We start from the raw sequence: 111,157 nt of genomic DNA on the forward strand, positions 1-111,157 counted from the left end.
GGTCTTTATGTTTCCACTTCAAACAGAGCATCTGTCTAAAGCAGATCAACCCTCAACTCGTGGTTAGGAGCCCTCAGTCTGCCGCTGCAGGGGGCGAGCTGTCGGTTTTGGGTAGAGGCCGGCTCTGCGTTCTGAGGATGAGCCTTGTCGGTTTTGGGTAGAGGCCGGCTCTGCATTCTGAGGATGAGCCTTGTGGGTTTTGGGTAGAGGCCGGCTCTACTTTCTGAGGATGAGCCTTGTGTTCTGAAATCAAGGAGAGCAGGTGCCAGGGCTGAACACTTCAAAGTTGAAATGCAAATTGTCCAATAGGCACAGATTTTTATCAGGTGTTCAGCTGAGTAAGAAGAGGGGGTGCTCACGGCTGCTGGCTGGAGTGCAGTTTGGCAGTAACGCCCCAACTTGATAAAAGTCGTATAGTTTAGCTGTTAGGAACTTTCCCTGGAGCAGTCCACCTCACAGATGCCCAGTGCGCAGGACCTGGAGGATGTCTGTTCTATGTCTGCATTGGTGTAAACAAGCTACACCACCAAACTAAAAGCCCATCGGGGCAAATGTGAGGACATCCTGGGGGGTTCTAGGAGTGGTTAAAGTATAAAATCGATGTTTATGTCCTGACATGGACTTTTTTTTGTTTGTTTTTCGAGACAGGGTCTGGCCCTGTCACCCAGGTTGGAGTACAGTGGCACCATCATGGCTTACTGCAGACTCAACCTCTCAGACTCAATCAATCCTCCCACTTCAGCCTCCTGAGTAGCTGGGACTGCAGGCATGCGCCACTACTCCCAGCTAATTTTTTGTACTTTCTGTGGACACAGGGTTTTGCCATGTTGCCCAGGCTGGTCTCGAGCTCCTGGGCTCAAGTGATCCTCTCCCCTCAGCCTCCCAAAGTGCTGGGATTACAGGCGTGAGCCACCACACCCAGCCTGATTTGAAATTTGATTAGAATAAGAAAGAAAACCTGGCAAGGCAGAGTGACAGACATGGTGTCTGCATGGTGAGTGTGGGTGAGTGTGGATGAGTGGCAGTGGAATTGAGAGGGGGGACTGGAGTGGGAGCAGTGGCTGCCAACCATGGGCCTGACCTGGCGAGCCCGTCACCAGATTCCAGACACTCCCACCCCGACTGCTTGGACGTATTACAAATATAGTGACTCATAGGATTACTGTCCTTTGATTTATGTTAATCATAGCCTTGCACGCTTTCTTAACATGTAAAAGTTACAGTTAAAAAAACCTCCAACCTTACTTTTCATAACTCTGCCAGCTCTTTGTGGCAGGTTAACCTTCTGCTCTGGGTGGCACAAAGGCGTCAGCGTCTGTTTTACTAACTCTGAGCATCTCATCCTAACTGTGCCCAGCCACACGGAGGGCCTCAGAGAGGGGCAAAGAAGTGCAGGCCTGGCTGCATTTGCTGCCCAATATCCTAGTTGGAATCGGGAGACCTTGCATCAAGCCAGGACGTAGGACTGCTGTCGGATGCCATGGTCTGAGCAGCAATGTGGCCCTCATCTGAGGTGTGTGCTGGGTCTGCCTCTGCACCAGCTGGGTGTCCTGGTAAGTTAAGTAACACTTCACCTCCTCTCTGTTGCCCCTAAGCCTTTGTCTCACATCGATCTTGGCAGAATCCTCCTGTTCCTCTGTCTTTGGCTTTAGCCACCACCAGGGTGTGTGTCCTGCGATTTCCCCACTCGTTTTTGCCCTGTTACGGAAAGACCATGTAGCAGCTGCCACTCCTTCCCCACTCCAGGCCCGGTGTCCTGCGCTGTGGTACCTGAGGATTCTGTCCCTGAGCCAGTCTGGACACAGCCAGGCAGCAGCACTGGCACTTTGGGATGTCAGTGCATCCTCATGGGCACTGTGTGTCCACGTGGGATGCCAGGGCCTGGTGCTGGGATGTACAGGGAGTGAGTACTGCAGCTGCATTTCTCTCCTGTTGGAGGGAGGTTCTCACCTCCGGCTTCTGATGTCAGTGGAGCGAGAATGCCAACCCAGAGGGCCGTGACACCCCAGCCCTTTTTTTTTTTTGAGACAGGTTCTCATTCTGTCACCCAGGCTGGAGTGCAGTGGTGCAATCTCAGCTCACTGCAGCTTCGACCTACCAGGCCCAAGAGATCCTTCCACACTCTGAGTAGCTGGGACTTCAGGCGCCCGCCACCACGCCCGGCTAATACTTTTGTATATTTTCGTAGAGATGGGGTTTCACTGTGTTGCCCAGGCTGGTCTCCAACTCCTGACCTCAAGCGATCCACCTGCCTCGGCCTCCCAAAGTGCTGGGGTTACAGGTGTGAGCCACTGCACCTGGCCTTGATCTTCTAGCTAAAACGAGAGAGAGAGAGAGAGAAAGAGAGAGAAATGTTAAAAGGGAAAGAAAAGGCAGGAACCCCTAAGCCCACTCCCTCAGGAGAGGAAGGGAAGAGAGGATGGGGATCCAGCCAGACCCTTTTGGCAGGAAAACACCCTTTTGGCAGGAAAACACTTGCTGGGTTCCTTACCTGGAGGGGTCTCTGGTGATTCGGTTGATGGCAGGAGGCTCCCTGGCAGCCAGACAGGGAGAAGAATGCCAGCCTCTGCAGGCACCTTCGGCCACGTGGAGGAGCAGACGTAAGTGTGGCCAGGGAGGTTTCAAAGCCTCAAAAATGCCGCAGACAAAGGATGCATGTCCTGTGCCAGACCCTGTTCTCTAAGCCACGAGCAGGTATTGATGGGGGGTCCCTGGCCAGGTGGACACACAGAGAAGAGGACTGAGGAGCGCAAAACCCCTCCCCTGCTCCCAGGGAGGCATTTTGCCCAAGTCAGGGCATGCAGAGGGCAATGAGTCCACAACTGCCACCCTTTCTGGGACCAAGCTATGGGCAAGGTAGGCTCACATCAAGATAGATTGCTGCTGTTGCCCGTCCTCCGTGCCTTGACACAAACAGGGACGTTTTTGGGGCCTGGAGAAGAATTAGGGGCCACAGGCTGCCCATTCAGGAAAGAAAAGCTAGTCCGTAGCAGAGGATGGTTTCGATCCATCGACCTCTGGGTTATGGGCCCAGCACGCTTCCGCTGCGCCACTCTGCTGGCTGTAAAAGAGGAGCCTGAGTCAGACCATGACCACACGAGTCATCTCCCTGCAGGCAGCGACCTCTACCGGCCAAGAGGGGCCAACAGAGGACTGGCTGGGCAAAGCACATGCTCAATTATAAGCCTACTCCTTCTCTTTCAACTTCTTATAGATAAAAACTCTGAATTCATGTCCTTTTTTGCTGTTAAAACATTGGCTGGAGGCCGGGCACGGTGGCTCACGCCTGTAATCCCAGCACTTCGGGAGGCCAAGGCAGGCAGATCACCTGAGGTTGGGAGTTCGAGACCAGCCTGACCAACACGGATAAATCCTGTCTCTACTAAAAATACAAAATTAGCCGGGCGTGGTGGCGCATGCCTGTAATCCCAGCTACTCGGGAGGCTGAGGCAGAATTGCTTGAACCCAGGAAGTGGAGGTTGCGGTGAGCCAAGATCGCGCCACTGCACTCCAGCCTGGGCGACAAGAGTGAAACTCTGTCTCAAAAAAAAAAAAAGTTGGCTGGGCATGGTGGCTCACGCTGTAATCCCAGCACTCTGGGAGGCTGAGGCAGGAGGATCACTTGAGCTCAGGAGTTTGAGACCAGCCTGGGCAACACAGGGAGACCCCCCCAGCCTCTACAAAAAAATACAAAAAAAAAAATAGCCAGGGGTTGGCAGCCAACGCCTGTAGTCCCAGCTACTCAGGAGGCTGAGGTGGGAGGATCGCTTGAGCCCAGGAAGCAGAGAGCAAAGATCGTGCCACTGCGCTCCAGCCTGGGCGACAGAGCCAGGCCCCGGTCTCAAAAAACAAAACAAAAAGACTGAAACTCCTGGGATCCAGCTGAAAGTATGAGCCGGGACACTCAAAGGAGACAGCTGCAGCTAGTCTAATGAACTGTTTGTGAGGAGCATCTCGACACAAGCCACGGTCCGCACCGAGGCCTGAACCCTAAGGGCAGGGTGCATCCTTCCCAGGAGCCCGGACCCTGTGAGAGCTGGAGCTAATGGGATGGGCCACCAAACAGGAGGCATGGCTCTCCTGAGAGGAGCCATCGACCCTTGGCCAGGCAGAGAAAGAGCTGGGGAATACCCAAGCCTCTCTTTCCTCCACCCTCCAATCTCCTTGCCAGTGCCTACCATTGGCTGCAGCCGCTTAGCTGTCTTGCCCTCTGCCTTCTAGGCGGCCTCAGGTAAGAAAGGCGGAGGTGGGCCTAGAGGACACATCCCAAAGCACTACAGGAAGCAGCTGTGGCCCTACATGTATGGCCACGTTGCCAAGAGCACTGGAGGGAGGGGAGGCTGAGGCAGAGCCTGCAGCCAGGGAGCTCCGTGATGTTGCTGGCACCCGGCAGGGCACAGGGTGCAGCCCGGGGCCCAGAACCTCCAGACTGGGGGCTGCCAATGGGGTGAGGCTCCTTGTGCTGCACCCACAGGCCTGTACTGCAAACCTTCACGTCCACAGTCTAATGGGTGTTGTGTGAGTCTTACAAACCCAAGCACACGGGTACAGGCACAGAGGTGAAAAGGTGTCGACTGGGAGAAGACAGAGGGAACCTTCTGAGCAGCTCAGAACTGTCCCAGGGCTTGGCCAAGCTGCTAGGCTCAAAACCAGATTGGAGGGTTGGTGTCAAAGGCTTGCTGATGAGGTATGTGGATGGACTTCTTGGAACAAGAGATGGTCCCCACTCTTCTGGGTGTACGAGGCCATCTAAACATGCCGGCCAGACTCTCTCCAGCCACCTTAGTGATGCTTGTTTTATGGCCTCGGACCAAAATGGTCATGAGAACACGGAAGGAGGGCACGCCCAGGCTTCTTTCTTCGTCAAGCCTGCCCGGGCAAGGGCTCCTGCTAAAATGTTTTAGCGACCAACCACACATCGCAATACTAGTGGGGTGGGGCAGCCCACACCTGGTGACAGGTGGCCTCACTCATCCTTCTCCTCTGGAAGGCGCAGGAGCCAGGCTGGAAAAGACCCTGAGGCTGGACCTGGTCGGATCTGCGTCCCTGCAGGAACCCACTGTCGCTGCCCCTGCACGACGCCCGCCCGCCCACGGTGGCAGCAACAGGTGATGGGCCCGTGCAGGTGGGAAACCGATTTTCCTCTCAGCTGCTCGCCCTCCGGAGGCAGCTGGCCCAAAAGAGGGGCATCGGGCGTCCTCCTCCGCACAGCCTTAGAGGGGGAGGTCGGCACCGGCATCTTTCCCGGGCTCCTGGCAGATGCGCCCACGGCTTCTACCCGGGATGCCCGAGCATCAGTCGGGACAGCGCCAGCCGCGCGCGCCGGAAGCGTTTACTCGTGCCGATCCCCGGCGCGGAAGCCCGACTACGAAGCTGCGGCATCGCAGGCGCCGCCTCAGGCCCCCGCCCGCTTCCCCCCGGGTTTGCGGACGGAGCTGGCGCCTCTGAAGGCGGAGGCGAGGGCCCCGCTCCTTGACCGCAGTTGCCCCTCCGCGGGGGCCGCCGGCCGTCACGTGGGAGGTCACGTGGGCGGTCACGTGGGCGGCCTGTCAAGTGCTGGGAGACGCCTTCGCGCGCAGCCCGGGCCCTCACGGGGGCGCGCAGTCCGAGCATGCGCAGCAGGAGGCGCGAGTTGTCCTCCACAGGGCGGTGGGGCGGGAGACCTCCCTCCACCCCCGATCCCGCCGGCCTCCCTCCCACCCCAGACCCCGCCCTCCCTCCCACCCCCGCCGGCCTCCCTCCCACCCCTGCCGGCCTCCCTCCCACCCCCGACCCCCGCCGGCCTCCCTCCCACCCCCGACCCCCGCCGGCCTCCCTCCCACCCCGGCCCCAGCCGCCCTCCCTTGGCGCTCGGGACAGGCTCGGGACGCTGGGGCCGGGTCCGAGCACGCGAGGGCTGAGCAGCCCGCGCCTCTCCTTAGGAAACCCAGTGAGACGCTGGGTATTCGAATGTGGTAGGCGGGGAACGGGCGGCGCCCACACCCCCGGCGCTCGGAGAACTCCCCAGTCCCGCCTGAAACGAACGCGGTGCCCTAAAGTGCTAAAGTGCGGGCTGCAGGCTCTGCCGCTGGACGCGGCAATGATTGAAGGTACTGCTCTTAGGAGAGGATAGAAAGGGCCTTCTTTCCTTTCCCCGGGTGGATGAAAATGTGCTTGTTATTATGGGGCATTTAGAAAAGCTTCTGTTCACCGTGTATTCTCTTTAGCAACGCTCTAGACATTTTGAGGGTTGCTCTCAGATCTGGCCCAACCTCTCCTGTCTGATGGGAAGGATTTCAGGCATTTCTAGTGCCCCGCGCAGGGACTGGCCCGGAATTCCGCGCGTCTTCCCCGTGGCGTTTTTCCTTTGTTTTTGGTAGAGGATTGGGGGTGGGGGGGGTGTCTCACACTCTTGCTCACGCTGGTCTCGAACCCCTCAGCTCAGTGGATCCTCCCGCCTCGGCCTCCTACGCGCTGGGAGTGCAGGTGTGAGCAATCCCGCCCGGCCCAGAGCGGCTTAATACTAGCTTCCCATCGTTGTGATTTCAGGAGAAACGCAGGCTAACTTCCATGTTTACTATCCACTCTTCTTCACTAATGCCACCACGTACATTCTGTTCGTGATTTCTGTGTGACTCAAGTCAACAAATGCTTCGTGTGCTCTGTGGAGCCTTTGTGATTTTGAGGGTTCTCAAGATACTGATGGGGCCGGGCGCGATAGCCCACGCCTGTAATCCCAGCACTTTGGGAGGCTGAGGCGGGTGGATCACAAGGTCAAGAGATCGAGACCATCCTGGCCAACATGGCTGAACCCGTCTCTACTAAAAATACAAAAATTAGCCGGGCGTGGTGGTGGCGCCTGTAATCCCAGCTATCGGGAGGCTGAGGCAGGAGAATCACTTGAACCTGGGAGGCGGAGGTTACAGTGAGCCGAGATCGTGCCACTGCCCTCCAGCCTGAGTGACAGTGAGACTCTGTCTCAAAAAAAACAAAACAAAACAAAACAAAAAAACCGGTGTTCATTGATGTGAAAGACTGCCTGATGTAGGTAATGTCGGTCTGGTTTAAAAACCTATACAAACAACCAACATAGGCAATGTTTAGTCTTAGGAAAGACTAACCAATAGCAGGTAGCAGTTTTTCTGTTTAAAAAAACTTATTTTGGCCGGGAGTGGTGTTTCACCCCTGTAATCCTAGCACTTTGAGAGGCCTACACGGACGGATCGCCTGAGCTCAGGAGTTCAAGACCAGCCTGGACAACATGGTGAAACCCCGTCTCTACTAAAATACAAAAAATTAGCCCGGCGTGGTGGCGCCTGTAATCCCAGCTACTCAGGAGGCTGAGGCAGGAGAATCGCTTGAACCGGGAGGCGGAGCTTCAGTGAGCTGAGATGGTGCCATTGCACTCCAGCCTGGGCGACAGAGCGAGACTCTGTCTCCAAAAAAAAAAATGTTTCAAAATGTTTTGAGAAGCATCTGTTTTGGCTGATGTGTTTTAGTTGATTAAGTAGAAGTTGCGGGATCGGAATCTTGAACAATCAATCTTCCACTAAAAAGTGTTGGGTGGAATTACTACTCGTCATAACAGGTGTAATGAGACAGCGTGGTACTGAAATCAACCAATTCGTGGATGTGTCTGCGGCCAGCCCAGTGTGTGTCCTGCTGACTGGACCAGCTGTGGTCTTCCTGTCTGTGAACTTCAGCTTCCTTCCGCGTCTTTGCTTTCTGTTTGGTGTGTTCTCTCATAACGTCTGTATCGTCATTTTCATTCTCCGTATTTTTTTAGTTACGACAGTTCTTTTCCTTCATGGTTTTGACCATTAGTGTTTTTAATTTCTGCTGTGATACACAGTACTTTCTCTTGAGCTCCACAATTGTGGAATAAAATAACAATACACTGGCCGGGCGCAGTGGCTCACGTCTGTAATCCCAGCACTTTGGGAGGCTGAGGTGGGCAGATCACGAGGTCAGGAGATCGAGACCATCCTGGCTAATGCGGTGAAACCCCATCTCTACTAAAAATACAAAAAATTAGCCAGGCGTGGTGGCGGGCGCCTGTAGTTCCAGCTACTCGGGAGGCTGAGGCAGGAGAATGGCATGAACCCGGGAGGCGGAGGTTGCAGTGGGCAGAGATCACGTCACTGCACTCCAGCCTGGGCGACAGACTGAGACTCCATCAATAAATAAACAAAATAACAATACACCACACATACTGACTTGCGAGTGTGTGAGGGGGTTCTGTCCTGAGAACACACATCTCTTCAGCTACTTTTGCTATGTTATTAGCAATTTGAGTGTTATTTCTTCTGGAACTTCCAGAATTTGTCAGGACAACTGCATATGTTTCAGATGTGCAAAGCCTTGATGTGACTTCACACTCCAGGGATCACAGTTGGTGCTGCTACAGGCGTGTGCCCTGCAAGCACAGGCATTCCAAGAAATGGTTCACTGTAGCAAAATTTCTGCTGCAGGGCAGGGACCAGCTCCATAGAATCTGCCCTCCAGGAGGGATTTCCCATCCTGACCAGCATTCAACGGTAGGTTCTCTGCTCACACTATGGGAGTCAGATGTTCGGAGAATGTTCCAGACTGTGTGCTGGGAAGTATTTCAAAGCTTGATCTCCCTGAGCCTTGTGTGCTCCTCTTGCCTGGGGCTAGGGGTCAGGAGCCCCGTGGGTCAATTTCTGGCCAGGTGAGCACCTGGCAGCTGGCCATAGTATAGCTGGGTCGAAGGGACTTCAGAGCCCAGCACACCCCCCATGCCTCCTCCACTGCTTCCCCAGGAGGCAGGGTGGACACTGCCCTACCTGGGGCACTATGACTGGGCCTCAGATCTTCCCAGCCAGCCTCTTTGGCCAGGTGAACTCAAACTCCTGGACTCCAGGGATCTTTGCACCTCAGCCTCGTGAGTAGCTAGGACTACAGGCATGAGCCGCTGTGCCCAGCCAAAAAAAAAAAAAATTTTTTTTTTTTTTGAGAGGGAGTCTTACTCTGTCGCCCAAGCTGGAGTGCAGTGGTGTGATCTCGGCTCACTGCAAGTTCCACCTCCCAGGTTCAAGCGATTCTCCTGCCTCAGCCTCCCGAGTAGCTGGGATTACAGGTGCTCACCACCATGCCCGGCTAATTTTTGTGTTTTTAGTAGAGACGAGGTTTCACCGTGTTGGCCAGGCTGGTCTCAAACTCCTGACCTCAAATGATCCACCCTCCTCGGCCTCCCAAAGTGCTAGGATTACAGGCATAAGCCACTGTGCCCAGCCAAAAGATTTTTCTAAAATTATGGCTGTGGAGGTGTGGAGTCACTGGTAGCAGGAGCAAGAGGTGTAGACTTGATCACGCAGTGTCGGCAATAGCCACTGGAGACCTAGGTCCCAGGTCCTGCCTCCCCACCCTCTACCTTCACCCCCAGTGGAGGCAAAAACCTTGACTCTCAGCCTCCAGCTTTCTTCCCTCTACCAAGTCCCCTAGCCCGGACACTCACATTCTCTGATTCTGTAGACAGTGGGGACTAAAAAACTTGTGCTGTGATCATGGTTAGTCAACCCATGAAAAGATGCACAGGCCGGGCACGGTGGCTCTTGCCTGCAACCCCAGGACTTCGGGAGGCCAAGGCTGGCGGATCACTTCAGGCCAGGAGTTTGAGACCAGACTGGGCAGCATGGCAAAACCGCATCTGTACAAAAAATACAAAAATTAGCCAAGCCTGGTGGTGCACACCTGTAGTCCCAGCTACTTGGGAGGCTGAGGTGGGAGGACTGCTTGAACCTGGGAGGTTGAGGCTGCAGTAAGCTGAGATCGTACCACTACTACACTCCAACCTGGGTGACAGAGTAAGACCCTGTCTCCAAAAAAAAAAAAACATACCCAGCATAACACCACAATGAGATGCTACCACGTACCCACTGGAGTGACTGTGATGAAAGAAAAGGGTGGTCATGGCCGGGCACAGTGGCTCACCCCTGTAATCCCAGCACTTTGGGAGGCTGAGGCGGGCGGATCACCTGAGGTCAGGAGTTCGAGACCAGTCTGGCAACATGGTGAAACCCCGTTTCTATTAAAAATACAAAAATTAGCTGGGCTTGGTAGTGGGCGCCTGTAATCCCAGCTACTCGGGAGGTTGAGGCAGGAGAATCACTTGAACTCAGGAGGCAGAGGTTGCAGTGAGCTGAGATCGCACCACCGCACTGCAGCCTGGGCAACAAGAGTGAAACTCCATCTCAAAAAAAAAAAGGAAGTGTGGTCATGCCAAGAGTTGGGAAGAGCAAGTGGGACCCTGCTACACGGCTGGCGGGGTATAGAATGGGGCAGTCACTTTGGAAAGGTTTCGCAGTTTCTTAACATTTGTCCAAGGAGCACTGGCGATTTCGGTGAAGAATGGTGTTAGGAATCAACATCTGGGCACTGGCCGTGCACGTTGCTACTGGAATGTCATCATTTCTCGGCATCTGGGGACTGAGCCAGGAAACGTGTGTGCACTTGGCCCGTGTACGCAGGTATGTCTAGGACTGTTTGGTTTCTTTCTTTTTCTTTTTTTTTTAGAGACAGGATCTCATTTTGTCACCCAGGCCAGGCTACAGTGGTGTGACCTCAGCTCACTGCAGCCTCAAACTCCTGGGCTCAAGTGAGCTCCTCCCTCAGCCTCCCAAGTAGCTGAGACTACAGGCACGTGCCACCATGCTCGGCTAATTTAAAACAAACTTTTTTGGTAAAGACAGTGTCTGGCCGGGGGTGGTGGCTCACACCTGTAATCCCAGCACTTTGGGAGGCCAAGGTGGGTGGATCATGAGGTCAGGAGATGGAGACCATCCTGGCTAACACGGTGAAACCCTATCTCTACTAAAAATACAAAAAATTAGCCGGGCGTGGTGTCGGGCATCTGTAGTCCCGGCTACTCGGGAGGCTGAGGCAGGAGAATGGCGTGAACCCGGGAGGCGGAGCATGCAGTGAGCTGAGATCGCACCACTGCACTCCAGCCTGGGCGACAGAGCGAGACTCCATCTCAAAAAAAAAAAAAAAGACAGCGTCTTACTTTGTCGGCTGGTCTCAAACTCCTGGGCTGAAGTGATCCTCCACCTCGGCCTCTCAAAGTGCTGGGATTACAGGCGTGAGCCACCGCGCCCGGCAGAGGGATTATCGATTCTCTGTGCTTCACAGAAGCTCAGAATAGGTTTTTGCACGAGTCAGTAAATAGTAACTGCTTGGAACGTTAATTTTTTGTGAAATTTCTCCAGCCTGATTCTGCATGTGACAAGTGCTGACCCTGATCCCAAGCCCCACTCAGGGCTCAGAGTCTGTTGGGGAGAACGTGTGTGTAAATAAATGACTGTCCCAGACTCTGAGCTGTAGAGGTGACGCTAGGCAGGGCAGCCACTCAGGAGAAGCAGTAACCCTCACTATGCAGTAGTAGGTGGGCGGGTGGCTGACGGAGGGGCTGTGGGAGCAGGTCTTGCAGGCTGGTGAGCGGGGTCACGAGCTGGGGCGCACAGGTGGGCCGGGGGCCTGGGGAATGGGGCTGGCAGTGTGGGAGGAATTTGGGGGCAGGTCCCGGGTGATCATGACCCAAGTCACGGCTGCTTCCCCCCTGGCCTCATGAAGGTGGGGTCTGTGCCCCTCTGCTCAAGTGGGCCCTGGAATCCGGCCCAGTGCCCAGCATGAGAATGGAGGAGGGAAGTGTCCTGGACGAGCAAACGAGTACATGGCAGCCTAGGAGGTGGGAGGAACAGGGACGCCACCACAGACGCGAAGCATCCACGGGAGCACCCAGGGGTGCAGGTTCTGGGGAGCGGAGGCCCCGAGCTGAGGTGACACGGGCCGCTCCGTTTAAAGACAGCCTTTTGCTGTCAAGCTAGAGTCTGTCCGACTGTCTGTGCGCTGCATGTGGATCTGTTTTTCCGTGTGAGCTTTGGGGAACACCAGTTTCAGCACAGAGATTCAGAACGGCAGCCCAGACCACCAGGCTGAAGCAGCTAGAGAACTCTGTAGATGGTCACCAGGGACGCCTGGCGCTGCGAGGGAGGCCCCGAGCCTCGTGCCCCCGTGAAGCTTCAGCTCCCCTCCCCGGCTGTCCTTGAGGCTCTTTGCACACTCAGATGCACGTGGCTCAGAACACAGAGGTTGCAGGGGAGCTCCTGCTGGGCCTGCCTGCACTCCAGGACACATCCTGAGGAGGCTCTTCCAGACACGGTGCATTCACTTAGAAGGTCAATTTGTGTAACCTGAATATGACTGGAGTTCATCTGTGTGCCTCCTAGGACACAGCTAAAATTGGGACACTGGGGTCGGCCTCCTCCTGGTCCCTTGGAGGGCACACGTTACGAACAGGCTCTCCAGCTCCAGGAGCTCCTGAAGGTCTGCGGAGAAGTTCAGGTGCAGGAGGCCTCAGAACCATAGTTCCTTTCAGGTCCAGTTAATGCCAATAAATTTAAACATTTTCTTTTCCACGCAAGATGCCTAATGCCTGTAATCCCAGCACTTTGGGAGGCTGAGGCAAGCAGATCACTTCAGCCCAGGAGTTCAAGTCTAGCCTATGCAACACAGTGAGAACGCATCTCTACAAATAATAAAAATAAACAACATTGTCTTAGTATGTTCTTTTAAAAATAGGTATTATGAGATTTATCGCTGAATCTCTCATTTGTTTAAAGTGAAATTCAACTACAAATATATGTATTATTCGGCTGGGCGCGGTGGCTCACGCCTGTAATCCGAGCACTTTAGGAGGCTGAGGCGGGTGGATCACGAGGTCAGAAGATTGAGACCACCCTGGCTAACATGGTGAAACCCCGTCTCTACTAAAGATACAAAAAATTAGCCAGGCACAGTGGCGGGCACCTGTATAGTCCCAGCTACTCGGGAGGCCGAGGCAGGAGAATGGCGTGAACCCGGGTGGCGGAGCTTGCAGTGAGCCGAGATAGTACCACTGCACTCCAGCCTGGGCGACAGAGCAAGACTCTGTCTCAAAAAAGAAAAAGAAAAAGAAATATATGTGTTATTCATCTATAAATCTCACTTGTTCCTGAAATCTGGTGAGATTTAAAAGATTTCACTGGCCAGTTGTGGTGGCTCACGCCTGTAATCCCAGCACTTTGGGAGGCCAAGGCAGGAGGATCATTTTAGCTCAGGAGTTTGAGAGCAGCCTGGCCAACATGGTAAAACCCTGTCTCTACTAAAAATACAAAAAAAAAATTAGCTGGCTGTGGTGGCGGCACCTGTAATCGGAGGCTGAGGCAGGAGAGTCGCTTGATCCTGGGAAGCGGAGGTTGCAGTGAGCCAAGGTCATGTCCTTGCACTCCAGCCAGGGCAACAAGAGCAAAACTCCATCTCAAATAAATAAATAAAAATAAAACATTTACCAATTTTTAACTTTTTAATTTTTATTTATTTTTTTGAGATGGATGGCTGACTCAGTCCATTTTGTGTTGCTATAACAATACTGGAGACTGGGTAGTTTATAAAGAAAATAGGTTGATGTAACTCATGGTTCTGCAGGCTGGGAAGTTCAAGGCATGGCCCTGGTTTCTGGTGAGGGCTTTTTGTTCTTTTTTTTTTTTTGAGACGATGTCTTGCTCTGTCACCACCCAGGCTGGAGTGCAGTGGTGCGATCTCGACTCACTGCAACCCCTGCCTCCCGGGTTCAAGTGATTCTCTTGCCTTGGCCTCCCAAGTAACTGGGATTACAGGTGCCTGCCACCATGCCCGGTTCATTTTTGTATTTTTAGTAGAGATGAGGTTTTGCCATGTTGGGTAGGCTGGTCTTAAACTCCTGACCTCAGGAGTTTGACCCGCCTCGGCCTCCCAAAGTGCTGGGATTACAGGCGTGAGCCACTGCGCCCGGCCTCTGGCGAAGGCTTTCATGCTGCATCACGACATGGTAAGAGTGGTCAAAGCGGAAGTGGTCATATTGACAGAGAAGGGACCTCAGGGATGTCCTATCCTTGTAACAACCCAACCTCCCAGGAACGGATCCACTCCTGGGAGAACTAATCCAGGCTCTTGAGACTGAGAACTCACTCACCACCATAAGAATGGCACCAAGCCAGGTGCAGAACCAGCAAAACCCCATCTCTACTAAAAATACAAAAAAATTAGCCGGGTGTGGTGATGCACACCTGTAATCCCTGCTCCTTGGGAGGCTGAGGCCAGAGAATTGCTTGAACCCAAGAGAAGGAGGTTGCAGTGAGTCGAGATCGCACCATTGCACTCCAGCCTGGGTGACAGAGTGAGACTCCATCTAAAAAAAAAAAAAGAATGGCACCAAGCCATTCATGACGGATCCACCCCCATGGCTTAAACGAACACCACTAAATCCCACCTCCCAGCACCACCACACCGGGGATCAGTTTTTTTTCTGTTTTTTATAGAGGCGGGGTCTCCCTACGTTGCCCTGGTTGGTCTTCAACTCCTGGGCTAAGCAATCCTTACAACACTTTGGGAGATCAAATTTTAACATGAGTTTGGGATCACATTTTACTTATTTATTTATTTTTGAGATGGAGTCTCGCTCTGTCACCCAGGCTGGAGTGCAGTGGCGCGATCTCAGCTCACCACAAGCTCCGCCTCCTGGGTTCATGCCATTCTCCTGCCTCAGCCTCCCAAGTAGCTGGGACTACAGGTGCCTGCCACCACGCCCGGCTAATTTTTTGTATTTTTAGTAGAGATGGGGTTTCACCATATTAGCCAGCATGGTCTCGATCTCCTGACCTCATGATCCACCCACCTCGGCCTCCCAAAATGCTGGAATTACAGGCATGAACCACCATGCCCAGCCTATTTTATATTTTATTTAATTTATTATTTATTATTATTATTTTGAGACAGAGTCTCACTCTGTCGCCCAGGCTGGAGTGCAGTGGTGCCATCTCGGCTTACTGCAAACTCCGCCTCCCAGGTTCAAGCGATTCTCCTGCCTCAGCCTCTGGGGTAGCTGGGACTACAGGCGTGTGACAACACAGCCAGCTAATTTTTTGTATTTTTAGTAGCGATGGGGTTTCACCGTATTAGCCAAGAGGGTCTCAATCTCCTGACCTCAGGATCCGCCTGCCTCGGCCTCCCAAAGTGTTGGGATTACAGGCGTGAGCTACTGCGCCTGGCCCTATTATTATTATTATTTTTTTTTTTTGAGATAGAGTCTTGCTCTGTCGCCCAGGCTGGAGTGCAGTGGCACGATCTCAGCTTACCACAACCTCCACCTCCCGGGTTCAAGCAATTCTTCTCCCTCAGCCTCCTGAGTAGCTGGGACTACAGGCACGCACCACCACGACCAGCTAATTTTTGTATTTTTAGTAGAGACAGGGTTTCACTGTGTTGGTCAGGCTGGTTTCAAACTCCTGACTTCGTGATCCACCCACCTTGGCCTCCCAAAGTGCTGGGATTACATATGTGAGCCACCGTTCCCGGCCTATTTTATTGTTTGTTTTGCTTTCTAAGAGACAAGGTCTCACTCTGCTGCCCAGGCTAGAGTGCAGAGGCACAATCATAGCTCACTGCAGGCTTGAACTGGCCTCAGTGATCTTCCCACCTCATCCTCCTGAGTAGTTGGAACTACTGACTGGCTCCACTGCACCTGGCCTTCCTGTGGTTTTAATTTGCATTTGCCTGATGACTAATGACATTGAACATCTTCTCATGTGTTTATTGGCTATTTATATATATTCTCTTGTGAGGTAGCTTTTCAAGTAAGTCTCTTGCCTATTTTGAAAATTAGGTTGTCTTTTTATTACGGAGTTACAGGAGTTTTTAAAAATTCTGCTTACTTTCGTCAGATACATGTACTGTGAATATTTTCTCAATGTGTGGCTCATGTTTTCATATTTTTCATTGTTTTGATGAGCAAAATGTATTTTTTCTTATAAAATTAATCATTTTTTTTTCTTTTATAGTTATCACTTTTTAGGTCTTAAGAAAATTTTTCCTATCCCAAAGGAACAAAGACAGTCTCCTATGTTTTTTTTTAATTTTTAAAAAACTTTTTACTTTTTTAGAGATGGAGTCTCTCCCTGTCACCCAAGCTGGATTGCAATGGCGTGATTTCAGCTCACTGCTAACTTCACCTCCCAGGTTCAAGCGATCTCCTGCCTCAGCCTCCCAAGTAGCTGGAATTACAGGCACCCGCCATCATGCCCAGCTAATTTTTATATTTTTATAGAGATGAGGTTTCACCATGTTGGCCAGGCTGGTCTTGAATTCTTGACCTCAGGTGATCCGCCCACCTTGGCCTCCCCAAAGTGCTGGGATTACAGGTGTGAGCCACCATGCCCAACCAACAGTCTCCTATGTTTTATTTTTGGGAGCTTGATAATTTTAGCCTTTGCATATAGGTCCATCTGAATTTTATTTTTATGTATGGCATAAGGCAGGGATTAGTGCTTTTGTTGTTATTATTATTGTTAAAACAAGCCCAATTTTCCCATAGAACTGTTTACAGTGTTTTGTTTTGTTTTGTTTGGCTAAGCATAGACATTGACCCTCCTGGTCTTGAAGCTTGAGAAAATTAACATTTGTTTTATCTGAGTTCCTTTTTTAGGAATCCAATCCTCAGGCCTTCCAGATAGTATCAGGGAGTTGAAACTTTCCAGAACACTAAATCCAACCACTCCCAGCTGCCTGTTGACCACCTCCTCTTCCTTACCCCTCCCTACTTCCTAATTTCCCACCCATAGTTACCTTCCTTCCCTGCTATCTAAAACCCTAACTTCAGTGGGTTGGGGAAGTAGATTTAAGACTGGTCTCCTGTCACCTGCTGACATCACGACATCACTTGCAATAAAGCCTTCTTTCCTGGCAATACTCGTTGTCTCAGTGATTGGCTTTCCATCTGGTGAGCAACTGGACTTGGCCGAACCCCTGCAATTGGGCAACATTGTTAATCCGATACCCTGTACTGTTTATTCAACAGACTTTGCTTTCCCTATTGAACAACCTTGGCACTATTGTCAAAAATCAATTGACTCTGTATGTGGGGGTCTATTTCTGGATTTTTCATGCTGTTCCACTGATCTAGTTCTTTTTTCTTTTCTTTTTTTTTTTTTTTTTTTGAGACAGAGTCCCACTCTGTCGCCCAGGCTAGAGTGCAATGGTGCAATCTCGGCTCACTGCAACCTCCCCCTTCCAGGTTCAAGCAATTCTCCTGTTTCAGCCACCTCAGTAGCTGGGATTACCAGCGTGCGCCACCACGCCTGGCTAATTTTTGTATTTTTAGTAGAGACGGGGTTTCACCATGTTCGTCAGGCTGGTCTTGAACTCCTGACCTTGTGATCCACCTGCCTCAGCCTACCAAAGTGCTGGGATTACAGGCATGAGCCCCTGTGCCTGGCCTCACTGAGCTAGTTCTTATACCAGTATTATACCATTCTTATACCAGTATTCCACAATTTTAATTACTATAGCTTTACATTAACTCTTAAAATTGGGTGCTGTACTTTGGGAGACTGAGGCGGGGGGATCACAAGGTCAGGAGATCAAGACCATCCTGGCTAATACAGTGAAACTCCATCTCTACTAAAAATACAAAAAAATGGCCGGGCGCGGTGGCTCACGCCTGTAATCTCAGCACTTTGGGAGGCCGAGGCGAGTGGATCATGAGGTCAGGAGATCGAGACCATCCTGGCTAACATGGTGAAACCCCGTCTCTACTAAAAATAAAAAAAATTAGCTGGGCATGGTGGAGGGCACCTGTAGTCTCAGCTGCTCGGGAGGATGAGGCAGGAGAATGGCGTGAACCCGGGAGGCGGAGCTTGCAGTGAGCCGATTTTGCGCCACTGCACTCCAGCCTGGGTGACAGAGCGAGACTCTGTCTCAATTTAAAAAAAAAAAAAAAAAAAAAGGCCAGGTGTGGTGGCTCATACCTGTAATCCCAGCATTACTTTGGGAGACTGAGGCGGGAGGATTGCTTGAGCACAGGAGTTCAAGACCAGCCTGGGCAATACAGTGAGACCTCATCTCTACAAATTTTTTTTTTTTTTTTTTTTTTTTTTTGAGAGGAAGTCTGGCTCTGTCACCCAGACTGGAGTGCAGTGGCGTGATCTCGGCTCACTGCAAGCTCCGCCTCCCAGGTTCACGCCATTCTCCTGCCTCAGCCTCCCGAGTAGCTGGGACTACAGGCACCCGCCACCACACCCAGCTAATATTTTTGTATTTTTTAGTAGACACGAGGTTTCACCGTGTTAGCCAGGATGGTCTCAATCTCCTGACCTCGTGATCTTCCCGCCTTGGCCTCCCAAAGTGCTGGGATTACAGGCGTGGGCTGCCGTTCCTGGCCTCTACAAAAAATTTTAAAAACAGCTGGGCATATGGTGGTGGGCACTTGTGGTCCCAGCTACTCGGCAGGCTTGAGCCCAGGAGTTCTAGGATATGGTGAGCTATTATCATGCCACTGCATTCCAGCCTTGGTAAGACAGAGAGACCCTACTGCTAAAAAATAATAATAAGGCCAGGCACCATGGCTTATGCCTATAATCCTGGCACTTTGGGAGGCTGAAGCAGGTAGATCACTTGAGCCTAGGAGTTCAAGACCAGCCTGGGCAACATGGCAAGATCCTGTCTCTACAAAAAAAAAATACAAAAATTAGCTGGGTATGGTGGTGTGCTCCTATAGTCCAGCTATTCAGGAAGCTGAGGTAGGAGGATCACTCGAGCCCAGGACGTGCAGGCTGCAGTGAGCCATGATTGCACCATTGCACTCCAGCCTGGATGACAGAGTGAGACTCTATCTAAAATAATAATAATAATGGGCCGGGCGCGGTGGCTCGCGCCTGTAATCCCAGCACTTTGGGAGGCCGAGGTGGGCGGATCATGAGGTCAGGAGATTGAGATCATTCTGGCTAACTGGGTGAAACCCCGTCTTTACTAAAAATACAAAAAAATTAGCTGGGTGTGGTGGCGCGCGCCTGTAGTCCCAGCTACTCAGGACGCTGAGGCAGGAGAATCACTTGAACCTAGGAGGCAGAGGTTGCAGTGAGCCCAGGTCGTGCCACTGTGCTCCAGCCTGGGCAACAGAGTGAGACTCTGTCTCAAAAAAAAAGTTTTTTTTTTTGCTTGAAGCATTCATTCAGTAGTCTTTAAAATAATTATTTTTATTTTATTTTTTATTTTTTGAGACAAGATCTTGCTCTGTGACCAGGCTGGAGTGTAGTGGTGAGATCTCAGCTCAGTGCAGCCTTCACTTCCCACATTCCAGCAATCCTCCCACCTCAGCCTCCCAAGTAGCTGGGACCACAGGCGCTGCCACCATGCCCAGCAATTTTTTTTTTTTAGTAGAGATGGCATTTTGCCATGCTACCCAGGCTGGTCTCAAACTCCTAAACTCAAGCAATCCACCCACCTTGGCCTCCCAAAGTACTGAGATTACAGGCATGGGGCGCCATATGGCCAATTATTATTATTTTTGAGATGGAGTCTCACTCTGTCACCCAGGCTGGAGTGCAGTGGCACGAACTGGGTTCACTGCAGCCTCCGCCTCTGAGGTTCAAGTGATTCTCCTGCCTGAGCCTCCCGAGTAGCTGGGATTACAGTGCCCGCCATCACACCCAGCTAATGTTTGTATTTTTAGTAGAGGTGGGGTTTCACCACGTTGGGCAGGCTGGTCTTGAACTCCTGACCTCAAATGACCCACCTGCCTTGGCCTCCCAAAGTGCTGGGATTACAGGTGTGAGCCACTGTGCCCAGCCTATTATTATTATTATTATTTGAGACAGTGTTGCTTTGTCACCCAGGCTAGAGTGCAGTGGTGTGATCACTGTTCACTGCAGTCTCCACCTCTCAGGCTCAAGTGATCCTCCTGCCTCAGCCTCCTGAGTAGCTGGGATTACAGGTGTTACCTGTAGTTGTCCAGGTTCTTGGTGTTTTGAACAAAGAATTGGACAAAACACACAGCAAAGCAAGGAAAGAATGAAGCAGACATTGATTGAAAATGAAAGTACACTCCACAGGGTGGGGGCGCCCAAGCAGCAGCTCAAGGGCCGTGGTTACAGAATCTTCTGGGGTCCAGTACCCCTTAGAGGTTCTCCATTGGCCACTTGGTGTACACTCCATGCAAATGAAGTAGCAGCCTGTGATCAGGTTGATCTGTTTCGGAAAGCAGCGCATCAGAAGGACTTTCAATTTTCCATCTGCCACGCAGAAAGCGGGGAAGGGTTTGCAAAGGGAGTAGCCTCCGGTCCTTTTGTTACTCAGGTGAGGGAAGTTGAGGTTTTCCTTTTGATTTAGTTCTAGAAAGTCAGCATGAATCAGCCTTAGGTTGCCTGCCTCCGTACCCTATTCTCCTGCCTCATAGGCACATGCCACCACACCTGGCTTTCTATTCTTTTAGAAATGGGATCTCACTATGTTGCCCAGGCTGGTCTCAAAGTCCTGGGCTCAAGCAATCCTCCCGCCTCGGCCTACCAAAGTGCCAAGATTATAGGCATGAGCCACTGTGCCTGGTCTAAATAAATTATTTAAAATGTCAGGCTGGGCGCGGTGGCTCACGCCTGTAATCCCAGCACTTTGGGAGGCCGAGACAGGTGGATCATGAGGTCAGGAGATCGAGACCTTCCTGGCTAACACGGTGAAACCCTGTCTCTACTAAAAATACAAAAATTAGCCGGGTGTGGTGGCGGGTGCCTGTAGTCCCAGCTACTCGGGAGGCTGAGGCAGGAGAATGGCATGAACCCGGGAGGTGGAGCTTGCAGTGAGCTGAGATCACACCACTGCACTCCAGCTTGGGCGACAGAGCGAGACTCCGTCTCAAAAAAAAAAAAAAATAATAAAAATAAATAAATAAATAATAAAATAAAATGTCTTTTGGCCAGTCACGGTGGCTCACACCTGTAATCCCAGCGCTTTGGGAGGCCAAGGTGGGCAGATCACAAGGTCAAGAGATCCAGACCATCCTGGCCAACATGGTGAAACCCCGTCTCTACTAAAAATACAAAAATTACCTAGGCACAGTGGCGTGCGCCTGCGGTCCCAGCTACTCGGGAGGCTGAGGCAGGAGAATTGCTTGAACTCGGGAGGCAGAGGTTGCAGTGAGCTGAGATCGCACCACTGCACTCCAGCCTGGGCAACAGAGTGAGACGCCATCTCAAAAACAACAATAACAACAACAAAACTCTTTTATAGTTACCCACATAGCCACTTTCCCAGGCGTTCTTTATTTCTTGGTGCAGAACTGGGATTCCACTGGAGATCATTTTCCTATGGTCTGAAGCATTTCTGATAGTTGGCTGGCCATGGTGGCTCATGCCTGTAATCTCAGCACTTTGGGAGGCTAAGGTGGGAGGATCACTCTAGGCCAGCTTGGGCAACATAGTGAGACTTCATCCCTATAAAAAATAAAAAATAGGCCGAGTGCGGTGGCTCACGTCTGTAATCCCAGCACTTTGGGAGGCCGAGGCGGGCGGATCACAAGGTCAGGAGATCGAGACCATCCTGGCTAACATGGTGAAACCCTGTCTCTACTAAAAATACAAAAAAAAATAAGCCGGGCGTGGTGGCGGGCGCCTGTAGTCCCAGCTACTTGGGAGGCTGAGGCAGGAGAATGGCATGAACCCAGGAGGCAGAGCTCGCAGTGAGCCGAGTGAGCCACTGCATTCCAGCCTGGGCAACAGAGCGAGACTCTTGTGTCAAAAAAAATAAAAAGTCTAGGTACGGTGGCTCATGCCTGTACTCCCAGCACTTTGGGAGGCCGAGGTGGGCAGATCACGGGGTCAGGAGTTTGAGACCAGCCTGACCAACACGGTGAAACCCTGTCTCTACTAAAAACACAAAAATTAACCGGACGTGGTGGCAGGTGCCTGTAATCCCAGCTACTCAGGAGGCTGAGGCAGGAGAATCGCTTGAACCTGGGGAGCAGAGGTTGCAGTGAGTCGAGATCATGCCATTGCACTCCAGCCTGGGTGACAAGAGCGAGACTCCGTCACAAAAAATAAATTAAAAAAAAAAAAAGGAATGAAATATGTAATAATTTCTGTTAGTATTTTTTTGAAGGCTGAGTCTTCTGGTGATAATTTTCAGCTTTTGTTGATCTGAAAATTTCTTTCATTACCGTTCCTTAGTTTTTTTCTTTTTTCTTTTTAATAGAGACGGGGTCTCACTATGTTGCCCAGGCTGGTCTCCAACTCCTGAGCTTAGGTGATCCTCCCACCTCAGCCTCCCAAACTGCTAGGATTACAGGAGTGAGCCACTGTACCTGGCCACCTTTCCTTAATTTTTATTTTTGTTGAGGCAGAGTTTTGCTCTTGTCACCCAGACTGGAGTGCAGTGGCATAATCTCTGCTCATTGCAACCTCCGCCTCCCAGGTTCAAGTGATTCTCCTGCCTCAGCCTCCCAAATAGCTGGGATTACAGGTGTGTGCCACCATGCCTGGCTAATTTTTGTATTTTTAGTAGAGACGGAGTTTCACCATGTTGGGCAAGCTGGTCTTGAACTCCTGACCTCAGGTGATCCACCCACCTCGGCCTCCCAAAGTGCTGGGATTAAAGGCCACTGGGCCTAGCCAATTTTTTTTTTTTTTTTTTTGAGACAGAGTCTTGCTCTGTCACCCAGGCTGGAGTGCAGTGGCACAATCTCAGCCCACTGCAAGCTCCGCCTCCTGGGTTCACACCATTCTCCTGCCTCAGCCTCCCAAGTAGCTGGGACTACAAGCACCCACCACCACGCTCGGCTAATTTTTTTATTTTTAGTAGAGATGGGGTTTCACTGTGTTAGCCAGGATGGTCTCTATCTCCTGACCTCCTGATCCACCCGCCTCGGCCTTCCAAAGTACTGGGATTACAGGTGTGACCACCGTGCCCGGCCGCGCCCAGCCAATTTTTGGAGGACATTTTTGTTAGATATTCAATTCTGATCTCAATGACTGCTTTACTCTTAGCATTTTACGGATGTCATTTCTTTGTTTTCTGGCTACCATGGTTTTCGATGAGAAGTCAGCTGTCATTCTTATTGATGCCTCCATGAATGCAATGTACCTTTTTTTTTTTTTCAGACGGAGTTTTGCTCTTTTTGCCCAGACTGGAGTGCAATGGCGTGATCTTGGCTCACCACAGCCTCTGCCTCCCAGGTTCAAGCGATTCTCCTGCCTCAGCCTCCCGAGTAGCTGGGATTACAGGTACCCGCCACCAGGCCCGGCTAATTTTGTATTTTTAGTAGAGACGGGGTTTTTCCATGTTGGTCAGGCTGGTCTTGAACTCCTGACCTCAGGTGATCCGCCCGCCTCAGCCTCCCAAAGTGCTGGGATTACAAACGTGAGCCACTGCGCCTGGCCAAATATAACGTACCTTTTAAAGTCTGCCTCTTTTTAGGACTTTTCTCGTTATCATTGGTTTTCAGCAGTTGGACTATGATATGCTTTTATGTATTTTTCTTTGACTGTATCTTTTTGGGAGTTTGCTGAGCTGTTTGGATCCGTGGGTTGGTATATTTTCACCAATTTATAAACTTCTTACATATTATCTCTTTAAATATTTCCTCTGCTCTATTTTCTTTCTCCCTATCTCTTGGCAGTCAAATTTTACATTTATTCAACCATTTGATCTTGTCCCACAGGTCTCTAATATTCATTTCTGTTTTCTTTTTTTCTCATTTTCCTTCTTTTTTTTTAATCTTAAAATTTTGATTCAGATTATTTCAACTGATGTAACTTTGAGTTGAAAAATCTTGTCTTCAGCTGTTTCCAGTTTGGTGTTTAGATAATTCAATAAATTCTCCATTTCATATATTTTAGCTTTTTCTTTATACTGGTGAACTTAACACTAGTAAAGTTTACACACCCCTAATCCTAAAGCCCTTACTCCTAAGGTGTTCCCTTTCTGGGGTCTCAACTGAGTGCCCAGGTTGGACCAAGATGCTTTACTTTTGCTGCCATGTCTCCCAGTCCTGAGGCCTCTGCAATCGCTTTTCAGCTCCCTTGTAACACCAGCAATCAAAAGAGGTTCAAAAATCAGAGTTAGGTTGTTGTAATAAAACTTCCTCTCATTCTATTTATTTCTATGTATACATTAATGAAATAACAGGGATAATATTTATATACACCTGCCTCATTATAGCAATAAGCACTTTTCATCAGTGGATACATGAGTGAATTGTCAGGGGGGAAAGCCCCAGACATGTTATTGAAAGCTATATCTCCAATGTAATTCAATTTTTTGGTCTTAATAAAAATTTACAGCCTGGGCACGGTGGCTCACCCCCGTTATCCCAGCACTTGAGGAGGCTGAGGCGGACGGATCGCCTGAGCTCAGGACTTCGAGACCAGCATAGGCAATATTGCAAAACCCTGTCTCTGAAAAAATTCAAAAATTAGCCGGGCGTAGTGGTGCACACCTGTAATCCCACCACCACGCCCGGTGTATTTTTAGTAGAGACAGGGTTTCTCTGTGTTGGTCAGGCTGGTCTCGAACTCCCAACCTCAGGTGATCCGCCCACCTCGGCCTCCCAAAGTGCTGGAATTATAGGCGTGAGCCACCTCACCGGGCCCTAATTTTTGTTTTTGTTTTTGTTTGAGACAGAGTCTTGCTCTGTTGCCCAGGCTGGAGTGCAGTGGTGAGATCTCAGCTCACTGCAAGCTCCGCCGCCCAGGTTCACGCCATTCTCCTGCCTCAGCCTCCCAAGTGGCTGGGACTACAGGCGCCCACCACCATGCCCGGCTAATTTTTTGTATTTTTAAAAGAGACGGAGTTTCACCGTGTTAGCCAGGATGGCCTCGATCTCCTGACCTCATGATCCGCCCTCCTTGGCCTCCCAAAGTGCTGGAATTACAGGCGTGAACCACTGTGCCTGGCCAATTTTTGTATTTTTAGTGGAGATGGGGTTTCACCATATTGGCCAGGATGGTCTCCATCTATTGACCTTGTGATCTGCCCACCTGGGCCTCCCACAGTGCTGGGATTACAGGTGTGAGCCACCGTGCCTGGCCTGCCCATCTTTTTTTGTTGTTCTTTTCTTCTTTTCTTTTTTTTTGAGACAAAGTCTCACTCTGTCACCCAGGCTGGAGTGCGGTGGCACGATCTCGGCTCACAACAACCACCGCCTCCTAGGTTAAAGCAATTCTCCTGCCTCGGCCTCCTGAGTAGCTGGGATTACAAGCATGCGCCACCACACCCAGCTAAAATTTTTTGTATTTTTAGTAGAGACAGGGTTTCACCATGTTGGCCAGGCTGGTCTTGAACTCCTGACCTTTAGTGATCCGCCTGCCTTGGCCTCCCAAAGTGCTGGGATTACATGTGTGAGCCACCACACCCGGCCTGTGTTTTTTTTTTGTTGTTGTTAAATGATACGCTTCCTATTTATCATTTCCATAGTTATCTCAATGTCCCCTAAAATCCCTCTCATATGGCCGGGCGCGGTGGCTCACACCTGTAATCCCCGCACTTTGGGAGGCCGAGGCAGGCGGATCACTGGAGGTCAGGAGTTCGAGGCCAGCCTGGCCAATATGGTGAAAACCCGTCTCTACTAAAAATATAAAAATTAGCTGGGTGTGGTGGCACACGCCTGTAATCCCAGCTACTCGGGAGGCTGAGGCAGGAGAATCGCTTGAACCCAGGAGGCGGAGGTTACAGTGAGCAGAGATTGGGCCACTGCACTCCAGCCTGGGCAACAGGGTGAGACTGCCTCAAAAAAAAGAAAAAAAAAAAAGGAAAAAAAAAAAAAATCCCTCTAATATATAAGTGAATATTTAATGAAGCAATTTTTTTTTCTGTCTAGGAAATCCTGCCAGAACACTTTGCACCTGTAGGAAGTTGTACTATAATTACAAACACATATATGGCAATTTAAGACAGGTAAATGTAGGCCGGGCATGGTGGCTCACGCTTGTAATCCCAGCACTTTGTGAGGCCCAGGCGAGCAGATCACGAGGTCAATAGATTGAGACAATCCTGGCCAACATGGTGAAACCTCGTCTACTAAAAATACAAAATTAGCCAGGCGTGGTGGTGAGCGCCTGTAATCCCAACTACTTGGGAGGCTGAGGCAGGAGAATCACTTGAACCCGGGAGGTGGAGGTTGCCGTGTGCCGAGGTTGCGCCATTGCACTCCAGCCTGGGCAACAAGGGCAAAACTCCACTCAAAAAAAAAAAAAAAAAGACATGTAAATGTTACATTCAGAGGGACAAATTAATTTCCATTTCTTTTAGAAAAAGTTTTTACACACTGAATGAGTAAAAATGCATGAACTGACCCTAATGTCTCCTACCTGGGGCTCCCACTTGGTGGTTCCTGTTCAGGATCTCCACTTTATCCTGCTCCGTTTAAGTCCAGTCTCAAGTCTTTCTACTCACACTAAACTCCTTTTGTACCTACATTATGATGATTATTATTATTTTCAAGACAGAGTCTGGCTTTGTCACCCAGGCTGGAATGCAGTGGTGCAATCTCCGCTTGCTTACTGCAACTTCTGTCTCCCGCGTTTAAGCGATTCTCCTGCCTCAGCCTCTCAAGTAGCTGGGATTATAGGCACGCGCCACCACACCCAGCTAATATTTGTATTTTTAGTAGATATGTGGATTCACCATGTTGGCCAGGCTGGTCTCGAACTTCTAACCTCAAGTGATCCGACCACCTCGGCCTCCCAAAGTGTTGGGATTCAGGCATGAGCCACCGTGCCAGGCCTCTGTACCTACATTGTATCATTTGTCTCTTCTAATTGTTCTTTGCTATTTAACAAGCAGCAAATAGAGGAACCCTGGGGTGTTTGCTATAACCTGTATATATAGGCTATAACAGGATCTCCTCACACACCCTGCAGGAACCACCATGCTGAAAGAAGTAAGACAATTCAGGGGGCAGTCCCTCCCCAGCAGAGACTAAATTGGTAACATTTGTTGCTATTTCAGTTTTGAGAAGCTGTACGCTTGGAGCCTAAGCCATGGTTTCTAGGGCTGACACTGACTTCCCACGGAATTCTTCCTCTTTAAGAGGTTGTAGACTTTTCAGGATCCTGAACCTTGAACGTCTCCACAACTGGTTAAGTACCCGTGAGATACATTTACAGGATTTTTTCTTTCTTTTCCCTATTTTTTTTTTTTTTTTTTGAGACGGAGTCTCCTCTGTCACCCAGGCTGGAGTGCAGTGGCGTGATGTCTGCTCACCACAACCTCCGCCTCCCGGGTTCAAGCGATTCTCCTGCCTCAGCCTCCCAAGTAGGTGGGACTGCAGGCATGCCCCACCATGCCTGGCTAATTTTTGTATTTTTAGTAGAGACGGGCTTTTACTATGTTGGTCAGGATGGTCTTGAACTCCTGACCTTGTGATCCACCCGCCTCGGCTTCCCAAAGCGCTGGGATTACAGGTATGAGCCACCGCGCCCGGCCACAGGATTTTGTCTTTTTAATGGAAGGAGTTTCATTGATTAGTAAACATCTTGATTTAGATGAGATCTTGTAATTTTTTAAACGGTGGCGAAATTCTGTTTTAAAAACTTAGTATCAGATTGGTTAAGATATTAACTATTCGTTCATGAGAGTTCATATATATATATATATATATATATAGTTCATATATATACATATGAGACGTAGTTTCACTCTTGTTGCCCAGACTGAAGTGCAGTGACGTGATCTCGGCTCACTGCAACCTCCACCTCCCAGGTTGAAGCAATTCTCCTGCCTCCGCCTCCCAGGTTTAAGCAATTCTCCTGCCTCAGCCTCCTGAGTAGCTAGGACTGCAGGTGTGCACCACCACGCCCGGCTGTTTTTTATTTTTTATTTTTTATTTTTAGTAGAGCTGGGATTTCACCATGTTGGGCTAGGCTGGTCTCGAATTCCTGACCTCAGGTGATCCGCTCGCCTCGGCCTCCCAAAGCGCTGGGATTACAGGCGTGAGCCACCGCGCCTGGCCTCGTGTATATTTTTAAACTGTGTGCTGACGACAGTTAAGTAAATGTGATTCAGAACTTCTGCGTATTTTGCAGGACAGTTTTGACACACTGACATGACCCGCTAGCCAGGAATGATAACGACATCCAGTCCTGGAGCTGCTGGTTAAAAACGAACGTGTCACCGGGTCCCCTGGGTCTGAGGCCACGCGGCCTGCGGCCCCTCCGCGATGTTCCCGCACCTTGCGGGGAAAAGGCCGCTTGGCGGCCGGGCCTGGGCGCACGGGCGGCCGCCTATCCGCACCCAGGCGTTCACGCCGGGTTGGGGGCCGCCGCGTGCCTGGCGCCCGCTGTGACCTTGGGCCTGGTCCCGCCCGCCGCGTCTAAGGCACTGCCAGGCCGGGCTCAGACCCCCGAGCTCCCGCGCCCGCGCCGACCCCGCGCCAGCCCCGCGCCAGCCCCGATCCCGCGCGGGCTCCCGGTCGTCCGCCCCGGGTTTTCCGCGGCGCCCGGAGTCGGGACTGCGTCGGGCGTCGCCGCCTGACGTGCCGGCAGCTTGGTGCGACGTGTCTTGCCATTGGCCTGCCTCGGTAGCCCCACTGCCGTACGCCGCCCCCATTGGCCGGCGTAGCCGTCCGTCAGCTAGGGGCGGGCCCGGCGTGCCGGCTCGGTGGCGCGGCCGCGCGTGCTCCCGCCCCTCGCCGCCGCTCTCTCGCTCGCCGGCCGGCGGCCTCGGCTCGGCCCCCTCCCTCAGCTCCGGTGCGCGGCGGCCGACGATCCGCGCGGCCTGGGCCTCGGCCCGCGCCACCGGCGCCCGCGCGGAGCGGCCCGGGGGCCCTCACGCAGGCCCATGGCGGCGGCCGCGGCGGCGCTCTCGGGCGCGGGCACGCCACCCGCGGGCGGCGGGGCCGGGGGCGGCGGGGCCGGGGGCGGCGGGTCCCCGCCGGGCGGCTGGGCCGTGGCGCGCCTGGAGGGCCGCGAGTTCGAGTATCTGATGAAGAAGCGCTCGGTGACCATCGGCCGCAACTCGTCGCAGGGCTCGGTGGACGTGAGCATGGGCCACTCGAGCTTCATCTCCCGGCGCCACCTCGAGATCTTCACGCCCCCGGGCGGCGGCGGCGGCCATGGCGGGGCCGCTCCGGAGCTGCCGCCCGCGCAGCCCAGGCCCGACGCCGGCGGCGATTTCTACCTGCGCTGCCTGGGCAAGAACGGCGTATTCGTGGACGGCGTGTTCCAGAGGCGCGGGGCGCCGCCGCTGCAGCTGCCGCGCGTGTGAGTGGCCTCGGGGCGGGGCGGGCGGGATCTGCGGCCTGCAGCGCCCGGCAGGACGGGACGGGACCCGCGCCCAGGCCCGGGACCACCCACGAGCGGGGGCCCGACTCCGTCCCGCGGCCGGGACCACCAGTGGGACCCAGGCCCCGGCTGGATCCCAACCCTCGACGGTCCCTGGCCCCGACCCCCGTCCTCCCGGTCCCCCTCCTGGCAGGTGCAGCCCCCCGTCTTTCCCCCTTCCTGGAGCCGGGGCTGCGGGCGGCTGCGCGCGCGGGTCAAGGTTTCTGGGTTCTGTGCGTGTGGGGAATTCGCGCGTGCTGTCCCTAACCCGCAGCGAGGTCGCGCTGAACAGAAATGTTAAAACGGTGTGCGGTGGGAGGAACTGCCGCGAACTGAAATCTGTGTCTCTTAACCGATGAAGGGTTGTCTGTTGTCTTTTTTTGTTGTTGTTGTTCACTCGTTTTCAGTAGTGAGCTGTTTCAAGAGTGCCGTGTTTTAAGCAGGAAGGACTCCTTTTTCCCTGCCGTGTTTTCAGTAGCCCAAATTGGAAGACGCTTCAAGCATGATGGATTTTCAATCTGTGCTCTCAACCTTAAAATTTAGGGAAAACTAGATGCTTTTCACATAACTTCTACAAAAAGACAGTTGATTAGGAATTATTATAAGGTCATGTAAAGTGTTAAGTCAGCCTCATAGGGAACTGTCTATCCTGCTACAAAACAATTTAGCTTGGTCCTGTGGTTTTATGAAGTTATCATTTACTCTGCTTGAAACACAAACTTGCTGTCTAGGAAATGCTAATTATTCCTCAGGGGCTCGCTTCTAGATCATTGCAAGTACAGCCTTTGTCCACACAAACTGGAATTTTTTTGTTTTTTGAGACGGAGTCTCACTCTGTCGCTCAGGCCGGAGTGCAGTGGCGCGATCTCGGCTCACTGCAATCTCCGCCCTCTGAGTTCAAGCGGTTCTCCTGCCTCAGCCTCCCGAGTAGCTGGGATTACAGGCGCCTGCCACCGCGCCCGGCTAATTTTTTGTATTTTTAGTAGAGACGGGGTTTCACCATCTTGGCCAGGCTGGTATGGAACTCCTGACCTCGTGATCCACCCGCCTCGGCCTCCCAAAGTGCTGGGATTACAGGCGTGAGCCACCGCGCCTGGCCTACAAATTGGAATTTTTAACGCTTTCAGTTGTTGGAGATGCTGGTAAGAGCTGTTGCTTTTCTTCTTGACTTGCGTGTTGTGTGTGTGCGCATGCGCTGTTGTGTTTCTTAGCATGGAAAGGTGCACCAGCATATTCCTTAAACTTTGGTAGTAGCATTTTAAAGAATGTTATTTTCAGGCCGGGCACGGTGGCTCACGCCTGTAATCCCAGCACTTTGGGAGGCCGAGGCGGGCGGATCACGAGGTCAGGAGGTTGAGACCATTCTGGCTAACACGGTGAAACCCCGTCTCTACTAAAAATACAAAAAAAAAAAAAAAAAAAAAATAGCCCGGCGTGGTGGCAGGCGCCTGTAGTCCCAGCTACTCGGGAGGCTGAGGCAGGAGAATGTGAACCCTGGAGGTGGAGCTTGCAGCCAGCCGAGATCGCACCACTGCACTCCAGCCTGGGGGACAGAGGAAGACTCCGTCTCAAAAAAAAAAAAAAAAAAGAAATTTTCAAGTGAAAATGCTATTTATGTGTGTTTATACTGTAGACGGTATGAAATCAATGGTAGGGTCCTAATGGCTACGCTTTAATCTGACATTTTTTTTTTTTTACAAAATACTGTGTCACAACAAAGGAAGTTATGCGTCTACTGTGGGGATCTTCAGTTTTTGTTTGTTTTTGATTTTGAGACACGGTGTCTGTTACCTAGCCTGGAGTGTACTGGTATGATGACAGCTCACTGCAGCCTCAAACTCCCGGGCACAAGCGATCCTCCTGCCCCAGTGCTCAGGATTTTGAAGTTGCTGTGAGCTATGATTGCACCACTGCATTCCAGGCTGGGATTACAGGTGTGAGCTATGATCTCACCACTCCCAGACACCTGGCCAAGATTTTGAGTTTTTTGGATTTTTTTTTTTTTTTTTTTTCCCCGGAGACGGAGTCTTGCTCTGTCCCCCAGGCTGGAGTGCAGTGGCGCAATCTCGGCTCACTGTAAGCTATGCCTCCAGGGTTCACACCATTCTCCTGCCTCAGCCTCCCGAGTAGCTGGGACTACAGGCGCCTGCCACTACCACTAGCTAATTTTTTTTTGTATTTTTAGTAAAGACGGGGTTTCAGCATGCTAGCCAGGATGGTCTCCATCTCCTGACCTCATGATCTGCCCGCCTCGGCCTCCCAAAGTGCTGGGATTACAGGCGTGAGCCACCGCGCCTGGCCCGATTTTGAGTTTTTAAAGAAAATTCTCCTCACCATTCAGCCAGAACCATTTGTATTGAATTGAATTCTGCACATGCTAACATGATAAACATGGAGATAAGTTGACCTTTCAGTGAGAGCCAGAATTCAGACCTTGTTTTTGTGAGACGGAGTCTTGCTCTGTTGCCAGGCTGGAGTACAATGGCGCGATCTTGGCTTGCTGCAACCTCCGCCTCCCGAGTAGCTGGGATTACAGGCACATGCCACCACACCCAGCTAATTTTTGTATTTTTAGTAGAGACGGGGTTTTACCGTGTTGGCCAGGATGGTCTTGATCTCCTGACCTCGTGATCCACCTGCCTCGGCCTTCCAAAGTGCGGGGATTACAGCTGTGAGCCACCATGCCTGGCCAAATTCGGACCTTTTGAACAGTAGGAATGAGTCTTGCAGTAGAGATGAGTAAGAAGGGCAGTGAGATGGAGGCTGGGCCTCCCACTTGTGCTCAGGGAAGAGTCTTGTGGCCACCGAGGCGAACATGTATCCTGGACTTCTCCTGGGCCTGGGAACCTCTCCCGGTACTGAGCACACAAGGGGATGAGGGGCTTTTCTCACAGAGGGGAGTTCAGCATTTGTACAGTGTGGATTAAGTTATTAACCTAGAGGATATTTCAGCACTTCCTTTTTTGTAAGGGATCATTTCCAAATTTGTGGTGTAGGGCAGTGACACAGGTTAATGGAATAAATCATAAGGAATTGGTACCAGTGAAATGCAGATAAATTGTTTAAAATCTTTTTTTTTTTTTTAAGACAGTTTTTCGCTCTTGTTGCCCAGGCTGGAGTGCAATGGTATGATCTCGGCTCACTGCAACCTCCGCCTCCTGGGCTCCAGCGAGTCTCCTGCTTCAGCCTCCTGAGTACCTGGGATTACAGGTGTGCACTACACCACCACACCCAGTTAATTTTGTATTTTTAGTAGAGACAGGGTTAATCCATGTTGGTCAGGCTGGGCTTGAACTCCTGACCTCAGGTGATCTGCTCGCCTCTGCCTCCCAAAGTGCTGGGATTACAGATGTGAGCCACCACACCTGGCCCTAAAATCTTTTTTTCTGAATTTAAACTCAGTGTTCAGGTTGATGATACAAGTTCTTTTTAAGTTTAAAAATAAAATTAAATGTATAAGCTTAAAAGCACACGTAACTTAGCGTAATTATGTAAAGGCCAAAGTATTATTACCAGTCTCACTCTGTTGCCCAGGCTGGAGTGCAGTGGCGTGATCTTGGCTCACTGCAACCTTGGCCTCTTGGATTCAAGCCATTCTCCTGCCTCAGCCTCCCGAGTAACTGGGATTACAGGAGCCCACCACCGTGCCTGGCTTTGTGTTTTTTGTAGCAACAGGATTTCACCGTGTTGGCCAGGCTGGTCTCAAACTCCTGAGCTCAGGTGATCCATCCCTCCTCCGCCTCCCAAAGTGCTGGGATTGCAGGCGTGAGCCACTGCGCCCATCCTAAGGCTGAAATATTATTAATGCTGATTTCAGATTTGTCTATTAAATTCAACATCACTGTAGAGTTAGAAAATAATGTAACAACGCGTCGTTGGTCTCTTATTTGAACCACAATGATTTTATTCCAATTCCAACTTCAAAATGAATTTGTGTTTTGAATTTATATAAAAAATTATCAGAAAATTTGCAAGAGTACATAAGTAGTTTAGGTTTAAAATTTGGCTCATTTCATTGAAATACTAAATAATGTATTAATGTGGGGGAAGAGAGAAAGATGAGGACTATGATCCTGTTCTTGTCTGCTGTATTTTAATAATTTGACTAAGATGTGGATCCAAGTACTGTTTCCACAGTGGCTGGGGAGCCTCGAGCCCGGTGTGGTTGGGTGGGGGCTCAGTGTGTACAAGATTGTCAGAGTGTGTGGTTTTCCGGAAAACAAATGGCTTCTTCAAGTCCTTGATTTTTGGATACACAGGACGCAGGGCTGTGTGTAAAGAAAGGCAGCGTTTTCCTCTCTCAGAGCCTTTGACTGACTGGAGGCACAGGTGTTCCTGGGAGACTGGAGGGTGGGCTCCATGGGGGTGTCTGGGCCCCACCTGGCAGGGCTCTTGGCGGTGAGCCGGTGGAGGTTGCCTCCCACGTGTGGCTGGCCCTGTAGCCTGGCTCTGGAGAACCTGCAATTCAGGCTGGAAGAGACTTTGGAGCAGCTGGAGCGTGAGGTCTGCCTGGGTCTGGTGGGGAGTGTTTTTACTTTGCCAGTGATAGACTGAAATGCCCTCTTTGAGGACAAGGTGACTTTTTTTTTTTTTTTATCAGTCTTGCTCTGTCACCTAGGCTGGGGTGCAGTGGCACGATCTCGGCTCACTGCAACCTCCGCCTCCTGGGTTCAAGTGATTATCCTGGCTCAGCCTCCCGAGTAGCTGGGATTATAGATGCCCGCCACTACCCCAGCTAATTTTTGTATTTGTATTTTATTTATTTATTTATCTATTTTTTGAGACGGAATCTCGCTTTGTTGCCCAGGCGGGAGTGCAGTGGCGCAATCTTGGCTCACTGCAGCCTCCGCCTCTTGGATTCAAGCAATTCTTGTGTCTCAGCCTCCCAAGTAGCTGAGACTACAGGTACGTGCCACCACGCCCGGCTAATTTTTTTTGTATTTTTAGTAGAGACGGGGTTTCACCATGTTGGCCAGGCTGGTCAGAACTCCTGACCTCAGGTCATCTGCCCGCCTCGGCCTCCCAAAGTGCTGGGATTACAGGTGTGAGCTACTGCGCCCGGTCGAGGACAAGGTTCTTATTTGTCCAAGGGCCTGGTCTGGAGCCTATGATTAGTAAAGTGTTTTTTAGGAAGATCAATTGGACAGGACAGTTTGGGTTTGTTGTTGCTATTTTTGTTGCCATGGTAACAAACTAAGTATAATTTATGAATAAAAATAGGCAACTCTTTAACAGTTGTTTATACTTTGAAAATGTCAAATGAATTTGACACATTCTGATCAGTAAGATCCCAGAATATTAAGATCCCAGAATATCTAATAGTCAAATATAAATAGAACAAGTTGAATTTACTATTGCCTACAGCTATTTAACGTGCTAAACTAAAACTCTGTTTATTTAGAAAAGTGACCCCTGTCCTATGCCAAATAAACTCTATCAGTTCTACCTAGTGGTAGTTCCACACTTTCTTTCTTATGTGGCATGAATTCCACACTTTCTTTCTTACGTGGCATGAATCCCACACTTTCTTTTTTACGTGGCATGAATCCCACACTTTCTTTCTTATGTGGCATGAATCCCGCACTTTCTTTCTTATGTGGCATGAATCCCGCACTTTCTTTCTTATGTGGCATGAATCCCGCACTTACTTTCTTACGTGGCATGAATCCCGCACTTTCTTATGTGGCATGAATCCCGCACTTTCTTTCTTACGTGGCATGAATCCCGCACTTTCTTTCTTATGTGGCATGAATCCCGCACTTTCTTTCTTATGTGGCATAAATTCCACACTTTCTTATGTGGCATGAATCCCATACTTTTTCTTTCTTACGTGGCATGAATCCCACACTTTATGTGGCATGAATTCCACACTTTCTTATGTGGCAGATGGTGTTTGGTAATGTCACATTTGAAGACTTGCTCATTAAATCAGAGACGGTATCTTCCAAGGTGAAGACTGGAGAGAGGTGAGCCGACAGTCAGTGGCTTCTGGAGCTTTCCAGGTGGAGACTCCAATAAATGAATTGAGGGAACTCACAGTGATTCTGTCCTACTCAGAATGTGGATGGGCAGAACTGAGCTTCCCAGAGAATCCCAGTACCAGAAAGAAGAAGTAAGAAGGAGGGCGTCCTGGGAAGGAGATGGCCAAGGGACATGGCTTGGCAATCAGGAAGTCTTGGGCAGCCTTTGAGAGGGCTGTTGTCTCCAGGATAAGGAAGGAGGCTGGACATAGGGCTGGAGAGTGAGGAGGGAGTGGAGGCAGAAGGAGTGCATGTAAAGTGGGGGCCTTGCAAGGAGAGCAGAGTTGAGATTAGGGTTAGGAAGAGTGGAAACCTCATCACTAAGGTGAAGTGGCTGAAGGAACCACCAAGAAATTGGAGTTGAGGCCGGGCGCGGTGGCTCCCGCCTGTGATCCCAGCACTTTGGGAGGCCGAGGCGGGCGGACAATGAGGTCGGGAGATTGAGACCATCCTGGTTAACACGGTGAAACCTCATCTCTACTAAAAATACAATAAATTAAAAAATTAGCCAGGTGTGGTGGCGGGTGCCTGTAGTCCCAGCTACTCGGGAGGCTGAGGCAGGAGAATGGCGGGAACCCGGGAGGTGGAGCTTGCAGTGAGCCGAGATCGCGCCACTGCACTCCAGCCTGGGCGACAGAGCGAGACTCCGTCTCAAACAAAAAAAAAAAAAAAAAAAAAGAAAGAAAGAAAGAAATGGATTTGAGGCCTGGTCAGCTCTTTGGCAGAGTAGACAGCAGACGATGTGTGAAGGAGGACAGCTCCCAGTGGGAAAGAAAACGAGATTGTCTTGTTTGAAGAGCTGAGCAGAGCAGGTCGGAACAGAGCTACTAGGAAAGTCTGGTGTGTTTCCGTATTGAAGGGCTGCAAGGGTGGCTGAAATGCCTTCGTTTTGCGACCTGACACTCCTGACAAGCTTGTAAGTGGAGCTGAGCCTGGGACACAGGAGTTGGCATGTGTTGGCATAAATAAAGGGAGGTTCATAGCAGAGGGCAAATGCCGCTTTGCACTTTGGAAAGTGTTCAGTGTACAAATCAGTTGCCTTTAATAACTACTGTGTATTTAAGCTCCTCCTCCCGCGTTCAAGCGATTCTCCTGCCTCAGCCTCCCGAGGATCTGGGATTACAGGCGTGCACCACTATGCCAGCTAATTTTTGTATTTTTAGTAGAGATAGCTTTTAAAGAAATTTTGGCTGGGCCCGGTGGCTCTTGCCTGTAATCCCAGCACTTTGGGAAGCCAAGACAGGTGGATCTCCTGAGGTCAGGAGTTCGAGATCAGCCTGGCCAACATGGTGAAACTCCGACTCTACTAAAAATATAAAAATTAACTGGACGTGGTGGCGGGTGCCTGTAATCCCAGCAACTCAGGAGGCTGGGGCAGGATAATCACTTGAACCCATAGGGTGAAGGTTGTGGTGAGCCGAGATGGCGCCACTGTATTCCAGCTTGGGTGACATAGCAAGACTGTGTCTCAAAACCCAAAATATTCATTTGGCAAATTGAGATACATTGTTATCACTGATTTGTAGGCACAGAACACAGTGCAGCTATTTTAGCATAATTGTTACTTTAAGTTAAAAACCCAGTAACCAACTTACTTCTGTCTCACCTAGTGTTTAGTACTTCTTCCAGTGGTAAAACTCTGTGTTCCTTTTATTTTATTATTTAGAGTCTCACTCTGTTACCCAGGCTGGAGTACAGTGGCGCCATCATAGCTCACTGCAGCCTTGAGCTCCTGGACTCAAGCGATCCTCCCACCTCAGTCTCCCGTGTAGCTGAGAGTACAGGCCTGCATGGCCATTCAGGGCTAATTTATTTTTTCTGGACCTGGGGTCTCGCTGTGTTGCCCAGGCTGGTCGCAAATTCCTGTCCTCAAGCGGTCCCCCCACCTCAGTCTGCCAAAGTGCTGGGATTGCAGGCGTGAGCCATCCCACCTGGCTTATACATGTTTTCAAGTGCTGATCATTTATTAATAGTGAGGTGATTGTAGTCAGGCGTGGCTCCCCCATTTACTGGCAGGTCCCATTTAGACCTGCGGTTACAGAAGTACAGCACAGCTCCATGCATGATTGGTGGAAATATTCCAGGAGATGAGGCTGTTATAGTAACAGCAGATTTTTCCATTGTGAAAATGTAACTATTCTTGCTTTGTTGAAGAGAAAGGTTTTTTTGGAAAATGAAGAAAAGAGGGTTTCTAAATTAAGGAAGCTTTTAATGAAAGCAGTTGGCATTTGGGTAGTCTTATCTGTTTAACATTTTTGTGGGGCTCTTGTTTTCTTTTATGTTTGGTTTTTGGAGCAATTTATAATATCTTGAATAATGACAGTCATAGTAAATCAACCTCCACACTTTTTCATGAGGAATTCTTGAATTTGCTGCTAAAATGCAGTACAGGAGGGCATGTTTAAGGCACACATTACCATCTCTACAATGTGAAGCGGGCTTTGAGCACGGAACAAGGTGTTACAGCTGCACCTAGGAAGTGGTGGCAGGGAGACCAGGAAGTACCTCGTGCCAGAGCCACAGCCCCTGCGGCCCTGCTTTCCTCATGCACACCAGTTTAGAGGGCACGTTGGGCTTCAAACATCTCTGCTGATTTGTTAGGAACAGAGAAAGTGCTCTGCTGAGAATTCCATAGATTTCTAGACAGTATTTGGTTTTTGCTGCAGTTTGTCATTTGAGATGGAATGCTTGTGTTCTTTGTCCTGTGAAGGGCATTGGAGCACGACACCAGGGTGAGTCTGCCTCCTTCCCCTCCCTGGGATGTATGACAGTGTCTGGAGACACATTTGATTGGCATAGACTGGGAGGACTGGTGCTACTGGCATCTAGTGGACAGAGGCCAGGGATGCCGCTAAAAAATCTTACAATGCACAGGACACAGGAGGGGAGAGCCGCCTGTTGCATAGCAACCTATCAGTTGATAATATAATAAAAGTTGATTATGACTCTTGGTCCTACTGGTGGTAAGTTTTGATAATTTTTTTTACAGATGATTCCTGCTTAAAACCTTTATGCTACCAAAGCATCTGTTCAAATTATACTTGAAAGCGCCTTTTTTTTTTTTTTTGAAACAGGGTCTTGCTCTGTTGCCCAGGCTGAAGTGCAGTGGTGTGATCTCGGCTCATTGCAGTGTCCACCTCCCGGGTTCAAGCGATTCTCCTGCCTCAGCCTCCTGAGTAGCTGGAATTACAGGCACGTGCCACCACGCCGGCTAATTTTTTGTTTGTTTGTTTTTGAAGATGGAGTCCTGCTCTGTCATCCAGGCTGGAATGCAGTGGCACGATCTCGGCTCACTGCAACGTCCGCCTCCCAGGTTCAAGTGATTCTCCTGCCTTAGCCTCCTGAGTACCTGGGATTACAGGCGCGTGCCACCACGCCCGGCTAATTTTTGTATTTTTAGTAGACAGGGTTTCACCATGTTGGCCAGGCTGATCTCGAACTTCTGACCTCAGGTGATCCGCTCGCCTCGGCCTCCCAAAGTGCTGGGATTACAGGCGTGAGCCATGGCGCCCCACCTGAAAGTGCCTTTTCTAAAACAGAGCCTGGGGGTTGAGACTCGTTGCAGAGTCACTAGATAACTCCTCCCTTTGCAGCTTTGAAAGGACACTCTCGGAATGCAGTTCTGTCTTGCTATCCCTTGTTGTAAGAAGATCCAACTAGGTCCCTTAAGGCAGTAGTAGCCTAACATTGTTAACGTTTGTAATGTATTCTTTTAGTCGTATTTATTGACTTAATTAGGCTGATACAAATATTCTGAGAACTAGGAATACCTTGGTTACATTGATACAGATATTCTGAGAACATTTATCTTTAGTGGGAAAAAAGACAATGAGCTGTAGCTGAATTGTTCCAGTTTTTTGTGTTGCTGGTTCCACTGGGGAATGAACTGATGATGTGACGTCATTGTTAGCACAGCCACGCTGGGAAAGACGGCTCTTAAGGTGCTGTTTTTAATGGTGTTCAGTCGTTAATAATCGGCAGTAAGAAAACTCATCTTTTGACTTTTATTTGAACAGATGGAATATAGAAAATGTGAAATAGGTCAGGCACGTTGGGTCATGCCTGTCATCCCAGCACTTTGGGTGGCCAAGGCAGGCGGATCTCCTGAGGTTGGGAGTTCGAGGCCAGCCTGACCAACATGGAGAAACCCCATGTCTACTAAAAATACAAAATTAGCCGGGTGTGGTGGCGCGTGCCTGTAATCCCAGCTACTCGGGAGGCTAAGGCAGGAGAATCACTTGAACTCCAGCCTGGGCAACAAGAGCAAAACTCCATCTCAAAAAAAAAAAAGAGAAAAGCCGAAATAAGGAAATTTAAAACTACTGTTGTGTTTTTTTTTTTTTTTTTTTTTGAGATGGAGTCTCACTCTGTCACCCAGGCTGGAGTGCAATGGCGCCATCTCAGCTCACTGCAACCTCCTCCTCCCGGGTTCAAGCAATTCTCCTGCCTCAGTCTCCCAAGTAGCTGGGATTACAGGCGCCCACCACCACGCCCTGCTAATTTTTGTATTTTTAGTAGAGACGGGGTTTCACCACGTGGGCCAGGCTGGTCTCGAACTCCTGACCTCAGGCGATACGCCTGCTTCGGCCTCCCAGAGTGCTGGGATCACAGGCGTGAGTCACTGTGCCCGGTCTACTGTTGTGTTTTCAAAGTGGCTTTTTTGGTCTTGTATTTTTCAGAATGCAATAGCATTTTGAGTGTATAGAGAATGTTTTAAAAATTCTGTGTTTTTGCCATTTCTGAGCTGTTGGAGGATGTTAGGATAATGAACATCATTTTTATAGCTATTTGAGCTGGGTGGAAGAAGATGTGGTTTAAATATAAACTGTCTGTTCTGGGTCCTCCTTGAGGACCTGTTCCCAGTTTGCCAAGCTTCCCCCTGGACTTGTCCACACGTAATTAACACAACTCAAATCCTGTACACTTGCGTGAACTGCATGTAAGTGTTCTGTGGGTTGGGCTGATTCATCTTTATGTTGTACACTTCCTGGGGTTGTAGCCTTTGACCCCTGGGTGACCTCCTCCAGGAATTCTGGGTACTCAATAGGACTCAAATGTTTATTGCTGAATTGGTTGGATATGGGCTTCTGAGTTTGGATTGGGTGAATACTGTACCATAGGAAACCATGTAAAACAGTTATAAATGTAAGTCAGATTAAATTCACTTCTGATTCTACAGTTGCTCCCACCTTTTTTTGTTTTTGTTGATGGTAGACTCCCTAAAGTGACTTTTTTGGCCTTGTACAGTTCATGCATCACTTAACGGTGGAAATCATTCTGAGAAATGCATTGTTAGGTGATTTCATTGTTGTGCGAACATCATAGAGCATACTTGTACAAACCTAGATGACACAGCCTGCTACACACCCAGGCTGTATGTATATCCCGTTGCTCCTACAGCCACGTGCTGCACAAACTTAAGCAACATGTGACTGTACTGAATGCTGTAATATGGTGTTTGTGTATCTAAACATATTAAAACAGAAAAGGCACAGTAAAAATAAGGTACAAAAGATAAAGGTACAGTCTAGAGCACTTAGTGTCAGCAGAGCTTGCGGGACTGGGTGAGTCAGTGAGTAAATGGTGAGTGAATGTGAAGGTCTGGGACATGACTGTACACCACTGTCAACTTCATAAACACTGGACGTTTAGGCTATACTTTATTTGAGAAGGAGCTTCGCTCTTGTCGCCCAGGCTGCAGTGCAATGGCGTGATCTTGGCTCACCACAACCTCTGCCTCCCAGGTCCAAGCAGTTCTCCTGCCTCAGCTTCCCGAGTAGCTGGGATTACAGGCGCACGCTGCCACGCCTGGCTAATTATTTTGTTTTGTTTTGTTTATTTTATTTTATGTTATGTTATGTTATTTTATTTTATTTTATTTATTTTAATTTAATTTAATTTTATTTTATTTTAATAGAGATGGGGTTTCACCATGTTGTCCAGGCTGGTCTCGAACTCCTGAGCTCAGGCAAATGCCTGCCTTGGCCTCCCTAAGTACTGGGATTATAGGCGTGAGCCACTGCGCCCGGCTTATTTATTTTTTGAGATGGAGTTTCGCTCTTGTCGCCTAGGCTGCAGAGCAATGGCACGATCTTGGCTCACTGCAGCCTCTGCCTCCTGGGTTCAAGCAATTCTTCTGCCTCAGCTTTCCGAGTAGCTGGGATTACCAGCACCCGAGACCATGCCCAGCTAATTTTTGCATTTTTAGTAGAGACGGGATTTCACCATGTTGGCTAGGCTGGTCTTGAACTCCTGACCTCAGGTGATCCGTCCGCCTTGGCCTCCCAAAGTGCTGAAATTACAGGTGTGAGCCACTGCGCCTCTCCTAAATATATTTAAAAAGAGTTTTCTTGTCAGGTAAAAGAAAAAAATTTTAAATAATTTATTAGCCTTCACATACTATAACTTTTTTTACTTTATAAACTAATACTTAGTTTAAAACACATATTGTACAGACATAAAAAATATTTTTTGCTTTTTTCTGAGACCGCATCTCACTGTGTGGCCCAAGCTGGAGTGCAGTGGCGTGATTGCGGCTCACTGCAACCTCTGCCTCCCGGGTTCGAGTGATTCTCCTGCATCAGCCTCCCAAGTAGCCACCTCGCCTGGCTAATTTTTGTATTTTTAGTAGAGATGGGGTTTTGCCATGTTGACCAGGCTGGTCTCGAACTCCTGACCTCAGGTGATCCGCCTGCTTTGGCCTCCCAAAGTGCTGGGATTACAGGTGTGAGCCACCACGCCTGAGCACAAAACTATTTTTATATGCTTATTTGATAAGCTTTTTTCTGTTTGTAAGATTATTTTTTTTCTTTTTAAACTTTTTTTGTTTAAAAACTAAGACTGAAACACACACTAGCCTAGCCCTACATAGGATCAGGACCAGCAGTATCACTGTCTTCTACCTCCACATCTTGTCCCACTCCAAAGTTCTTAGGGGCAGTAACGTGCATGGAGCTGTCACCTCCGGTGATAATAACGCCTTCTTCTGGATACTTCCTGAAGGACCTACCTGGGGCTATTGTATAGTTAACTTTTTAAAAATAAGTAGAAGCAGTATACTCTAAATTAACAATAAAAAGTATAGTGCTGCCGGGCGTGGTGGCTCACGCCTGTAATCCCAGCACTTTGGGAGGCCGAGGCGGGTGGATCACCTGAGGTCAGGAGTTCGAGACCAGCCTGACCAACATGGTGAAACCCCGTCTCTACTAAAAATGCAAAAAATTAGCCAGGCGTGGTAGCACACTCCTGTAATCCCAGCTACTGGGGAGGCTGAGGCAGGATAATCGCTTGAACCCGGGAGGCAGAGGTTGTAGTGAGCCGAGACCGCGCCACTGTGCTCCAGCCTGGGTGATGGAGTGAGACTTTGTCTCAAAAAAAAAGTATAGTGCAGTAAATACATAACCAGTAACAGTCATTTATTATTATCAAGTATTACGTATTGTACGTGATTGTATGTGCTGTACTTTCATACAGCTGTTCGCGTAGTAGGTTCGTTGACACCAGCATCACCCCAGACTCATGAGTAATTCATTGCACTATGACATCACGATGGCTAGGAATAGGAATTTTTCAGCTCCATCATAATCTTAACGGGACCCTCATATATGCGGCCCATCATTGACTTGAAACGACATGAATTTTGTTAGCCGGGCATGGTGGCGCGCAGCTGTAGGTTAGCTGGGCCTGGCGCAGCTGTAGGTTAGCTGGGTGTGGTGGTGCGCAGCTGTAATCCCAGCTATTCGGGACACTGAGGTTGGAGGATCACTTGCGCCCAAGAGGTGGAGGCTACAGGGAGCCGAGATCACACCAGTGCACTCCAGCCCAGGCAACAGAAGGGGAGACCCTGTCTCAGGTGGATAGGTAGATAAGATAGCCGGGCATGGTGGCACACACTTGTAGTCCCAACTGAGTAAGACCCTGTCTCAAAAAAAAAAAAAAAGAAAAAGAAAAATAGCCAGATGTTGTGGCGAGGGCCTCTAGTCCTAGCTACTTGGGAGGCCGAGGTAGGAGGATCGCTTGACCCTCGGAGGTTGAGGCTGCTGTGAACTGTGATTGCACTATTACACTCGAGTCTGGGCAGCAGAGCAAAACCTCGTCTTGAAAAAAAAGAAAAGATGGCTGATAGGTAGAGGGGTAACCTGTGGAAGCCTGGCTGCACATGGACAAAATTTCTTGTAATTGAATAAAAATGTTCTAATAATGTGTGTCAGGGCACATGACTTGTCATACTGCTTGGTAATTGTTGCGGCTCTAATATAGGAACAAGTCAGACCATGAAGTTGGTGGCTTGTTGTTCCCGAGTCTTTGCACCGGGTGCTGCTCTTCTGCTTCTCCTGTAGAGCATGTGCACAGACCTGGCTCTTGGGTCTTCATGCCTGGGGCTAGAGGAGGGGCCGGGCGCCTTCTTGCTGAGAACTTCAGCAGAGCTCTGGAGGAGACCCTCCTGGGATTGCGCTCCTGGAGCACATCCTTATCGCAGATGAGATGGTCTCTAGCTCTAATCCTTCTCACCACACACTTCAGCCCATCCAGATTTGACTTTAGTGACTGGGTGGCTCAGCATTCACTCCTGTTCCTGTCTCCTCTTACAGATGGTAACAAACTCGTTGAAACATGTCCCCAAAAGTAATATTTTATTTTCCATGGATCTTTTATCTTGTTCTCTCTTAAAAGCTGTTTTTCAGGCTATGCATTTTCTTGTTGACACAAATCTACCTGTTAATTATTGAGTGCTGAAAAACACACATTTTTTTGAGGCAGATTCTTGCTCTATCGCCCAGCTGGAGGGCAGTGGCACCATCTTGGCTCACTGCAACCTCCACCTCCCAGGTTTAAGCAATTCTCCTGCCTCAGCCTTCGGAGTAGCTGGGATTACAGGCGTGCCTGCCACCACACCTGGCTGATTTTTGTATTTTTTGTACAGATAGGGTTTCCACATGTTGGTTAGGCTGGTCTCGAACTCCTGACCTCAGCTTATCCACCCGCCTCAGCCTCCTAAAGTGCTGGGATTACAGGCGTGAGCCACTGTGCCCGGCCTTGGCTTTCGTGATTTCTGATGAGAAGTCAGCTGTTAGCAGTTATCCAGTCGCTTATCTCTTGCTGCCGTCAAGATTCTCTCTTTTTTGTCTTTTGTCTTTCAACACTTTGATGAAAATGTGTTTATTTTGGGTCCTGTGAGTTTATCCTACTTGGAGTTTGTTGAGCTTCTTGGATTTGTAAAATTCTTGTCTTTCATTAAACTCGAAAATGTTTTGGCCATTATTTTTTCAGACTTTCTTTTCTGCCCATTTCAAACTCCCATACTGTGTGTGTTGGTTGGTGAGCTGACATCTCACAGGTCCTTTAGTCTCTGCTCGTCTTCTTGTTCTTTCTCCTTTCTGAGGAGACTTGCTGGAGCAGAATCTCAGTCTTCCCATCTTCAAGTTTCCTGATTCGTTCTTGTGCCTGCCCAGATGTGCTATTGAACTGCTAGCATGAGCTTTTCACGTTTGTCATTGTACCTTTTACAAGCTCCAGGATTTCTGTGTTGTTCCTTTTTATGCTGTCTCTGTTGATAGTCCTGTTTGGTTCACACACATGTTGTTTTCCTTATTTCTTTTAGTTGTGTGTTTTTGTTTTTTTTTTTTTGAGATGGAGTTTCACTGTTGTTGCCCAGGCTGGAGTGCAGTGGTGCGATCTGGGCTCACTGAAACCTCTGCTGGTTCAAGTGATTCTCCTGCCTCAGCCTCCCGAGTAGCTGGGATTACAGGCATGCACCACCATGCCCAGGTAATTTTGTATTTTTAGTGGAGACGGGGTTTCTCCATGTTGGTCAGGCGGGTCTCGAACTCCCAACCTCAGGTGATCACCCGTCTCAGCCTCCCAAAGTGCTGGGATTATAGGTGTGAACCACTGTGCCTGGAATTTTTTTGTATTTTTAGTAGAGATGGGGTTTCACCATGTTGGCCAGGCTGGTCTCAAACTCCTAACCTCAGGTGATCTGCCCATCTCGGCCTCCCCAAGTGCTGGGATTACAGGTGTGAGCTACGGTGCCCGGCCTGTGTTTTTATTTAAGTTTTTGAGCATATTTAAGGCAGTTGTTTCAAAGTGTTTGTCTAGTAAATCCAGCATCTGGCCTTCCCCAGAATAGTTTGTCAGTTTTTATTTCTTTGACTGAGTCATACTTTCCTGTTTCTTTGTGTGCCTTGTGATTTTTGTTGTTGTTGCAAACTGGACCTGTGATGATTAGAACGCAGTAGCTCTGGAAATCAGATTCTTCTCCTTTCCTTGGATTTGGTGGGGTTTTTTGCTTGCCGAAGGATATGGGAGCCCTTTTATTTAACGACTTTTCCAAGCTATTATTATTGCAGACTATCTTCCTTCGTTATGTAGTCACTGAAGTCCTTGTTCCTCAGCTTGTGTTGAGTTGGTGTTTTGACAAAGATTTCCTTGAATGCCAGGAACTCTTCCAGTCTTTACAAACTGGCTCTGTGCCTGAGCCCTCCTTGAACTCTTCATCGGCTTGCCCTTGGCCTAGGGATCAGCCCAGAGTGAAAGCAAGCTCGAGGCCCAAGGAGATCTTCGCAGAGTGGGCATTTTGCCCTGGGCATGTGTGTAGCTTTCTGAATTTTCCAGCACACACTGAGGCCTCTGAATGTCCTGATTTCCCAGAAACACACCCAGATTTTTGCCTTAGGCAGTCTGTTGTATGTTGGGACTGTAATCTTTTGCCCCAGGCATCTGAGAGTTAAATGGGTTTGAAATATTTTTAAGCTTTTTTTGGCCTTGGGTCTGACTTAGGCAAAACAGAAGAGGAGTGCCTTGTGTCAGTCAAACTCCAGACAGGTTAGAACAGACACACACAATAAATTTTGAAGGAGGTCTCCAGCAGCTTCTGGTAGGCACTTAAGGTTCGAAAACATTGTTTAGGAAAAGAATGGAATATAGAGCTTAGCGGTTGGTTGTAGAAGGTTCTTGCTGCTGGATCCACTCAGCTACTGGGCAGTTGGTGGGGGCCAGCTTCCAGCTGACCAGTGAGTGGCACGCTGGTCTGGAGCTGCTGGTATTATGTTAGGAAAGTTATTCCTGAGAAATTCAGATACTTGTTGACTGAATTGGTATGATGCTTATAGTCTGTCTTAAATGATTAAAGTTTACTTAAACATATTATTAAATTTAAAAATATTGTGAAATAATACTTCTTGTAGAACATTTAGACCATAAAAGTGGATGTGAAAAATTATCTATTGCTGGGCGGGCACGGTGGCTCACGCCTGAAATCACAGCACTTTGGGAGGCCGAGGCGGGCGGATCATGAGGTCAGGAGTTCGAGACCAGCCTGGCCAGCATACAAAAAATTAACCGGGCATGGTGGTGTGTGCCTGTAAGCAGCTATTCAGGAGGCTAAGGCAGGAGAATTGCCTGAACCTGGGAAGTGGAAGTTGCAGTGAGCTGAGATCATGCCACTGCACTCTGGCCTGGGCAACAAGAGTGAGACTCCGTCTCAAAGAAAAAAAAAAAAAAACAGGCCGGGCACACGGTGGCTGATGCCTGTTTGCCAACACTTTCGGAGGCTGAGGCGGGCAGGTCACGAGGTCAAGAGATTGAGACCATCCTGGCCAACATGGTGAAACCCCATCTCTACTGAAAATAAAAAAATTAGCCAGGCGTGGTGGCACACGTCTGTAATCCCAGCTACTCTGGAGGCTGAGGCAAGAGAACCCCTTGAACCTGGGAGATGGAGGTTGTAGTGAGCTGAGATTGCACCACTGCAGTCCAGCCTGGTGATGGAGACTCTGTCTCAAAAAAAAAAAAAAAAAAGATTATCCGTGGCCGGGCATGGTGGCTCTCGCCTGTAATCTCAGCACTTCTGGAGGCTGAGGCAGGTGGATTGCTTGAGGTCAGGAGTTTGAGACTAGCTCGGCCAACATGGTGAAATCCTGTCTCTACAAAAATAGAAAAATTAGCTGGGCATGATGGTCGGTGCCTGTAATCCCAGCTACTTGGGAGACTGAGACAGGAGAATCGTTTGAACCCAGGAGGCAGAGGTTGCAGTGAGCCGAGATCACGCCATTGCACTGCAGCCTGGGCGACTGAGCGAGACTCCGTCTGAAAAAAGAAAAAAAAGACGTAGGCCCGGTGGGAGGTGAGAGGATTGCTGGAGGCCAGGAGGTCGAGACCAGCCTGGCCAACAAGTGAGACCTCTGTCTCTACAAAAAATTTAAAAATTAGGTGTGGTCGTGCATTCCTCCGGTCCTAGCCACTTGGGAGGCTAAGATGGGAGGATCACTTGAGCCTGGGAAGTTGAGGCCGTAGTGAGCCATGCTCGTGCCGCTGCGCTCCAACCTGGGTGACAGACCAAGATCCTGTCTCCAATTAAAACAACATTAAGCTCATTTTGTCAAAGGAAAAATTACATCCTCGCAGTTGCCTTCGTTGTTGCAGACAGAAGAATGCCCTTGTCCTCTGCTGGTGGACACAGTCCCCACAGGAGCCGCATGGGGTTTTTCTGTGTATCATGTATGGTGTAGAAGAGCAAAATACTCTGCACTGTGTTTTATAGGGAGTGAAAAAGAACCCCACCAAATTTAGGATGCATCTTTCCAGCTGGACCCTTCTTCTCAAGCCCCTCACTGTCACCTCTGGCCCCGGGGCAGGCCTGGGGCTCACCCCTTGGACAACACTGAGGCCCAGCCCAGGGAAGGGACTTGTACCCCACACCATACCCACAGCTCACAGCCACTCAGTCCAGTGTGGGTTGCCCCAGCCAGATCTCCTTCCAAAGCAGTTAGAAGAGTAATGATGAAGAGTCCTTCAGAATTTTGATTCTTCTTCCTCTCCTGGTTTATCTTCTGGTGGAAAGAGAAAACACTTTTGGAATGTTTAAGACTGAGAGGTGATGGGATTTCTTTTTGAGGTAGAAAATGTGGTATGAGAATGGGAGGGAGAAATAGAAAAGTATTGAAGCTTTTAAAACTGTAAGGTGGCCGGGCGTGGTGGTTCAGGCCCGTAATCTCAGCACTGTAAGGTGGCCGGGCGTGGTGGTTCAGGCCCGTAATCTCAGCACTGTAAGGTGGCCGGGCGTGGTGGTTCAGGCCCGTAATCTCAGCACTGTAAGGTGGCCGGGCGTGGTGGTTCAGGCCCGTAATCTCAGCACTGTAAGGTGGCTGGGCGTGGTGGTTTAGGCCCGTAATCTCAGCACTGTAAAGTGGCCGGGCTTGGTGGCTCAGGCCTGTAATCTCAGCACTGTAAGGTGGCCGGGCGTGGTGGCTCAGGTTTGTAGTCTCAACACTTTGGGAAGCTGATGCGGGAGCATCAGTTGAGGACAGGAGTTTGAGACCAGCCTGGACAACATAGATGGACCCTGTCTCTACCAAAAAAAAATGAAACAATTAGCTCTGTATGGTGGCACATCCCTGTGATTCCAGCTACTTTGGAGGCTGAGGTGGGAGGATTGCTTGAACCCAGGAGGTCAAGGCTGTAGTGAGCCATGATCATACCACTGCACTCCAGTCTGGGTAACAGAGTGAGACCTTGTTTAAAAAAAAAAAAATTAATTAAAAAATATATGTAAATGGGCTGGGCATGGTGGCTCACGCCTGTAATCTCAACACTTTGGGAGGCTGAGGTGACTGGATCACCTGAGGTCAGGAGTTCGAGACCAGGGTGGCCAACATGGTGAAACCCTGTCACCGTTAAAAATACAAAAAATTAGCTGGGCATGGTGGCAGGCACCTGTAATCCCAGCTACTCAAGAGGCAGAGGCAGGAGAATCTCTTAAACCTGGGAGGTGGAGGTTGCAGTGAGCTGGGATCATGCCACTGCACTCCAGCCTGGGTGACACAGCAAGACTCCATCTAAAAAAAAAAAATATATCGATAATTGAAAGAGCTTGTTGGACGTGGTGGCTAACGCCTGTAATCTCAGCACTTTGGGAGGCCGAGGCAGGCAGATCACTTGAGGTCGGGAGTTCAAGACCAGCCTGGCCAATATGGTGAAAACCTGTCTACTAAAAATACAAAAATTAGCCGAGTGTGGTGGCGGATGCCTGTAATCCCGGCTACTTGGAGGCTGAGGCAGGAGAATTGCTTGAACCTGGGAGGTGGAGGTTGTGGTGAGCCGAGATCGTACCATTGCAGTCCAGCCTGGGCAATAAGAGCGAAACTCTGTCTCAAAAAAAAAAAGAAAGAAAAAGTTACCTTTCAGAATGGGCTCAACCGCTTGAATGATCTGGAGAATTGGAGGTAAGAGATTTTGGTGTTAATGACTTTAACTTCCCTGTCTTATGTCCATTCTTTCTGCACGATTGTTGTTTGTGGGTATGTGTCCTTCTGCACGTAATCTGTTTGAAACCTTTCCAGTGATCCCATGTCTATACCCCCTTTCCCCAGTGTAGCCATCCCATTGGCCTGGATGCGTGGGGATGGTTTGTCTGCTCACACCCCTGTCTTTTCTCCTGGAGTTGGCACACTCTAGTCCAGCACCCACCCTCGGGCGTAACCCTTTCCTTCCTCCCACACGCCTGCCCACCGGATGCTGCTCTGCAGCTGCCTCTCCTGTAAGACCAGCCGTGAAGGTTCCTGCTCAGATCGTTTCCCTTTGTCTGTCTCTCAGTGCCATCTAGGGAGGGAGCAGATAGTTATCAAGTTAGCACTTTATTCTGTCTTGAATTCTCTAATTGTTTTATGCCTACTAACAAGGTTGGCAGCTGAGGTCCCATATCAGTAAGTGAGCATTTTTTTTTTTCCCAGCGCTTCACACCTGGGCTTGAGCTGAGGTCCCATATCAGTAAGTGAGCATTTTTTTTTTTCCCAGCGCTTCACACCTGGGCTTGAGCTGAGGTCCCATATCAGTAAGTGAGCATTTTTTTTTTTCCCCAGCGCTTCACACCTGGGCTTGAGCTGAGGTCCTATATCAGTAAGTGAGCATTTTTTTTTTCCCAGCGCTTCACACCTGGGCTTGTTGAACAGAACAGCCTTTTTATGTGTTAATACTGTGTTGGCTTGAAATGGAGTGGCACCTTCAGGGGCTGACAGTGGCATAGCTTGGAGTGTGATCTTTCTCAGACAGAGGGGTCCACAGTGGGTGTGTGTGGTGTGTGGCTTCTTCTTCGTTGTCCTTGAAGTAGGCCCTCCCAGCGTTGGAGGGTGCTTGAGACCAAGCACATTACTGTGTGGGCAGCTCCCTCTTCTCTGGTTCTGCTGATGGATTCAATTTTTAGCGTAGGTGTCAGTGGGCCCACCTCAGGGGCGTGCAGGGACCAGGGATAAAGGGTGTGGTATCAGCACAAGTAGGCCTGAAATAGACAGGTTTTTGGAGTTAGAATTTTAAAATAGTTATAGATTCTAAATAACTAATGCTTTACTTTTTTTTTTTTTTTTGAGACAGAGTCGCGCCATATCGCCCAGGCTGGAGTGCAGTGGCACGATCTTGGCTCACTGTAACCTCCATCTCCCGGGTTCAAGTGATTCTTGTGCCTCAGCCTCCCAAGTAGCTGGGATTACAGGCACCCGCCATCACGCCTGGCTAACTTTTGTATTTTTAGTAGAGACGGGGTTTAACCATGTTGGCCAAGGCTGGTCTCAAACTCCTGACCTCCCGCCTCAGCCTCCCAAAGTGCTGGGATTACAGGTGTGAGTCACCACGCCTGGCCAAATTTTTAAATGTATTAACTTGTATCTGTGTATTACAAATTGCTACTTGTGTGACAATCAGATATGACACTCAAAGGAAAACTGATAAATGTTTTTTTCATATTTAACACACTATGAACTGCATTGTACCTGTTTCAAGAGGTAGGAAGAGTGATTTTTTTTTTTTTTTAATAGATGGAATCTTATTTTGTTGCCCAGGCTGCAGTGCAGTGGTGCGATCATGGCTCACTGCTGCCTTGAATTTCTGGGCTCAAGGGATCCTCTTTACCTCAGCCTCCTGAGTAGTAGGGACTAGAGGCACAAATCACTGCATCCAGCTAATTAAATTTTTTTTTTTTTTTTTGAGATGGAGTCTCATTCGGTTGCCCAGGCTGGAGTGCAGTGACACAATCTCAGCTCACTGCAACCTCCACCTTCCCGGTTCAAGTGATTCTCTTGCCTCAGCCACCGTAGTAGCTGGGATTACAGGTGTGGGCCACTACGCCTGGCTATGTTTGTATTTTTTGGTAGAGACAGGGTTTCGCCACGTTGGCCAGTGTGGTCTTGAACTCCTGGCCTCAAATGATCCACTTGCCTCGGCCTCCCTCCCCAATTTTTTTTTTCTTCTTTCTTTTTTTTTTTTTTTTGAGACAGTTTCGTTCTTGTCGCCCAGGCTGGAGTGCAATGGTGCGATCTCGGCTCACCGCAACCTCCGCCTCCTGGGTTCAGGCAATTCTCCTGCCTCAGCCTCCCGAGTAGCTGGGATTACAGGTGTGCACTACCAGGCCCAGCTAATTCTTTTTGTATTGTTAGTAGAGACGGGATTTCACCATGTTGGCCAGGCTGGTCTCGAACTCCTGAACTCAGGTGACCTGCCCATCTCTGGCCTCCCAAAGTGCTGGGGTTACAGGTGTGAGCCACCATGCCCTTCCCCAATTTTTTATTTTATTTTATTTTATACAGACAGGGTCTCACCGTCCTGCTCAGGTTGGTGTAGTACTCCTGGGCTCAAGCAATCTTCCTGCCTTGGCCTCCCAACCTTGAATTATTGGGATTACAGGTGTGAGCTGCCACACCCTGCAGAAGGGCAGTTTTGATGTTGATAGGAGAAACGGCAAAGGACCCTGCTGGCAGGAGAGGACAGGTGCAGAGTGCGGCCAGAGCAGTATTACCAAGGGCTTGGTCAGCTTTAAAAGTGGTCTCTGGGCCGGGTGCAGTGGCTCATGCCCAGTACTTTGGGAGACTGAGGCAGGAGGATCAGTTGAGGACAGGAGTTCGAGACCAGTCTAAGGAACATAGTAGGACCCTGTCTGTACAAAAAATAAAAAAAATTAGCTGGGTGTGGTGGTGTGCACCTGTAGTCCCAGGTACTCAGGAGGCTGATGGGGGAGAGTCGCTTGAGCCCAGGAGGTTGAGGCTGCGGCAAGCCGCGATTGCAGAGTGAAACCCTGTATAAATGAATAAACGAATGAATGGTCCCTGGCACTTAACAGGTTATTTACCTGGAAAGGAAAAGTAGAATAAGTTTAAACTTCTTGAGTGCTGTTGCCAGAGTGGCCAGTGGGTCCCCAGCAGAGGACATTTCCCACGTGGGGGTTTCGTTGGATACTGTGATTTTTGTCTTAAAACTGTTTTCTAAATCCACTTCACAACTATTTGTAAATGCTTAGTAAATAAAACCGGATGTGCTATCAGAATAATATTTTGAGATACCTTTTTTGTTGTGTTTTGTTGTTTTAGAGATAGCATAGCGTCTTGCTCTGGTACCCAGGCTGGAAGTGACAGTGGTGCAGTCATAGCTCACTGCAGCCTGGAACTCCCGGGCTCATGTTATCCGGGAGGCCATAGGTGAGAACTTTTGGCATCTAAATGAAGACTTCTTTTAACGGGCAGACTGATCGCTCAGTGCTGTGTGAGCACCTGCTGTGGGGGTGCCACACCCAGGAGCTGAGCAGAGGCCCACCACAGCTGCCCACTTGGAGCCCAGAGCTTGTGCCTCTTCTGGCAGCTTCTCTTTGCTTGTTTGAGTAGTTCTGGGCTCTGCTCGGAGAATGGTCGTGAGAAACAGGAGCAGCAGGCAGCAGGAAGGTCATGATAGGGAAGAGTCTTTCATTTTTATTTTTTAGTGAGACAGGGTCTTGTTAGAGTGCAGTGGCGTGATCATGGCTCACTGCAGCCTTGAACTCCTGGCCTCAAGTGATCCTCCTGCTGCAGCCTCCTAAGTATCTGGGACTACACGCCACCATGCTTAGCTTTTTTTTTTGTTTGAGACGGAGTCTTGCTCTGTCGCCCAGGCTGGAGTGCAGTGGCGCAATCTTGGCTCATTGCAAGCTCCGCCTCCCGGGTTCACGCCATTCTCCTGCCTCAGCCTCCCGAGTAACTGGGACTACAGGCACCCGCCACCACGCCTGGCTAATTTTTTGTATTTTTAGTAGAGACGGGGTTTCACCATGTTAGCCAGGATGGTCTCGATCTCCTGACCTCGTGATTCACCCGCCTCGGCCTCCCAAAGTGCTGGGATTACAAGCGTGAGCCACCGTGCCCGGCCAAACTTTTTGTTTTTTTTATAGAGATGAGGTCTCACTATGTTGCACAAGCTGGTCTCGAACTCCTGGGCTCAGTCAATCCTCCCACTTCGGCTTTCCAAAGTTCTGGGATTACAGGCGTGAGCCGCTGCGCCTGGCCAAGCTTTTACTTTGAAAATTCTTTCGCTTTTACATTTTATGCCGTGTGCATTTATCATCTATTAGTGACAAAAATACTAATTGATCGTCTTCTCTGGACAGTAGTTAAATGGATTTATTCTTTTTTTTATGTAGGCCACCTAGTTTTCCCCTTAAATTAGAATATTTGTGGATAAAGTCCTAGGGAAATGGCACTGTGCTGGTACAGTACACATACACACGCCACCCAAAACCGTGGGCCCAGAGACGCTTTGGAATCAGAGCAGACTGGATTTTACAACAGTAGCGCAGTGTGTGTACTGGGTATGATTTCTTATTCCCAGCACTGCGTCATCCAACATGTGAGCATTTCTGTTGCTGAACTCATGAATATTCTAAGTGGGCTAATTGAAGGGTATAATTAGCTCTTTCTCAGTTTAGGTCAGAATTGGCTGCCAGATGATTTCAGGTCAGATTTTTTGGAGCTTTTTGCTTTTTGGAATTGTGGAAAAGGGATTGTGGACCTTTATGGGGCATAGAGCTACTCCAGGCAAGTCGCTGTGGGAGGGGTGTGTGGAGTGAAGTGCTGGCGGGTGGCCGTCCTCAGTGGCTTTGGGACCTGGCTTCCATCCAGCTCTGTGTCTGCAGTGCTACTGTCTGTCCTCCTTTCCTCTTGGGAGCCAGTGCTGCCCACCCAGGTCCCGGGGGCGCACCCTCTCCGTGGTGTGCTCTGCTGCTCTGCGTTTACAGAGATGGAAAAAAAAGAATTAAAAAAAAAAAAAAAAGAATTGTTGATCTGCCCCGTCTGTCCTACTTGAGCATTTCTCAGATCTGTCACCTGCTCTTCCTTCTTGCCCATCGCTGTTGACCTGGTGGTTTCTCACTTGGACTTCTGGAGTGGTTTCTTAGTTGGTCTCCATTACTCTCCACTTTGTAAAAGTATCATCCAGACACAGAAAAGTGCACAGATTCTAAGTACAGCTCAGTAAGAACCACTGGCATGGTCTGTTCTAGTGAAGACGTGACGTCATCAGCATCCACCTCTGCCAGCCAGGGCCTCCCACTCCTCAGCTTGGAATCCCTATCCTGAATTCTAAACCATAAATTAGTTTTGTTTGCTTTTGAACTTCATATACCTGAAATTGTACAGAGTCCTTTGTAGGAGACGGTGTTTGTTTTTTATTGAATACTGTGTTTCTGAGGTTAGTCCATATTTTTGCACGTAGCTATTGGCCATTCTCATTACTGGAAAGTAGTAACGTGGATATATGACGATTCAATATTCTGCTATACGTGGACATTTAAAGTAATTTTATTTGGGGCTATTATGAATAATGCTGCTGTGAATATTCTTATAGTTTTTTTTTTTTGATGTTGGAAGGCTTTTTTTTTTTTTTTGAGACAGAGTCTTGCTCTGTCTCCCAGGCTGTAGTACAGTGGCACGATCTCTGCTCAGTGCAACCTCTGCCTCCTGGGTTCAACCGATTCTCCTACCTCAGTCTTCTGAGTAGCTGGGATTATAGGTGTGCACCAGCATGCCTGGATAATTTCTGTACTTTTAGTAGAGACAGGGTTTCACCATGTTGGCCAGGCTGGTCTGGAACTCCTGACCTCAGGTGATCCACTTGCCTCGGCCTCCCAAAGTGTTGGGATTACAGGCGTGAGCCACTGCGCCTGACCGATGTGTTCAGCTTTCTTACCAACATGTTGAAAAGTGCTTTGTGCAGTTTATAGCCATTTACACTGTGTGAGATCCAGTTCAGGGTGCCTCACAGCTGCCTCAACTTTTGACATTTTCTCTTTTTTTTAAATTTTAGGTATTTTAGCAGGTATTGTGGTTTTAATTTGCATTTCCCTAGTGACTAATGATGTTGAAGATCCTTCCATGTGCTTATTTGCTACCAAGCCTGGTTTTTTTTTTTTTTTTTTTTTTTTTGAGATGGAGTCTCGCTTGGTCGCCCATGCTGGAGTGCGGTGGTGCCATCTTGGCTCACAGCAACCTCTGCCTCCTGGGTTCAAGCGATTCTCCTGCCTCAGCCTCTTGAGGAGCTGGGATTACAGGTGCCTGCCACCACTCCCGCCTAATTTTTGTATTTTTAGTAGAGACGGAATTTCGCCATGTTGGCCAGGCTGGTCTCAAACTCCTGACCTCAGGTGATCCACCTGCCTCAGCCTCCCAGAGTGCTGGGATTGCAGGCGTGAGCCACTGCACCCGGCCAGCGTGGTTTATTAAAAATACTTTCCTGCACATTAGCAAATGTTCACCTCTCGGTGCAGCTCGCCTTGTGAGTGTGGTGGGGAAGCTAGGAGTCTGAGTGCACATGCAGGAGCTCTTTGCTGCAGGTCCCGAGTGGAGGGAGAGGTAATCTGTAGAGTGCCCCAAGGGTGAAGTGCTGCGTCCCAGTGTCAAACAGAGGTAACAGCTCGATTTTCTTTTCCTTTTTTTTAAACAGTGACGGGGGTCTCACCATGTTGCCCAGGCTGGTCTTGAACTCCTGGGCTCAAGTGTTCCTCCCACCTCAGACTCTCAAGTTCAGGGATAATAGGTGTAAGCCACTGAGCCCAACCTAAAACTCACTTTTAAATAAAGAACTCAGGCCGGGCGCGGTGGCTCACACCTGTAATCCCAGAACTTTGGGAGGCCGAGGCAGATGGATCACCTGAGGTCAGGGGATCGAGACCATCCCGCCCAACATGGTGAAACCCCGTCTCTACTAAAAATACAAAAATTAGCCGGGCGTGGTGGTGGGTGCCTTGAAATCCCAGCTACTCTGGAGGCTGAGGCGGGAGAATCACTTGAACCCAGGAGGCAGAGGTTACAGTGAGCCAAGATAGCGCCACTGTACTCCAACCTGGGCGACAAGAGCAAAAACTCCGTCAAAAAAAAAAAAAAAAAAGGAAGGAGAAAGAAAGAATACACTGATCTCTCTTATACTGCATACTGTCTATTACTACTGATTTTAAAGGTACAACCTTAAGCATCATACTCCCTGTGTTTAGAATATTCAGGGTGTAGTATTAGTCTCCATTGTGGTTCCCCGGAAGTGATCAAGGTGATACTTTACACTCAGGGTGTCCAGTCTTTTGGCTTTCCTGGGCCACATTGGAAAAAGTATTGTCTACGCTAACGAGCTGGTGAGCTGAAAAAAATCACAAAAATCATAATGTTTTAAGAAAGTTTATGAATTTGTATTGGGCCACATTCAAAGCCATCCTGAGCTGCATGCAGCCCATGGGCCATGGGTTGGACAAGCTTGTTTTAAGAGTTTAGGAAGAAAAATAATACTTCTGGTTATTTTTTTATTCTGCTTAGTTGCTGTTTTTCTGTTTTACAGTGTGCAATACTGTAATACAATTTATACATATATTAATACATTGTTGCCAGCTTATTTTTACTTTAAACTTTTTTTTGAGGAATATTTCACATAAAACAAACTTAAGGGTACCTTGCAAAGAGTTTTGACAGCTGTATACATCCATGTAACCGAAATCCCTATCAAAATAATAGATCCAGATATTACCCCTCACCCCAAACCTTCCTCTTGCCCCTTGGCAGTCAGCCTCATCCCCCTGGAGAGTCCCAGACAGTCACCTCTGTGCCTCTCCTCCTGTAGAAGTGTTTTCTTCCAGGGTTTCATAGACATGGAATCATGTAGAATATACTGGTGTTTGGCTCGCTTTTATTCACATGGTATATTTGAGGTTCATCCATGTGACTTGTGTGGGCAGTTTTCCTTTGCGATTGCTGGGTGGCAGCTGAGTGGATTCTCTTCTATGGATGTACCCCCATTTGTGAATCCATTCACCTACAGCTGACTGTCTAGACAGTGTCCAGTCTGGGCTGCTGTGCATCGTGCTGCTGTGCACGTCTGTGTAGGAGTCACATTTGTGTGAGCTGGTGCTCTCACTTCTCTTGGCAGATAACTACAAGTAGAGTGGTGGGGCCAGGTGGTCAGTGTGCATTTATTTGACAGAAAAGCTGACCCACTTTTCCAGAGCAGTTGGACCAGTTTGTATTCTTGCTGGCAGTATGTGACAGCTAGTTGCTCCATATCCTTGTCAGCACTTGGTTTTGTCAGTCTTCTTATATTAGCCATTCTCTGGGTGTGTAGTGGTATGTTGGTATGTGTTTTTTTGTTGTTGTTGTTAATACTTTGGATCATTTACATCAACTGTGGTTTAATTTGCCTTTTACTGATGATCAGTGGTGTTGAGCATCTCTGCATGTGCTTTTGGCCATTTCTATGTCATCTGTAGTGAATGACCATTTTTAATGGGTTGTTTACCTTCTCACTGAATATTAAGCTTTGTTTATATACCCTGAACAGAAGTCCTTTGTGAGATAGGTGTATTGTGAATATTTTCTCCCATTCCATCCTTTGCCCTGTTTCTTGATACTGTATTTCATATATTCAAATATTGATTTCTACTTAATTTTTCACTTGGAGATGTACAGTCAAAACCATTTGGAGGCTACTGCTCGGCTGAATTAACAGAAGGAATTGCTGTGGACTGAATAGAGGAAGGAAAGGACCCAGGCGCTGTCCCACAGCCTCTCCCGTGGCCTCGCCCTGGGGGGGGTGTCCGTGGCCTCGCCCTAGGGGGGGTGTCCGTGGCCTCGCCCTGGGGGGGGTGTCCGTGGCCTCGCCCTGGGGGGGGTGTCCGTGGCCTCGCCCTGGGGGAGGCGTGGGCGCTCGGGGGGGGGCGTGGGCGCTCGGGGGGGGCGTGGGCGCTCGGGGGGGGCGTGGGCGCTCGGTGGGCCCCCTTTTTGGTTTTACGTGGATGTCACTTGGGCAGTTGTGGGGTAGAATGATCTCAAGAGCGTCTCACCTCCGAGGTGTGACTGCGTCTCGATGCATCAGCACAGGAGGGCTGTGCTGTTGTGTGCTCGGTGCACCTTCCACTGCCACCACCCGCGAGACCTCCAGAGAGCCTGACCCCGCCATCCACACCAAGATCCCCAGCTGTTGTCTGGTGATCCAGATGAGAGGACCAGCGTGATAGTTTCTCACAGCAGCCTCTGGCAGGACCTGGAGTGGAAATCTTCCTTAGTGTAAAACACATCCCGAATGACTGAACATTGTAGGAGAATGTGTCTCTGTTTTACAAGGCCACTTGAAGTCAACCTCCCTCCTCTTCTGGGTGTGGCCCTTGCCTGTAGCTCTGAGTGTGAGGATCTTAAGTGGGTGTGTGCTGCTGAGCCAGCCTTTACCCCAACAGCAAGTTGCCACACCGAACTGCAGACCTGGCAGCCCTTTCCAGCACCTTCCTTATCACAGTTACAGTGCAGCAAATGGAAGAGGGGGGTCAAAACCCCCAAAATTATTCTCCTTATTACAGGTACAGTGCAGCAAATGGGAGAGGGGGGCCAAAACCCCCAAAATCATTCTCCTTATTACAGGTACAGTGTAGCAAACGGGAGAGGGGGCCAAAACCCCCAAAATTATTCTCATTACAGTTACAGTGCAGCAAATGGGAGATGGGGGGCAAGATCCCCCAAATTACTCTCCAAGCCAAAGAAAAACTCTGGAGTGCTCGACAGCCACTTACAGAGCTGCTCATCACATGCGTTGTTGGAACACCCAACACCAACCTCCTGGTTATGAATGTTTCTGGAATCGACGCTCCCTGATATGTGCCTACAGAAGCGGATCTGCCTGAGGACATGCACCATTTCCTAATATTTATACCTTAGAATATAGGGCCATCTTCATAACATGTGGGGTCCAGTGCAGAATGAAAACGTGGGACCTGTAGTTGAGAAAGCAGGAAAAGGCCAGGCCCAGTGGCTCATGCCTGTAATCCTAGCACTTCGGGAAATGGAGGTGGGTGCATCACTTGAGCCCAGGAATTTGAGACCAGTTTCAGAAATATAGTGAGACCCCCATCTCTACAAAAACAAAACAGTCAGGTGTGGTGGTACGTGCCTGTAGTCCCAGCTATTCAGGAGGCTGAGGCGGGAGGATCACTTCAGCCTGGGCTTGCAGTGAACCATGATTGCACCACTGCCTTCCAGCCCGGGCGACAGAGCAAGACTTTGTCTCTAAACAAACAAACACACAAAAAAAAAAACAAGAAAAGAGCTTCTTCATGTCTTCCGTGGACTCCTGGCCTGCCATAGTGTTTTTAATTTGCCACTTGACTTCAAGCTTTCCCAGGAATACGTGTCTGAAGCAAGGCACCCCTGTTCACACCCCACCAGGGACATTGGACAGTTGTGGGGGAAGAAGGGGGTGCAGGGGCAAGATGGGCTGTGTCCCATTGAACTACAGAACACCAATTTAAAGATAAATGATTAGGAATTTCAAGATGTTGGCAGTAAGGCATTAAACTCCATGCCTGGCCCTTCTGAGGCGGGCCTTTTTTTTTTTTTTTTTTTTTTTGAGACGGAGTCTTGCTCTGTCCCCCAGACTGGAGCGCAGTGGTGCAATCTCTGTTCACTACAAGCTTCCCCTCCTGGGTTCACGCCATTCTCCTGCCTCAGCCTCCCGAGTAGCTGAGACTACAGGCGCCTGCCACCACGCCCGGCTACCCCGGCTAATTTTTGTTGTATTTTTTAATAGAGACAGGGTTTCACCATGTTAGCCAGGATGGTCTCGATCTCCTGAGCTCGTGATCCACCCTCATCGGCCTCCCAAAGTGCTGGGATTACAGGTGTGAGCCACCGCGCCCGGCCCTGAGGCGGGTTTTGTGCAGCTGTGCTGGCCACACAAGCCTGAAGCTGGCCTTGTCTGTATGGAAAAGTTTTGTGTCAAAACTAGGTGGTTTCTAAGTCACTTTGAAGCATTGCATGCAGAAAGTGTGCTTCACTGAAAGATTACACTTGCCAGCCAGTACTGAGCTGGGTCGTTAGGTGTCAAAGCCTGTTTTAAGCTTCGGAGGCTTAGGTTAGAAGATTTGTGCTGAAAGGCTGGACGCAGCGGTTCACGCCTGTAATCCCAGCACTTTGGGAGGCTGATGAGGGCGGATCACGAGCTCAGGAGATTGAGACCATCCTGGCTAACACGGTGAAACCCCGTCTCTACTAAAAACACAAAAAATTAGCTGGGTGTGGTGGCGGGTGCCTGTAGTCCCAGCTGCTCGGGAGGCTGAGGCAGGAGAATGGCGTGAACCCAGGAGGTGGAGCTTGCAGTGAGCTTAGATTGCACCTCTGCACTCCAGCCTGGGCGATAGAGCAAGACTCCATCTCAAAAAAAATAATAAAAAATAAAAATAAACATGATGGCATGTCGTGAGTTTTGAAGGATAAGAAGTTAAAGCTGGCCGGGCACGGTGGCTCACGCCTGCAATCCCAGCACTTTGGGAGGTCAAGGCGGGTGGATCACTTGAGGTCAGGAGTTTGAGACCAGCCTGGCCATCATGGTGAAACCCTGTCTGTACTAAAAAAAATTACAAAAAATTAGCCAGGTGTGGGGACATGTGCTTGTAGTCTTAGCTACTTGGGAAACTGAGGCAGGAGACTCGCTTGAACTTGAGAGATGGAGGTTGCAATGAGCTGAGATCACGCCACTGCACTCCAGCCTGGGCAACAGAGTGAGTCTATCTAAAAAAAAAAAAATTTGAGGCTGAGGTGATAGTTGCTGCTTGAGGTTTATTGCTGATGACAAAGTATGGGCTGTTTAGGGTTTCTAGTGTACTTCTCATTGTCTTAAACGGTCTTCAGCTTTGTCAAGCTATTTGTAATTTTTGTGCTTTAAGATGACACTTGCCACTCAGACCTCCTCCAAGGAGGGGAAGGGGAGCCCATTCCTGGGCCTGGCACGGTGCTCCACCTCCTGCACACCCCTTTCTGGGGCGAGTCCTTGGACTGTGGGGAAGCACCCGCTGCACTCTGGGTGGTGGCAGCCTTGGGCCCTGGGCTCCCCCTTGCGGAGTCCTCAGGGTGTGAGGCACCATAAAACGATTCAAAAAATGAAGTGGCTTCCAAACACTCTCCATGTCCGCACTCCCCTCGCGGTGGACCAAGGCACACGCTCCCAGCCTGGCCACAGGCCTAGACTAGCGTTGAGGTTTGCGTTGGACATTTTGAAGGCTTACAAATGTTTTTCTTTTTCTTTTGAAATTACTTGAGAATTAAAGCAAAATTGCAAAAATAGTACAGAGAACTTCAATTTTCCCAGATTCCCACTCCGTTACTGTTTCACCAAACCCGCGTGTTCAGTCTCTCTCCCTCTCCTGAAACATTCGAGGGGCAGTTGCAAAGGTGACGCTTTTCCTGCAGGCATCCTCTTCTGTGCCAGCCCCGGTGAGCACTGCTACCTAACGGCCGACCTTCTCCAGGCTTCACCCACCATCGCTCCTGCCCTTCACTGATAGGCCCTGTGTCACGCTGAACCCTCCCGTCGCTCTAATCCCCTTCTGTGTGTGGCCATCCTCAGCCTTTGTCTTCTGTGACATTGATGTTTTTGAAGAGCACAGCATTAGTGATTTCGTTGAATGTCCCTCAATTAGGATTTGTTGGATGTTTCCTCTTGATTAGATCTAGGTTAGTTACCTTTGGCAGGAACTCTAGAGGTGAAGTTGTGTCCTCTCAGGGCACCACGGCCGTGTCACCCTGGTGTCATTTTGTGCCGTGGACAGTGATGCTGGCTGTGAGCGCTTGGCTGAGGTGGTTGAAGAGCAGCATCCCGAACAGGGCTCTGGAGTGCAGAGTGACCTCTGCAGCCACTCTGGTCAAGCGTCTCTGCGTGCTCTGCAAGGCTCCAAACCTGACAGGTGCTCTGTGGGTCACCCCGTTTTGTAAAATCACAAATTGGAAAGAGTTTGTTAAATTTTCTTTCTTTTTGATTTTTGGAGACAGTCTCTCTCTGTTGCCGAGGCTGCAGTGCAGTGGCATGATCTCGGCTCACTGCAACCTCTGCCTCCTGAGTTCAAGCGATTCTCCTGCCTCAGCCTCCTGAGTAGCTGGGATTACAGTCACGCGCCACCACACCTGGCTAATTTTTGTATTTTCAGTAGAGATGGGGTTTCACCATGTTGGCCAGACTGATCTCGAACTCCTGACCTCAGGTGATCTGCCCGCCATGGCCTCCCAAAGTGCTGGGATTACAGGAGTGAGCCACTGTGCCCAGCCAGACTTGTTTTTCAAATAGGCAGAAAGGAGCTCACCCATGGAGCATTTTTTCTGAGTGGTCTGAGTTATCTGTGTCACGGCAGAAAAGGACGTCAGGAGTCTGGGGGAAGCAGGGCCATCCTGGAGGCCACAGCCCAGGCAGGTGCCAAGGCCAAAGGCAGCTCTTCTGTGCTTGTCTCTCAGAGTGGGACTGCCTGGGACCAGACCTGCTGCTCCTGAGCTGTGTTGGCCCTGGCCTTATCTCCTCTGCACGTCAAGGACGCATGGCCTGCTCAAACGGCAGGGGCTTTTGTTATGCAGGTTCCCAGCCATGCTGTCACTCCACAGAAGCACAAACATGGTTTTCGGGGACTTTGGATGTTTCTGGAGGGGTCTGACTCTGGGTCTGTGTTCATGAGATCCACATTCACAGGTGTGGCTGCGAAGAGGCCCCTAGACCTTGGGATGTGTGATGAGCCCTTAAGACATGAAACACCATTGGAATCAGCTAAGGTCCAGGGACACAGCAGTTGTGCCTGTTGTGGAGATTGTCCCAGAGGGACGTTTGTCCCGTTGCTGTGACGCAGATGGTGGATGGGCTGTGGGGCTGCTTTCAAGTACTTTTTTTTTTTATTTCCCGAGACGGAGTCTCGCTCTGTTGCCAGGCTGGAGGGCAGTGGTGTGATCTCGGCTCACTGCAATCTCCGCCTCCTGGGTTCCTGCCATTCTCCTGCCTCAGCCTCCCGAGTATTTGAGACTACAGGCGCGCACCACCACGCCTGGCTAATTTTTGTATTTTTAGTAGAGATAGGGTTTCACCATGTTAGCCAGGATGGTCTCGAACTCCTGACCTCATGATCCGCCTGCCTCGGCCTCCCAAAGTGCTGGGATTACAGGCGTGAGCCACTGGACGTGGCCTCAAGTACTTTTTTGAAACTGGTTGTAGGGAATAGTTTGACAAATCGGCTAGTTGGTTGAACTTGCTTTGCATAAAGAGACATCACTAAATTTAACTCTCCTTAAAGTTGGAGACTTATTTAAATCTGATTCGTTTCTGTGGGGCTATATGATGTTGGATAATACTGCAGTCTTGCAACAAAGTCTGGCTTTGTTCCTAAGGAACTCGTCTTTGGAGTCCGTAGAGCTTCTTCATGAGTCTGTTAATTCATAAACTCCAGACCATTGGCATACACGTTGCATTTGTAATAATTTCCATTCCCACAAGAAACTGGAACAGGAGAATGAGCGAGCCAGGCTGGGAGAAGGATGTTTGCAACACTGAATCCAGTTTAAGTTGTTGGTTTGTTCAAGTGAAGGAAATTGAATTTTTATCAGGGCCCTCCGAATAGGTTTGAAACTGTCAGCTGCTGCGTTGCTTCCAGGTCAGTTCTGATTTGTGGTTTGAGGTGCACACCCCCTCCTAGGTGCTCTGTGTCCTCTTCGGGGATTGACGTTTCTGGTCAGTTTTTACTTAGGGATTTGCCATTCTGCTTTCTGCCACCTGGCGTTCCTTTCATGTAGTGCATCTCTTAACCTGTCCCTTCCTTCCATTTTTGGTCAGACGTCTCAGGCTTGTAAACAGATTCCTAGTCTATACTGAGCTTTATTACAAATCTTGCAGAATCCAGTAAGGTGTTTTTTTTTTCTTTTTTGCCAAGACAGAGTCTCACTCTGTCGCCCAGGCTGGAGTGCAGTGGCTCAATCTGGGCTCACTGCAACCTCTGCCTCCCGGGGTCAAGCAATTCTTCCTGCCTCAGCCTCCCGAGTAGCTGGGATTACAGGTGTGGGCCACCATGCCCAGCTAATTTTTTTTTATTGTTAGTAGAGGCAGTGTTTCACCATATTGGCCAGGCTGGTTTCGAACTCCTGACCTCAGGTGATCTGCCCGCCTCGGCCTCCCAAAGTGCTGGGATTTACAGGCGTGAGCCACCGCTCCCAGCCCCAAATAAAGTACTTTTAGGAACACACAGTGCCAGGAATTGGGATGGGCTGACTGTGTGAGACAGCCACCTCATCAGCCTAGTGTCTTCCAGACACTTAAACTCTGTCATTGACCCCAAGTGCTTCTCTGGAGGAAAGTTGCAGGGCCAGGGAAGAGGCACCTCAGGCCTTGGGGAAGCCAGGGGCCCTTCTAGCCAAGACACCAGCTGCGTGTGGACCTGCACTGAGCTCACTGCCCTGCAGCCATGTGGGGAAGACACAGGTCCCAGGAGGATCTAACCCCCGGCATCTGGTTTCGCCCCCACCTCCGTTCTGTTGTGATATTTTACTGCTCTTTTTAGTGTCATGAGGCAACTCATCCAAAATTATTCCACAGTTTTTAATTTCTAGTTTTGAAAAGGGGAACAAGGATTTCCAAGGTAACTGAACTCCATAGAGAACCTGAAAACAGTTTTAATGTATCTTGTTTCGAATGTAACCTACATTCAAATAAATTATAATTATAGTGTGGGTATCCATGCAGTCACAACCCAGGTAAAAGAAATAGGTCACTGTCACTGGACGCGGCGGCTCACGCCTGTAATCCCTGCACTTTGGGAGGACGAGGCGGGCGGATCACAAGGTCAGGAGATCGAGACCATCCTGGCTAACATGGTGAAACCCCGTCTCTACTAAAAATACAAAAAAAAAATTAGCTGGGCGTGGTGGCGGGCACCTGTATTCCCAGCTACTCGGGAGGCTGAGGCAGGAGAATGGGGTGAACCCGAGAGGCGGAGCTTGAAGTGAGCCGAGATTGCGCCACTGCACTCCAGCCTGGGTGAGAGCAAGACTCTGTCTCAAAAAAAAAAAAAGAAAAGAAATAGGTCATTGTCAGCACAAAAGCGTAGAAAATGGCACAGTGAACCCCCCACACCTGTCATATGATCCATGTTTTGCTCATTTCTACATCCATCTGCATGGACGGCTTTTTTTTTTTTTTTTTTTAAACTGTTGAAGTATACCGTCTATACAGAAGAGTGTGTGTATCATGCGTATGCAACTGATGAATTTTTACAGACAGGAACTCTCACCCATGCAGTCAGAATCTAGATTAAGAAAAAGCAAGTTGGCTGGGTGCGGTGGCTCACGCCTATAATCCCAGCACTTTGGGAGGCCTAGGTGGGTGGATCATGAGGTCAGGAGATTGAGACCATCCTGGCCAACATGGTGAAACCCCGTCTCTACTAAAAATACAAAAATTAGCAGGGCGTGGTGGTGGGTACCTGTAATCCCAGCTACTCAGGAGACTGAGGCAGGAGGATTGCTTGAACCAGCGAGTCGAAGGTTGCAGTGAGCCAACATTGCACCATTGTACTCCAGCCTGGGCAACAGAGTGAGACTCCGTCTTAAAAAAAAAAGCAAGTTACCAGGACATCTGGATAGCTTTTAAATGTATTTCATGGCTCATCAACGTGGAGAGGCTCACACTTAGATTAAAACACAGAGCACCTCCCTTACCTTGCTGGGGCTGGGGCTGGGGCTGGGCTTGTTCTGTGGCGGCCAGGATGGAGGACGAACAGCACATCCCCATGCTTTTGGTCAAAGGCTGTGAGCAGATAGCCAGCAGCACCTTCCTGTCTCTCTCTTTTATTTATTTTTATTTTTTTTGAGATGGAGTCTTTCTTTGTCACCCAGGCTAGAGTGCAGTGGCAGGATCTTGGTTCACTGCAGCCTCCACCTCGCGGGTTCAAGCGATTCTTCAGCCTCAGCCTCCTGAGTAATTGGGATTACAGGCACGTGTCACCACACCTGGCTAATTTTTGTATTTTTAGTAGAGTCAGGGTCTCACCATGTTGGCCAGGCTAGTCTTGAACTCCTGACCTCAGGTGATCCACCTGCTTCGGCCTCCCAAAGTGCTGGGATGACAGGCGTGAGCCTGTGTGTCCGGCCTCTCTTTTATTTTTATTTTATTATTATTTTTTTTTATTATTTATTTATTTTTTGAGACAGAGTTTTGCTCTTGTTGCCCAGGCTGGAGTGCAATGGCGTGATGATCTCAGCTCACTGCAACCTCCACCTCCCAGGTTCAAGCGATTCTCCTGCCTCAGTCTCCCAAGTAGCTGGGATTACAGGCATGTACCACCACGTCCAGCTAATTTTGTATTTTTAGTAGAGATGGGGTTTCTCCATGTTGGTCAGGCTGGTCTCGAACTCCTGACCTCAAGTGATCCTCCCGCCTCAGCCTCCCAAAGTGCTGGGATTACAGGCGTGAGCCACCACGCCCAGCCTATTTTTATTTTTTATATATATTTTTTGAGACAGAGTCTCACACTGTCGCCCAGGCTGGAGTGCAGTGGCACAATCTCAGTTCACTGCAACCTCTGCCTCCCAGGTTCAAGCGATTCTCGTGCCTCAGCCTCCCAAGTAGCTGAGATTACATGCACATGCCAACATGCCTGGCTAATTTTTGTATTTTTAGTAGACATGGTGTTGCACCATGTTGGCCAGGCTGGTCTTGAACTCCTGACCTCAGGTGATCCACCTGCCTTGGCCTCCAAAAGTGCTGAGGGTTACAGGTGTGAGCCACCATGCCCGGCCTCTGCCTTTTTTTAAAAAACCAGAAATGGGATCTTGCTCTGTTGCCCAGGCTAGAGTGCAGTGGTATGATCACAGCTCACTGCAGCCTCAAACTCCCAGGCTCAAGCAATCCTCCTGCCTCAGCCTCTGAGTCACTGGAATTACAGGTATGCACCACCATCCTGGGTAAGTTTTTAAACATTTTTTGTAGATATGTAGGGGTCTTGCTATGTTCCTGATGCTGGTCTTGAATTCCTGGGCTCAAGTGATCTTCCTGCTTCGGCCTCCCTAAATGCTGGGATTACAGGTGTGAGCCACCGCGCCTGGCCCCTTTCCTCATTTTAAATGCCCTGTGCTCCTGAGGATCCTCTGCAGTGGAATGTCGTCACAGCACTGATTGTCTGTTGTCTTTAATTGGAAACATTGGGGTTGGGTACAGTGGCCCATGCCTGTGCTCCCAGTACTTTGGGAGGCCAAGACAGGAGGATCACTTGAGCCCAGGAGTTTGTGACCAGCCTGGGTGACATTGGGAGACCTTGTGTCTACAAAAAATGATAATAATAAAAATTAAGTGAACATGGTGGCGTGTGCCTGTAGTCCTAGCTACTCGAGGCTGAGACAGGAGGATCCCTTGAGCCTGGGAAGTTAAGGCTGCAGTGAGCTGTGATTGCGTCGCTGCACTCCAACCTGGGCTACAGAGCGAGACCTTGCCTCAAAACAAAAAGGAAACAGAACCGATGCAAGGGAAGGATGGCTCGGTGTGGCAGTGCCCTGTCCGCAGAGAGCACTCAGGAGCCGGATGCAAAGGAAGGATGGCTCAGTGTGGCAGTGCCCTGTCCGCGGAGAGCACTCAGCCAGGCCTGGACGAGCTGTGCATGACTCTGGGAGAAGTGTGGTTCTGTTGCGTGAAAAGCAAACAAAACACTAAGAGGACAGGACATTGGGTTCCCCATCGTTCCAGGGCTACTGCCCCCACAGGGGAGGAAGAGCTCGCCTCTTTCCCTGTCGGAACTGTGCACACTGCTGGAGCCCTGTCCTGGGAGGACTGGCAGGGAGTCTGTTCTGCTGGTCAAGGCTGGGCCTTCTGCAGAAGTTCAGGGTGGACATGGAATAAATATAGCACAGTGGACACCAGATGCGTCTGTGGGAAGAAGTCACTGTTCACATCTTTACATCTTTTTTTTTTTTTTTTTTTTTTTTTTGAGACGGAGTCTCGCTCTGTCGCCCGGCTGGAGTGCAGTGGCGCGATCTTGGCTCACTGCAAGCTCTGCCTCCCAGGTTCACGCCATTCTCCTGCCTCAGCCTCCATAGTAGCTAGGACTACAGGTGCCCGCCACCACGCCTGGCTAGTTTTTTGTATTTTTTTTAGTAGAGACGGGGTTTCACCGTGTTAGCCAGAATGGTCTCGATCTCCTGACCTCGTGATCCGCCCACCTCGGTCTCCCAAAGTGCTAGGATTACAGGTGTGAGCCACTGCGCCTGGCCCACGCCAGCTAATTTTTATGTTTTTCATAGCAATGGGGTTTCACCATGTTGGTCAGGCTGGTCTCGAACTCCTGACCTCAGGTGATCCTCCTGTGTCGGCCTCCCAAAGTGCTGGGATGACAGGAGTGAGCTACTGAGCCTGGCCTAGTAGTACAGTGTTTGATTTGGTGTCCTGAGTGTCTGTATATGGGTGTGGAGTGAGGTTTTCCACTGAGCCTCAGTCAGGTTGCGCGGTTGGTGCTCACTGTTCTTCCCATCTCCACTACTGGCTGGCGACCGTGTGGAGTCCACAGCTGCGCTCAGCTCAGAGCCAGCGTCGTGTGTGGAGCCCAGCAGGGATAGCGGAGCCGCTTGGCATCCAAGCACCTTGCCCTGTTTGTGTCCTCGTGGTTCTGCCTGGGTTGTAAGCTGTTAGGCTGGTATGAGAGGGTGGCTGGTCCTGGGAACACGCCCCTACGTGGGATGGGCTGCTCATTAGCAGTGAGGAGGACTCAGGAGATGGTGGATGGGAGTCTAGGGTGGCTTTCGGATCCTGCTGGAACCACGTGCCAGGCTGGTCTTCCTTGTTGTCCTCAGAGGTGACAGCTATACACACACACCACCCCCCACCCACCCACCCACCCTTGTTTGCAGAATCTAGAAGTAATGTCTGTGTAAAGAGAGCTGAGCTCGGTCGGATCTCAGATACATGGCAGGTGATCAGTTTTATTATTTATTATGTATTTATTTAGAGCAGTACTGAAAGCTTATTAAAAAGCTTTAGAGCAGGAAGGAGAAGAGGTAAAGTACACCTGGAAGAGGGCCAAGCGGGTGACTTGAGAGATTAAGTGCCAGTTTTCTTTTAAAATGTAGTGATAAACAGGTGTTTGAATTTGGAAAGTCTAATGCCAGCAGTGAATGCCACTAAATGTGAAGTGTTGCAGATCTTTGCTCTAGGTAGACTTTTTTTTTTTTTTTTAATGGAGTCTCGCTCTGTCACCCTGGCTGGAGTGCAATGGTGGGATCTTGGCTCGCTGCAGCCTCTGCCTCCCGGGTTCAGGAGATTCTCCTGCCTCAGCCTCCTGAGTAGCTGGGATTACACGTGTGTGCCACCATGCCTGGCTAATTTTTTTGTATTTTTTGTAGAGATGGGGTTTCAGTGTGTTAGCCAGGATGGTCTCAATCTCCTGACCTCATGATCTGCCTGCCTCGGCCTCCCAAAGTCCTGGAATTACAGGCATGAACCACTGCGCCCGGCCCTTCTCGCTGTTATTTAAGGGAAGTGGTCTCACTATGTTGCCCAGGCTGGTCTCAAACTATCCTCCTGTTTTGGCTTCCCAAAGTGCTAGGATTACAGGAGTGAGCCACCGTGCCCGGCCCTTCTCCCTGTTATTTAAGGGAAGCGGTCTCACTGTGTGGCCCAGGCTGGTCTCAAACTATCCTCCTGTTTTGGCTTCCCAAAGTGCTAGGATTACAGGAGTGAGCCACCATGCCCGGCCCTTCTCGCTGTTATTTAAGGGAAGCGGTCTCACTGTGTTGCCCAGGCTGGTCTCAAACTGTCCTCCTGTTTTGGCTTCCCAAAGTGCTAGGATTACAGGAGTGAGCCACCATGCCTGGCCTTTCTCCCCGTTATTTAAGGGAAGCGGTCTCACTGTGTGGCACAGGCTGGCTTTGAGCTTCTGGGCTCAAGCGATTCCACCCCGGCTTTGTGATGCAGCTGGAAGCATTTTACTATCTTTTGTTTTACTGATTCTTTTCTTTTTCCTTTGTTTCCTTTGGTTTTGATACCAGTGGTCTGTTTCTCTCTTGGTCTTAGTTGATTCAGTTAATAATTTGCAAGGATGTAAAACAAAATAGAGGTTTATAGACCAAAAGATCGTTGTCTTAAATATATCATTTATAGATGAGGTCAGGCACGGTGGTTCACACCTGTAATTTCAGCACTTTGGGAGACTGAGGTGGGTGGATCACTTGAGCCCAGGAGTTTGAGACCAGCCTGGGAAACAGCCTGGCATGGTGGCATGTGCCTCTAGTCCCAGCTACTCAGGAAGTTGATGCGGAGGATTGCTTGAGCCTGCGAGTTCAAGGCTGCAGTGGGTCAGTGATCGTGCCACTGCTCTCCAGCCTGGGTCATAGGGGTCTTTGTTGGCCAGGCTAGTCTCAAATTCCTGCACTCAAGCAATCCTCCCTCCCCAGCCTCCCAAAGTGCTAGGATTACAGATGTGAGTCACTCTGCCCAGCCTTCAAACGTTTCCTCCTGAAGGTGAACAAGAAAAGAAGGTGGCTTACTTTTTCAGTGTCTTAACAGGGGTTTTGGCAGAGAAGCTTTTTCAGTTTTCATGATGGGCGTGTTTCGAAGGCCAGAGCTGATGGCACTGGTGGATGGACTCCTGTATTTCTGGCGGCAGCACCTGAGTGCTGCCTGTCACTGCTGAGGGGAGTCCTGGGAGAGGAGCGTGGGCTGGGAGTCTTGTTTGAGACCCTCAGTGTTGACTCATATGAGGGGCCAGAGTGTAGGGAGGCCCTGGAGCTGGAAGTGGGGCTTTTGGAGCCATGTGGGTATGTGTAGTTTAAGGTCCGAGGCCTGGATGAGCCAGGAGTGAGGATAGAGGGAGAAACTGGAGTGGAGCATTGAACATTGAACATCGGGCGGTAAAGGGAGGAGACTCCGGTAAGGGATTGAAAAGGAGTGCTGCAAAGCGGGAACCAGAGAGTCTGGTGTCCTGGACACCCAGGAGGTGGTCACTCTGTGAGGTTCTGCTTTGTCCACCAAGACCGTGGGGAGGACTGGCCATCCTGCGTGTGCCTCACAGGGAAAGGAGAAGGGCAGGGGAGGCAGTGGCAGCGCGGCAAAGAAGCGAGTGTGGAAACCCTTGGGTGCTGCCCTTCCCAACCCCAGCTAGAGGGTTGGGAAGTGTCTCCTCGGAGACGTCCCTGAAGTGGGAGGGCCATGGCGTAGCTTCCGACTTCCACAGGCTGGACCCTTCTTGGGCAGGTGCCTGAAGCCGGAGGGCCATGGCGTAGCGTCCGACCTCCACAGGCTGGAGGTGCCCCTAGGGCAGGGTGGTGGACGGAGCCTTTCTCTGTAGGGGGGGTGCCCGCACTGGGCGCAGAGATGTGAGCCGGGCTGAGTCCTGCGCCGGGTGTGCAGATGTGAGCCGGGCTGAGTGTGGCCGGCCACTTGTTTGCGTTGTTTGTAGACAGACAAATAGGCTGTTGTTGAACTGGGTTCGTGGTGGGGACTTAGAGACTCTCAGAGTCTATGGACTATTTTTAAATTTTATTCTTTGAAGGTATTTGGATTGCATGATCTTTGGTTATGTTTTGCTTGAGTCATGTCAAGGAAGCTACGTGAAATGTGAACCAGAGTGTTCACTGCAAACCTTCTCCCCTGTAGCTTAATGTCCCTGGCTCTTTGTTTGCCAGAGCCAACAGTGAAAAGAGTGATAGGATTTTTTATTTAAAGAAGAGGAGGCCAGGCGCCATGGCTCACGCCTGTAATCCCAGCACTTTGGGAAGCCGAGGTGGGCGGATCACGTGAGGTCGGGAGTTCGAGACCAGCCTGACCAACATGGAGAAACCCTGTCTCTGCTAAAAATACGAAATTAGCCAGGCGTGGTAGTGCATGCCTGTAATCTGCCAGCTACGCGGGAGGCTGAGGCAGGAGAATCGCTTGAACCTGGAAGGTGGAGGTTGCAGTGAGCAGAGATAGCGCCATTGCACTCCATTCTGGGTGACAGGAACGAAACTCCATTTCTAAAAAAAAAAGGAAAGGAATTATTTTTCTTAAATAAGAAAACTACCACAAAGTTATTGCTTTGTGACCCAGATACATTTGTGTGTTTATTTTGAAAGGAAAAATAGACACTGGGTGGTATTTGAGTTTTGTTTTAAGTCTACTATAAGACCCAAAACATATTCAGGTACTTAGTTTAAAAGGAGTCATGTAGACTAAGTAGTATTTGAGTCTTTTTGAGTCTATGCTTTTTTTTTTTTTTTTGGTCAGGGGAGACAGGGTCTCTTGCTACGACTGAAGTGCAGTGGCGCTATCATAGCTCACTGCAGCCTCGACCTTCTGGGCTCAAGCAATCCTCCTGCCTCAGCCTCCTGAGTATCTGGGACCACAGGCATGCACCATCACGCCTGGCTAATTTTTTGTAGTTTTTGTAGAGATGGGGTCTCACTGTGTTGCCCAGGCTGGTCTTGACCTGCTGGACCCAAGTGATCTGCCTGCCTCAGCCTCCCAAAGTGCTGGGATTATAAGCATGAGCTACGATACCTGACCTTGTCTGTGCTTTTAATTTTCCTGTATGGCTGGTCTAAGTGGCGTTTTCTTACTGGTGTTTTTAAAGTCATGAAGTACCTTAGTTGTGGTTTTGTTTATTAGGCGACTTGTAATATCACGGTGAGCTGAGCTTGGAAGTGTTGCATCCATGTCCTCAGCTGCTCCAGTGTTGTGGGGGACACGTGGGGACTCTGCCCTGTCCCGGCTGGGACAGCAAAAGGTGCTGATGGTGGGCTTTTCTTTTCCAGGTGCACGTTCAGGTTCCCGAGCACAAACATCAAGATAACGTTCACTGCCCTGTCCAGCGAGAAGAGAGAGAAGCAGGAGGCGTCTGAGTCTCCAGTGAAGGCCGTACAGCCACACATCTCGCCCCTGACCATCAACATTCCAGACACCATGGCCCACCTCATCAGCCCTCTGCCCTCCCCCACGGGAACCATCAGGTGCGGCCACGGGGATGGGAGACGGGAGCATCCTTAGTCACAGTGGCAGCCCCAAGTAACGCCTTCTCCTTCCCTAGTGCTGACTTATGTGGAGAGAGAGATGTGAGGTGGTGTTTAAAACATCATTGGATTTCTGCTCTGAATTTCCTGCATTATGAAATGCAGTTCCCAAAGGTTCCTGGTTTTTTTTATTTACTCATTCCTTTTTTTTTTTTTTTTTTTGAGAAGGCGTCTCTGTCTGTTGCCCAGGCTGGAGTGCAATGGCGCTATCTTGGCTCACTGCAACCTCCGCCTCCCAGGTTCAAGCGACTCTCCTGCCTTAGCCTCCTGAGTAGCTGGGACTACAGGCGCCCACCACCACGCCCAGCTAATTTTTGCATTTTTAGTAGAGACAGGGTTTCACCATATTGGTCAGGCTGGTCTCGAACTCCTGACCTCAAGTGATCCGCCCACCTCAGCCTCTCCAAGTGTTGGGATTACAGGCTGGGCCACTGCGCCTGGCCTGTTTACTAAAAGATGTTTTTAAAGTGTTGTGTTTTTTTTTTTTTTTTTTTTTTTTTTTTTGAGACGGAGTTTTGCCCTGTTGCCCAGGCTGGAGTGCAGTGGTGTGATCTTGGTTCACTGCAACCTCTGCCTCCCAGGTTCAAGTGACTCTCCTGCCTCAGCCTCCTGAGTAGCTGGGGCTGCAGACATGTGCCACCATACTCGGCTAATTTTTTGTACTTTTAGTAGAGACGGGATTTCACTGTCTCAAACTCCTGACCTCGTGATCCGCCTCCCAAAGTGCTGGGATTACAGGCATGAGCTACCACAGCTGGCTGTTTTTGTTTGTTTGTTTTTGTTTGTTTTTTGTTTTTAAGAGATGGATTCTGGCTGTGTTGCCCAGGATGAACTCAAACTCCTGGGCTTAAGTGATCCTCCCGCCTTGACCTCCTGAGTAGCTAGGACAACAGACGTGCTCCACTGTGCCTGTCCTGTATTCTTTTTATTGGAGTATAAATGAAAGGGCAGACAGTGGTCTAAAGTCTGAGGTAGATTTTATTTTGAATTTTGAATTTTTTTAGAGAGCCCACAGCCTGAAGAACCATGAGCCAATTAAACATTTTTTCTTTTTTTTTTTTTTTTTAAAGAAGAGTAGAGAGCCCAGAAATAAACCCTCACATAATATAGTCAAATGGCTTTTTTTTTTTTTTTTTGAGACGGAGTTTCACCCTTTTTGCCCAGGCTGGAGTGCAATGAGCGGTCTCGGCTCACTGCACCCTCCGCCTCCCGGTTCAAGTGATTCTCCTGCCTCAGTCTCCTGAGTAGCTGGAACTATAGGCATGCGCCACCACGCCTGGCTAATTTTGTATTTTTAGTAGAGACGGGGTTTCACCATGTTGGTCAGGGTGGTCTTGAAATCCCAACCTCAGGTGATCCGCCTGCCTCGGCCGCCCAAAGTGCTGGGATTACACCTGTGAGCCACCGTGCCCTGGCCTCATCAAATGGTTTTTGACGAGGGTGCCCACACCATTCATTCAGACTTCCCAACAAGTGGTACTAGGTAAACGGTATGTCCACATGGAAAATAATGAATTTGGGCCCTTATACCATGTGCAAAAATTAACTGAAAATGGATCAAAGACCTAAATGTAAGGCCTGAAACTGTGAAATTCTTAGAAGAAAACACAGGCAAAACCTATGACATTGGATTTGGTATTGATTTCTTGGATTTGATACCAAAGGCACAGGCAACAAAAGAAAAAGACAAATTGAACTTCTTGAAAATTTAAAAAATTTCTGCATCAAAAGACAACATCAGTAGTAAAAAGGTGTTCTACAGAATGGGAGTAAGTATTTGCAAATCATACATCTGACAAGGGATTAATATCCAGATTATAGAGAGAACTCCTAAAACTCAACAACAAAGAAACAAAAGACCCAGTTCAAAAACGTGGAAGACATTGTTTCAAAGAAGATATAGAAATGGCCAATAAGGACATGAAAAGATATTCAGCATCAGTAGTTATTAGGGAAATGCCAATCAAAACACAGTGAGATCCCACCTCACACCCATTGGATTGGCTGCTATTAAAAACAAAAAACCCAGAAAATAGTGTTCGTGAGGATGTGGAGAAATTGGAACTATTGTGTGCTGTTGCAAGGAATGCCAAACCGTGCAGCTGCTGTGGAAACAGACTAGCAGTTCCTCAAAAAACTAAAAATAGAATTACCATGTGATCCAGCAACCCCTGAAGGCAGGGTCTTGAAGAAATATTTGTATGCCCGTTTTCATAGCAGCCTTATGCACAATTTCCAGAGAATAGAAGATACAATGGAATATTATTCAGCCTTAAAAAGGAAGGAAATCCTGACATATGCTGAAACATGAATTAACCCTGAGGACGTTATGCTCAGTGAAATAAGCCAGTCATTGAGATTCCTAGAGTATCACATTCGCAGAGACAGCAGGCAGAATGGAGAGGTGGCCAGGGGCTGGGGGCGGGGAGGGGGAGCCGGTGTTTCTTGGGGACAGAGCTTCAGTTTGGGAAATGAGAACATTCTGGAGCGGGATGGTGTGATGGCTGCACCTCTGTGTGAATGTGCTTCATGCTGCTGAAGTGTGCAGTTTAAAATGGTTAAAATGGTAAATTTTATGTTGTGTGTATTTTACCACAAAAGGAAAAAAAAAATAGGCCCCCTGGAAAAGCATCTGTTGTGAATGTGTTTGTGAAATAGAGGCGTGGCCGGTGGACTCTGACCACCATCCTGTGCCTGGTGCTGTCCGAGAGTCGCCCCGGCTGGCATCAGGGCCTTCTCGTCGCTGCCCTCTCTCCCATTCCTCTTTTGCCGAGAGGCTGCCCTCTCTCTTTCCCACTTTGGTTGAATTTGGCTGAACATAACTGAGTGGGCCAAATAGTAAATGTACGAGTGGGTAGGCAGAAGTCAAGTCCTGCCACCCGGTGCTTATTAAGCACTACATAAAAAGGACACAGAATTCACTGGAGTAGAATGCGCCCGAGTTTACCTGAGTCACATACAGCTCACCACCGAGCAGCAGCCTTGAAGACCCCACTCCCAAGTGTGACTGACAGCAGCGGTGGGCGCAGGGGAAGGGTCGCAGCTGCAGCCCTGAGGTTGAGTCAGCTCCCGACTCTGCCTCTCCTCCCACCTGCTGCTTTCTCTTCATTCTGTGTTTCCTTGCCTGCCCCTCCCCACACCTGCACAGACGTTTGTCCGGGGGAACCCAGGTCCCCGGGGCCTCCAGGTGGAGCGAGCCTGAGCGACCTGACTTTCCAAACCTGCCATCCAGCCAGCAGGTCACTTGCCTTCCTCAGGCCACACTGGCTGCATCCTCCACTTGTTAAAAGTTGGCTCTTTAAACTCATAAATTGTAGATGCCACGAGTCTTTGTCATTCCTGCTTTTTCTCCAGTGCTTTAAGGATGGTTGCTGGCATTGAGTAAATACTTGTTGAATGGGTGAGTGAGTATACCAGTGGTTCATACTTATGGCGGAAAGTCTAAGAAGCACTGCGGAGGGTACAAGGCCACTGGTGTGTTGCCCTTTCCCTCCTCCTCCCCACTTCTCCATCTCCCTGGCCCTCCTTTTGAATTGTTTCTCAGAGGTCATGCCTTTAGGTTTCTTGGTTATTTTTTCTAGACCTTTTCTATGCATTTGCAATGTTTTTCCCCCAAAACACCTCTATAACTTATAAAATAATCTTATCTTGATATTGTTGCATTTCAATGGCTCGTTCTTTTTATTGAAGTGCAGAAAATTAGGCATCGAGAGAATCTGCAGCTCCTTGACTTACCAGAAATGCACGTGCCCTTTAATCGGCACAGAGATCAAGAATCAGAACACTCCCTGTGCCCCAGTCCATCCCGGTGGGAAAAAGTGCCTGTTTGAAAACGGGCCTGATTCTGCGTCCCGGGCGCCCCTAGCTGACCTGCTGCTGCGTCCCGGGCGCCCCTAGCTGACCTGCTGCTGTGCCTTCAGCAGGTGTCCATGTCCACGGCTTCATCTTCAGTGGAACCGCTTGCTCCACTTCAGCTCCAGGGGCCTTGGCTGGCAGACCCCTCCCCTCCCCCACTGCCCCGACTTTCCCTGTCTTTTCTGTGCCCCCGTCACAGCTCCTCAGTGAGGACCTCTGTGCCTGTCTTGTGTCACTTTGTGTCTTTAATAAGTTCTGGAACCATCCGGAGCCTCAGTTTCCTCACTGGTGAAATGAGTGGGCCACTGCCTCCCCTGAGAGCTTGTTTCACATTTCCTGAGCTGACGTTTATAGAAGCAAATACCCTATTTCCACATTGCTTCTTGGGACGATCTTAAATTTCACAGATAATTTATAAGAATCTGTGTTTCCATAGGAAATGCTGATATCTTCCTTTTTTTTTTGTTTTAGCATTTCTGTATTTGTTTTCCCTGTAATTAGAGCCAGTTGCTGAAGCACAGTAGGATGTGTGCACTGTGATAGACTAATAGGAACAAACTTTTCTCTTCCACAGCGCTGCAAACTCCTGCCCCTCCAGCCCCCGGGGAGCGGGGTCTTCAGGGTACAAGGTGGGCCGAGTGATGCCATCTGACCTCAGTTTAATGGCTGACAACTCACAGCCTGAAAATGAAAAGGAAGCTTCAGGTGGAGACAGCCCGAAGGTAAAGGCTTTGTAGCCTTGAAGCAGCCCCCGGGGGCAGTGTGTAGCCACAGGGCCCGCAGTGTCACCTGTCTGTCACTCACCTGCCTGTCCAGTGACAGCCGTGCCAGGGCGTTGGTGGGGATGTGGGCTTGATTCTGGTGTTGCTGCTGACTGTGTTCTTGGTATTGGGGCTTTGCAAGTGTACTCGTTTAGTCATTCAACACACATCGTAGGGTCTCCCTAATAGCAGCTGTAGGCCCAGGTGCTGAGGGCTGGGCAGACAGCGGAAGATAGAGGAGTGCTTTGGTCTTTGTGGAGCTCATGTGCGTTTGTGCCGGAGTTTAGCCCCTTGTCCCAAACTCTGAAGGTTATGCAAACGCACACCCTGCCACTCATGTTTGTATAGGGCACGTTTGTCCCTTGTTTGGACAGCAGTTGTTGAGAGTCACACTATGACCCGGCAAGTTTGTATTCTTTGACCCAGTAATTTTCCTTTTAGGAGTTTGACCAAAGGAAATGGATGAAAGTTTGTATAAAACAATGGAATGCGGCTGGGTGCGGTGGCCCATGCCTGTAATCCCAGCACTTTGGGAGGCCGAGGCGGGGGGATCACTTGAGGTCAGGAGTTGGAGACCAGCCTGGTCAACATGGTTAAACCCTGCTTCTACCAAAAAAAATACAAAAAGCCAGGCGTGGTGGCACGCAGCTGTAATCTCAGCTGCTCTGGAGGCTGAGGCGGGAGAATCACTTGAACCCCGGGAGGCGGAGGTTGCAGTGAGCTGAGATCACGCCATTGAACTCCAGCCTGGGTGAGAGAGTGAGCTCCTGTTTCAAAAAAATAAAATAAAAAATAAAAACGCAACCTCAGTGTCCCTAGGGAATGGTGATTAGGATATTGTGGTTCCACTTAGGGAATAGCATGCAAAGTATTTGCTGATATGGAAATATTCCGGATGTAATGCTGAGTGGAAGAAAGAGAGTAAGAACCATGCGTGGTGTTACTGACATATCGAGGCAATGTGATCTCTCCCAGCGGAACGCAGCACAGCCATGAGAATAAGCCACAGCCATGCATCCCCCACCTGCGGCCGACTGCGGCATCTAACACGGTGCTAGGCAAGGAGGGCGCATCGTGTGTGGTGCCATTTCTGTCAGGCTTAAAATTGGACAAATCTAAGTTGTATTGTTTAAGGATGCAGCCAAGTGGTAAAACTTAGTAAATCCCAGCAAAATTGTGTTCACTCTAAGAAGTTAGTAGTAATGGTGGCCTCTTTGAGAAGTAGAGGTAGTGGGCTGAGAGGGCCCATACGAGCATGTTGGGGATGCTGGTGGTGCCCTGTCTCTTGACCTAGTATACTCATGTTCACTTTGCAAAAATTTGTTCAGCTGACATAAATGTATCATGAGCTTTTCTGTCTGTTTTTTATGTTTTTCAATTTAAAAAGTTTTTCGAAACATAGAAAAAAGATCACAGGGAAGTACAACAACAGCACAGGCACAGTGACGAAGGCTTTGTTAGCTGTTTAAAGGAAGAGACATAGCGGGCAGTGTGGCATGCACTTGTAGTCACAGCTGCTCGGGAGGCCGAGGCAGGAGAATCACTTGAGTTCAAAGCTGTGGTAAGCTATGATCAATCCTTGAATAGCCTCTGTACTCTAGCCTGGGCAACATAGCAAGACCCTGTCTAAAAAGAAAGCACTAGGTATGTGGAGGGTCTTCTTGTGATTACATTTTTCTGTTTAGAAAAAAAAGCGATAGGCTGGGCGCAGTGGCTCACGCTTGTAATTGGGAGACTGAGGTGGGCGGATCACGAGGTCAGGAGATCGAGACCATCCAGGCTAACACGGTGAAATTCCGTCTCTACTAAAAATATAAAAATTAGCCGGGTGTGTTGGCAGGCGCCTGTAGTCCCAGCTACTCGGGAGGCTGAGGCAGGAGAATGGCATGAACCCGGGAGGTGGAGCTTGCAGTGAGCTGAAATCGCGCCACTGCACTCCAGCCTGGGTGATAGAGCGAGACTCTGTCTCAAAAAAAAAAAAAAAAAAAAAAAAAAGACAAATTTGACTTTGGGAGGCCAAAGTGGGCATATCACTTGAGCTCAGGAGTTTGAGATCAGATTGGACAAAAAAGCAAGATCCTGTCTCTACAAAAATACCAAAAATTAGCCAGGCATAGTGGCATGCGCTTGGAGTCCCAGCTGCTGGGGAGGCTGAGGTGGGAGGATCACCTGAACCCTGGGAGTTCAGGCTTCAGTGAGCCGTGATCACACCACTGCACTCTGGCCTGGGTGACAGAGTGAGACCCTGTCCCCAAAAAAGAAAGAAAAGACAAACGTCCCTCTGCCCACTCTGAGCTGTCAGCGCTGAACGCGGCATCTGGGTGCATCTGATGTCCTTGCCTCCTGTCTGTCAGCCTGCCTGTTTCCCATTCCATTTGTGTTTATCCTTGAACAGTATCTGTAATTGTTCATTGTAAAACTCCATGTATATAGTATCATCTTGAATGGATTTTTTCATCCAACATTATCTGTTGCTCTTCATCCATGTTGACAAGTGTGTTGCCCAGAAGTTCACAACCAGGGGTGATTCCCTTTCCCAGTGGGCTTGTGCCTATAAGTGTGGGTTTCAAGTTGTCACTATGACAGGGAGCCACCAGTGGCCTTGAAAGAGCCAGGACCAGGGATGCCGGCCTGTCAGCGGGGTACACGGCAGCCAGGATGTCTCCGACCCCAAGGTGAAGCCTCCATGGGGCTCTTCGTGGGCCAGGGGGCTCCTCCTCGTGGGCAGCAGGCGCTCCTTGTGGATGGGTATTTGGTGAGTCCAGGGGCTCTGAGCAACCCTGGCCACCCCTGGTGCTTATGCCTGGGGAGGGGTGCTGCTGGCTCTGAGCCCTCAGCCAGCCTTACCCACCCCTCGCCTGTACCCCTGGGGTAGCTGACAGGATCTGGTCATGGTTGAGGTGCTTTGCCTTGGACCCCACTGAGGTCAAGCAGCCTTTATTTCTTCATTTTTGACATTTGGATTTTTTCGTTATGTAATTTTTAATATTCTTTATAGTTTTCCATTTGTTTCCTCCATGTTTTCGAATTGTATTACTTTTATAGTAAGAAAAATGAGGTATCAGGCTGGGCACGGTGGCTCACACCTGTAATCCCAGCACTTTGGGAGGCCGAGACAGGCGGATCACCTGAGGTCAGGAGTTTGAGACCAGCCTGGCCAACATGGTGAAACTCCATCTCTACTAAAACCACAAAAATTAGCTGGGTGTGATGGTGGGCGCCTGTAATCCCAGCTATTTGGGAGGCTGAGGCAGGAGAACCGCTTGAACTCAGAGGGCGGAGATTGCAGTGAGCCAAGATCGTGCCACTGCACTCCAGCCTGGGCGACACAGTGAGACTCTGTCTCAAAAAAAAAGAAAAATGAGGTATCAGAGGAGCACTTAAAAGCACTGAGAATCTTTAAATCTAGTAAATTTAATACAAAATATGGTAACTTCAATACTCTTTTTTTTTTGTTTTTTTAAATACAGGATGATTCAAAGCCACCTTACTCCTATGCACAACTGATAGTCCAAGCAATTACAATGGCTCCTGACAAACAGCTCACCCTGAACGGAATTTATACACACATCACTAAAAATTATCCCTACTATAGGACTGCGGACAAGGGCTGGCAGGTAAATGCCTTTCAGTTTGTTGTTAAATAGAGGCTGATGGATACCGAGAAGAAAGTGGAGCGGCTGCTGTATTTAACGCAGGCACAGGTTAGGAAGGTAGAAGGGGGTGGGGTTGGAGCCTCCCGTGCTGAGAGGAGGAGGAGTTGGGGGCCGGTGCTGCCATGCTCTGCCTCACCTTCTTCGTGTGGAGCAGAAGGAAGCATGGTTCTGGAAGAGCGTCTAGGCCTGCGTGCTTTACTGTTGTGGAAATTCATGTGTCTTCATAGGATTCGTGAAGTGTGGATTGTTTGAGATATTTCCCTTTGACCAATGCAGTTCATATTTGAAATGTAGGAGAAATTTAAAACCCAGCCTATCCTTCCCTTTGGCATTTTCCTGTCTTCTTCATCTAGTCCTGCTAATGGACAGAAGTTTTGAAGTTTGCAGAGACAGTTTTCAAACCACGTTTTACCAAGGAACACCTAGAAGACATCTTAACCAGTTGGCCGGGGTAAAAAACAGATGAACGTGGTGTGCCCTGTCTCAGCCGGGGAGCCCACCTGGTCGTGGAACCCCGGGGCTACCCCCAAAAGACACTTTGAAATCTGCAAAATATTCCCTTTGGTCAGGTCACACACCAATAATTTTTTTTTTTTTTTTTTTTTTTTTTGAGTCAGAGTCTCGCTCTGTTATACCAGTAATTTTAACCCTTTAGACTATGTAGGTTTTTTCTCTGTGTATCTGTGTTGTGTTGGCTGTTTACTGGATGTATACGAGAATCTTGCTATTTGAAATAATTTGGCACTGGGTAGGTTTGAAATATAGAATATTAAAAACATAGCAAGAGAAGAAATGTATGTATGCTTATAGGTTTTTAATTCATTAAGTAACCAGGAACATCTATAGAATTTCTTTGAGGCTTTCATTTAATGAGTAAATGATCCTTAAAAAAACATCTAAACTGCCAGGCGCGGTGGCTCACGCCTGTAATCCCAGCACTTTGGGAGGCCGAGGCGGGCGGGTCACGAGGTCAGGAGATGCAGACCATCCTGGCTAACATGGTGAAACCCCGTCTCTACTAAAAATACAAAAAATTAGCCGGGCGCAGTGGCGGGCGCTTGTAGTCCCAGCTACTGGGGAGGCTGAGGCAGGAGAATGGCGTGAACCCGGGGAGGCGGAGCTTGCAGTGAGCCAAGATAGCGCCACTGCACTCCAGCCTGGGCGACAGAGCAAGACTCCGTCTCAAAAAAAAAAAAAACCTCTAAACTACATGGCTTAGTGGTGAGGGTGGTGCAGGGGCAACCGTTTTCTATCTATTGAAGGGAAAAAACCTTTTTTCTTTTACCCGCAGATGTATAAACATGTTGTATTAAAAAATAGCCTACCGGCCGGGCACAGTAACTCATACCTATAATTCTAGCACTTTGAGAGCTGAGGCAGGTGGATTGCGTGACTCTAGGATTTCGAGAGCAGCCTGGGCAACATGGTGAGACCCTGTCTCTACAAAAAATAAAAAAAAATTAGCTGAGTGTGGTGGCACACGCTTGGAGTCCCAGCTACTCCAGAGGCTGAGGTGGGAGGATCACCTGAGCCCAGGAAGCAGAGGTTCCAGATAGCTGTAATCACCCACTGCACTCCAGCCTGGGCAACAGAGCAAGACCCCGTCTCAAAAAGAAAAAAAAAGCCTACCAGCCACGTCTTCCATATTTCCTTTGTGGAGGGGCTTGGGGGTCTTTAATCACGGAAGGTACAGAATGAGACCCAGCCTCCCCTCTGGCTCACCTTGTGCCAACCCCCCATACCTGGAGTGTCTACACCCTGTCCTGCCTTCCTGTTTACAGCAAGGGGGCACTTCTTAATTGACCATTAGGAAAATGCTGGATTTGGAGAGTAGTTCCATATTCAGTTACACGTCAGGGTCTCTTAACATACTGCATGCTAAATTCTGGCCGTATTTACTCTATAAAACTGAGGCTGTGCTTCAAACTATCTACACACACACACACACACACACACACACACACACACACACACACACACACACACACACACACACACACACACACACACACACACACACACACACACACACACACACACACACACACACACACACACACACAATAACTTGTACCCATGTTCCAGTGACCGTGGCTCTATGGCTTTGTCAAGGAGAGAAACTCCACATGGGGTCCAGCTTGCTCTGTGGGAGTGTGTGAGGGTCCCTCAGAGTTGACAGCTTATTCTGATGGTTTGAGATACCACTTACCTGGGGCTTTATGAGTGTGTTTCTAAGAAGCTTTATTAGACTTTAATGTGTTTCTCTTAAGTGGTATTTCTGTGTGTTTTTTCTAACATCCGTTTATTTGAGAACTACCTATGAGCAGGACAAGGCTTTCTTGCTAAAGAGGGTGGTGGATAAAGGCCTGGCCTCAGTTTTGGGGGGGCCCAAGTCAGGACAGGCCTTTTGGGGAGCAGAGCCCTTGGAGCAAGACTCTCCTGGACCACAGTGGTGAAGTGGCGAGGACCCCATGGGACCCCTCATGCAGGCACTGCTTTCTGTTGTCTGTTGCAGGTGCCTGCACAGCTGTGTCGGCAGGGAATGACAGACGAGCACACGTCAGGCACCCTTCTCTGCTGAACTGCTATTAAACTTGTTTTGTTGAAACATTTTCTTTCCTGTCTAGATCCTAGATCAAGGTCTGTAAGTCTACAGCTGCATCTGTTTCCCCAGTAAGGCTGCTCCTGTGTCATTTCACGCCTCGTGGCTCCAGCTAATTAAGCGGGAGAGGGATTAGTTTCTCCAGATTCCCCCTAGTTCATGGACATGTACTCTCTCTTTTTTTTTTTTTTTTTTTTTGAGACGGAGTTTTGCTTTTGTTGCCCAGGCTGGAGTGCAATGGCCTGATCTCGGCTCACTGCAACCTCCACCTCCCAGGTTCAAGCGATTCTCCTGCCTCAGCCTCATGAGTAGCTGGGACTACAGGCTTGAGCCACCACGCCTGGCTGATTTTGTATTTTTAGTAGAGACGGGGTTTCTCCATGTTGGTCAGGCTGGTGTGTGCTGGGGTGGCAGGGGCGGGTTCGTCCACACGTACACACCAGCATGTGTGCTCGGGGAAGGACCCCCCAAGTGGAGTGCTGGACATGGGCTCGCTCCAGAGGCGTCTGACGCAGAAGCTCCTGAGAGAAGTGTCTCCTTGAGGAGGGGAGGAGTACTACGGTTAATGAATACAAGAAGGTGTTTCTCACAGGAGAAATAGGTCTAGGAGGGTTAGGTCATTTTGGTTTTGACCTGTCAATACTTAACATAAATGAAGAATTACAAAACAAGAGTCAGTCTTTTTCCAAGATGTATTCTGTCATCGTGAGCTGAGCCTGTTGGGCTGGTGACATCCAGAATGTTCCAATTCATTGGCTGGAGGGAGGACCCAGTGCTGCAGATTGTTCTGGGAAGCTGGCACAGAAGTTGGTTGACACAACGAAGTCACCACTAAGCCACTGCTTAAGTCTAGTCCTTGGCCTTCTTTTTCTGCTCTGTAGTCCAAAACTGTGAAGGTAGCAGCATGTTGAATATGTCACCAGTTGCTTCATTTTTTTGGTGCTGTAATGTGGTGGTGAAAACTGCCATGTTGAATCCAGAAATCCGCTCCAGCAGCTGTTCTTCAATATATTTTTGTACCAAAAAAATGTATTCAGGCTGGGCGCGGTGGCTCACGCCTGTAATCCCAGCACTTTGGGAGGCTGTGGCCGGCGGATCACCTGTGGTCGGGGGTTCGAGACCAGATGACCAACATGGAGAAACCACATCTCTACTAAAAATACAATATTATTAGCGGGGCATGGTGGTGGCGTGCCTGTAATCCCAGCTACTCAGGAGGCTGAAGCAGGAGAATGGTTTGAACCCACGTGGCAGAGATTGCGGTGAGCTGATATCGCGTCATTGCACTCCAGCCTGGGCAACAAGAGCAAAACTCCGTCTCAAAAAAAAAGAAAAAGAAAAAAAGAAATGTATTCATTAAAAATAGGTGTATAGGTGAGTTTATTCTCTTCCATGTCTTCAAACTCCAGGTAGTACTTGTCCATGAAATTTCTCTGTAATAACTGGAACTCGTTATCCATGATAATGTCCTCTAAATATCCAACCACAACAGCAAATTCATCAGAGGTGGAGGAGAAAGACAGCACAAAGCTCTCTTCTTCTAAGGTGTCCGTCACTGCAGCCCCGAATAGGCTCCTGCCCTGTCTGCGGCCTGACCTGCATGCTCGGCGCGGCGGGCGGCCAGGTTAAGGTCTCGAAGCCAAGGCAGCACCTGCGTGCCAGGCCCAGCCCTGGGTTAGGGGCCCGCCGGGCCCTCTGTGCGTTCCGCTGACACCGCGGGTCAAGGCCTCGGTGATTGCAAAATGATTTTTTATGGTTTTATAATTTTACTTAACCCAGAATTGAGATAATTGTTGTGACTATGAAAAGTTTGAAAGGACGGGTCTCTCAGCTTCCAAAGGGACTAGAGCTGGTTCCTTTTATTTATTTTTATTTTATTTTTTTGGGACAGAGTCTTACTCTGTCACCCAGGCTGGAGTGCAGTGGCGCGATCTCAGCTCACTGCAACCTTTGCCTCCTGGGTTCAAGTGATTCTCCATCCTCAACCTCCTGAGTAGCTGGGACTACAGGTGCATGCCACCATGCCTGGCTAATTTTTGTGTTTTTACTAGAGATGGGATTTTGCCATGTTGGCCAGGCTGGTCTGGAACTCCTGACCTCAAGTGATCCACCCGCCTCGGCCTCCCAAAGTGCTGGGATTATAGGTATGAGCCACTGCGCCCATCACTTGATCTCTTTTAAAGGGAGGACTGTGCTCTGGACTCACCCTCACCCTTGCACTTTTGGAAGCGTTCCTGGACATTAGACCCATCCTCTGAAAGGAACTCGGCCTGTTCCTTCTCCTCAGTTTCTGTACACGTCCTTACTGTGCAGAATGCACACTGGAGGGCACTCAGGGCTGGGTGAGGTTAAACAGACAAACTGTCCTTGAGAAACGTGAGGTCTGCTTAGGAAGGCTGCAGGAAGGCACAGAGGGGAGCCCTGGAAGGGAGGGACCTAGTGCTCAGGGAGGGCTGATTTTCAGCAGATGCTCAATTTGGAAAACCTTTGAGGGAAAGATAATTTGCCCAAAATTGCAAATCCTTTTCTTCATGTTTAGCATTAAAGAATAACAGCCCACGTTTTCTCTGAAAGCTTTAAAATTTCTGAATCATTAGAGTCCAGTCAATGTGGTTTTAATACATGTAGCAACAGAATGAAGGAACATCCATCCTGGATTTGATCAAATTACAACGGCCTTAAATTACCTTAGAAACATAGTTACTTTATTCCATTTGTGTCTACATTAAATGTCTCATTAATTCCTCATATTTTCTGGAGTCTTGTTGGCTGGCAAATCACAAGTAATCTTTCCTCATTTGCCCTTGGAGTTGTTGTCAGGGAGATGGATTGGAGAATAAAATAGGTTAGAATCTATTCTGATGCTGCGGACTGGGTTCTTTTACGTTTTCGGGACAGAAAATAGCAGCTCCCCAATTCCACAGACTTACTTTGCGTCTCGTAAGTGGTGGTGGTGACGCAGGGGCAGGGCTTCTGGCCCGTGTCGCGTTCTTCTGCTCACATGGCTGGAGTCTGGCCCCGAAGTCACCTTTTCTGCTTCCAGATTCCCACTGTGCTAACCTTTTCTCCTAACAGCATGCAAATTAAATGACTCCACATCAGTCAGTACAGCCACAGCCTTCACTTCCGGGCTTGTTGACTGTTGTCTGCTCTTCAGCCTCGGACGCTGTGTGGGGCAGCTCTTTCTGAGTCCCCACTTAGGAGGACTGGTCCTGGTAGAACAGCGAGAGGGGAAGTTGTCCTTCTCAGGCAGTGGCTGGGATTGCCGTTTGCACTGCTTGAGGGTTTTATATTACCATCGTCTGGGTTTGCTTTTCTTCAGCCATAGTCTCAGAATCTACCTTCTACTTCACACTTAAAATTCTGAGAGCAGTTGGCAAAGCTTTGCCTTCTCTGTCTTTGTCGGGGCACCAATAACAGTCACGTTTGATTTTCTGGAGGAATTGATAGAAAGATTGGGCATCAGCTAAAGCCAAATAAAACATTATAGCAGGTATCTGTAGTTATTAGAATACTTGAAATCTCATCTGATGCCCTTACCTGTAAACAGTTTCACAAATCCCACACACGGCCTAGCCCACCTCTCCATGTCGCCCATGAAGTAGCTCACATCCACAGGGCCCAAAGGCGTTAGGATGGCACTTGAACAGCCCCCGAGATTGGTTATAAAGTGTTATTTTATATGTTGGATTTCTTAGTCACCTTTGACAATTTGGAAATTCAGGCTGAGGCTTGCAATTCTAATAAGGTTAATTGGGGAATTTAGAAATGATTTTTTGGATAGCTCCAGATTTTGTTTTGAGTGATCACCATTTTAACACTTTAATAGCTTAATTTTAAATCTACACATTAATGTAAATTCACGAAATGTTTCTGTGAACCCATGACTTTCGTCCGGCTTTGGCTGTGATGGTGCAGCCTGAATCAGGTCACAGCGGGGGCTTTCTTCAGGTTGTCTGTAAACCCTTAGCTGGGCTTTTTTTTGAGATGGAGTCTTGCTTCTATTGCCCAGGCTGGAGTGCAGTGGTGCGATCTGGGCTCACTGCAACCTCCTCCTCTTGGGTTCAAGCGATTCTTCAGCTTCAGCATCCTGAGTAGCTGGGACTACAGGTGTGGGCCACTGTGCCCGGATGATTTTTGTACGGTTTTTTTGTTTGTTTTTGAGACAGAGTCTCACTCTGTCACCCAGGCTGGAGCGCAATGCCACAATCTCAGCTCACTGCAAGCTCCGCCTCCCGGGTTCATGCCATTCTCCTGCCTCAGCCTACTGAGTAGCTGGGACTACAGGCGCCCACCACCACACCCGGTTAATTTTTTTTGTATTTTTAGTAGAGACGGGGTTTCTCCGTGTTGGCCAGGATGGTCTGGATCTCCTGACCTTGTGATCCGCCCGCCTCGGCCTCCCAAAGTGCTGGGATTACAGGCGTGAGCCACCGTGCCCGGCCGATTTTTATATGTTCAGTAGAGATGGGGTTTCACCATGTTGGCCAGGCTGGTCTCAAACTCCTGACCTCAACTGAGCCATCGCGCCCGTCTGGCTTTTTGTAATAGAAAGAATGATGCACTGATGAGGAGGTGGGAGGGAAATCTTTCCTGTGTACCTTACGAAATTATTTCAAAGATCAAATAAAAAAACAGAGGCACTTTGCCAAGTCCTCTCTTCCTGGAAGATGGTGTCCATCCTGATTTTCAGCCTCCTGCTCGTTTTTCTTTTTTGCGGGTTTGCCAAATACTTTATACTGGATTAATTTACTTTTAATGGCATGACAGATTCTGTAAGCTAATTCTGTGCAAAAAAGTATTTTAACAGAATGGCTCACATCAGCTCTGTTTGTCTCCAAGCAGGGAGAGGTTGGCAGCTAAGTCATTGCCTCCACCTGGAATGCTCTGTGCTGACTGTTGCAGTCCTGGGTTTCCCACCTTGAAAGGAGATGGAGTCAGAAATGGCCTCTGTCCGCGCTGTGCGGATTGCCCATCCCTCCTGTTCCCAGCTCCCCACCCTGCCTCCCGGGGCCCGTTCTGCCACAGAGTGCGGTGTCCCTTCCTCTTTGGAAGCCCATAGCAGTCTTGGGCTGAAGGGCTCAAACCCCAGGCTGCTACTTCCCTTGAGAATTGCTCACCAAGGCGGGAGGGCTGCTCCTTCCACACAGCACAGCCCGTAAACGTCACTCTCTGTCATCGTTTGTAAGCATGATGACTGGGTTTTCACGCTCCTCCATAGGATGGGCCTTCCTCAGACCTTGTTATGTTGTCAGCACATTACTTGTGTGACGCAAAAGAAAAAATATTCATTCTTGCGGTCTGCCAGGCCTAACCTGCAGGTTTCTGCTTTGCAGGGCACTAAAACGAGGACACATTTTTATTTCTCAGCAAATAAATATATGAATTCTACGTATTTTTTTTATGTTTCATAGAATTCAATTCGCCACAATCTCTCTCTGAATCGTTATTTCATCAAAGTGCCGCGTTCCCAGGAAGAACCAGGCAAAGGCTCATTCTGGAGGATAGACCCAGCCTCTGAAAGCAAATTAATAGAACAGGCTTTTAGGAAACGACGGCCTAGGGGCGTGCCCTGCTTTAGAACCCCTCTGGGACCGCTCTCTTCTAGGTAAGGAAAAAGAACAAAAGGCCTCACTTCATGCTAACTTAACTTACCTTCAGTGTATTGGGAGAATTTCCTTTTGAAAATGAAGGAACTACCAAATGCATTATGATTAAATGTTGGGATGGGGATTTGAGCAAAAGTGTTGGGTGCTGCCCAGGTGTTTCTGGTTCTAGTGGTTGAAACATTTGAGACGATTTGCAAAGTTTAAACTGCACTCGATGCAGTGATTGTTGCTTCATGGGGCTCATTGCATGTTATTCATACCAGTGCCACGTCGACGTGTGTCCTTTCCTTTGGCACAGGAAAAGTTCTTAAAACTACTTTTTAGGCCGGGCGCGGTGGCTCACGCCTGTAATCCCAGCACTTTGGGAGGCTGAGGCGGGCGGATCACCTGAGGTCAGGAGGTCGAGATCGGCCTGGCCAATATGGTCAAACCCCGTCTCTACTAAAAATAAAAAAAAATTAGCCGGGCGCTGTGGCGCGCGCCTGTAATCCCAGCTACTCGGGAGCCTGAGGCAGGAGAATCGCTTGAACCCGGGAAGGCAGAGATTGCAGTGAGCCGAGATCACGCCACTTCATTCTAGCCTGGGCAAAACAGCGAAACTCCGTCTCAAAACAAAAACACACTACTTTTTAGCTGCTTAAGCTCGAGTTGACTTATACAGTGTTAATTTGCCTGAGTTTAAATACTTATTTTTAGCTTCACAAATACTGTTTTTAACCAAAAAAAAATGAGCGTAATGTAAGTCTTAAATGCCCACGGACTTGCCCGCTGCTGGCTCCTCCTGTCTGTGCACAGAAGCTGCTTAGAGAGGGCAGCCAGCTCTGCCCCGCAGCCATGCCGTGTATGTGGGCGAGGGGCCCGTGATCGCCCTGTCACACACAGGCTCAGCCTGTCTCCCCGAGTGTCCCGCTCAGTTCACAGGCGTACAGAGAAGTAGAACTTACACAACAGTACTTGGTTGTCAGGAGACAAATTACACCCCCTTTGCAAAGTGCACTTATTAAAACAGCAAGTGCTTTCTGAGTGCGTCACCTGTAAAAATGCAATGTCTTCTTCTCGGTGACACAGGAGTGCCCCAGCCTCTCCCAATCACGCTGGAGTGCTGTCTGCTCACTCTAGTGGCGCCCAGACCCCTGAGAGCCTGTCGAGGGAAGGTTCGCCGGCCCCCCTGGAGCCTGAGCCTGGCGCCGCACAGCCCAAACTCGCTGTCATCCAGGAAGCCCGGTTTGCCCAGAGCGCCCCAGGTGAGACAGCGGGAGAGGAAGCGAGGGCCAGACAGCGTGAGCCAGACGCGGACGCCTGGGCTCCACAGAGAAGAAATAGCCGGACTGGAGGCCTGCCTGTCCCTCTGTACCTTATACTAGTACCTGAGTGTGATTTTATAGGCCTTGGAAAACTAATAGCACTGGGAGTGTTTTTTAAAAATCAATGAACGTTCTTTAAACGACACTGTGAGTAGATGCCTGAAATAACTTAGAATTAACCTGTTTCTTAGTTTGTCATTCAAAAATCCATGAAACACCCCCCGCAAAAAAACAAACAAAAAAACACGAAGTAGACAAACTAGACACTGGAGGCAAAAACATGTCCTTTTTTTTTTTTTTGAGACAGAGTCTCACTTTGTCACCAGGCTGGAATGCAGTGGCGTGATCTTGGCTCGTTGCAACCTCTGCCTTCCAGGTTCAAAGAATTCTCCTGCCTCAGCTTCTCGAGTAGCTGGGACTACAGGCACACACCACCACGCTCAGCTAATTTTTGTATTTTTAGTAGAGACAGGGTTTCACCATGATGGCCAGGATGGTCTCGATCTCTTGACCTCGTGACCTCGTGATCCACCCGCCTTGGCCTCCCAAAGTGCTGGGATTACAGGCATGAGCCACCACGCCCAGCCTAACATGTCCATTTTAAGGAATAGGCAAAACAGTTTGCAGTTTACTTAGAAAGTCATAATGTGGAGTAAAAATGTGTGCCCTGGGGAATTAAACAAACATAGTGTGGAAATGTGTCCAAACTAAGTCTGTTACAGTTGACAGACAGTGAATTGGATCAATTAGGATTCCTGGCCCTCCTGGGCCAGAGAACAGCCCTCCCCTGCCCACTGGCGGTGGCCCCTGACAGCCATGTCTCCCTCTCTTTGCTCTAAGCCCCCAAACCATGGCAGAGGCCCCTGACAGCCATGTCTCTCCCTCTGCTCTAAGCCCCCAAACCACAAAGGGTGAGTGCCAGAGGCTCTATGACAGCCCCACTCTGTTTTTGAACTTTCTGCTTCCCTTCCACTCGTTATAGGAGGAAGATGTTGATCCTAGGTGAGTGTGGCCCTCGTCTTTCTGGCCTACAGGGGCAGTTTCTTCTTTTTTATTTTTTTTTTTGTTCGTTTGTCTTGAGACAAGGTCTTGCTCTGTCACTCATGCTGGAGTACAGTGACGTGTTCTTGGCTCAGTGCAGTCTCCACCTTCCAGGCTCAAGCAATCCTCCCTCCTCAGTCTCCCAAATAGCTGGGGCTGCAGGCGCACACTAACAGCCCAGTTAATACTTGTTGTAGAGGCAGGGTCTCCCTATGCCCAGGCTGATCTCAAACTCCTCCCACCTCAGCCTCCCAAAGTGCTGGGATTACAGGCGTGAGCCACTGTGCCCGGCCCAGTTTCCTCTTATATTGAGTATTGACATTTTCTTTTTTATAAAGAAAGAACTGTGGGAAGAGGGGTTACCAGATATCTAAATAGAGCCAAAATTGCATTTTTAGCAGTTAGAGATAGGAATTAAATACCCCTATTAAAATACTACACCTCCCTCATTATTAGTAACTTTACTATTGTGAGGTGAAATAGGGCCATATCCTGTATTTTAAATTAAAGTTTGTATGTTGCTTGTCAGTGCTGAGTGTGAGAACCTTTGTAGAAGTCAGGATCTGTGAGTGTCAGTCCTGCTGTGTCTTTCACCAGGGTCACCTCTGTCCAGCCAGCCAGTCTTAATCACCGTCCAGCGGCAGCTACCACAGGCCATCAAGCCTGTCACCTACACTGTGGCCACCCCAGTGACTGCCTCGACCGCCCAGCCACCTGTCGTGCAGACGGTTCACGTCGTCCACCAGATCCCAGCGGTGTCGGTCAGCAGTGTGGCCGGACTGGCCCCAGCGAACACGTGCACTGTCTCTGGACAAGCTGTGGTCACCCCGGCAGCCGTGCCGGCCCCCCCTAAGGCAGAGCTCCAGGAGAACGGAGAACACAGGGAGGTCAGAGGTAGGCGGGGGGAAAGGAGGAGAGGCTGCCCTATCAGCCTCACACTCTTGGAAGTCCGTAAGATTTGCTCATCCTTGGCCAGGTGCGGTGGCTCACACCTGTAATCCCAGCACTTTGGGGGGCTGCAACGGTGGGATCACCTGAGGTCAGGAGTTTGAGACCAGCCTGACCAACATGGAGAAACCTCGTCTCTACTAAAAATACAGAATCAGCTGGGCATGGTGGCGGGTGCCTGTAAATCCCAGCTACTCCGGAGGCTGAGGCAGGAGAATCACTTGAACCCAGAAGGTGGAGGTTGCAGTGAGCTGAGATTGCGCCATTGGACTCCAGCTTGGGTAACAAGAGCAAAACTCCGTCTCAAAAAAAAACAAAAAAAGATTTGCTCCTCTTTTTCTAATTTGCTGTTTGTTTTAGAGGCGTTTTCTAGCAGGTGTGATAGCCATCTGGTTATTATGTTTTAAACTGGCAAGATTTTTATTTGCTTTCCAGTAATACTAATGTCGTTTCTTTTCCTTTTAATTTCAGTGAAAGTAGAGCCTATTCCCGCCATTGGCCATGCCACGCTCGGCACTGCCAGCCGGATCATTCAGACGGCACAGACTACCCCGGTCCAGACGGTGACCATAGTACAACAGGCACCTCTAGGTCAACACCAGCTACCAATAAAAACTGTAACACAAAACGGCACTCACGTGGCATCAGTCCCCACCGCGGTCCACGGCCAGGTGAACAATGGTAAGTCGTGCGGGTCGGTGGCTCCCCGCGGGTGTGGGCACTGGGAGCAGAGACCCTTCTCACTCGGGGTTTGGTTCTGAGTGACGATTTTAACTTTCGTCTGAGGAAATGTTTGCATTTCGAAGCTGCAGGAAATCTAGTAATGCTGTAGGAATGGTCGTGTAGCGGCCGTCAGGGGATTCCCGTTGGAGACCTGCCTGAAAAGAGATGAGAGTTTCTAATACGTTGAGAGAGAAAAATACTCTCGCCTCCTGTAGATTGCCTGGGTGGGCCTGAAATGGCTGTAGGCCGAGCCCAGCGAGCTCCGCTGTGGAGCCGCCACCTGTCTTTTCACTTGGGTCGCGCGCCCTGTGGCGGTGCCGTGCGCTGAGGGTGGGAGAGGGGCTGCTTTTCTGTGCGCTTTGCTCTCGAAGTCCGTCGGAGGCCGTGCACAGAAAACCGCACGGATGTTCTGACATTGACAAGCGGAGACACCAGAACCTCCACGCCGACACCAGGTTATCTGCCTTCGCCCTGCCCTGGGGAGTGTGGAACGGGTGGGAGTCCCTGCCGGCTGCCGAGTCAACGCTGCTGTTGGGGCCTGGCTCAGGTGTGGGCTCCCGCTGCTCTGGGTTGGGTCCGTGCGGGCTGTTGGAGGCCGCGTGGCTGATCCTGGCGCTTGCAGGATCTCAAGCAGGCAGATCCGAAGCTACCAACTAAAACCGTCTCTGTGCCAACCACACGCTTTCTTTGAAAGAGGGTCCAGGTCAGAAGGCTTGATCACGACGCTTGAATCCTTACCGAACGCTACGAACAGAGACCTTGAAACCTGCAGGTACCTCCTACTCTGACTCAGCACCACCCTGCCTCTCCCCAAATTTATGGAAGAACAAGGTCTGGAACCTTTTCTAGGGAAGACTAACTACCTGAGGGTTTTTTGGTTTTTGAGTAATAGCAACATGTGCTGCCTGTAGATAGATCGCAGAGTTTGCAGTCATCAGTTACCTGTTTGAATGCCTTCGTCCCCAAGCCCTGTGTCTCCTCCTTCTCTTCTCTCTGGGTAACTGTGGCTCTGGATGCTCTAAGGTGATAAACCTGGTGGCACTGCAGGTAGCTGGGAGGAGATGGAAGCCGGGAGGGCCGGTGGTTGGAGGGCAGGCGGTTGGCTTTCTGGTCTTAGTCATTCCCCGTCTGAAGACAGGGTGGAGGCCTAGTGATTCCCAGACTCGATATGTGTCAGAATCACCTAGAAGGCTTGGCTGTTAGAGGCCAGAGTGCTGCGTTCCCCAGAGTTCCTGACTAGGCATGTCTGGTGTGGTGCCCAAGAATGCATTTCTGAAACATTCCAGATCTGCCAAGAGCCACCGGTGCAGGTCAGAGGCTTTCTGGATCCACCTCTCTTAGAAGCAGTTTGAAAAACCGTATCCCGGCCTGGTATAGTGGCTCACGCCTGTAATCCCAGCACTTTGGGAGGTCGAGGTAGGCGGATCACGAGGTCAGGAGTTCAAGACCAGCCTGGCCAACATGGTGAAACACCATCTCTACTAAAAAAAAAATACAAATTAGCCGGGTGTGGTGGCGGTTGCCTGTAGTTGTAGCTTCTCGGGAGGCTGAGGCAGGAGAATCGCTTGAACCCAAGGGTGGAGGTTCCGGTGAGACGAGATCACGCCACTGCCCTCCAGCCTGGCCGACCGTGCGAGACTCCGTCTCAACAAAAAAAGAAAAACTGTATCCTTTTTATGTATTTAAGTTATCTGGAATTTTTCGTTATAAATTTAAGCTAGTGTTTTAATTTTTCACTATTGAAAATATTGATGTTTTAAAATAAAGCTTTTACGGGATTATTTTCAGTGTACTGCTGGACTCCAAATACTGACATCATGAGATGTCCACTTGCCCACGTGTGGACACACAGGCAGGAGTGGCCCAGATCCTCCCTCGTCTTTCCATCTCACATTCCCCAACAGGTTTTGTATGAGTCACATACTTTAGGCTTAAATGTCATTTATTAGTCATATCTTTTCTCTGCAGCAATAAAATATAGATATAAATATTAAAGTTTAATTTGTCTATGAATAACAAAATTGATAAAACCCAAAAATATAACAAATTCTTATAAAACCAAAAATTAAAATATTACTGAAGATGCCTTTCTTAGTGTATTTAGCTTTAAAGGAAACCACCTGATTCGTTCTGTATTCACTGATGGTTGCACAGTCCTAGTGTCAGCACTGAGGACCTGCTTCCACTCAGGAAGGAGAGGACAGTGTCAGCACTGAGGACCTGCTTCCACTCAGGAAGGAGAGGACAGTGTCAGCACTGAGGACCTGCTTCCACTCAGGAAGGAGAGGACAGTGTCAGCACTGAGGGCCTGTTTCCACTCAGGAAGGAGAGGACAGTGTCAGCACTGAGGACCTGCTTCCACTCAGGAAGGAGAGGACAGTGTCAGCACTGAGGACCTGCTTCCACTCAGGAAGGAGAGGACAGTGTCAGCACTGAGGACCTGCTTCCACTCAGGAAGGAGAGGACAGTGTCAGCACTGAGGACCTGCTTCCACTCAGGAAGGAGAGGACAGTGTCAGCACTGAGGACCTGCTTCCACTCAGGAAGGAGAGGACAGTGTCAGCACTGAGGACCTGCTTCCACTCAGGAAGGGAGAGGACAGTGTCAGCACTGAGGACCTGCTTCCACTCAGGAAGGAGAGGACAGTGTCAGCACTGAGGACCTGCTTCCACTCAGGAAGGAGAGGACAGTGTCAGCACTGAGGGCCTGTTTCCACTCAGGAAGGAGAGGACAGTGTCAGCACTGAGGACCTGCTTCCACTCAGGAAGGAGAGGACAGCGTCAGCACTGAGGACCTGCTTCCACTCAGGAAGGAGAGGACAGCGTCAGCACTGAGGGCCTGTTTCCACTCAGGAAGGAGAGGACAGTGTCAGCACTGAGGGCCTGCTTCCACTCAGGAAGGAGAGGACAGTGTCAGCACTGAGGACCTGCTTCCACTCAGGAAGGAGAGGACAGTGTCAGCACTGAGGACCTGCTTCCACTCAGGAAGGAGAGGACAGTGTCAGCACTGAGGACCTGCTTCCACTCAGGAAGGAGAGGACAGTGTCAGCACTGAGGACCTGCTTCCACTCAGGAAGGAGAGGACAGTGTCAGCACTGAGGACCTGCTTCCACTCAGGAAGGAGAGGACAGTGTCAGCACTGAGGACCTGCTTCCACTCAGGAAGGGAGAGGACAGTGTCAGCACTGAGGACCTGCTTCCACTCAGGAAGGAGAGGACAGTGTCAGCACTGAGGACCTGCTTCCACTCAGGAAGGAGAGGACAGTGTCAGCACTGAGGACCTGCTTCCACTCAGGAAGGAGAGGACAGTGTCAGCACTGAGGACCTGCTTCCACTCAGGAAGGGAGAGGACAGTGTCAGCACTGAGGGCCTGTTTCCACTCAGGAAGGGAGAGGGCAGTGTCAGCGCTGAGGGCCTGTTTCCACTCAGGAAGGGAGAGGACAGTGTCAGCACTGAGGGCCTGTTTCCAGATGAACCTGAAAGTCTGTCGGTCATCTTGGCTGGGTGTGGTGGCTCACGCCTGTAATCCCAGCACTTTGGGAGGCTGAGGCAGGCGGATCACTTGAGATCAGGAGTTGGAGACCAGCCTGGCCAACATGGTGAAACTCTGTCTCTACTAAAACTACAAAGATTAGCCAGGTGTGGTGGCGCATTCCTGTAATCCCTGCTACTCTGGAAGCTGAGGCAGGAGAATCGCTTGAACCTGGGAGATGAAGGTTGCAGTGAGCCGAGGTCACACCACTGCACTCCAGCCTGGGCAACAGAGCGAGACTCCATCTCAAAAAAAAAAAAAAAAAAAAAAAAAGTCTTGTCAGCACCAGTATTTTCTATTATTGCTTTCATGCTCCATCCCATAGTTTTCATCCCCAAAGCCAGTGCCCAATTGAGCAGATGAGAGAGGCTGTTGAGAGAGAGGAGGTGGCAGATGGGCTTTAAGAAAGACTTCAGGACCAAGAGGAGATTCTGGAAATGATTTTCCTTAAAACAGTGTCGGCTACAGCCTGGATGCTGAACACCTAGGATGAGAACCACTGCACAGGTGCTCATAACTTTGGCCTCTTGCAGTCTTTTTTTTTTTTTTTTTTTAAGAGGTAGTGTCTCACCATGTTGCCCATGCTGGGCTCAAGCTCCGGGGCTCAAGCAGTCTGCCCACCTCAGCCTCCCAAAGCGCTGAGATTACAGGATGAGCCACTGCCTCTGGCCAGCACGTCTTTTCGTGTACTTTATAGTTATTTGTATATCTTGTTTGAAGAAAATTTTTTTAAGTCCTTTGCCCATCATTTAATTGGGTTGTCTTTTTGTTGTGAAATTTGTAGTTCTTTATTCATATGTAGAGATTTCAGGCCTTTTCAGACATGTAGGTGTACCTCAGAGACATTGCAGCGTTGGTTCCAGACCACTGCAAAAAAATGAATATTGCAGTAGAGCTGCCAGTCACATGAAATTTTTGGGTTCCTACTATATTAAGCAATTATGTTTATACTATATTGTAGTGTAGTATATTACCCCAAGGTAAATTTAGTATTTTTACTGAGGAATTATGTGGATGTGGCCGAGTTTTCTGGCCCAAGCATGGGGTTAGAATGTTGTGTGCAGGGAGGGACTGCACAGGCTGCCTGAGACTCCCCCAGGGGCACCAGAGGGCTCAGCACCACGGGCAGAGAGGCCGAGGCTGGGCTGCCTGCCCTAAGGGGGTTCCGTCCTCACCCTGGCCCGGTTCTGCCTCTGCCACCAGCTGCTATGGGACCCGGGGCTCAGGACTTGGCCTCTGCGTATGTCGTGAAGACAGTGCTGACAGATGGGAGGTGGGGCTGACAGGACGAGGGGTCAGGATGTTCCGGCTATGCACTGTAGCCCTGGCCTTGCAGGACAGCAGGTGACTTGGTGGGATGATAGGTGAGTTCCGTGGGCAGGCGCAGGGCATGAGCTGCCAGTGTCTTCCTGGAAGGTGACTCTGGGGTTGTCGCTCCAGCTGGAGTGTGCCCTCATTCCTGCTTCCATAGGGGTCTCCACGGAGGCCTCATTCAAACACAGGCGAGCCCATCCCTGGCCTGTCAGGTTCACCAGGGCGGCCCCTGGTCCCGTTGTCACCGTCGTCCACACCCTGCCCACCTGCCAGTGCTCTGGTGTCCCCTGCTCTGCTCCAGGGCCTCAAACCCCGTGCAGAGCTGGGGTGCATCATGCTGCCGCCCCATGGAGAAGGCCTGGAGAAGATGGAAGCCGGGAGGCTTCCTCTTACTAACAGGAAGGGAAGCCCCAGAAATGTGCCTGGCACCCAGAAACTGCTCCAAGCTTGTTCCAGAGTGTGGGGAGGGCTTGAGGCCTCCCCTTTTTGAGTACATGGAAAGGAAAGCCTGGCATTTTCTGGAAACGCTCCCAAGTCACCCTGGCAGGGAGATGTGGGAAGAGTCCAGGCACCCAAGCTCATGCATATTCACTTCCTCCCATCACATGTGCTGTGTACAAGCACCCTCAGCTCGCTTTGGGGGACCCCTGCCTCAGGGCTGCGGTGCCACTGTCCACACCACAGGCCCTTCTGCTTCTTGTTTCCAAGGCTCACCTCCTGTCTCTGGGCTGCAGGCGCTGTTTCTGGTTTACTGGCACAACTGTGGTTGTGTTTTTGTTAATGACTTCATCTTTGCTGCTGCTGTTTTGAGATATTGTCTTGCTCTGTCACCCAGGCTGGAGGGCAGTGCCGAGATCTCAACTCACTGCAGCCCCGACCTACTGGTCTCGAGCTATCCTCCTGCCTCAGCCTCCCAAGTAGCTGGGACTACAGGTGTGCAACACCACATCCAGCTAATTTTTTGTAGAGACGGGGGTCTCACTATGTTGCCCAGGCTGGTTTCAAACTCCTGGACTCCGGTGATCCTCTAGCCTTGGCCTCCCAAAGTGCTGGGATTACAGGCGCGAACCACCATGCCCGGCCAGTGTTGTCGTTTTGATTTGGGAGTTCAGGGCTGAACTGTGTTTGGCCAGGGCCTCGCCTGCTCAGTGTGGTCCTGGGCTGAGCTGTGTTTGTGTTTGGCCGGGGCCTCGCCTGCTCAGTGTGGCCTGGGCTGAGCTGCGGTTCTGGAGCATGTCTTGGCTCACACATTGACTCCTCCGGCCTCTCTACCGTCCTGGTCCTTCGTGGGGCTCACATGTGTGTCCTCTTGTTTTCTTTCTGTCACCTTCTTAAGGGTTCACAGATCACTGTCAGTGGAAGGTGTTGCCACAGCTCAAGCCTCACACAGTGGAGGAACCTCATGAGGCCCTTCACGGGGCCACTCCCTGTCTGGCCAGGCCTGCCTGACCAGCCCGGCTGCTGCTGCTTCACCCTGCGACGTTCTCCTCAGGCCTTGCCTTTCGCTTCTTTGGTTAACATTGTTCCCGCCTTGATCGTTTGCTCCCTCCTGCCTAACTCTGCTCTTCTTCGTTGTGTAGCAGTTACGTGGTCCTCAAATATCATTTGTTGACTCCAGTGTTCCCTGGGGCATCTCCTCAAGCTGGCCGGGGTTGTCTGCATCTCAGCGGTGGCCCCTGGTGTGAGGGCGCACACTTTGCAGTGAGAGTGAAATGCCCAGTTCGCGCTGGCAGAGGCAGACCCCGTGAAGGTCTCCCTGTGCCAGGCACAGGCTCTTATTCTGAAAGGGTATGCAGCAGTTTCTGGAAGGAAGGAATGAAGGAGGGAGGGAGGGAAAGAGGAAGGAAGGAAAGGAGAGCGATAGGCACAGAGGAAGGTAGATGAAGCCCCGCGCTCCCCAGAGCCCAGCCCTGGTCACCGCGTGCTGTGTGGGTGCCTGTGCCAGGATCAGCTGGCTGGACGGCTATGGCCCCACACCTGCAGGCCACGTACCTGGGAGAGTGTGGGCCTTCAGAGCCTTCTGGCTCCCGGCCCCACAGAGGAATTACGGTCCCGTGTCCCTCACAAGGACCCTTGCAGTGGGAGCAGTGCATCGGCACAGAGCAGGACACAGGGGAGCCGGGCTGAGGCTGCGGGTCCTTTGTGGCCGCCAGGTGCTCACACGTGCCTCGGTGGGGATCTGGCAGCCAGATTTGGGGTGAAGATTTGATGATGTGGGTATCCCTAGCTGGTCCCACAGTGACGATGGGTGTTGCGTTGTGAGCATGTAAAACAGCAGTGACGTCTGAGGGTCCCTGGACGTCTTTCACACCCAGTCTCAAAGCGGAGCCTTTCCAGGCAGAGCAGCAGCTGCCGCCACTGGATTGACAGCCCCAGAGCAGCGGGATCAGGCCATGAGGACGAGGAGGTGCGAGGCCTTGGGTCAGGGCCTGTGTTCTGCGGGAGCCACACCCATCATCACCGTGGCGGTGGCAGTGGAGCAGCTGCCCTCGTGTCTGAGCTGCTTCGGCGTCTCTGTCCACAGTATAGGGTCTTCTGATGCTTCCTGGAGGTCTTGGAGGGGCTTGCTACCTGTAGTGTCCACACAGCCCACAACTGAGGTGTTGTCAAGTGTTATGACATAGGCTGCCTGTGGGGTAAAAGTTGGCTGCTAAGAAATGCTCTAGACAGGCCGGGCACAGTGGCTCATGCCTATAATCCCAGGACTTTGGGAGGCCGAGGTGGGTCATGAGGTCAGGAGATCGAGACCATCCTGGCTAACATGGTGAAACCCCGTCTCACTAAAAATACAAAAAATTAGCTAGGCGTGGTGGCGGGCGCCTGTAGTCCCAGCTACTCAGGAGGCTGAGGCAGGAGAATGGTGTGAACCCGGGAGGCGGAGCTTGCAGTGAACTGAGATCTCGCCACTGCACTCCAGCCTGGGCGACAGAGTGAGGCTGTCTCAAAAAAAAAAAAAAAAAAGAAAAAAAAAATGCTCCGGACACTTCAGTTTGAAAATATTGGAATTTATGTGGGGAGGATTCGTGTGCATGGAAGGCCAAAAATGTGAATGCATCTCCGCAATCTTCTTTCCAAAAGCCACCCTCTGAATCAGTGAGGACCCTCAGGGTGGGGAACGTCCCCTTGTGAGCATCTGGAGATTGGAGTAGGCAGCAGCTGAGCCCGCTGGCTGCTTTGCCACAAATCCTGAACGTCTCTGTAGATAGACTTGCAGAGGAACTTAGTTCTTCCCCTAAAGGAATAGAAACAGTTGGGCACTGTGGCTCACGCCTGTAATCCCAGCACTTTGGGAGACCAGGGTGGGCGGATTGCTTGTGCCCAGGAGTTCAAGACCAGCCTGGGCAACATGGTGAATCTCTGTGTCTACAAAAAATCACAAAAAATCACAAAAGTGGCTGTGGTGGCGGCACCTGTAGTCCCAGCAGAACACAGAGCAAGCCTGTCTACGAGTTCAGCCGGTGAGGTGCAGGGGCTGGTGAAGACGGCTGCGCTTCTGCGTGTGCTCAGAGGCAGGGTCGCCTCCAGGCCCCATGCGCTAAGCCGTGACTCCCTGTGCCACGCCCGTGTCCACGCAGCTCACGTGGGCCCGAGGTGCTCATACATCACACTCCTTGTCCAGGATGGTCCTTCCTGGCACCATGTGGTCCTCAGCGCAAACCAGAGTTTGCAGTGCTCGCTGGATGGACCCTTCTGCGTTATTTAGCATTTTTAGATTAACAGAGCTCAGTGCCTTCCCAAGAGAGCACATGTGGGCCTCATTGGGAGCATCTGCCCAACTCGTGTGCGTGTTCCTTCTCTGCCCTGGAGCAGAGGGGTCGCCCTCTCTTGTGGCCCACCCCGGGGCTGCAGGGCTGATGGCTGCTCCCTCCCCAGCTCTGGCGCCTCCAGGGCTCTGCTGCCTTTAGCCTTCCTTGTGTGCTCTCCACCTCCCTCAGCGCCTCTGCTGAGACCTCTGTCTTCAGGGCCGGGCGTGTTAGCACAGCCCCTCTGCTGTTACAGGGGTCCATGTGGGGTCTCCACGTGGTGGGGATGCCTCGCGACAGAGGCTCTGTGAGGGCAGGGCTGGATGGATGAGAGTATTTAAGTGTCACCATTTCTTTTCTTTCTTTTTTTTTTTTTTTTTTTTGAGACAGAGTTTTGCTTTTGTTGCCCAGGCTGGAATGCAGTGGCATGACCTTGGCTCACCGCAACCTCTGCCTCCTGGGTTCAAGCAATTCTCCTGCCTCAGCCTCCTGAGTAACTAAGATTACAGGCGCCTGCCACCACACCTGGCTTAATTTTGTATTTTTAGTAGAGACAGGGTTGCACCACGTTGGCCAGGCTGGTCTCAAACTCCTGACCTCAGGTGATCTGCCCACCTCGGCCTCCCAAAGTGCTGGGATGACAGGTGTGAGCCACCGTGCCCGGCCTCCCAGTTTCTTTTCACTCCAGGCTTCTCACTGCTGTTCTCTAATTGACACAGAATAATTGTGCATGTGTGTGGGGCGCACAGTGATGTGGGAAGCACGTGGCTTGTGATGGGCACATCCGTCGTCTCATTCACCATTTCTAAGTGTGGGACCTTCTGGCTGTTTGAAACCGTATCATTGACTGTCATCATCTTGCAGTGCTGCAGAACACTGAACTTGTTCCTCCTGTCTAGTTGTCGTTTCTAGTTTTATGTCTTTTTAAAAATTATTTATTTTTTATAGAGACGGGGTCTTGCTATGTTGTCCAGGCTGGTCTCAGCCTCCTGGCCTCAAGGGACCCACCTGCCTCAGCCTCCCTTGGGATTGCAGGCGTGGGCCACTGTGCCTGGCCTACACCACTTGTATTCTCTGGGTCATCTGGTCAACTTGAGTCCTGGTGAGGGTGAGGCTCTTCTGTTGGGTGACTCAGCCATGTTGTGCTGCCGTAACAGAACACCCAAGATGGAGTACTTTATCATGAACAGAAACGGATTGGCTTGCAGTTCCGGAGGCTGGCAAGGGCCTTCTTCCCGTGTGCTCATGTGGTGATGGGGCGAAGGCATATTCACCCTTTTATAATGAACTCACTCCTGGAATCATGAACCTGTCCCTTGGTGACAGCATTAAGCTATTAGTGAGGGCAAAGCCTTCATGGTCAGGTCACCTTCTGAAGATGCCACCTCTTCATTAGGCTGCGTGGCAAGTGAGTTTCAGCATTTCAAGAGACCAGTGTCCACACCGCAGCAGCGACCTCGTCTCCTTCAGGGTATGGTGCTTGTCAGACATTGGCTGTGACTCGCGTCTGGGTGCCTCTCTCTGTGGGGGCCACCCTGCCGTCAGGTGCCAGGAAACCGACATCAGGGAACGTGGGGGTCTCCCTGAGAGGGTGCCGACCTAACACAGCTCCTCCGGGTCACGTGGGTGGGCTCAGCGGCCTCCTGTGCCTCCCCTAGGCCTGGAGTCTCCCCTGCCCTCTCGTTGGGCTCCAAGCCTCTTCCTCAGCCCAGCTTCCTGCTTTGTGGCAGCTGTGCTTTCTGGAAGCTGAGCAGCTTTTTTTTTTTTTTTTTTTGAGACGGAGTTTCTTTGTCACCCACGATCTCAGTTCACTGCAACCTCCGCCTCCCGGGTTCAAGTGATTCTCCTGCCTCAGCCTCCCGAGTAGTTGGGACTGTAGGCCCCCACCACCTCGCCCGGCTAATGTTTTTGTATTTTTAGTAGAGATGGTGTTTCACCATGCTGGCCAGTTCGAGGCTGGTCTTGAACTCGTAACCTGAGGTGATCCTCCCGCCTCAGCCTTCCAAAGTGCTGGGATTACAGGCGTGAGCCACCGCACCTGGCCTCTTGTTCATGTTTTATGTGTAAATTCATCCTCTGCTATTTCTGTTGCTCAGAGGTGGAAAGGAGAAGGGAACATGATGAAGTCACACATCCACACTGTTGACAGGAGTTTGGCTTCCAGGGAACACACCTCTGTGGCCTCAGGGCCGTGTCCTGAATTCCAAAACGGGGCTCTCACGGCCGACCCGATGTCACTGGGTCCCTGTTTGCTGCTTGAGTCTCTTCGGAGCCCAGTGTTGGCTCCCACTCTTCGTGGCTGCCCCAGCTATCTGGCCATGAGGAGTTGACCACGCATCTGGCCGAACTCACATCTGCTCCCCTGGGGAAGAGCTGGGGGCGGAGGTCGGTCCCTGACCAGCCAGCGTCCCTGAGGGGACTGCGAGTAGGAGGCGGGTATTGCCCACGCCAGGGCCTGTGGTCTGAGAGGGCCCTTGACGGACAGGTGAGCAAGTCCCCCTCCCACATCTCTAGGCACCAGGGCGGAGCGTACCATGTGTGCTGTGTTTGTGGTTGGGTTCAGGTACTGTCCTGTAGGCGTGTCTGCTCTGAGCCTCCTGGGACAGCCTGAAGGGGTTGCTGCACAGCTGGGTTGGGGCCTCCCTGGGGGTGTGTGCCTGCTCCCACCCTGGGGTGCTCTGAGTTGGTCTGAGGTTAGAGAAGTGCAGTGGCTGGTGTGTGCGCAGCCTAGGGGCCTAGGGCCTGCTTCTCAGAGCATCACGGGGCCCACCAAGAAGTGCCCCCTGGGGAGGTAACGGCGTCTTCCAGAAATGCCGCCGCCCACGAAGAGGACTGGCCTGTGCCAGAAGCTGGAGATGGTGGGGTTCGATTGGCACCTGGGGGGTGAGGGTGCCCCAGAGAAACAGAGCCAAGGCGGCAGCCTGGAGAGATTCTGTGGAATCTGCCCACTCTGTTGTGAGGCCTGCCAAGCTCAGCATCTGCAGGGTGGACCGAGCCCCAGGGAAAGAGTCAGTGCTGGATTCTCAAGAGTCCAGAGGCCATCCAGGGCAGAGTGCTCCCCTCAGAGGACCTCAGTCTTTTCTTAGTCCTTCACCTGATTGGATGAGGCCCACCCACTCATGGCGATCAACTGATTTACTCAGAGCTGACTGATTTAAATGTTAATCTCATCTAAAGAAGTAACTATACAGAAACATCCAGAGTAATGGTTGACCAAAATCTGGGCACTGTGGCTCAGCCAGGCTGGCACATAACATTACCCATCGCATGTTAGTTGGAAGCTTGGCCTTTGGAATTAACTCAGCCTGGTCACCCATTAGCAGCCAGCAGTCTCTGTTCTGCCCACACACCTCTGTGGACTGACCCAGGACACAGGTGAGCAGCATCCATGGGAAACTGCGGTGCTTCTCTCCTATGGGACAGGTGGAGCCCTGCTCCCTTCTGTGTGGAAATGGTCCAGGAGCATCTTGTGTGGGTGGGGGGGCGAGGGCAGGGCCTCCGCATGAGGGAGAGCAGCGAGCGGCAGCCAATCCTTCGAGGAGCCAGCAGGGCCATCTCCTGTCTGCCTCAACCATTACTGGACTCAGCCTTTCTCCCCCAGCAGTGACATCAAAATAGCCTATTTATAGGACATAACAAAGATGATGCCAGCTGTTAATAAAAATGTCTGCTAATCAGCCCAGGCTCCTGTGCCCTTGGCCACTGTGGGCCAGTCCCTGGGGTCTTGTGGGAGCCTCCGCGGGCCCGGGAGTGGCAGGACCCTTAGAGGGCGAGGGTTCATGTGAGAGCGTGGGGTTCTGACTCCCTCGTGTCATTTCAGCTGCGGCGAGTCCTTTGCACATGTTGGCAACACACGCATCCGCATCGGCCTCCCTGCCCACAAAGCGCCACAATGGTGACCAGCCGGAGCAGCCGGAGCTGAAGCGGATCAAGACAGAAGACGGCGAGAGCATTGTCATTGCCCTGAGTGTGGACACGCCACCGGCAGCCGTAAGGGAAAAGGGTGTCCAGAACTAGCGACTGGGAGAGCTTTTCTTTAACAATATCAACTGTGGTGCCAAAAGGAGACGTGGCCTCCCGCCAGCACTCGGGGGTGCAGGGCCCTGTGGTTGGACTTCACCTCTCAGCACTGAAAACAGAAAACCCAGGTGGCCTTAACACTCCTTAGTTTAAAGACAGAAGTCACACTTGAACAAAACCCACACACAACAAAACCTGATTTGGGAGACAGTGTCTCCACTGAGCACCTGCTGGGCTGAGCTTTTACCTACACGTGAAACTGTCCTCCCGCGAGGACCAGGCATCGCTGTGTGAGGACGGCACAGCCAGCGCCTGCCGTGAGTGGGTCTCCCAGGACTAGGCCTCAGGACGCGGGGGGAGCCGTCCCCGCCGCCCTCACAGGACCCACCAGGCAGCGGAGACGTGGAATTAGAGTATTTTGAGGTGTCCTTTCTTTACAAAATAATGGGGTCTTGGGCATTTCACATCACTCCATTTCTACTCAGACTTTCGGAATCACACAGGCCCTTTCCGTGGATTTCATCTGGGGAAAAGAAACAACGTAGTTTTGTTTTTGTTTTCAGCCTATGGAATGATTTCGTCTGTCTTGTTAAAGTTCAGATGAAGCTACTCTGGCATCTGCACATTTCCGTGTTACAGCAGCTGCCTGATGAATTTTATCCACCTCCATTTCAGCGTGTGGCTCGCGTGGACAGGTGGACGGACACTGTGGCCGCATGGAACCTTGAGAACCCAGGGAGGAGCCGGTGCCAGGAAGGAACTGCCGGGACTCACCGAGCTGCACTTAACTGTTCTCTTTCTGGCTATTTTTTGTTGTTTCTTTGTGTTGACTTTGTCCCTGGCAAAATTTTCCACTCTGAGTAAAACAAGTCTCCTAAGTATTGTGTATGTTTAAAAACAACAGAACCATTTCTACTTCATTTGGAAAAAAAGATTCAGTCTTTTATCACAGGCCCTTTTGAAACTCAGATCCCAGGTCTCTCCGTGGTATGTTTGTATTTGGGGTGTCCCTCCGGCTCTGGGCGGCCTCTGACCCGCTGTCTACTCCCCGCCTTCGGTGGGCGGCCGCCGTGGTGGAGTGGGGTCCGAGCCACGTCCTGCAGGGGACGTCTGGGCAGTTCCTGTTTTGTGGTAGGAAATGTCCCTGACCTTTCAGAACCGAACCCAATCCTGAGGCTGACTCCTCTACGGAAAATGAGGACAGGACGGGGGTGAGGGAATGAGAGTGGGAGGTCCCCGCACCTCCTCGCCCGGCTCCTCAGGAAGAAAACCGCTCGCCCTTCCCGAGTGTGCCAGCCGAGGGCCACGGGCAGTGCACGTGGAGAGGGCATCAGCCTGATGCTGAGCTTTTTAATGTCAACATCATAACATTATTTATTTAAATGTAGTTATTTTGGTATTTAATTTTTTTTTAGAGAGGAAAAAACCTGTATTTTCCTGGTGGGATGAAATGGCTCAGAATGGTATATTTAGGCAATTTTAAAACATTTAATATTTACGTAAAGACCAAATATGATGAATCTGTTCCGTGAATTGTGTCGGCCCTCAGCATGGGGCTGGGGCGGCGTCACTGCGGTGGCGCACGCTGGAAGGTATGAAATCACTGCACACTAGCTGGATTATAACAGCCATTTAAGAAATAAAAGCGAAACCATCATGTGACTGACCGTGTGTGTGGCCGCAGGAAATCGCAGCGTGTGGCTGGATCAGAGCCCCTCGGTGCAGCTGTCTGCATCTTCCAAGCACTTTACAGATACCTTGGAATGTATATTTTTGTCTTCTTACTCAGAAGGTTTGCAGTTTGTAAAATAATCAGGATTCTGCTGTGTCCTGTGTGTGGGGTCAGCTCCCTCCACAGAGGGCTCCAGCTCTGTTGGTCACAGCTGATGGGGTTCTCTGATAGGAGACGAGCTCTCGAGCTCTGAGTGAAGGAACAGCGAGGTCACCGGTGGGGAGCTTGGCTTGGACACCAAGCACATGCATCGTCTGTCCCCTTGGAGACGTTTTTATGCAGCTGTGTATGTTACTATCCAGAAGGAGTCGGGGTAGACCTTCCCGTGTAAGCTCAGTCCATAAACTGGTTACTTCTGATCCTGGAACGTGGGCTTTACATGATACGTCTGGATCTGTTTCTGTTGGGATCACAGGTAAGGAAAATGCCCATTCAAATGGTAAAGAAGGGAGGAGGGTTTTTTGTTTTGTTTTTTGTTTTTGCTGTAGGCACCATTCTGCATCTTGAACCCAGGCTGAAGTGTGCCTCTCACGGATGGAAGGTGCACACGCTCCTGTCTCCTCACTCTGCCACGTTTACTTGGCTTCTTCATTGGTACCTAGGAATTTAAGAATATTGAAGCGAGAGCAGTAACAAACCATAGATGAGCAGACCCCCACACCCCGGGTTTTCTTGCCAGTCTTTCAGGCACTGTTTCTGAATTTTGAACTTACTTAGCTCTGAATCCCCAAGAACTTGAGCACAGCAAGGGTTGCTGAGCTGCTATCGCCGCAGCCCTGGCCCCTGGTGCTGGAGCTGCAGCACCTTTGGGAGAGGTCCTGCGTCATCCTCAGCTGCGTCGCTGTGAACTCCCGCTCTCCACTGTGTTCCTCAGTGTCTGATTTTCAGGAAGTCTCTGCTGTGACCTTTGCCCAGCTTCTGAGCTCCTCAGGGACTAGAAACAATTTCAGTAGCTTTGCCCAGAACCAAACAAGAAAACAAAAGGGAACTCCCGTATGACCCACGTCACGTGGTGCACTCGGAGTGTGTGCGGCATGATCCTCAGTTGCTCCTCCTCTCACTTTAGTAGAGTACGCGGTAGACAGCTGATTCCTTCAGCCGTCTGCCCACTTCCGTCATTGTCCTCCGCTAGAATAACAAGTAGTCGGTAGTCATGGCCAGAAGGGGGGTGGGGGCAGTGTGAGGACTTGGGGTTTCTGTGCTGTGTGACACAAGGAGATAAGTGACAATCTTGAAGTCCTAACTTCCACTATTCTAGAAAGTATAGTGGTGATTTGTGTGCAAAGATTTGAAATTTTAAAAAAGTACCAAGTTCCTGAAATTCAATAAAATATTTTTATTAATTTTAATGGAATGCAGAGTATCATTTTCATGGTGATAGACTTTTTAACTTCATGCTCTCTTCTGAGCACACCGGAGGCCTAGCGCATTGGCAAGAACTTACCAGGGAGCTGCACTGAGGACCAGCACTGTAGGCCCTACCAGCGGGACAGCGGGTTGAGCGTGCAGGCAGAAAAGGTGCCGTGTCACAGGCAGTGGTGACAGGGTCTTGATTTATCTATGATGTCGGAGTTTTAAAGTTACTTGGAGATTGTGGCTGCCACTGTTTCTTCTGCGGAATTCCTCTCCAACCTGAGGATGAAGATCACTGCAAAGCACCTTGAGGTACATTTTCTCAGGAAATGAAAAAGCAGCTCTTGGCCGGCGGTGCTCACGCCTGTAATCCCAGCACTTTGGGAGGCCAAGACGGGCAGATCATGAGGTTGGGAGATCGAGACCATCCTGGCTAACACGGTGAAAACCCATCTCTACTAAAAATACAAAAAAAATTAGCCGGGTGTGGTGGCGGCGCCTGTGGTCCCAGCTACTCGGGAGGCTGAGGCAGGAGAATGGCGTGAACCTGGGAGGTGGAGCTTGTAGTGAGCCGAGATTGCGCCACTGCACTCCAGCCTGGGCGACAGAGCGAGACTACATCTCAGAAAAAAAGAAAAAGCAGCTCTTCTGAAGAGGTGCTTGGGTATTTAAGTTCCCACACAGAAACACTGATCTTTAAGCCCCTGAAAACCTGGTGTGGATTGCTAATGTCTGGAATCGTGACAACATTATCAGTGCTCACCCCAGGGTAGCAGAGGGAGGAAATCGTGCTGAAAATGACACATAGGTCTTTGGGAGCTAAATGATGTTCACGGACAGAGAGTTCATAATGGAGTGTTTTGTTCCTTACACTGATTCCCTAATTTAAAACAGTTCATATTGGGATAAAAGAACCGTTTATCACACCCTGCGAGACTGCCTCTTCCAGCAAAGTGAAGCCGTCATTTGTAATTTGTTTCCGCCAGGTCTGCGCCTGCAGTGCACCCGGGCTGCGTTGATGGGTGCTGGGAAATTGTCACTGTTTGTTGCCCCCTTTCTGAGCTATGTCCACAGCAACACAAAATTAGAATTCAAAGTGGGTCTCAAGTGACCTCTGATGACTGAACTGGCTACAGAGGTCCCAGTGGGCTCCCCCACCCTGGGTCTCCTAGGGGTTATAACTGTGGACCTAACAAACAGAGCAACTATCTCAGTCCTACGGAAAGTCAGTCGTATATAATACAGAACACCAGGCAGACTAGAGCCAGAACAAGGACCGGTGTGATGGGTTTTTCCTGGGTTTTCCCCTCCCATTGCTGGGCCTAGTCAGGGGCAGTCTATCCGAACCGCACATTAGGGATGAACATTAAAATCTCCAAGAGAAGCCCCCTTCCCTCTCATCCTGGGCAGAGACGGTCATGGGAAACTCCTGCAAGCAGCAGCCCTGCAGACACTGGCGACTCCCACAGAACCCTTCACTCTGGCGACTCCGACAGAACCCTTCACTCTGACGAGAGGAATTGGAAAACAGGCCCCTGTAGTCCAAAGAGCATGAGGGAAATCCCTGCTCCACTTTGGCCCCAAGCTGGACCTAGTCATAGGAATGGGAACAGCACAGAGAGGCTAAAACCTGGGCTTTTAAATCAAAGGACACAGCAGAGGAGTTAGAGACCCTCTAAAGCTCCACATGAATGGCACTGATGTGGGGAAAACAGCAAAGGCTGTGTGAGCTCAACTCCTGTGTACACTGGCCCCTGGGTGAACAGCACAACACAG

The 111,157-nt window shown here is 50.0% G+C and overlaps 1 protein-coding gene, 1 non-coding gene and 1 pseudogene across 3 annotated transcripts; 2 read left to right on the top strand and 1 right to left on the bottom strand.

Annotated features, from left to right (window-relative positions):
* Positions 1 to 2,987: 2,987 nt before the first annotated feature.
* On the bottom strand, positions 2,988 to 3,059 carry TRNAM-CAU (transfer RNA methionine (anticodon CAU)). The gene has a single exon. It is a non-coding gene; the product is annotated as a tRNA-Met (tRNA).
* Positions 3,060 to 28,457: 25,398 nt separating this feature from the next.
* On the top strand, positions 28,458 to 109,377 carry FOXK2 (forkhead box K2). 2 transcript variants are annotated; one of them, XM_054459888.2, is made up of 9 exons: positions 28,458 to 29,036; positions 72,937 to 73,131; positions 77,621 to 77,768; positions 81,278 to 81,424; positions 89,480 to 89,673; positions 90,743 to 90,918; positions 92,617 to 92,913; positions 93,439 to 93,648; positions 106,097 to 109,377. In XM_054459888.2, the coding sequence occupies exons 1-9, from the start codon at positions 28,615 to 28,617 to the stop codon at positions 106,291 to 106,293; spliced, it is 1,986 nt and encodes a 661-aa protein (XP_054315863.2). In that variant the 5' UTR covers positions 28,458 to 28,614; the 3' UTR covers positions 106,294 to 109,377. The 2 variants fall into 2 exon arrangements, 1 of the variants encoding a protein (XP_054315863.2); XR_008495223.2 differs by lacking the exon at positions 106,097 to 109,377 and adding an exon at positions 95,479 to 106,090 and having other exon boundaries at positions 28,487 to 29,036; positions 93,439 to 94,462.
* LOC129018544 (small nucleolar RNA U13) lies at positions 89,243 to 89,338 on the top strand (annotated as a pseudogene).
* Positions 109,378 to 111,157: the final 1,780 nt, after the last annotated feature.

This window comes from Pongo pygmaeus, chromosome 19 (genome assembly GCF_028885625.2).
Source record: "Pongo pygmaeus isolate AG05252 chromosome 19, NHGRI_mPonPyg2-v2.0_pri, whole genome shotgun sequence".
NCBI lineage: Eukaryota > Metazoa > Chordata > Mammalia > Primates > Hominidae > Pongo > Pongo pygmaeus.

Coding starts and splice junctions, on each gene's coding strand:
- FOXK2 (XM_054459888.2), top strand. CDS start 28,615: ATGGCGGCGGCCGCGGCGGCGCTCTCGGGCGCGGGCACGCCACCCGCG. Junction 29,037..72,936: donor CCGCTGCAGCTGCCGCGCGT/GTGAGTGGCCTC, acceptor TTTCTTTTCCAG/GTGCACGTTCAGGTTCCCGA. Junction 73,132..77,620: donor TCCCCCACGGGAACCATCAG/GTGCGGCCACGG, acceptor TCTCTTCCACAG/CGCTGCAAACTCCTGCCCCT.